Raw genomic sequence first — 144,179 nt, 5'->3', positions numbered from 1 at the left:
GCCAAGTGAGAAGCTGTGTGGCCTAGTGGATAGGGCATGGCTCTAATCCCAGCTCCTCTGCTTGTCTGCTGTGTGATCTTGGGCAAGTCACTTTACTTCTCTGGGTTTCAGTTACTACATCGGTAAAATGGGCCTTAAGATTGTAAGTCCCATGTGGGGTATGATCTGGATCCCGCCTGATTAGCTTGCATCTACACCAGCACATAATACAGTACCTGGCACATAGCAAGATAAAAAAGTGGCGAAGCTGGCACTAGAACCCGCTTCTCCTGACCCCCAGTCGCTTGCTCTTTCCACTAGGCTAAGCCACCTCCCTCAGCTTCAGAATCTTCAAAAAATTCCACCTCCTTTCAAAAATCCTTCCTGGATGAATCCCCCAAGTCACTTCAGTTCATCAGCCTCCTCTGTCACTTACCTAAGTATATATGCCCTCCTTCAATACTTACGCTTAACAGAAAAATTGATTGGCCAGTCAATTCCTTTGTTCTGGTTACCCTATTTATAAGTATCTTTGTCTGTCTCCCCCATTGGAATGTAAGTTCCTTGTAGGCCAGGAACAGATCTCACGCTTCTGTTATACTTTTCCAAACATTTAGTACTGTGCCTGGCTCCCATTAAAGAGAAATACTTTCCCTCTGATGGAAAGCAGAAATCCTCTTTCAGCTTTGGCCAAACCACATTTCAGTTTGGGTCTACAATGAATTCTCTCACCTTTTACACCAGATATGCTGGGCATCCCTACACTTCATTTTGTGCACAGGTGCCCGGGCTTGTCTAAAACAGGCAACTTCAGCATGCTGCTTGTATAAGGGAAAAGGAAAAATGGATCCACTTTGCCTGGGAGGAAAATGTATCCAAACTGGTACAGATCCCAAACAATGCTCTATTTTGAATGGAAAATATGAACTTTAAGCAAAGTTAATGCTTAAAAATGTCTTTTAAAACGGAACACTGGAGGAAGCCACCAACTCCCATCAGCAGAAAAGTGATTTTGCTCGTATCATCTAATGATTCTTTTCTTGTCACCTCAGATTTTGCAGAATGTACTATTTCACCTTTCATGCTTTCAAGCCCACTGCCGTTTCATTAAACTTGTTTCCTGAGATTTCAGGTTCCGAAGCTTCTTTTTAACCACAAGAAAGGGTAAAATGGTTTTACCTCCATTTTTTTTGGGGGGGGGGGGATTTCCTTCCTGCCCTTTAGTCTGTAAAATAGCTATAGAAGTTAAGGAAAGTGCTGATTTTCCCATTTCTGTGAAGTTTCATGTTTTTAAAAAGAGAAGTTTGTGGAAGATCAATATTTTAGGTAGATGTGATTTTTTTTCATAAATTTACCAAAAAGAAATGTCAGTAAAGGGACCGAGCAACCTTTTAAAACAAAATTCTTTATGGGTCCATTTTTAAGCCAAGTTAGTTTTTCTGAATTTTCTTAGTCACACCTATATCGGTATACATCCACACCAACATGTTTATAGACATACATACCCATACGCACAAACACACTCATGCACCATACTTCAACGTGTATATTGGTTAGTTAATTCAGTGGTCTGTAAACTATTTTTGTAACCCAGTAAAGAGAGAACTGGATCTGCTAGAGCTCCCTCCCCTAGATTTTCACATTATAGTCATTTTTTTAAAATGGTACTTCTTAAGCACTTCTAGTGATCTTAACACTGAGGTAGATGCTAGATAATTGGGTTGGACATGGTTCTTGTCTCACACAGGGCTCACAGTCCAAGTCCTTCCTCAAGTCTGGTCTATAATTCACTGTATGATGTCTTCTCTGCTCTCCCTTCACTCGCTAGCTGACTGTACATGAACAAACTGAAGCAAGAATTGAAGCATTTATCCAGCTATTGGTGGCATTGCAATAAAGTCAAGATAAAATTAATATCTTTTCCCATAGTACATTTATTCATGTACCTATATTTAAATTATATGTTACAAATTATTTATATTAATGTCGGTCTCTCCCTCTGGACAAAAAGCTTGTTATGGGTACAGAGTGTCTACCAACTTGACTGTGTTGTGCTCTCCCCAGTGCTCAATACAGTGCTCAGCACATAGCAAGTGCTCAAGAAATACCACTGATGATGATACAGTAGATGGGAGTACTATTGAGCTTATTATCACAGGAAATCACGTCATTTTAAAAGCATCAGTAGGTTAAAGAAACTATAAAGTTTCAAAAACATGATGCTTGAATGGTCCATGATACTTTACTAGAAGGAAAAGTTAAGTATATTAGACAGCACAGCCATAATTAGGAAGTTAACTGTCAAGTAGGGTAGTCAGCCTCCTCAGCCTCCTGTTCTTTCAAGCGTCATTGGTTGCCTCTGTTGGAGAGAGAAAGCTGGGCTGGAAGGGTCATTAATCAGGCCCAGTATGGCATTGCTTGTGTTCCTGGGCTCTTATGAAGGGATTTTATGTCCTGATTGACCAAAATTAGATGATTATTTAGTTTCCAGATCCCTTTGCCAGTGTAGTCATTACTTCCCAACACCAGCAACTATGTAAGAATTCTTTTTTCCATTTATCAGTATTTGAACTATTTTTAAGGGATATTTTGGGATATATGCAGCTGTCTTTCATATTAAAAGATACCACTGATGATAACTCAGTGTGGGCAGGGATTGTCTCTCTTTATTGCTGAATTGTACTTTCCAAGAGCTTAGTAGAGTGCTCTGCACATAGTAAGGGCTCAATAAATACGACTGAATGAATGAAAAGTTCATCTATTACTCTACGGGCGTATGTATTGAAAGGGCAATGCAGAATCCACCGTACTGGCCACTTGTGCACACAAAAAAATTGCCCCTTTTACGATGATGTGGTGTTTAATACTTGCAGGCCCTGGGTGCTGTTTTCTTTTTGTCACCTTGTCTCTCTTTCCACACAGAACTTTTGCTAAAAGACCACTGCTCCCTTCTTAATGGCAGCCGGCCATCTGCAGGTCTGTCCTCGGCAATTGACTCCCAGTTTTCGGCGGGGAGGACGGATTGTCCGAGGCCTTGTTTTACCTTGTCCTTGAAAGACTTCTGTTGGTTTCCTCTAGGTATGTTGTTCTTTAGAGTATCCCACCGCCACCATCAGTGACATAATGTGGAATTGGAAAGACCACTGATTCGACCCACGTTTGATATGTCTTTAGCAACAGGTACGACATTAATGCTTTGGCTTCTTTCTAATTTTCTCTGATAAATATCTGGGAAAATAGTCCAAGTAACTCATCGGGCCTCGAAAACTTTCCGCCTTTTTTAAAGTGAACCAGAGTATGATAATAATAATCGTAATAATAATCTAACTGTGGTATTCTTAAGCAATTACTATGTGTAAAGCGCTGTACTAAGCAGTGCGGAGAAGCAGCGTGGCGCAGTGGAAAGAGCATGGGCTTTGGAGTCAGAGCTCATGAGTTCAAATCCCAGCTCTGCCCCTTGTCGGCTGTGTGACTGTGGGCAAGTCACTTAACTTCTCTGTGCCTCAGTTACCTCATCTGTAAAAAATGGGGATTAAGACTGTGAGCCCCACGTGGGACAACCTGATTCCCCTGTGTCTACCCCAGCGCTTAGAACAGTGCTCTGCACATAGTAAGCGCTTAACAAATACCAGTAGGATAGATAGCAGATAATCAGCGCACATGAGGCTCACTGTCTAAGTAGAAGGAAGAATGGGTATTTAATCCTCATTTTGTAATGGAGGAAACTGAAGCACAGAGAAGTTAAGTGACTTACCAAAGGTCACACAGCAGGCAAGTGGTAGAGCCTGGATTAGAATGAAAGCAGACTTGAGGTTATAAATGATTATGGGGAGGAGTGGACTTTGCACCAAAGTTTAATGTATTTGAAGTCTTGCCGTGCTCCGATAGCTAATTCAGAGAGTGGCTAAGTTTTGTTTTTTTTCCAGCAGTACCTTGCAGTGGAATTTGAAATGCTGACTTGTCACTGAACATTGTTTTTCATTTACTCTTTTCTATGGAGGTTGCAGTAGTCTGAGATGCTTACAGCTCGGAACCACCTTTCTGCTCATCTCCCCTGTAGGGGGATTCACGAGAGGAGCACTTGTCTTAAGGTTTTTCTCACAACACCATCATCCTTCATGGCCTCACGCCATTTGGCATGAAACACAAGGACTAGTGAATGAGCCATTGTTTTAACTGTCAGTTACCATGAACCCCTCCACGAAACAGGCTTACCAGCTCATAAACTGAAAGCAATCCTATTTACTGCCATTGCCAGATTCATAGATTGTTTGCAGCCTGTTACCGTTCTAGTAGCACTTAAGGCCAAACACCCAAGGTGCCTTGTATATTTCTTGATGTTTCTTAGGTAGGGTGGGTCTTGTATGCATCCTTGTATTTTTTCATCCCCTCTAATAGGATTAGACCTCAGGGTGACTATATCAGAGCTACTGACAGGTTTCGACAATATACTGCACATAAATAGAACCAGCACGATCCAGACACTTTTGGAGTAGCAGAGATGTTGCCATAAAGACTGTTATGGAGAATGGAGAAAGTTCTGCTCATTTTTAAGGAATAGTATATCACAACGGCTTAAATGATTTTCATAGCTTTGTATGTGCGTCGGAGGAGTTAATTGGCTATTTTTCCGTCATCGGTTGCTTTTTAAAAAATTCTGCTTTTGCTTTGGTGACTGCCGAAAGTAGATGTATATTCGGAAAGTAAACGTGAATCTATTAAAGTGGCTAACGTACGGTGGTGTCCCTGTTTTGTAAATTGAGTTCAGGCACAGGCTATCTATCTGTTTGGCAGCAACAAAGGTACCTTTTTCTTTGAATTTTACTGTTTAAGATTTTAGAGTTGCTTTCCAAGGTGGAGCGGGGTCAGGGTAGTATCAGATTCACACATTACTGTCTTTACTGAATTTATATGAATGACCTCCTTTGAAGATTGAAAAATCTGACACAACTATGCATAAGGGTCTTTACCTGAGGATACACTTCGTCCAATTTGGTTAGGAGATGCTTTCTGTCCTCTGAAATGTACTTAAAAATAGAAGTAAAGCTACTCAATTAAGTGAGAAGAAAATTAATCAACATTTATGGGATAATAGGTAGTTAAATTTCTTCAACCGGTCTCCTGAAATATCTTCCAAAGAAGAAAGAAATTGAAAATTGATCCTAGGCTTTGACTTGGAACACCACTTTATTTTATTTATATCAATACATAGTACTTTTAAACTTGTCTAATTCGATTAATTCTGAGGAGCAACGTGGCCTAGGGTTAGAGCACGGGCCTGGTAAATAGCAGTTTATTTATATTAATGTCTGTCTCCCCATCTAGACCGTAAGCTCGCTGTGGGCAGGGAATGTGTCTGTTTACTGTTACATTGTACTCCCCCAAGCACTTATTTGGGTGCTCAGCACATAGTAAGCACTCAATAAATATGAATGAATGAATGAAGGGCCAGGGTTCTACTTCCGGCTCTACTATTTGTCTGCTGTGTGACCTTGGGCAAGTCACTTAACTTCTCTGCACCTCAGTTACCACTGATTACCCCAGTGTTTGGCACATAGTAAGCAATTAACAAATACCTTTTTAAAAAAGTGAACATTATTGCCTCTTTCCTTTGAGGGAGGAAACAGAGATGAAATGGGACGCTAAGGGTATGTAACAGATACATTACAGGATTAGAAGAGATGATATCAGAAGAGGAAAATGCTCGATTCTGTGATTCCCTCACTTATTCTTCCTCAGTGGTATTTACTGAGCCCTAACTCTGTGCAGAGCACTGTACTAAGTGTTTGGGGGCGTGCACTAGGACAGAGTTGGTAGACATGTTCCCCCCACCCCCCGACCGCCAACAGGTTTACAGTCTACATAGGAGTACATTAATATAAATAAATAACATATATAATTTATAGATATGTACATAGGTGCTGTCTGGTTGAGGGTGGGATGAATACCGAATGTCCAAAGGTGATAGACCCAAGTATATAGATGACATAGAAGGGAGAGGGAGCCGGGGAAAAGAAGGCTTAACTGGGAAAGGCCATTCACTAAGATCATTGAGCCTCATAATACCTTCCAGAGGTGCAAGAGATTCCCGAAAAAATGGCAAAGGGCACTCAATTAGAAATTTCGTTTTCTCAAAAAGAGTAACCACAGTCTTTACTGGCGAGTTCCAGAGATTAGAATTAGATTGGAGTTGAGGCCACTGCCTAGGGTTAGGGTAAATGGTAAGTTTTTTAATCATTTTATGCCTTTTACAAAAGCCTTTGTTTTTTGATGATATTTTATTCCACCACCCGTCTTTCATCAGGTAAAATAACAGGATCATCAAATGTTCAATTGTAAGGCTGAAGTACTCTAAAGTCGCCTGTTACTTTCTCTTGTAGAGTTAATATGGACCGGTATATCTGTATATTAGGTGGTATAGAAGAAATTGTTAGATTCTGTAGACAATGTAAACTCTGCAGTGATCTTCTTTAAACACTTTGGACAATTAAAGATGAAGCTCTGTGAAGGAGAGAATTTATCAAGCTGTAATTTATCAAGAATAGAGAAGTTGCCAAGTCACCACTACAGTTAGAGCCAAAAGGAGTGGTAAGGCTCCTGGATCTGCCCAAGACCTATCACCACAGTTGTGACATCTGCTTCCTTGTTGGATCAGTTGCATCCCTGTCACCTGGATTGTATATTTAACATCGAATGAAAAGATGAAATTACGAGCAAGGTCCTACAACACACAATCGATCTACCGGCATCAAAACTAGATTTGCGCAGTGAGCTTGGCCCGAGAAGAGGATGAATGTCAGTAGGTGAGCAAGCCTCTGCCGAGCTGATAGAGGAACTTCCGCCAGCCAGGAGCCTGGAGAATTGTCTTAGAGACACAGCGCAGCAACAACTCCAACAAAACAGCAAATACATGGACTGCTGGGAGACCAAGCGATAGACAGACCAGGCTGTTATATAGCAATTAGGACTGGGTGATTCTTTGAATCAGAGGATTTGGGGAAAAGTGATGATACGATGAACAGAAAAAATTGAGATCCTGCATGATTTAAACAATTGCCTAGAAAAGGGAGCTTTTTATGTTTGCAGTCTTGAAGTAAATCTTCATCACTGCTCTCACACTGAGACAAAAATTTACAATCAATAACACTGCACTGTAACTGAGAGGGCAAAGTCCCTTAACAAGAAGAGATAAATACCTCGTATTTGGGGTTGTAATCATATACATTTATCCCAAAGCAGGGGCACAATTTAGGATGATAAGCCAAATGAACACATTCTGTTGACTTTATCACTAATGAATTCCCTGCCCAGGACACTTAAGCGAAGCAGCTAGCATATGGCTCCTTCAGTGGATGGATCAGTAATGGCATATTTCCAGGTCGGGTTGTCTGCTCTCTGGCAAGCATTTTTTGTGGGTTTTTGGTTTTTTTTGGATTTTATTTCTCATGCTACTAGGTTAGACCTGGAGGGAGAATTCCCCTACGTTGTCTCAGCGTACTTCCAAATCGCTAAATGACATATATGATCCCTCTCTCCTCTAGTAAAATTGACAGAACAATCCCTACCTTCTCCGCCTCTCTGTCAGCTTTGCGATATGAGTCATCGCAAATAAAAACTTCACCAAGTAGAATCTGGTAGGCTTTCTGATCATTTTCTTACATCAGGCCAGGGAATACCATCTCTCCTTGAGTTGATCTTCCTAGCGAAAGCATCACACTTCTGGATGCTTGCCGGTTTTTACAGGGCTTCTTTCTGATTTTTCCATCTGGCTGTAGCCTTCTTAAATTGGCTGAGGAAAAACTTACTGTATGCAGAGCACTCAGGAGAGATAGTAAATATAGAAGACAGGATCTCTGCCTTCAAGGAGCTTATAGTCACTGAACCCTCGTCCACTCTTTCCCTCAGGGTCCCCTGCCTGGTCTCGATTGGCATACGTTATTTATTTTCTAAGGCATCAGATCATTAATGGTTCCTTCTAGCAGCGATATTATTATACTTATCATTTATGAGTGCCTAGGAGAGGCCAACCATTTTCAGGGCTTCCCGGAGGGCAGTTTGTGAAACTTGCTTTGTAACTTTGGGCATGTCACTTAACTTCCCTGTGCCTCAGTTTCCTCTTCTTTAAAATGCTAAATTCCTGACCTCTCTACCCTTCAGAGTGTGGGAGCTCCGTGCACACCGGCCGGGGAGAAAAGCCGTGCGCTCGGGGACTCTTCCATCCCCACTGAGTCTTTGAGATTATTTTGTGTATCTGTGTGGTGTTTTATTGTTTCATCTGTCGAGTTGTGTATATTTACAACACCTTCTCTGCAATTAAAGTCTTAGATATGGAGAGAGCCCAAGGGACAGGCACCATGTCTAATTCTCACCTGTGGATTCCTTCTCAGGCTTTGTACAGGCTTCATGCTCTTAGTGCTTAATAAATACTATTAATACTATTTCTTAGACTGTGATCCCGCTGAGGGGAGAGGGACTGTGTCTTATTCGATTGTATTGTATGTGCTTAGCACAGTGCTTGGCATATAGTAATCGCTTAACAAATACCACAGTCATGATTATTGACACTTCAAATCCAAGCGTTAACTCCAGAATTAACCTCAGAGGGATTCAAACTAGATTCTTTATCAGGGTAGATTGGCTGACTAATAAGGTCGACCACTTTGACAAGCCAGCTGAAATACTGGGGGAAAAAGAAAGCCACTAGAATGACTAACAATCTAAATCTAAAAAATTCAGTGGGGCCTCAGCTTAAACCTTGCTTCTTCAGCCAGACAGATGGAAAAGCTACCAAATCAAATGTGCTCCAATAGAGAGACAGCTCAAAATCTCTACAAGATAAAACCATTTTTTTAATAAGGAAATTCTTTGGCATCAATGTTGCAGAATTAAACTAACCTACTTTACACTTCCAAAAAATATGGATTAAGCCAATAGGTCTCCTGTGTCCCCAGAGCCTCCAGTAATTCTGTTCTATCTACAAAGTAACAAGAAAGACAGTTTCTTGACTGAGTGTGCTTGCATGTGAGAGGGGAACATCAAACTATTTGTGGGGCAAAGGAATCAAGGTATCCTATTTAATTGATTTAATGTCATTTTCTTTTTAAGATGAGATCTGCCCCTAAAAGGAAAATTCTTGATGAACTTCTTGATTTCGGTCTCACAGACATGCCTGAGTCGTCACTGTAAAGCAATCAGAAGTCACTCTGCATTGGAAGGAGCATGAACTGGGTCTTTTCAGAGGGAGAAACAACAAAGCAACTGAAATGGTGAGTCACTCACTTGAAAAAGATTGTTTCAAGACTATGCTAAAAATCTAATTGCTTATTTCCAACTTTCCAGTTCAAAATGTGTATTATTCATTCTGGTTCTCAAAGGCATTCTATTACCTTGGATCTTAACTTTGGCATTGAATAGTTTTGGAATCTGCTATAATTTCCTCGACCAAATGTAGACGGTCAGAAATGAACCTCGAAATTTGGATTGGGAGAAAACAATTTACTGAACGGAGAGTTTGTCATGATCCTCTTGCAAAATTTTATGATACACTTACAGTTAGATATGTGGGCAATAAAAATATTTATTTCACTCTATTAGCCGACTATCTCTCCATGATTCCTGTAACATTAAAAGAGCAAATATTGTCGTAATTTTGAAAATGAAAAGGTAATATGGGGTAGATGCTTTTCTGCACAGGAAAATTCTTTGCAGAAAAAGGGAAAGGCAAAATCCAGAGTTATGAATGCTTTTTCCTGATCCAATTTTTCTTCAAACGTTTATTATGGCGTGCTAAATGGACTCATTTACTTATCTAAACTTAAGGAAGCATTCCTGCTGAGGGACTTTTTTGAGTGAAAGCCAGACCAAGAAAGGGTTAAGTTTGCATTTGCAATGTCTTAGCCCATATTTTATTAAGGACAGCCATGTGCAAGGCTGTCTTGACCTTCTCCATGTTCTATAATTTGATTGGGTGTCCACTCTTCTCCTCTTTAGCAGTCTCAGCAACTTGTAGTTCAAAAAGGAGCTGTCGTCACTAGCCCATCAAAATGCAGAATGTAAAGAGGCAGGAGATATCAGTGTCGAAATTCTGACATCAGTTCTGATGGCGAACATTGTAGAAGTAGCCCAGTGGTCAAGTTACGATGTACGATTCGGGCAAGAATTAGGGCTAACTTTAGAGTTTGGGATAAGTGTAGATGTGAGGTTAGGGAAAGAGTTGAATGGTTGTCTTGGTTGATGATTGGATGTGTGGGTACTTAAACCATGACAGAGATTTGTGCTCAGGTCTGCACAAAGAATAAGTGTAAAATGAAGGAGGTCTGTGCAACATGGTTTCTTGTCTTGTGAAGTGCAGAGGAAATATTGGGGAGGAGTTGCTGACCATCAAGGAAATTACCAAGGGGAAAGATCTAGCAATAAAGTTATGGGAATGGTCAAATGCCTGGAATGACTTTTGCCTTTAAAGGAGACATTATGTGTTTGAACAAGCTGGTAGGCTTACCTGAAATGTGATTCAGGAAGAGGAAAACAAAGACTTCCATTTGGATTCTGATAAATTCCCTAAGAATGTTTTTACTCAGAGCTATTCCCAGACCTTAGTGTTCATTCTCTCTCTTTTTTTTAATCTGTGGTGGGAGTTTGGATTGAACTCTTACTGAATTTTTTTTTAGGCCCATTAAAGATTAATTTTAAGGCTGGTCTACCTATAGACTGGTCTACCTTCATTCTATATTATTGGGGAAATTTCTAAAATAAAGGAAATTCTCCCTAGATGATACCTATTACATCGGGAAGTTAGGCAGATTGAAGAATTTACACATGTAATACACCAATCATTCTTTTGAGAGCTTACTATGCGCAGAGCACTGTATTAAGCACATGGGAGAGTACAATACAACAGAGTTAGTAGACACATTCGTTGCCCACAAGGAGCTGCAGTCTGGCGGTAAAACAGACACTAATATAAATAAATAAATTATGGCTATATACGTAAGTGCTTTGGGGTTACATAAGTGCCTTGTGCTTATAGCATTATTAGTTCCTTATTGGGGAAATTTTTCACTGTTGATCAAGGCTAGCTGAAACAGAAATGGACTTTGATAAATGTCACTTAAGTGACAGTTTGGGATTGACGTCCTGTGGTTTTGCATTTTCTGTCCATGAACTTCCTGAATGAAATAGCTGCCAAAATAACAATATATTAAAATTATAATGAAAAATAAGCAACAAGGCAGTGGAGATGCCTCACATAATAACTGGTAATTTGAAATAATGAGTTTTGAGAATCTTTTATGATAAAACAAATGAAACAGTTTAGAGCAAGCATTTTCTTGCCTGTGCAAAAAGAACAAAAGGAAATGTACTAGTAAAATGGAGTTATATATTATAGTTCACATTTAAGAAAACCCTTGATAATAGGACCTTAGAAAGATCTTTTCAATGCTTTGTCAAGAAGATACTTTACTGCTATACTTCATAAATCCAACATTTGTCTCATTTTGCTTATGCTCATCTAGTCTTCCCACTGTTTTCTGGGATTTAACAGTTTCTTAAACGCAAGTTTCTGTACTTCCACCTGAGAGACCTGGCAGAGAAGTTTGAAAAAGGTACCTGGAAATAGAGAAAAGAGCATTGTGGTGTTGCTTCCTATGGGGTTGGTGACTAGTGGCAAAATCAATGATATTCCTCACAAATAAACTCTGGGGAATGCAAGATTGCAGGGACAAATAACTTGTTAGTGTCTATTAATAGAAAACAATCCTACAATAAATAGTGCCCAAAGCAGGCCCAGTGACCCCTTTTCTACCTTGGGACCCCTTGCTGTGTGACTAGTGAAACAGTGGAATCCAGAAATTAAAGATGGAGTCTTTCCTTAACATCCTTTGTGTGAGCGAACACCTCAGCTAATACCAGATGAAGTTGTGTCACCTCCGAGCCCTTCTTGGACACTCTTTGTCTGTCTGTGATGTTCTGTATTAATTTCCCAAAACTCCCACAACAGACACACGCCACAATCCTGAAAACCATTTTTATTTGAGCTTCTGGGATGCTAGGATATGTATTAGGAATTGAGCTTCTGCTGAGGAAAGTTTTCCTGTTTCCTTTTTTACTGAGGAATGGCAATTTGAAATATTTTTCAGAAATCTAACATGTCCCCAAATACAAAGGAAAATAGGGATCCCGAGGTGGCAGAGTGAATGTAGCGACACTACGTGAGCCCCAGCAAACTCTCTGTGGTCTCTCTCATGTGTGCAGATGTCACGTATCATCAGGACCAGTTTGGGAGCAACTTGCACATATATGTTTTTAATCATTAATCCTGCAATTTTGGAACTCGAGGAGTCATGCAGATTCCTCAACCAAGATAATGAACACAAGGCAGGATGAGCAAAGTGATTGGATTTTCTCATATTCCAAGAGGGACAGCAAGTAGCATTTGCAGTGGCTTGAGCATAGGTTGATCGGGGGAGAGCAAGAAGAGGAAAGGGTGAGAAGCAGTACCGTCCATTCGGTAGAGCACGGGCCTGGGAGTCAGAAGGATCTGCGTTCTAGTCCTGGCTCTGCCGTTTGTCTGCTGTGTGACCTTAGGAAAGTCACTTAGCTCCTCGGTGCCTCAGTTGCCTCCTCTATAAAATGGGGATTAACACTGTGAGCCCCATGTGGGACATGGACTGTGTCCAACCTGATTACCCTGTATCTACCCCAGCGCTTAGAACAGCGATCGGCACATAGTAAGTGCTTAACAAATTCCATTGAAAAAAGGGAAGGAAAAGGAAGGAAAATGAGACAGAGACAGAATGGCAGGACCACTACATGTGTTTTGAAATAGTTCCAGAGACAAAGGGACACTGAGCTGGAGAGAGAAAAAGTGAAAAGGCATAATATCCATGCACATGTGCAGGCAGAGAAACAGGCAGGTGAAGCAGAGAGGCACAGTATGATCCCTCCATAATGTCTCCTCCAGGCTCTATATTCCTTTTGTCCCTCACTCCCCTCCAGACTGTTTCTTGCTAATAATAATCATTGCGATATTGGTCAAGCACTTCCTATGTGCCAAAAACTGGAGTAAATAAAAGAGAATCAGATCACTGGCCCACGGGGAGGGAGAACAGGTATTTTATCCCTATTTTACAGATGAAGAAACCGAGGTATAAGTAAGTTAACAGATTTGCTCAAGATCACAAAGCTGGTAAGTGGCATAGCTGGAACCACTAGAAAATTCCTTTCAAAACCTAGGTCTGGCCACACTCAGAGAGGACCACTGTGTAATAACAGTGAAGTGTCGCTATAAATAAGGCCTCTATTAAATGGTCCCCAGTGAGATGTTCAACAATGTCCTTCCAGCTGGTGTTTGCCTAAGACATAGCTACAGTTTAATGTCAGCTGAACCTAGGCTCTGAATGCTGAAACAAACCATTAATTATGCATGCATTTGGGGTGACAGAATTGTTTCAGCTGAAAGAGTGATCATGGAATGGGGGAAATAGATTTGAATTTTAGAACATATTACATTATTGATTCTTGGAATTTTGAACCTTCCTTTTTTAACAAGTGAGTTGCCCCAAGGTGGCCTGCTGTTGTTTCCTTTATTTGGGACTAAGTCTCAGAGACAGTAACAGGGTGTTCCCTTACGTTCACTTCACTGTAGCTCCTACCTATGTGGCCCCGAGTTTCCTGCTCAACACAACTCAGGAGCCCTGTCGTGGATAACGGAAAATGCAGTTGGCATGGGCAGGGGAGTGAGAGGTCACGGTATAGTCCTAACTGATATTTAAAAATCAGGGACGTTGTGCATTCCACCATTCTGTCCGGCATCTTACCTTTCTTTGCCTTCCTCGGTATCCCCAGGCCATCCCTGGCAGCTGAGTTGCAGAATGGGGATTGGCAAAGGGGAAATGGGGGCATTATGGCCATGTCAAAAGTGGACTGGTGAAAGACTTGGGTTATTTCTGTTCCTCATTTCAATTCCTGAAAAAGGCGAGTGCCCAGCACACATCTTTATGCCTATTGCAGTCTATGTCGCAGGACAAGGTAAGAAATAGAAACAGGAAAATGTAGGTAACAAAGAAACATTGGATAAGAGAACTCCTTATTTCTTCCTTCTGATAATAAATATGCTATTTGAATTTTTCACCCCTCTTCTTTATCAGGGGTTATGTGAACAGCATGCAAAGGTCTTATTCACAGATGGACTTCAGTCAGAACTAAATATCTGATTCAACTGGTATAAATCATTACAGCTGCCAACCTTGGATGATTTTTAGTTTTATTCAGTTTGGTCCAGGGCTTGAAAGTGTCTAAATTGCAAAAACTTGTAGTTGATAATTGTCAGAAGTTCAAAATTGCAATATTTTTATTCTTGGTGGGAAGGAGGGGGAAAAAAAAATGAAGGATTTTTCATGTCTCTCAGATATATTGGCCTATTCTCCAAATGACAGGTTCCTGACTGATCAACTATACCACCTGCTACTAAAGCTCGGTAATATTAGTCTGTGGAATGGTTTCATTCTCATCTCACACCTCAGAGATCTTGAGCTCAACCCCAGGCTTCCCTTGTGTGTTTAAATCAGCTTAACGGCTCATACAGTGTGCTGATTTCCTTGTAGGCCCCTGTTTTCTCAAAAAGTGATCACCTTTTGCCAATGCCCTCAGGATTAAACAGGGCAGGCTGGTTTTCCTTTTCTGCATTGGCTATACCTTTGTAGTCAATAAAAGACTAACTAGAAAAGAATCAGCTGATGAGAGAATCAATCTTCTGGAAGCCTCCCCACAGTTTTCTCATCATTTTTGTGCCGTCTGTCATCTCAGATTGTAAAATGGAAACCAAAACTCAGTATGTGGGAAGACTTTTAGTGCTCCTTGTTAACAAAAACAGTAAGACCGGGGGTTTTGATCTTATGAGTGTATAGGTAAACAGTAAGCTGTAAGTGTGCACTCTTGAAGTGGCTTTTCTCTGGTTCTAATGGAGGTTTGCAAAGAATTATCAAAGTAGTATCACAAAGGTCTCATAACATACTGTAGTGTAGATATTCATTCTGAGTAGGTCAGGTTAAATCCGAAGGTCTGAAATATGACAATACTGGAGTATTTTGCAGTTCAGCGCTACCATATACCATTTTATATAGTAGTCTGAAAAACCCGAAAAGGGAAATATATTGGGTGTATATTTTTGAGGTAACAGGTTCAATACAGTCATGGAGTTCTGTGCAAAAATATTATTGCCTGATTCATTTTAAACTTAATACATTTTAGCCATAGATTCTTTTTAATCTTTCAATAGCATCGCATTGGATAATTCTTTACTTTTAGGCAACAATCGCAAAAGTTAAATACAATTCATTTGAATCACTTTGATTTAAATAGGGATGAGATATTCTCCCCAAGACTCTGCTTTTTGATTTTTTTTCACCACTTGATCCTGAAAACTATCTTTCTGCCGCTTTTGATTTCTTTTGTTTTTTGAATATCATGTGAAATCTGAACAAATTGTTTGGGCAAGTTTAAATGGTACAGATGTTATTCAAATGTGAAGTAGATGAATTTGGATTTTTGTGGGGACAGGTTTAGGCAGAAGGCTTAGTCTGTTGTAATTTTTTTTCCTTTTCTCTGATTGTAAGCATAAAATCATTCACCACTCCCTCATTTCTATGTCATTTTTATTTTCCACAACTACTCTTCTCGTTTAACAACAATTTTGGCATTAAGGACTTCTGACGCTAATTAACTCATAGATATTTTAGTCACAAGTCTGAGAAATTAACATGTTGAGATTTGCAAAAGAATTCTTAATTTCCCATAGTGTTTCACTCTTTAGGATAAAAGATCAATAGTACCCAATCACTTTAATGATTTTCTGCATAGGAAAATGAGCATAACAGGATACCTACTATTCAGTGAGAAAAACAGGAACTCCAAATGATGTGCTTATTCTTTGTTCCTGCCAATGATGAAATATGTTGGGGGTAGATGTTATTCCTATAAAATATGAGGAGCTGGAAAAAAATTTTGAAACTGGAGAGCTGTGTTCATGAAATCCCTGAAATTTCCTCCATCTTAGAAATCTTGCTGTTAGGTGGAGAAGAGATGGAGGAGGGCAAATTCTTCAAGTTGTCATTAATCAATATTTATCCACAGAATTCATTGCACTGTACTAAGTGATGAGCAGTGGTAGAGTACTTTTGGAAAATAAGATTCCTAGATTCATAAAATCCCAATTGTTTCTACCTCTTCTTTCCTCTCCATCCATTTACCCAGCCAAACCTGCCCTAAACCACTTACAACAGAACTTGATTATAGCTGTACTCAATGGGCCCTTTCTCTCTCTGAGCTCCTGAAGGTGCTTCAATCACCCTCATGAGTTGCACAGCAAAGAACAACTTCCCTCCATCAGCTCCATTAAACTCCCTGGAAATAGGCTCCAATTGCTTACAGTAGAAAAGCACTCCCGAATCTGTCTGCACCGGAATCCACTCTGTGTCTCCTCATTGGGTCTCCATCTGGCATTTCAGAGAGTTCAAAGGAGGGGGGATGATGCAGAGGCAGCAACACTATTAGCAGAAGTTCCCTTAATATCTTCATGCTCAATGCCTGAAAAAGTGGACTCCGGTTGTGGCATTACTGCAAAGCTGGGGTGCGCAAGCGTGTCTCAGGTTCTGTGCTACTCCTTGAGTAGTGCATAAAATCATCATCAGCCTGCTCCTTCCCTCTGCCTTGGAGAGAACTGGGTTTGCCATCAGACGACAAAGCATGATCAATATTGAGATCCTGGGCGATTTAACTTTGCTCATGTGGTGACGTTGATTTTGTTGGGTAGTACAATGGATGCCGGTGAGATACTCAGGGTAGGTTGTTTTTGGTGAGTTTCACCGGCATACTGAACAGATGGGAAGAAGAAACAATTTAAAGAGAAAATGGAGCCTATCTTAAACAGTATAGCTAGGACGGAGCAGCGGTTAGATAGACTAACTGATTATGTGACAGGAATGAAAGTGTTCTTTTAGAGCAGACTCTGAGGAGGTCAAGTGTTTAAGATACATCATAAACACAAAACAAATCTAAATGGATCAAGTTCCAAAAGAGATCTTTAGCTTGGGAGGAAGCGATTCTGCTGGCCCCATATGAAATAGTCCCTATTTTACTGATTAACGCCTGTTGTGTCCTTGTAGTGTATGATGCAGAAATAAGCACCCTAGAAAAACATAAAAGCCCATAATGAATAAACTACAGAATCCTCTTGAACTTGCCTAAGTGATTGAAAGTAATTCTTTTAGGAGGAGGAGAGAGGAAGAGTATGCATTATTACAGGAAAAGATGAATGACTCTCTCCTGCTGGTTCCAAGTTTATTCTGGTTAAAGTGGGATAATGGAAAGTGGAGAGAGGAAATTTCAAGGAGATCCCTCTTAGGCAATGGTGATTGAGCTCCATGCTTCAGAACATTTTTCCAAAATATTTTTGGTTCTGACAGTTGCCCGAGTCTCTGGCATTTAACGTCCTCTTCCAATAAAAGGAAATTTTCTCTTATACAATTCTCCTGTCCTCAAAGCCTTTTCCCCTGCTCCCTTCTCTGTGTGTGTTCAGTGACCATTTCTTGTATTGAACGCCGGTGTCCATCCGGCAGAGCCAAGCTTTAAAACCTGGGTTGAATCCTTGATTAAAATCTAAATATTTAAAATTCTATTGCTCCTTTTCACTGTTGCCATGGTAAGCTTGTGGTGTAATATTAGCAGTTTATCTGAACCAAGGGCCAAAAGTACAATGTTTTAAAATAATGAAGTAAAAAGGGAGACGATAATGTTTTCTAGTTCTTGTGGAGACCCAAGTATTTGATCACAAACACCTCCCAATTGGTCATTTATGTTTATTATTATTAAATATTTATTCAGTCTCGTTCTCCCCAGAGCCCTAAAGGAATATGGTGGGGAGACAGGGGAAGTGCTGAAAAGGCACGCTAATGCAGATATTTCTGGGTCATTCTCTTTGGTTTTCCTCTCTCAGACAAAACTTTGAAATTGCTAGACTCCAAACATTTTCTGAACAGACCCCAAAATTCAGATAATTTATAGGATTCTTGTTGATTGGGCTCACAAACTAAATCCATTGAACTGGTGAAAAATGAAGATTAGGTATTTAGGAAAAAGGACGTTGACATTTCCAAACTCTACTTATGAGGGGAGCCAGAAATACTTTGGGGCTAAATACCTCCATTTAGGCAGGGCACTTGTTTGGAAGTAATTGCCCATCCGATGCAAGTCAACTCTCACTGGACTGCTACTCTCATTCATTCATTCATTCATTCAGCCATATTTATTGAGCACTTATTGTGTGCAGAGCACTGTACTAAGCGCTTGGAATGTACAATTCGGCAACAGGTCGAGACAGTCCCTACCCAACAACGGCCTCACAGTCTAGAATACTCTCCTTTGGTTCACTGCTCTCCAGAGCCACTCCCATTTGTCTCCCAATAGAGGGCTTGGGTACCATAATCTCCTGCTCCATACAAATGCTGACTCCACCCGAACTGCATCACTTGGGGATTGGTGTGTGGAGGGTAAATCTTCAGATGAGGTTCACAGGTCAATAATGAACTCTTGACCATCTGAGATGAGGGTATGACAGACAAAAACTATCTATATCATGGCTAGAAAACCCATTATTTAGATCAAGGAAAGCTTGAATACACAGAATCCCAATTAATAGTAAATAGCCAGGAATATAGTGTGTGAATGAATCAATTTCATTTGTGTTTCTGAACATGAGTAGTGTCAGGAAAGGATAAGGGCCAAGTGAAAAAATGCACTGGGTGGATGAAGGGACGAAGAGCTTGCAGAAAACCGCCTCCATCCTGGGCTTTAAAGTGGTCCAGCCCTCTCTTTTCTCCCTCTCCCCCACCCCCATCTCACTACCTCCTTATCTGGTGAGAATGATCGGCCTTCACATGCTTGACTGGAGAAAAATCAGAGATTGAGGTGTACATTAGAGAAAGGAAAGGATGGAGGATGGTCTTGAAGACAAAACAACACTTTCAAATTGTATCTGAAAAGCAAAGGAAAGTCAGCAAAGAGATATCTGGAAAAGGGAGTTAGTAATCACCACAGTGGGAGTCCTGGAAGGTTATTCTGACCAGTGGAATTTTGAGCACTAGAAAATTGATCAGTTAGAGAGAGGGTGAAAAGAAGTTTGCAAGGTTCATTTACCAACTTGGAGTGCTGAAAAATAGCCATCTGAACGTATTCAAAGCAAGTAATATGGAAAGATCTTGGAATAATTAACTGAATGACTTTTCAGAAATTTGGAGGAGCTTTCATAGAAAGAGGGAACATAGTTTTGTATATTTTTAAATAGCAATAAGACATCAATATAGTTTCATTGTAGTCAAGTTGAAAATATTTTGCTCAAATCATAGAGCTGGAAAAAAATCTTCATTTTACAATGTTGATGGCTTTTTTTTTGTAAACTAGGCAATGCAGAATTTATAAAACCACAAAAATGACTGATTGATGATTTGAACACTTTACTAATCAGTTTTTGCTGCTCCTGTCACTCTTCCCGCCTTGCTCCATCATTACCCAGCATGCAGCTAGATATTTCCTAATTCTTGAGGAGTATCCCTAGTTATTTTTAGATTTCTGGTCTTTTCGATAAAGAAGTGTGACACAGAAGTACTTCTTTTGCAGTGAAAATAAAGGTGGATATTAAGAAACCACCGAGTGGCTACAGATTAGCATTCATGTGTCATGCTTAGAAACAACTATAGTGATAGTGGTGTATCTGCCAATCACAGACTTAGCTAAATTCTTGCAGGTGCCAATATCTTGTTCTCATTGTCATGTACCTTCAAGCCTTCATGTAAAGAGGAGCCAACTTTGTTTCAAAATGTCTTCATTATTCTTTCTTTAGTTTTTAAAACCATAAGCTAAAAACCAATGACAGAAATGACAGTGAATCAGTCAACAGGGTACATAACTCTTATCCAGCAGCCTGAGATATATGTTTAAGATGCCAGGCCAGAAGAACACTAACCAAGACCTGGCCATCCATTGAGAGCAAGTAAGATGTCATCAAGTCCCTGCAGGCAATTCTTGTCTTCTTAAATAACAGTCATCATATGTTGGTATTCAGAGTGGTATCTATGTAGTGTGTGGAAATTATATTAGTCGTTAAATGGAATGAGAATTAGAAGTCAACATTTTTCCTTTAAGGAGATTGCAATGGAATGGGAGACCCATTTATATTTACAAATAATTATATTGCATATAATTATATAACTAACCCATATATACACATACTTAAAGATGTGCACGCTCAAAGGTGCATTCTAGGGAGACTATGTTGATTGGTGGATGGGGTGGCCAGGTAGCAAATTGCCAAAGATCACCTGTAGAATTCTGAATCATTGTCATTCTGTGACCTTACCTCACCATTTTATATTTTCCTGAAAATCATTGCCAGAGACTTTACTATTCTTCAGGGCTCAGAATACATGGGCAGTTATTTGGAAGGTGTAGATAAGAAGACGTAGAAACATGGGCGATTGCAGGGGTAAACCTCATGCTTGCTTCCTGGTTGTGGTCATGATTTTTTAAAAACCTAGTTGTGTTCAATGCTATATAGCCTGGTGTCAAGAACAGGCTTGAGTTTGTCACTTTCATCTTCTCATACTTCACCAGCTTCTTAATGCTGCCACTATTTTACAGTGTAAAACTAAAGAGGCACACTGGATATTAAAAATCTAAAAATCTACCATACAAGATATCAAGTTATGTTGTTAATACCGTTCACTCCTTTTTTTTAGCTTGTAGAATTCATTAAATGTTTACATATTGAATGGGGTATCAGGTACACAGTATTCTGTTCAGTACAGTATAAATTTCACTTTGAAGGTAATATTTTTCCATATTAATCCTCCCCTTTGCTGCAAATTTGTAGCAGTCCTCTGGTGAATGAAAACTATGTGGCGAAGAGAGGTTCTGATTGACATTCTTTTAGGCAATAGACTTTTTCACTCTGCTCCCTTACATTTCAACTGCATCTGGAGCACAGTATGTTGTTCAGTAGCCTTCAGAAAACAAAAAAATCTAGGCATAAAGTCACTTAACTTGCCCAAGATTACTCAGGAATCTAGGTCGGAATTAGAACCTAAGTCTCTTGACTCTCAGGCCCTGTTCTGTTCACTAGCTTACAGTGCTTCTTCTATACCAGATAATACAGCTTTGTATGTATGGTCTTTATGTTAAAAAAAACAGGGATGGTGAAATCTTATCCTTGTGTATGGGTGTGATTGGAAAGAATGTGGTCCATTTCACTCTGTGCCAATAAAATTGATGTTTTTCATGCTTTTATTTTTGGCAGTAATGGTGACTGTTGTGGTTTTCTTCTGAACCTCTAGGTATTCTAAGTATTCCAATCTTCCCAAAGCCTCTGTCCATGAAGAAATTATCTCTGATTCTGCCACCAACCCACTCTTTATGCATGTGCCTTGCTAGCCTAAATTGGATATGATCACCTGTTAAAGTATTTGTCAACAGCACGTGTTTCACTGTCTAGTCATTGGAGTGGCAAGAAGTAGGCAGAAAATATCCATTAACTTGCGAGTCAGAGAAGTGTGATTTTTTTTTTATTAAGCAGAGATCTATTCATGCATACTGGTCCATCTCCAACTATTGTATCAATCAGTGGTATTTATTGAGCACTTACGGTGTGCAGAGCACTATGTTTGGTCTTTAAGGATTTAGTGTTTGTTTTAATGACACTCTTTACCTAATAATATGCTTTGTTTGGATTGTCCTAATGTTTCTAAATGTTCAAAAGCATAGCTAATTCACTTCCCCATTTTCCAGGAAACTGAGAAGCTTGTTTAAGGGAACATGGTTCTCTTACAGCTTGTCTTTCATCTTGGTAGGCAGTGTGAGCTAGTGAGAAAAGCACAGTTCTGGGAATCAGACTACCTGGATTCTACTCTGAGCTCGGCCACTGGCTTGCTGTGTGACCTTGGGCAACTCACTTAACCTCTCTGGGCCTCTCAATTTTCCTCATCTCAAAAACAGGGATAAGAAAGATTGTGAGCCCCGAGGGACAGTCTGATCTGATAGCCTTGTATCCTCCCCAGAATTTTGCATATAGTACTTAATAAATGCCACAATAATGCTTATAACATCTGAAAGAGTGTCCACTCCTACCCTCTTTACTTATAAGAATTAACTTGGGAATTGTGTGTTTTGCAGCCAAAAAAATGTTGCATTTTTGAACCATGGGTTACTTTTTATAATTCTCTGTGAATAAATTGTATAATATCCCTCCCTTTAAGTTGTTTTCATTACACTCCAGAAGGTCAGTAAATATAAAGGAAAAAGAAAAAAAGGATCTTAAAATTAGGATAGAAAAATAGCAGAGACTTTCTTTGGAAACTAAGATAAATGTCTATTGTGATGAGGTAAGCCAAAGAAACTCCTAGAGCTAGGACATTCAAACATCTGTTTGATTACGGATGGCAGGTAATCATCCTCCTGTTTACTATGGCTAGGCAGAGGTGGAGCGCTAGCAGAAAGAAGACAAGGAAGTGCCTTTTCTTGCTGCTCTTTTATCCTTATGCCTATTTTTCATGACCTGTCTGGCAGTATTACTGAGTGAATCACCAGGCCTGACCTGGAAGCCATGGAAGACCTGGTCGGGAGAGTAGAGAGAATTGCTACCTTCCTTCATTCAATCTGTAACCAAGGCTCAGGTCTTTGGATCTAGCTATGGCCTTCAGAGCAAAACCCTCCCTTCAAACACAGACACCTATAGGAGAGGGCAGTGTACAATCCCCTTGGAAACAGGTATCTGCTTGGGCATAAAGAATTCATCCTCTTCATCCTCTTGTGCTCTCTGCATCCTCCTTCTCATCAGATAATACCTTTCTGGGCTAAACTTCAGAATGAAGATTTATTTAGAAGACCTCACTTTCTTTAGACCTTAAATTTTATACATATGAGTTTTGCTCAAACGGAACTGAGAGAAACAGGCTTGGAAACTCTTGTAATGAACCATGTGGAAGAGTGACTGTCTGCCTCACATGGAGGTCACTAAGAAATAAACTGTTATCCCATGCTAGACTGTGAGCTCATTGTGGGCAGAGATTGTCACTGTTTATTATTGTATTGTTCTTTCCCAAGTGCTTAGTACAGTGTTCTGCATAGGGTATGTGCTTAATAAATGGGAATGAATTAGAGAGAGAGAGCAAGCTGATAAGTATCTAATAATCAATGTTGAGAAATGTATGCTTGGTTTGGATAGGAATACACAGCCATTAGAGGTTTTTGTGGAGTGGACAAATGTATGCAGAATGACATTTTAGAAAGCTGATCTGGGCAGCAGTGTGAAGTATAAACCGGGGAGGGGACAAGTTGGGAGTAACAAGAAGGCTGATGGAGTAGTCACATGGGAAATGCAAGTGTCCCTACCAGCATGGTAGCCATTTGGAAGGAGAGGAAAGGACAGGTAATAAAAATGCTGTGAAAGAGGAACTGACAGGATTTGGTGACAGACTGAATACAAGGGTTTGAAAAAGAGGGAAGAATCTAGGATAATGCCAAGGTTGTGGGCTTGGGGAATTAGAAGGACGGTGGTATTGCCAACTATGATGAATAAATTAGGTGGAGGAGAGGATTTGGGAGGGAAGATGAAGGGTTCAGTTCTGGACATATTAAGCTTATGGTGCCAGTGGGATCCCCATGTTAGAGGTGTCATTTTCACTTCATTTTCGTGGAATGGTACTGACTTTAGAGGATTGTTTTCTAGAACTGGCATTTGATTATCATTAAGCTAAAGAATTCAAATGCAGACTTCAGTAATTCCAACTGAAGGATTGTGAACGCTAGCTGCAGATTCAGACCTTGATCTCAGATTTTATTTTGAAATTAATAATTTTCAGACATTGTAATAGTTAATTGAATGCAGAGGTGGATTCAAACCAATGTTAGAATAAGTTCTCTGGTAAACTAAGCAGATGATTGTTGTAGAAGAGAATTATGCATAAAACCATTGTTTAAAAAGGTCAGGGGAAATTGAAACGTTGTCAGGATGCATGTTAAAAATTCATTAGAATAACGATGACTTCCTTCCTTGCTGATGTTTACATCAAAAGTAACAAAGTATTTGAATTTTTGAAGATTTTACATGGAATAAAATTAGGTTGAATAGAAGAAATTGTCACATCAACATTTACAATCATTTGATTAAATGAATTAGCTTTGTAAAGACAGTTTGCATCTTCTGGGTGCTACAATTTAGTATTGTCAGATTGTTGGTTCTTTTACAGATTTTAAACAAAATTGTACTGCCATTTCAGCAAATTGACCCCATAGTATAATTTTCTATGGTATTTAAAGGCTTTCTTTATGACAGACAACATTAATAAAATAAAAAATCCTCAAGAATTGATCACTACTCTGGAAACATTAGAGTCTTTTTTCTTACACTTTTCAAGATTGAAGGAAAAATGGCTCATCAGTTACAATTTTATGAAGATGTATTTTATTTCTTCAATCTTGTGTAAAGAGCTTGTGGGAAGCCAAGTATTCCGCATTCTGCCTAGTTTCCAGGAGATACTAGTTTATTTTTGCTTGGCACCTGGGTATAGTGGAGCGTCTTATTCAGATATCCAAAGAAGTAAGTCAGATTTAGTAATTTCTTTTTTTAACGCAGTGGAGAAATTGGGAGGGGAAAGGACAGAGAAATAATCCCCTTGGCCTTCCATTTACAGTTTTCATTTCTCTGCCCAAATGGAGAAATCATAAGAATCCCCTCAACACTGAGCCCGTTAAACCATTAACCTAAAATTTGTAACTTGTGGGCAATCACGCTCCTCCATTGTTCATTTGTTTCACAAGCCAGTGAGTCACCTAAACTGTACTTTAAAATTAAATTTTTATTTAGTGCCAATGAAATATTTGTTTATTAAAAATGTAGTCATCTGCAATCAAATTTTTCCTTCAGTCCCTATATTTGGAATCTGCTGATAGTTACTGGAAGCTGTTTGAAGATTGGAACACTCAGCACTATTGTATTGTGATCAATAATTAAATTTAGTGCTGACATGCATCTAGTTTATGCAGCAGTTTCTGACAATCCCATCTTGTGAAATTAATCCTTTCCAATTTATTTAATAGAAGACTTGAACAATAAAATAATTCAGATGAGTACCAATGCAGGATTATTTCTGGTCAATATTACTTTATTATAAATTGGGTCCACACACTCATTAGTAAATTAACTGTCAAGTCTGAAAACAGCTTTTTTTTTTGTTTAAAGGTAATTATTGGTACTGAAGACAAGAAGGCACTTAACCTTGCTGTGCAGTTGTCCTTACCACAGTGTTTTTTATTCCAGGCTATAACTAACCCATCAAAGCTGCAGAGGGAAAATAATTAGTGATATTAAATGGATGGAATATTAACTATTACAAAGCCATGGCCATTCAGGCACAGTGAGGATAACTAGATAATGATAGGGTACTGTAATTATTTAGATTCTTTTACTAAAGGCTTATTCGGGGGATTTTTAATGTTTTTGCCTATTGAAAAATCTAGTGGGAAGGAAAAAAGCATTCTGCTTAAAAAGGAATCATCCATTTTACTTTTTTTTTTGGAAGTGGCTCATTTTTCCTATAAAATCTTGGTAAAATTGACTCTCTGGGTATGAGAAAGCAATTAATAGAGTTGTTTTTTACACTCCCTCATGTTAATTTTTTAAAATAAAATATCTTCTGTACAAATTCGGCAAATGCTTTCATAATACCATCTGCAAACATAATTCAAGTATGATTTTTCACCTTGCTACAGTTTAGTTACTGCTTGCAGGTAATGACATTGTTTTTTGGTTCACTACTGACAAATTCAAGGGAGCGTATTTTTTCAGAAATGCTCTAAAAACCCCAAGACAGTCTCTTGTTTTATATTTTCCACCTGGTCTTTAAAATTCAGCAGAATTCCTGTAATTATATTGATGATCAAGAAGACTGTTGCCTCAATTCCAATTTAAATGCATGTGTTCCACATAAATCTATAGCATAAGCATGTTTCATTCGCCTAATAGTCCTCTTAAAGGGTCCATTCAGGTGTTATAAACTGCTCTGTGGTAGACAACTAATGCTAATGCATATTATTTTTGAATGTTTTGAGTCAAACATGTGAATTTGAGGGGAAACTGCTGAGTCTTGATATATTGATTACTCGTGCACATATCCCAGCATTAAAATGGGGAATAAGGAGAGACACAGCAAATATTCATTTCAGGGCAGCTAAATATCATAATTATTCAGTACCCCAAGAAAGTCTAAATTATCATTTGTTAACTGATTCAAATGTTCTTTTCATTTCTATGAGTTTGCATATAATTCCACTTATTATTAGTATTTAGGAAATAACGACACGCAGATTTTCATCCCTGAATGAATCCAGGCAAGCGAGAACATGAAATAGATGGAAAATAATGGATATTAGTACAATATACTATCGACTGAAAAAAAAATCAGCTACCTCATTCCTTTTCAAAAATAAGATGAACAGTAAACACTCCTGAGTTAAATTTTTTTCCATCTTCAAAATAACTTTCAAAATTAGTTAATTAAAAAAAATTATTTTTAGCAAGCTACTAAAAACAAAAAAAAAGTTAAGAGCTTAAGAAGTAACATTCTCTGATCATTATTGCTTCTGCAGAGCACAATCAAATAGCAATCTGAGAGCAGGCTTACACTAGCAATTTATTCAGATAATTTAGGGTCTGGGAAAACCTCAATTCAGGCTAGGTATTTTTGAGAAATATCTCAATGTCAAAGTGTAATTTTGGGCCTGAATGATTGGGAGAATTTGCTAAAGAAGACCTGACCACAGCATTCTGATGTCTGTCAAAATTTTCAAGAATTAGTTTTGAGTAGTTCAGAATGCTCATACTGTTGCCCTTTAAATTCAAAGATGCCGATGCTAATGGTGTTATTCCTGTACGGCCAGAGCTGAAAAGATCAGTGTGTGACCTATGGGCCTTCCTGTGTGGCCAGTATCTGCATAACCTGTACCGTTTGCCCCTCCAACTCTTCGCTTTGAGGGCTGTCCAACGTCTTCTCAAGGATCGGCTCCTTAACCTTACCCTCTCTTTGGTGTTCCAAGTCAGAAAGTTTTCCCTGTTTCTTTGCCTGTGTTCATATGGAAACATTTAGAGTCTTCTAGCAGGTAGATGCAAGGGAGACAAGCCGTAGAGCCACAGGGAGAAGACAGGATTGGGATGATTGGCTGGATGGAAGGGGTAGAGTGGATGAAGCACTTGGAGCCTAAAGAATGGGCAGGGAGACAAAAGGGTACTTATTGACGAATGAGGCCTACTCTGGTGGTTTGTAGCAGAAGAAATGAAACAGGATCTGGGGAGCTGAGGTGCAAAAGGTGCTCAGGAGCTTTTTGAGATCGAATTGCCAAACAGTGGCTTAATAAATATAGTTTGACAGCTTATAAGCAAAATTCAACCAAAGACCGAATGAAGACTTTCACCTATATAGGGGTGGGTTTTTTTTAATGAAAATCACATTTCCTACTCCAAAACAGTCTTGGGAGATTGTGTGACAAGTTCAGTGACATTTTCAAGGAATTTTTACAAGTGTAGGAAGGGTCTGAAACCTGGTTTAGGAATATAGTTCTGACTCTCTGATAGCTGTTTCAGCTCTCATCCCAAACCTTCTTTAGGCAGATGACTCTAGCTGCTTGCACAAAAGAAGTCTCAAAGACCATAGACCTCTGACAAAATAAGCAAAAGGCTAAGGAGCCATGGTATGTTTAAAAAAAAGACAAAGGCCACCTACCAACTTTGTGGCAGGGAATCTTACCTATAGAAAACTAGTTTTACTAATGACTCACAACTTGCACATTGGGTCACACTACCCAGTAGTTTGCTAGCAAAATGGAAGAGCAAATCAAGTATGGCATTTTGTCTTTCACCAGACCAACAGACTGAGCATGGTGTCAATATGACCTCAAACTCTAGATCACACTGCTGGCCTACAGAGTGGTAATGATAGTCAATTTTCTAAATAACCGACACCTGGACTTTCCACATACACCATTACCTGATTTGAAGTGTTTCCTCAGCACCACTTTAGAGCAACGTTTAATGTCTGATTGGAAGGCAGGATTGTAACGGACCAGAGGACTAGTCCAAAAGTTCAAATTGATTCACTAAACCTCTGCTAAACAAAGCATGGACTGAGGACAGATGAAAGAGTGATGAGGAAGGGGGATCTGAATGGAGAACTGAAAGGGATGGCACAAAGTGAGTAGGTCAAAGGAATGTTGAAAGGATACATTGAAATATTCCTGTGCAGCTATGAATTGGTGGGGAAAAAAACCACAGCAAAAGGCAGGTTGCGACAGAGAAGGGAAAGCTATTGGAGGAAAAATCATTTAATCCTATTTACTGGATGAATAGCTCTGTAATCAACCCTCGGGAGAGTCTTAATAAGTGAGAAAGTGCTTAGGAGTAAAGGATGAAGCCCTGCCTCCAAGATGCTTGCAGGTTAGATGTTAGATAGTCTATCAGGGAAATGTTCTTCCTGTATCCTGGAGGACTACCTTCCCCTCTTGGCTGCTTGGAGTGTCCTGCAAGGTAGGTATCAGGATTTTCAGGTACCCAGAGCTTGGACTGAGCCCAAGCAGTGCCTCCTCCAAATTTAAAATATGACAAGACACATAAGGAGTCTAAATAATGATCCCAGAATCAATTGTTTTTACAAATTTCAATGTTCTTGTTGCTGGGTTGCAGTAACCAGTAATTGATGAACATGACAATAATGATTTTCTGTTAGTCTCTGAAAGATGCCATATCTGGTGATCACAAGTATGGCTTTCCCTTAGTAGATAAATGGAAGAATAGGATATACCCATGTAAATTTCTTATTTTCAGATTGGCCAGATTGCCCTCAGGAAAAAAAATACCCAGGAAGTAATTATAATAATAGTGACGGTATTTGTTAAGCCCTTACTCTATGCTATGTGTCAAGCACTGTTCTAAGCACTGGGATAGATAGACGCTAATCAAGTTGGACACAGTCCCTGTCCCACATGGGGCTCACAGACTTAATGTCCATTGTACAGATGAGGTAACTGAGGCCCAGAGAAGTTAAGTGACTTGCCCAAGGCCACACAGCAGACAGGTGGAGTCAGGATTAGAACCCAGGGCCTTCTGACTCCCAGGTCTGTGCTTTATCTACAAGAGAAGCAGCGTGGCTCAGTGGAAAGAGCACGGGTTTAGGAGTCAGAGACACTTGTCAGCTGTGTGACTTTAGACAAGTCACGTAACTTCTCTGTCCCTCAGTTACCTCATCTGTAAAATGGGGATTAAGACTGTGAGCCCTACGTGGGACAACCTGATTACCTTGAATCTCCCCTAGCACTTGGAACAGTGCTTTGCACATAGTAAGAGCTTAAGAAATACCATAATAATACTAGACCATGCTGCTTTTCATTCCTAGAGAGGCACGTGATATCGCATAGTATGCTAGCATATAGCATGATGATATCATTTGTCCATCATATTGCATAAATCCATTCAATTTGGCCCAATTTGCAGGAACCTAGAGTATTTTCCTGGTGTACCCTGACCCTGCCAATTGTTCTAAAGCCTTTGAATTCTCTTGCCAGCTTTGTATGAAGTCCAGAGCATCACCCACATAGTGGAGCCAGGGAGGAAGGAGGCTTGGAGCTCAAAAAAAACATGGACATAAAATCATCTGATACCATATTGGAACAGGACAGGGGACTAGATTATCCTGAATTATATCAGAGAATTGGCCACCCTACTTATTTTCCATCTCTGTTTACCTATCAGCTAGCAACTACGGGTTCTAGAAAAGCTGACATTCTTTCATTTACTTAGTGGTATTTATTGAGCTCCTACTGTATTTAAAATACTACTTAGAGTTGGAAAAAAAATATGCAGGTGGTGTTAAACCGAGTCTCCGGTCCCCACAGAGCTCACAATCTAAGAATGAAGGGAATTGGCTGATAGGGAGAGGTGAAAAACATTATAAAAAGGGCAATAATGACTATGATAAGAGGTGCTAAGCATTGTGATTAAGGAATAATTTTCATGTTCTCACCCAAATTTCCATTTGTTTCGTTTTTGTGCAACAAAGAGATTGGTCTGGGATTCAACAGTTAGGTACTTATTACGTGCATTTGTTAGACACCTACTATGTGCCCGTCACTGTACTAAGTGCTGGGATAGATACGAGATAATCAGGTTGGACAAGTCCATGTCTCATGTGGAGTTTACAGGGTGTGTTAATCCCTATTTTAGAGATGAGGCAACTGAGGCACAGAGAAGTTAAATGACTTACCCAAGGTCACCCAGCAGTCAGGTGGCAGAGGCAGGATTAGACCCATATCCTCTGACTCCCAGGTCTGTGTTCTTTCCAATAGGCCACTCTGTTAAAATCAGTTCTCATGATGGGAGAGGGAAGAAAAGAGTTTTTAAGGATTGAGGATATTGTTGTTTTTCTTGGAATATTCTTTAAATTTATAGAATTTGGAAAGAAAAAAGATTGTCAATTGTATTTATTGAGTGCTTACTGCGCAGTACACTGTACTAAGCACTTGGAGAGTGCAATATAACAGAGTCGGTTGACCTGTTCCCTGTTCACAGTGTCTGCTGTGTGACCTTGGGCAAGTGACTTAGTTACCTCATCTGTAAAATGGGGATAAAAGTGTGAGCCCCAAGTGGGACAGGGACTGTGGTCTGACAGATTAACTCATATCTTTCCCAGCACTTAGAACAGTGCTTGGCACATAATAAGCACTTAAGAAGTATCGTTATTATTCTTATTAATATCTTATCATTATGATTAGAAGGGGAGACGGTCATCGGTATAAAAGAATTATAGATGTGTACGTAAGCGCTATGGGGCTGAGGAAGGGTGGAAGGGGTATAAATCCAAGTGGAAGGGTGATGCAGAAGGGAGTGAGAGAAGAGGTAAGGAGGCTTTAATCATGGAAGGCCTTTCGGAAGAGATATGCCTCCTATAGGCTTTGAAGGTGGGAAAAGTGATAGTCTGTTGAAAAGCCTCCTATAGCAGGAATGGAATTTCAAATAGCAGGATTATTCACCTTGTTTTATAATCCCAAGGGTCCATGGGCTGGTTCCGTGGCAAAAATATCTTTATTTAACATTGTGTGAGTTTGCTTAAGGCTCGAGCGATTCATGCGATGTCACAAAGACTGATACAAGGCAAAGAAACCCATGAAACAGGAATGAGGTCTCCACTATTGGCAGGAAGAATAGATATCTGTAGGTATGGTAAGCGATTCAATGAGTCTCAAATTCTCGATTCTGTACATTTTTCAATCTTCCAAGAAAGCAAAAATAGAGACTTTTGAGGTCTCTAATTGTGTGGTACTACACAGACCCACATTCAGCTCTTTTGTTGAGTCTGCAGCTAGGAAAAATAAAACAATATCATTAACTAAAGTGTAAAGTTTAAACTTCTCCCATTCATCTTAATGGGAAATTAATTTTAAAGCCTAGTTGTAACCGTTTAGATGTTTGCACTTTTAGGTCAGTTGTCCAATACACCAACATCCAGTTCGAGTAACTGAAAGTTAATTATAAATGTTCTTTGGTGTTAATCTTCATTATAAAACATTAGGCTCACATCATCAAACACAGAGCTTTCTGATTGGCTGGGAGAGCAGTCCCTGCAGAGGTGCTAATAGACAACAGAATGCGGAGAAATAAAGACAATAAGCATTCTTAATTTCTTTGATTCTTATAATTCATTCCCTTCTGGCCATGAGGACACAGGAGGAGGAAGAAAAGGGTCAAAGGAATTTATTAAAACTGTTCATAAACAGGAAGTAGCTAATTTCACCAATATCCTGATAAACTTCGAAAATATCTAAATTTAAAGGAGAAGTCCTTTGCCATCTGGGGCGGAGAAAGGGAAGATTCATTTTATTTTCTTTGGTTCCTAAAATATAGAACTTCCTGGAAGTCTGACTAGAAAAGTAGAATGCAATTTCAGATTCCTTTTATAAAACAATTTTGCAACTTGAAAATTAAATTAAGTCGTTCGTTAGCCATGTGTCATGCAAATAGAAAATTTAGCAACTTAGTTAAGGGGCAAAAAATCCCAAAGAAATGAACTTATTGGTCAGTGACTTTGAAAACTAATTTTAAACTCTTGAAATATATTTTCCCCTTACTCCCGTTGACTCACTTGTTACCATACCTGGGAACTCTAACCTCACCTTCTGCCTTTCTCCCTTTCCCACATTCTTTCTTTGAGGTGGGTTGTGCCTGACTCAGTGAGAAAATTACTTCACACCAGAGCTTTCCTTGGGTACCAGATAGGCAATGTGAAAATGCACTGTGACTTTACTGTTCTGAAATAGTCAGCAAATGAGCACAGATGGGCAGCTGATGGGCTGTAACTTTTATCCAAATCCTTTCCAGGTGTCCTGGGTGGTTTCACATCAGGACTCTCCGTGTGCACAGTGACTTCTGCCCTGGTCTGTGGGGTTCTAGCGTGGACGTGGCAGCGATTCCCCCTCCTCTATAAACGGAACTGATCACATCATTTTGGGCTCTAGCCCAAAAAGAGACTCTAGTCTCTTAAAATCTGGTCTGATGTAACCTGGCAGCAATGAAGTCCTGTCACTTTCCCATTAGCAAAATAATGGGAAAAACTGAAATAGTTATCTGGATAATTCTGGAGTGAAATACCTTAATTACCTGTAACTATCATTAGGATAAAGGGTTTCTTTAAATTTGGGGGTAAGTACCTCACTGTCCCTTTCCCACAATTTTCCTATTTCAGAGGGGCAGAAAATTTCCTATCATCAGCACTTCTCGATTGCAGTGAGCCCTCTGCACTCAAAAACAGACCCCAACTAAGCCCTGTCATTGGTGGTTGAATAAAGAGCTCTCTTTCTGAATAGATTAGTGCATTTGGTAGGGAGCATATTGGAATTGTTCATTTTTAACCACACTATCTTTCTATTTCATGAAGAACGACTCTTTCCATAGCACCCTGTCCCCCACACCATGCCCCAAACCTCTCTGTGGATCCTCAGATTCCTATCTACTGGACGGTTTTAACAGGGCTAATTAAGTTCATACACACACGCTCCTTATTAAAGACTTCTGCATTGAATTATCTCCAAACATGCAATGGGACACTATTTTTGAAAAGTCTTTGTTTCTATTCATAATGTCAGGTTGATAATTAAAGACATTACGAACTACTCTCGTGGGAGTAAGGATTAAGGCCATCCACCCTATCTTCTAAAACACTATCACTTGGCCGACTTTGGGGAAATTCAGCTCTAAATGAATATTCTGCAAATGCATTTTCAGGCATGCTATATTGGGAAAACTAGGAATCAGTATATTTTGCTTTAAACATTGTAAATATCAGATGCTAAAATGAGTTTGGATTTGTTAATGCTACTCAGTGGCTGTTGACATATCAACAGCTTACATTTCAATGGCACAGCCTGTTTCAATCACTCAAATAATTTATGTTAGATGATTGGGTGACTTTCTCTTTTATTTTTAAGAAGATATGGTAGCTGTATTGAAATATATTCCAGAAAGAATGATTATTTACAAATTGGTGTTCTGGAGAGCATGAAAATATTGCACAGACATTTACAAAAAGATTAAGAGTGGGCAAGTGAAATATATCTTAATTGGAATCTGCTTTTGTATTTTGCATGCATATTGTAAAGCTGCTGTTCTTGGTTTTTAAAAGGGGCATTTTGTTTTGAAACCTAGGCATTTTCTCACCTTTGCTGTGAAGCTAATTTAAAAATACATTAGCAAGGCAGGTGTATTTAGTCAGAGAAGGAAGATGTGAAAGTTTGAACATGTTTCTCCAAAGGTGGACTTTTCAAATTATGACTGTGAAAGTAATTTATTCTGGCCAAACACCCTTCCACGTATTATTAACATAGTTTGTGCTTCAACTCATTTAACAGCTTCATAATTCAGTGGTTATTTGGTTTTAATAGAGCCATTTCTTCATCATTCTGCATTTAGTGATAAATGGTGCCAGAACGCATGATAAATTAAACCACAAAGAACCATGTTAACGTTATCTTAAGAGCCTAACATAAAAGACATTGGCACCTGTTTTTGTTCTGCACAGCTACCAGGAAGTTCACATGGTGAGAAGAGCCTCTTACTAAGTATAAACTATGGAATATATTTGAAAGCTAAGTTTTTAATTATAGTTTTCCTTCAGCTCTTACTGCGTTATTGGCAGGTGCCATCCAGCTGTGCAACCAGCAATATGGAGGCTTTAAACTTCGGTCTTCCTCATTTTAATATCGGTTTAACAAGTAGAAGAATATTAATGTTTAAACTTTGATATTAACTCTTTTCCTGATAAACCACAAGGTGATGAATAAAGGGACAACTTGAAAAATAGATGTTAGAGACACAAGGCTTCGAGAGACTAGGGAAAAATGAACTGGGCAGATAGAACTGGTGAGAGAGTATAGGTGGGAATCATGACAACAGGAGGGTGATCCTGGAATTGGACATCTTACAAATTATTTGTCAGTGATCCAACTTCTCAGCTGCCCCTCCCAGTTTTCTGTCTGTCTCCATTTTCAGTTCTCCTTAGGAATGGCAAAAACTCTCCCAAAGAAAGTGGAAAACTATTTCAGTGATGCAGGCACCTAAGGCTTTTGAGAGACTCCCATCTTCCCTCTGCTAAGAAAATTCTTGGGCTGGAAGATATCTGTCTGAGAGGAAAGAGGCGAATGTTAAAAATAATTAGAAGAACTAAAGTTAAGAACTCAAAGAGGAAGATCATATTGAAACAATTGGATTTCAATTTGTATCCCAAAGGCTCTCATGCTTGGAACTCAAAAGACTGGTCCTTTCTTGTATATGCAGTGATGACGTTACCCTTGTGCATATCTATGGCTGAACCTGAGAGAAGAAAGGTTTTTGAGTTTTTATTGTTTGATATTTTTTGTCTTTATGGTGTTTTTTAAATGATATTTGTAAAGTGTTTATTATGTGCCGGGCACTGTACTAGGTACTGGGGTAGATGCAAACTGATCAGGTTGGACACGTCCATGTCCCACTTGGGACTCACAGTCTTAATCTATTTTACAGATGAGGTAACTGAGGCACAGAGAAGTTTGGCGACTTGCCCAGAATTTCCCAGGATGCAGGGGATAGGTAGAGCCAGGATTGGAACCCAGGTCTTCTGACTCCCAGACCCGTGTTCTTTTCACTAGGCCATGCTACTGTGGAGTTTCTGGATGCATCATTTGTGGACCCGAGCCTGTCTTCCTCTAGAATGTGAGTTCACGGGCAGGGAATATATCTATCACCTCTGTTGTACCGTACTCTCCCAAGTGCTTAATCCAGTGCTCTGCACATAGTAACTGCTCAGTAATAATAATGATAATTATGGTATTCGTTAATCACTTACTATGTGCCAAGCACAAACACTGTGCTAAACACCAGGGTAGGCACGAGGTAATCAGGTTGTCCCACGTGGGGCTCACAATCTTAATCCCCATTTTACAGATGAGGTAACTGAGGGACAGAGAAGTGAAGTGACTCACCCAAGGTCACACAGCAGACAATTGGCAGAGTCCGGATTAGAACTCATATCCTCTGACTCCCAAGCCTGTGCTCTTGCTACTAGGCCATGTGGCTGCCCTTAATAAATACCACTGGTAATGATGATGGTCTGCTCCCTTGGGCACCAGACAGGCTTCTCACTGACCTCAGGGTGGGATGCAGGTGGAGGGCTGAATTTCATATCACCGGCTCTTTCCTTTCCTATCAACTCCTCCTCCCCTGCCACGACAACAGTTACTACAGCTGCCATGGGAGCTACATCCTTGATTCAGTTTACTATTTTGCCAGAAGTAATTCCCATTAATCATTTTGGATAATGTAACATTTTATCCCGTTTCATGAGACTCTTTGGGAAAGTGATTTTTTTTTTTTTTACAATATTTTTTGGCCCAACTCTGTCCTGCAAAATACAGTGGTGCAGATGCTAAAGAAAAATGGAGGTACTGTAGATCTCTTTGGCTGAAGAAGTGTACATTTTCCTTTTGAAAACAGCAAAGTTTAGACAAAGTGGAAATAGAAGCTCCCAATTTCTATTTCTGAAATGAGCTATGGCATCCCCCAATGGTTTTTTTGCCTGCTCGCTGTCTTCTCTTTGTGTCTGCTGGTTGCTATATTTTTCTGGGCTGTTTATTCCGCAAAGGGCAGTTGCAAAAGAATTTGAAACTCTTTTAGTGCCAGACTATTCTCTAGCTTAAGTTCATGCCCCTTCGTTCTCGTATTTAACAGAAGCTCAGATAGCCTGCAGCATCTGTCCTTTGGGTTCCCTTCAGGATTGCGAGCATTTCTTTGTCATCTTCTTCCTCCTGAAACCAGAGAATTTCTTTGACTTATGGTTCTGCCCCAATCACACCATGGGAAACTGATACTTCCATTTCTCAAATATTCCCCTTTTAACAATGTGACTAGAATTGGCTTAAACAGTCTAAATTTATTGTTAGTCTCTAAAGATGTACTTAATAATGTAAAGAGACAGTTTAAGGTTCAGCATTTAGAAGAAAAGAGTGGCATTTCAGAACTAGGACTTTTAATATTTCACAGTCTCAACTTCTATTTTTTTTTTGACAGGTCATTTCTAAAATAATTTTCAATCAGAATACAGATTCAGAATACACGGATCACTCCATTTTTAGTCATTTCAGATAAATATATACTTTGGGTCTGAAATCATTGGTTATTTGAGGACAAAGAGTGTATTGTAGCTTTTTTGTCTGGCTACACTTGCAAGCATAGACTTAGCCTAGTAGGATATTGTTGTATTTATTTAGCCCAACTATGCCTACGGTGACAGGGCAGGACAATGTGAGTGTTGGTGAATGAAGAGCAATACTTAATATTTTTTCCAGAACATTTTATGGCTCTTCCTTGGTACTCTTGCGATGGCAATTTGACTTTGGGAAGTTAAAATGAAATCCCTACTTATGATTTGTAAACCTTTCAGCTGTGCTAACAGCTAACGATTGTACCCTATCATTCATTAGTACATGTTCTTCTAAGTACTTGTTCTGGTTGGATATATGGCCACAACGGCACGTTTGGGAAGTAAATATTTAACCATTGGAGCTGTGGCACTTGTTTCACTACAAATTTTAGCCAGTGTGGATTGGTTTTCACCCCGCTTCCTTCCTCGGGGCACATAGCACATGGATGTTGGACCACAGCTATAGTCCTGGACGTAACCTAAGGAAAATAATGTCATTTGGATAACATTTTAAGTGGGCCAGGAATGTGGTAGTGTGGCCACAGATTATGCTATTGGCCAAGCTTGTACTTTCCGGTCAATCGAGAATTGGTATTTATTTCGCACTTCCTGTGTTCAGAGCACTGTACGAACACTTGGAGAAACAGTAGAAATCAAAATAAAAGCACAGTCTCTACCCTATGTAAGATCACTAAAGGTCATGATCGTGTCCCGGATTAAACCCTCATTTCCTCTTCTCACACTCACTCTCTTCTGCATCACCCTTACACTAGGATTTACCCCCTTTATTCATCCCTCCCTCGGCCTCATAGCATTTATGTACGTATCCATTATTTAATCTATTTATATTAATGTCTGCTTCTCCCTCTAGACTCTAAATTTGTTATGGGCAGGGAACGTAACTATCAACTCATATTGTACTCTCTATTTAGAACGGTGATCTGCATACAGTGAGCACTCAATAATTATGACAGGTAGATTAAATACTCTGTTGTACTCTTCCAAGCACCCAGTGAAGGCTCAGTAAATTCCCCTGATTGATTATAATCTATCTAGGGAGAAAGATACAAAATTACCTTCAATTAGGAGGAAAAGGAGAATGAAAGGCTATAGATTGAATGTACTTGAACAGAACAAAATATATAATCTGTAGTCTTTCCACCTTGCAGACATAGGGCATCTATCCTTTGGCCAGTAGCTACTGAAGCTGTTTTCGGAGATTATTGCTTTTTGTGGCTGGGCTTCTTTGCCTCTCGGGGTGCAGAGCACCTTGACTCAAAATAAGTCACCTCGTGTAGGTTATGTCCCAGGGTGGTCGGCCCGCTGCTGCTGCTGCTCCTGAGCAAACGATGGCCTCGCTGCATCGATTCTGCTTGGCCCAGTGCTTTTGTGTGGCAAGAAAGTAATTACTGCCACTTCTAAGTGGGTCAGTGCTGCTTCCTCTTTGGAGCCACCATTAACGTTTTCTTCTACGGGATTTGTTTTGTAACACCACAGTCATGGAATTCACTTCCTCTATTTTAATATGAGCTCCTCATGTGGGTCAAATCATCAAGGAGTGACTTATGGCCAGATAATATAACACACACACTAATAATAATAATAATTGCATTTAAGTGTTTACTATTGCCTGGCACTGTAATAAGCACTGGGGTGGATACAGGCAAATTGGGTTGGACACAGTCCCTGTCCCACATGGGGCTCACCGTCTTGATCCACATTTTACAGATGAGGTAAATGAGGCAGACAGAAGTAGTGACTTACCCAAGGTCACACATCAGACAAGTGGCAGAACAGAAATTAGAACCCTTATTTAGTGATCAAACATATTTGTAGCAGACATCATATTTGCATTTTAGGATGCAATTAACTTGCTGGGATTTTTAAAAATGTATGAAAGTGGAATACAAGCATTATTTCCATGATACCCACCCTCAAAAAAGGAGCCACTTTGCTGCAAACTGCCATATCAAAGCTTTACCTCACCTTTCTGAGTTTTAGAGGAGAGTCTGCCCCACTAGGCAATGATAGCTGTCAAGTCAGTCAATCAATCATATTTGTTGAGCTCTTCCTGTATTCCCGAGCACTGTACTAAGAGCTTGGGGGAGTACAATACAACAGAGCTGATTGATATGTTTCCTACCCACAGAGAACTTACAGTGTAAGGGGGAGACAGTCATTAAAATTAATTACGGATATGTATAGAAGTGCTACTGGGATGAGGATGGAGTGACTATTAGACTATAAGCCCGTCAAAGGGCAGGGACTGTCTCTATCTGTTGCCGACTTGTACATTCCAAGCACTTAGTACAGTGCTCTGCACATAGTAAGCACTCAATAAATACTATTGAATGAATCAAGTGCTTAAAAGGTACAAATCCAGGTTCAAAGGTGGTGCAGCAGGGAGAGGGGGTAAAGGAAGCAAGGGCTTAGTTGGGGAAGAGATGTGACTTTAATTAGACTTTGAGGGTGGGAGAGTGGTGGTCTGTCATATATAAAGGGACTTCCTTGGCCAGGGGGCAGGATATGAACAAGGGGTCAGTGGTGAGGTAGATTAGATCGAGGTACAGTGAGTAGGTTGGGGTTGGAGGAAAAAAGTGTAGTGGGAAATCAGCAAGGTAAGGTAGGAAGGGGCAAGGTGATTGAATGCTTTAAAGCCGTTGGTAAGGAGCACTGAGATGGCAGCTGGGCAAGAAGGTGAATTTCATGTCCCATGAAGTGAGGCCAGACATGCAGCGTTTCCAGAAATATGGGGATTTTGTGTAATCCTGAAGGGTTTTTCCGGGGGGAATCATAAATACTCCACTTTCCTTCCATTCCACTCCTAAGCCAGCAGGAAGTCTGGCACAATGTTAGAACCCCAGAATTCAGCAGCAGCAGCTTTTGGGGAGGAAGGCTCAGAGGCAAAAATAAAACACTGGACAAAATAGTTGACACTGAAGCAGAAATGGACAAGTGTCGGGCCAGTTAAAAAATGCTCCTGGGAAGTCACTCTGAGATGTCCATATGAGGCTCAAGGCTCAGATTGGGCCTAGGGGTTTGAAGAGCCCATGAGCTGGTGGGTCAACTCCAGAGGAATTTTATGTGCTTAGCAAGGAGGTCAGGGGGCTAGGAATTAATTGAGGCAGGATTTCCCATATGATAGACATAACCGGTGGAAGGAAAAGGAGCCCTGACCTCAACCTGCAGGCTTGCTACAGAGGAGCATCAATTCTAAATCCTGGGAAGCAGTGAGGAAAGGGAGACTTGGAGGCTGCTAGGTTTCCTCTGGCCTAGATGTGTATCTAAAGGAATGGTGGAGTCCCCCAAGCTGTGGGTTGAGTGAGCCCTGGAGGAGGTCAGGAATACCAGGTGGGTTTGAACCAGGCCAAGAGTTCCCAAGGCACCTGGCTATAGCGCACCTGAGAAAAATGCAAGCGGACATCACTACCCATTTTGACTTCTCAGTGCAGCTGAGGGAAGATGGAAAGGCAGGTCTGAGAAGCTGAGAAACAGAGGGGGAAAATGAGACTAAAACAGAGGGAGTACAAATAGAGTGAAGGAGAAAAAGAGCTCAGGTTCACGGCACACTTTTAATAGGTTTCAGCCTTGTAGGTTTTACCCCAATTTATGAGATTCCTCAGGACTGAAGATGCTGGAAGAGATGTTTCCTGAAAGCTTTCATTGGAAGGCATTTTCAACTCAGATTTTTGATCCCAGGCAAGAAGCAATGAGATGTTCTGTGCCCTAGCGGTTTCTGAAAAAAATATGAAAAACATGAATTAAAAACATTTTTTGCCTTCTTTCACTCCAGCTTCAACCTACCCCTTCTCAACGCTAAAGGACATGACTAAGGCCCTGCTCATTCATTCTGCTCATTCGCTCAGTATCTATATACCCATCAAACTGAAGCTCTCAAACCACCACATTGCATTTTTTTCCCTCCAGATTGGGCTTCATCTTCGAGAGGATCATTAAACTAACTTTCTAGGCTGAGAAAATGCATCCAGCCTCTGACCCAAGGAAAAGCCGATCTGGTAGGCACGTTTGCTTACTGGAAAACAAACAAACAAACAAAAAAATTGGTGTGCTTCTTTTGGAAATACTGTTGACTGTAAAGGCCCGTCTCTAAAAATGACGTGCTGTGAATACATTCTTTTAACAGCTTTCTTTCCACATCAATTTTTCATAAGTAGGGTCCAGAGTATTAAAACTGAAAACAGAAACCCCACTAAAAATGACTGCATTGAGATTCTCTTGGAGGCTGCCTTCCTGTAAAATAAGACATTGATATTCAAAGTATCCTTTATTCATTTGACTAATGAGCCTTTTGTTAGTTTCATGTGCTAAAGACAGTGGCTCTTCAACTGCTTATTAAAAAAGCTCTGCCCGATAGACCGACTTACACATTAAAGATAGCAAAAGATAAGAAATTAAGCACCAGATCCTTTTAATTGTGTTAAAAAACCTTCTGGAAAATATACTATGTGTCTGCAGAGTGGAAATGGCTGCAGATCTTGGGGAGGTAGCCCTCAGAGATGGGTGAGATTGTTTCCTTTTGAACAAACCCAGTGTTTCCTCAGGATTCTTCAATGGCCCCAGAACAGGGTAAGCTCAGGAATGTATCCTAAATTTTAGGTGGGCAATGCAATTTATCTCTTTAAAAGACAGAGAAGAACGCACTGAGAAGAATCGTAGAGATAATGCTAATTTGAGAAAAATGTTTCCTTTTTAGTCCCATTCAACCACATTCAGAAGGAATATGTTCTTTCCCCCTTTTTTCTTGTGGTATTTGTTAAGTACTTATTATGTCCTGTGCACTGTTCATAGAGGTGGGGTAGACACAAGTTAATAAGTTTGGATATGGTCCATGTCTCACATGGGGCTCACAGTCTTAATTCCTATTTTACAGATGAGCTAACTGAGGCACAGAGAAGTTAAGCAACTTGCCTCAAGGTCACACAGCAGACAAGTGGCAGACTTGGGATCAGACCTCAGGACCTCTGACTCCCAGCCTGTGCTCTATCCACCAGACCATGTTGCTTCCCAAAGGCTACTGAGATTCTGAATTTTTTTATGTGATTTCAATTGGAACTGTTTCACGGACAGTGAACATCACGTTTACATAAATGGGGAAAAAATGTTGCATCACAAAACTACCTGGTGTCAAAGGTAGTGGACAGCAATGTTTCTAAATCCACTCTGTTTTCCCCAAGATTAAACGTTTCAAGAATACAGTTCATTAATACTGGTGTATTCTGCTGAACGACTGAAGGAATGATTTCTTCCCAAATACGTCTTTCCTTTTAAATAGGTAAATTCTCCAGGGCCAAATCATCTGGAAAAAGGAGGCCAACATATTGGCCAAGACTGCATATGTCTGAAAGGAACTCTAGGATTGAGAATTTTTTTTTTGACCAGAATATGCACTGAGGAAACTCTAGCTTGTACTGAGTCTGCCTGGGACACAACGAGCATGGTTTGAAAATAACGGGAGCTCCACATTTGAGAGAACGTTAGTGCCTCTAATTAAGCAGCCTAGTTTCACTGACTGAATGGGGGTTGCATTTTTTTTTTTTGTTCGAAGTTGGCAAGGAATAGCCAAAATCTGCTGCGATGAAGTGTTGTGCAGAGGTTTGTTTCTGGGAAACTGCATCCCAATTCAGTGACTGTAGGTCCTGTTGGAACTGGTTGGTTAGTTAACGGATGAACTCCCCTTTCTCCTCCAAACTCTGAACATTCACCCTCCGAGGACATAATCACGCTGAGATAATTGCCACTAAACTTTTGAGAGTGTGTTTGCTAGACTTTCAAGTTTCATTGAAGTTACAGGAGGCAACGAATGGCCTGGAATGAGTAAGACCTGTGACCACAGAGAAGAGAGGAAACTGTGGGCAAGAAATATGTCTACCAATTCTCTGGTATTGTTTTCTCCCAAGCGCTTAATACAGTGTTCTGAACAGAGTAAGCATTCAATAAATACTATTGCTTGATTGATTGACTGGTTTTGGGAAAGAGCTATTCTTTTTTCAGTCTTTGTGGAAGAAAGTGTCCTCCCCCGCCCCCCCCACCCCGATTCTTTTCTCCCATTCCTTCAAACCGCAAAGCCGAGTTCTGGTTTACACAACTTTTTAAAAAGTTTGAACCCTTCAAACTGTCATTTTGAAAACTCTGAGCACAACCTATCAGAGGAACACTGAAACTGAGCTCCTTGCCTCTGTGCATATGTGGTGGCGTTCTGATCGGGGTGGGGAAGAAGATGGGGTAATTGTGTGTGGAAGTCAGTGTCTGGGAGAAACACAGGAGAAAGGGAAGCTTCAGAGAACGTTTTTTTCAAGTGTCGTTTGGTCTTTGGGCATCGGGGAAGCTTTAATTAAGCTGGAGCTAAGCTTGCTCGATGTTGGGAGAGCTTCCGCACCGGGTGGGGGAAGAGGGGGTGTTCCCCAGGCTTTCACAGCTCATTTTAATGATTTGGCTTCCCGATAGACTCCTGAGGGGAGGCATTGGAAATTAACATATTGCATTATCGTGTCAAAATGCAAGGTTGTAAATTGTGGCTTATAGAGAGATATCTATAAATAAATACCCCCATACCCACTAAGTACCATTTTTGAATAATGAATCCAACTTGAGAAAATGGATGCTGGAAATGGAAATATCTTTTTCAGGGGAGAAAATGACTCCGAATTAGCCACCTTCATTGAAATTGGATGATGCAGAACAAAGCGTACAGTAGCCGAAAAGACAAATACTTTCAATATGTATTTTACTAGTAAAAAGCACATATAATTGTTTTAATTAGGTTCTTACCAAGCCATTTGCCTTGATACATTCTAAGAAGAGATGAGATGATTTAGATCAAAATACTCTGGACACTTTGAAGAAGCCATCTGACTTGTGCAATTATATTTAAATCAGGTTCTTTGAAATGACACTTACACATATAAGTAAAAAGATAGGTTTATCTGTTTTAATAAACCCCTGTTAAGGTTTCTTGAAATGCTGGATTAGGGTGTCAATGATTTTCTTACATGGATATTGTTACTGTTTTCTTCTTAACACAATTATATTAAATTTTAATGACATGGATTGTAATATCTAACTGGTATCTCGAAGCTTGTGGAGAGCCCAAAGGTTTTATACAAATTTATATGTATAAAGCTCTCACTGATATATTTTGCCAGTAGATATTTTACCTTGAGTAGTCAGCTCTGCAAATCCCTTCTCACAAAAGATTAAAAACATCCTCCTATTACATCTAGAGATTTCTTTTTGTTATTCAAAGCCATGAATAAATTTAGAAAAATGTATATGGTTTTTAATGCCTTAAACCAGAAAGCTACCTTGATTCCTATTAAAAAATGGAATATTTAATGTTTTGCTTCTTCTATGGCACTTTTTTTTTTTTTTGATATCGGAGCGAAGAACAAAAAAGATTTCTGGGAACATATAAAACAAAAAAACTCTGTTTGAAGTATTGTAATAAAACAACCTTCTTTTAATGCTAAGTCCCTTTTTAATGAAGTTCCTCTGGCAGCTCTTGAATGTATAACTAGTTTATATCATGGGATGAAGCTGTCTGTTCTGATGATTGACATGAGCCCACATTACAATGTGATTCTGGAAATTAGTCCATAGAGGTCCTTTTCAGGTACTTCTCAGACTGAGAGCTGCCCTCCAACTACAGTAGAGCCTTTTTAACCCCACTCATTGGTATTCTAATCTGGAAGTGCTGTCCTGCTTTTTAAATAACTCAGGCATTGAGGCTAGTACCCCCCTTGACACATTACTTAGCCAAAGGATTCAAATGAGATTCAAGAAACATGCAGGACAGCACAAAGGGATCGGAATATGCACAATTAATAATCGCACAGTTAATTCATTTTTAATGCAAGGAGGTTTTCTGAAATTTCCCATTCAAATAGGTAACCCGAAGTATTTGCTGTCTGTCTCTATTTCACTCCCCAAATACCCAAATAGGAGACGTTTCCCGGGCATTGTTCTCATTAAACATTTTCTCTCTGAACCACATATTTAAATAACCGTAAGGTGCTGACACAAATGGATATAATTTGAAGGTAAGGTGGTTTTGAGTCGATCCATTGTGCCAAAGATAAAAAGGACACAACTGGAATTGTGTAGGGAGACAGTGATTTGGAGGGACTGGCTGGAGTCGTGGTAAGGCAGGATCAAACCCATTATGCTCTTGGACCTACAGTTTAATTGTTTCGATCTCTGATCATTTTCCCTGGAAGATAATGCCAACCCTGTCAGTTCATTAGTCCAGCATTATGGAATGGCTTTCGGTAGGTGAAAAATAGGTCCGAAAATGCATCCGTAAGATTGGCTAAGTGATGGTGATCGTATGAGCCGTTCAAGCTTTTGAATCTTGCAGTCAAGCCCGCAGTTGTCAATAGGAAATAAACCAAAAGAAAGATGTAATTATCATTACAAAACAAGAAGTGGAAACGTCTGTTTGTGTTGATCCCTACCTAGTCACCCCAATCTACAAATGGCCAAGCCCATTCATACCGTGGTGGTTACAGCTGATCTGGTCTTCAAAATATTCACAACTTTGCTCTGCCCTGCCATGCCTTGTGTTCCCACACCCACGAGGCTGGGTTTAGAATGGGCTGGATCTTAGATTGGGTCCCAGTTTCATAAATCAAACAGTACAGTGCTCTGCACACAGCAAGTGCTCAATAAATACGACTGAATGAAGAAATCCAGTCGCATCTTACCACACTATAGAAATATGGGTCTTGGGTCCTATTTTCCCTTTACAGTACTTTACAGATATGTCCTTTCCATGCCATTCAAACAGCCACTAGGCTCTCGTTACCAGGTTTCAATAAATACCATTGATTCATTGATTATTCATGCAATCAATCATATTTATTGAGCACTTACTGTATGCAGAGCACTGTACCAAGCGTTTGGAAAAGTACAACACAACAATAAACAGCGACATTCCCTGCCCGCAACGAGCTTACAGTCAAGAGGAAGTTTCACCTCTCACTGTCTTTTGACTACACTACTCATAACAGCCCCATTCACTGATTTATTGAACACTCCAATCAATCATACCGATCTTTCCTATATTCTGGCTATTCTCAATCAATCTATTGAGTGCTTACTATGCGCAGAGTGCTGTTTCAAGTGCTCGGAAGAGTATAAACAATAGAGTTAGAAGGCATGTTCCCTACCCTTAACAGTCGAGAGAGGGAGACAGATATTAATACAAATTAATAAGCAATTTAAAATACCTAACTTAGATAAGTAACAAGTGTTGTGGGGTTGAGGATGGGGCGAATATCAAATGCCCAAAGGTCACAGATCCAAGTGCACAGATGACAGAAAGGACAGTGAACCAGAGAAAGGAAGGCATAGGCGGGAAAGACTTCTTGGAGAAAATGGGACCTTAATAATGCTTTGAAGGTGGGGAGAGTGGTAGTTCATTATATGTGGAGGAAAAGGGAGTTCCAAGCTAGCGGGAGGATTGGGAAAGGGGTTGATGGCAAGGTAGGTGAGAGTTAGTAAGGTGCCGCTTAAAGGAGCGGAGTGAGCGGGTTGGGCTGTAATAGGAGATCAGTGAGGGGAGGTAGGTTGGGGTGAGCTGATTGAGTGCTCCAAAGCTGATGGTAGAGTTTCTCTTCTATGCAGAGGTGGATGGGCAACCACTGGAGGCTCTTGAGGAGGGGGAAGATTACAAATGGTATCTCTGTTTCTTCCACCTGCTCCCATTATTTAAAAAAATGAATAAATCGAGTCCACTTGCCCCCTTCATTCAATTCTAAGCTCCTTGAGAGCCAGGTCCAGTGCTTTTTCTCCTATAATACTCTTATAAGGGCTTAGTGTAGCATTCTGCACAGTATGCACTCACCACATACTATTAATGATGATAAATTAGCTGATGACAGCATTAGAGTACCCCTTCTAAGGAGCCTCAGTAAATTCCTATTATTTTAGTCAATTAGACAGTGTGATGATTCTCTTACTCTGAGATCGGATGCTCGGTTTTTGCTATCAAGATATTGTACCCCAGGCTATCTACAGCTAGATTAGGCACTCTTCGGAGGCTCTTCATTAATGACTTCCCCAGACTGCCCCAGTAATTTGATGTCACCATCACACTATAATGCTTAGATTTGGGGCATTCCCCTCAGCACCCAAAAAAAGGCATAACATGGATGGAGGTTCCATTGCTGTACCCCAAAGGAGGAGGGTCAAATACCCCACTCCTCGATGTTCAGGCAAGTCTCCCCAGATGCGTAGATTTCACACAAAGATCGTTCGGGCATGCCCTTTATATACTATATACATTGCCAAAGGTTTCGAGAACATCAGTAGTTGTACGGCAGAACTTTTTCTCTGCTCTAGAAACTTCTGGGTCTCCATTCCTAGCTTTGATGGGAGTTGAGATAGCCTACTGGAATCACAAGGGGGAGTAGTTGCCAGCGACAGGGGATTTCACTTACTATCCTAGAGCTCCCGTTAAGAGGGATTAGGTGGCTAAAACTGTCTCTGAAAAAGGGCAGGCTAGCCCAAGCTCTACTCCATGCTGCAAAGACTATAGTTTATCTTGATTTATTATTTCCATCTGTGTCCTTAAGATTCGTTTGAACATTGCACCTTGATGTGTGCGAGTGCCCGATTCAAAAACGCTAAATTGCTCTGAGATTTTTGTAAATAAATCAGTGGTATTTATTGAGAGCTTACTGTGGGCAAAGCATCGTACTAAGTCCTTGGGAGAATATTCTACAATAGAGTTGGAAACGTTCCCTACCCACACAGGAGCTCAAAGGCTGAGTTTGATTAATGATTTACTTGACAATATTTCACTTTGTTTCTCCTGTCAGAGGGGGAGATTCACCTGTCACATGCTTAGAGTGACACCTCCAAGTATATGAAGAGGAGAGAAATGCATGTACCACTGTGACCAGTACAAAGGATGCCAGGCACATCGTTGCCCTGGGCAGGCCGTTATCTACAATGCTGTTGGTTTGGGGGGCGTGCTGAGGGTGATCGATCGGTGGTGTTTATTAAGCGTTATACTGTGTGCCGAACACTGTCCTAAGCACTTGGAAGAGTACAATACGAGAGAATTAGCGGGCAAGTTCCCTGCCCGTAATGACCTTCCGTATGCACTGGAGTTAACTGTGATGTCAAACAGGGCAGCCACGGCTCCATTCTCCTCTACCTCCTTTAACGACACGGTAAGATTGTTGTATTGTCAGGGAGCTGAGATGGTCACAGAACTGCCTCTCATATCAGCCATTCATTTACTGATGATGTAGAACTATTCCTGACTCAAATCCGTGGCTAAGAAAAGGGTAGAGGGAGGTAGCACATCCCTCCCTTAGCCCCACAGCACTTCTCTATCTGCAACTTATATAATGTCTGCCTCTCCTTCTATACTGAAAGCTCACTGGGGGCAGGGAATGTCTCTGTTCTATTATTGTGCTCTCCCAAGCTTTTAGTACAGTGCTCTGCCCACAGTAAGTGTTGAATAGATATGATTATGTTTTTCATCATCCCCCCAGCACAGTCCCTCACCAGACTTTGTGGGTGTGTGAGTTGTATGGGAGCGTTGATTGACAAGTGTCTGCTTCTCATGATTGTGCCATCAACCAGTCTGCCTCTGATATCAAGGGTGATCTGTCGTTTTAATTGGCCATTGGTTCTCCATGTGAATCATCAATCACTGGTGTCCATTGGATAGTCCACATTACATAGGTTGAGGAAATATACCCAGGTATACATGCTGAATCTCGGAAGCTAAACGTAAAAGGGTCTTTTTTTTTCCAGAAAGGAAGTGCAAAAATGATCCAAGTTGGATCATTTCAAGGAACTGGGAGAAGCAGATCTCTTATTCTCCCGGCGTGAAACAGAAATGAGTGGGAGGAAAATGTATTAAATTTGCCAAGGCTAATTACACCCTTCAAAACACCATTGCCCAAATCCCAGGAACGTGGGGCTCTGAGCAATTCACCTTACAAGGGACTATTGACCGGAGAAACAAGCCCCAGTTCTGTGAGCCGAGCCAGGTTGTTTGTTTATATTTAGGTCTGATAAGAATCTTTTATAAGCTGCAGCCTTCTTAATTACCACAAGCACATTTAATAATGTGAAACTGACAAAGGATACAGCCAAGAAATAGAGTTTGGACAGAACAAAGATGATAATTAAATCCATTCACAGATTTCTATCTGGACACTATCTGGGAAGAAAATTAGAGAATGCTGTCCTAAGGATCATTATTGCTGCCCATATTGAATTCTGGCATTGGATTCAGTGTTGTTCAGGGAATGGGAAGGTTTGATTGTCTACCTAGGCAAATTTTAATTTCTTAATTAGGAGGTACTATTTCCAATTCCCCTCTCCTGTCCCTCTTTGACATCCCCTCTACGTCTAGCCCCCGGGTCTGTCCACCTGTTAAACTGAAGTGGTCTTCAGGAGGTTGCATAGATGTTTATTTTTTATTCATATTTAGATTTCTCTAGTACCTCTCCTACAAAGAGCTCAAGGTGCTTTATGGAAACTTATGAAAAAATAATGAGCATTTCAAGCAGGGTTTGGTGGGAAAGAGAAAGAGGCTGGGGGACAGGAACAACAAACCAATTACTGTGTTGTCTGACTGAGAGAATGAACTTTTCTCTGGAATATCCCGATTAACTTGGTTCTATTCTCTGCCTTTTAAATATTAGACTTCAAAGCAATCATGAGTACTGAAATACTGAATATTGAAAAACACGTTCTGTATTCCATAAGCCAAGGAACTCAGACAATCTACTATGAAGCAAATTGAATTTCAAAGTTTTCAACAGAATTAACAAGTTTTTGAACGTGGCATCTTTATGAAGGGACACTGTGACCTTTCCCCTCTCACAGCCCAAATTTCCTGCACCCCCTATCAGCGGGCCTCCACCTGTCCCTAAACCGAAACTTGCACATCTTTATGAATCCAGGAATGGGAGGAGGCCAGAACGCTGAGTTCATAAAACCCAGAGTTTGCCGCTGTCATCACTGAGATACTGTTCGAAACTCTGCAGCTCTCATTTCTGTATCTTTGAAAAATCCCTCCCTCCCTGGGGGAGTCCAACCCATAGTTTGAGAGGACTGCCCAGAGGCGGGAGAGGCTGTGATCTCCTGGACCTACCGCAATCAGTGTTCCAAACCCACTGCCTGCACTTGAGATTGCATCAGACACCCTTCAGCCTACCCAAACAATCCCAGGCCATTTGAATCTTTATCATTAATATGTCAGTAGAGGAAAAGATGCAAAACTCATCAGGCATTAGTTCTAAGCCTTTTATGACTTAATTTTGCCACAGCTGTTGAACTACACATCAGCAGAAATGTATATGAAATGACCAAAAATAACATATTTGGGCAAAATACTAATAATATTTTTCCTAGCAAGTACTGTAGTTTGTGTGGTGCTGAATACATTAAGTGCCATCTAGATTTTGTTGCCTAAATGATGTCTGTCGCTTTGTATTATTTCATCATCTCTTAGAGCAAAAGGGATTCACACTACAGCAGAGAGCCTTTGTTAGGTCTATATTTTGCTAGATCGATGGAGGAAGTAAGTTTTATCTAGGGCTTGTCAGAACTTTTTCTCCCTTCAGAAATCAGATGCATTGCTTGTTACATTAAAGATCCACCTTGATTTGATAGGACACAAGGGTGCAATTTTCTCTTCCCCATTTTGGAGAGCATTTCGCCATAAATACACTTTAACACAAAATGGGATGATTTGGCCCATTTTGCCATGTATATAATTTAACCTTCAAAGTAATATGGTCTATGGAGCCAACAGGTTAATAGCAAGGTTTCAAAAAGACATTTTTTCATCTGATGGGACATAATTGTTCCTAAGGAATTGTTATGGTCTCTTGTATAAATCCTTCAAATTCATGGGCTATTGGACCAACCCGCTGTAATGGATCCTGTTGAGCATTGAAAATCTATCATGCTCATATGGCTGCTGGCTTATGCAGAGTGTGACGTTTATTCTCTTACCCATGCCTGGGATGGCTTATGTCTAACCCTCGAGCGAAGGGCCATAACTTCCCTTCCTCCATCAAACATGGATTCTAATCCCTTTTCTTCCTCCCCCAATTTGCTCAGGAATAAAAAAGGTAGCGCAAGTCATCCATGCACTACAAACTGCTGAAACTCAACTATTTGCTCACTCGGAATTCCCAGAGGGAGCCACATGGTTTCACTTTTAAAAAGCAACAAAAGGAAATCTTTTTTGCGATATTAACATACAATGCATAACGTGAAACAGCACCCAGATAAATGCTAAGCTCTAAACCTCTGAAAGTTGTTGTATTTGTTGTTGGAAGGAAATCTCTAAGCATCTCATGCATAAAATTTTACTTTGGAAACCTAAGGAGCAACTGAGGTCAAAGGCTTCTTTTTTTTTCCCCAGTGGTTTTTAGATGAGACTGTTGTTTTAAAACTGCCAAGGAGCAGACATTTGGGAGATTTCTAAATCTAATCATTTGCAGTGCACGTTTGCTGTAGGCAGGGAATGCGTATGCAAACTCTGTTGTGATGTTAATTGTACTCTCTCAAGCAATTAGTACAGTGCTTGGCCCACAAGAGCTCAGTAAATACAACTGATTGATTGCCTTAGTACCTACTCACTTGTGTTTTGGTCTTGTCTGTTCGGTCTCTGTCTTCTTGCTCACACCCTCCCTTCCACTTCACATCTGGAAGACCACTGCTCTTCCCAGCTTCAAAGCCCTTCTGAAATCACATCTTCTCCAGGAGGCCTTCCCTGATTAATCTCTCATCTCCCCAGTCCGCATCCTCCCCAGTTCCCACATTAACACTTCTGAGCCGCATAAGCACTTGGATATCACACCCTCCATAGTGTTTATTTTCAAAACTTTATCTTCAATTTCTCCTTCCTTTCCGTAGTTAATTTTAGTGCCTCCCCTACTTGAGTGTAAAAACTCCTGGAGGGCAGGGATCATATCTAATAGTTCTATTGCAATTTCCTAAATGCTTAGTATATTGCCATTTTAAAAGTAAGCACTCAGTAAATTCTATGCTTTGGGGATCCCCTTGCTTAGAATGGTGCTTGACTGACGCATATACCACAGTTATCATTATTACTAAACTACTGGTTATGTCCTAGATATTACCCAGGTTTGGATAATAGTGCAAAGAGAGTGCAAAACTAGTGCAAACACTAAGAGAGTGCAAAATTGATTCTCAGTTGGCATCTGCTTTCCAGGAGATTGGGGAAGAAATGTAGATCAGTAGTGGAGGACATTAAAGGCTGGAGCTTTTCAGGACAAAAACACATTTTCTGCTAATTACCAGAATCTACTTTGTGCAAATCTAAATCCTGGCCACAACCAAAGATTCGATATTTGAATGCCTCATTAGTTATGCCTGGTAGCTGACATCACCATGTCTGCCTGATTGACGGATAGTATTTCAAGCTTTTCCAATCCCAGACTTTATCCCCGGCAGTGCAGACACCCGGGGAAGTTCCTGACAGGTAGTCACGAAGCTCATGACTGTGTCAGAGAGCAAGGAGTCAGACAGTGACTTCAGTTTCCTCGGCAGAAGTGGTTAGTTGGGTCAGATCCTAGACCAATCTGTAGTTTTACACAGACTCTTAATCTCATGGTCGGAAATCCAAACTTGCTCAGACCCAGAGAAGTGGTTTAAAACTGCTGCTGAAATTCAGTATTATAACCAAATACTGTTTCCCCATTCCCTGTTGTTTCGAATGACCTGGAAAATCTTGTGCTAAAGAGGTTCAAGGGATTAGGGGGGAAATGAGTGGAGATTTTGCCCCAAACAGATTTGGTTAGGGAGCCAGTGGATTAGGCCAGTGTGATAGGTTCTCTGCTTATACTCTAATGAAGAACATCAAGCCAGAGAAAATCTCTCTGGAACCAGGACTTTGAACTTCAAAAAACTTTATCTGCATTAACTCGTTTCTATCTGCATTAACTCTAACTGATTTGAGGCCTTATTTTTCTTTTATAAACTGTGGCTGAAGACTACCTCACATTTTTCTTAGAAACAAGTCAATTTTATAGAGTACTTAGTCCTTGGTGAATGTTTTAGCTCTTGATATTATTCCCCCAAACCCAGACTAGTGATGGCAAAATTTCGTTTATCTACAACACATGCAACAATCATATTTAGAATGTGAATTATTCTCTGAATTGTTGAAAAAGAGGGCAAAAACTGTCTCTTTAGGTAAAAGGAAGACACCAAATATCATTATGCCAGTAAACACACCTTGTGCTGTTATTTAAAGGTTGAAATGCATAATGAGAGCAATTTGCAGAAAAGTATCAATAGTGTTTCCAATTGCCAGATGTATCTTAGTGGGTGGTGATAACCCAGCTTCTTTCTAATTAAGCTGCTGCTCTACATGAAGTTGGCATAAATATTTTTACACAGAGTATTGTTTAGTTCACTTGTTCCATTGTTGAAGTTAATAGTAGGCCTTATGACTAAATCAGAGTACAACCTACTGAATGATGTGGTGGTTGTAAAGTTGCGTGAAGCTTGAAGGTGGAAGCAGCCTGGCACAGTGGATAGAGCCCAGGTGGGAGACTCAGAAAGTCATGGGTTCTAATACTGGCTCTGCCGCTTGTCTGCTGTGTGACCTTAGGCTAGTCACTTCACTTCTCTGGGCTTCAGTGATCTCATCTGTAAAATGGGATTGAGACTATGAACCCTAGGTGGGATAGGGACAGTCCCTGTCAACCCCATTTACCCCACTGCTTAGTACAGTGCCTGACACACAGTAAACACTTAAATACCACAAGTATTAGTATTATCATCATTATTAGTATTATTATCGACACCTACTGTGTTAGGGAATCGAGATCCCAAATCAATAGATCAGTGGTATTTATTAAACACCTAGGTTGGACAGAGCACTGTACTAAGATCTGTATTGAAAGGAAGGGGTTGAATTCTTTGAATTATCCGGATTATCTTTCTTCATTGATATAACTATCTGGATTATTTTTCAACTCTCCACTTCATTTTGTTTGTGAAAACTCCGGTTGATAACACATTTTCCTAAATACTATGCCTTAAAGAGGGGAGTTTCACACAGTTTGAAAAAGTTTTTACTTTTTAGAGTGTGAATGAATCTCTTTTCAGAATTGGAACAGACCAAACGTGATAAAAATGGAACCGCTTCCTGAAAAATTTAGTTGGGAACATACCCTCAAGTGGCATTTGTTATAAGTTCTTACTATGGGCCAAGCACTGTATTGGGACCTGTGGTAGATCTAAGATAGGTTGGACACAGTCCATGTCCCACATGGGGCTCACAGTCTGAGTAGGAGGGAGAAGAGGTATCGAGTCTCCATTTTACAGATGAGAAAAGTAAGGCACAGAGAAGGCACGGTCATACAGCAGGAAAGTGGCAGAGCCAGAATTTTAACCTAGGTCTCCTGACTCCCTGGCTTGTACAGAGAAGCAGCGTGGCTCAGTGGAAAGAGCCTGGGCTTGGGAGTCAGAGGTCATGGGTTCGAATTCTGGCTCTGCCACTTGTCAGCTGTGTGACTGTGGGCAAGTCACTTAACTTCTCTGTGCCTCAGTTACCTCATCTGTAAAATGGGGATTAAGACTGTGAGCCTCATGTAGGACAACCTGTATCCACCCCAGCGCTTAGAACAGTGCTCTGCACATAGTAAGCGCTTAACAAATACCAACATTATTATTATTACTTCCTCCACTAAGCCTCACTGATTAAAGACCAGTAAAGAGGGATCACTTCTAAATGTTACCATTTACAAATGCACTAGGGATAGATGACTGGATGAAGTGCCAGTCACCAAACTGCTCATTCTGGTAGCTTTTCCAATGTGGGATCTGAGCCCTTCATGCAGTTCTTAAATTGGGGCCTTTGGCAAATCATTTAGTTCATGGTGTCTTCGTCTTGCCTGCACTACAGGAAAAATAGTAACCGTAGAATCTAGTGCCCTCCAACCAAGTGGATTGGCGATTGGGGTTTTGGCTACAGGGTCTTGTCTTTTTGAGGGCTTGGCTGTAAAGGAAAGAGCTCTTTGAAGCAGCTGGAAGGGTGTGGTCACATAATGTCAATTTCAATTCCATTTAATGATATCGATCAGGATTACCCAGATGCCAGGCTCTGCCACTTGTCAGCTTTGTGACCGTGGGCAAGTCACTTAACTTCTCTGTGCCTCAGTTACCTCATCTGTAAAATGGGGATTAAGACTGTGAGCCCCACGTGGGACATCCTGATTCCCGTGTCTACCCCAGCGCTTAGAACAGTGCTCGGCACATAGTAAGCGCTTAACAAATACCAACATCATTATTATTATTATCCCTTGCCCCTCCTTTTCTGGAAGATGGGTTGCTGCTTGTTCTTAGTCCTCCTCCCTGACACCTGATCTGTTCCGGTTCCTACCCACTTGCCCTGCCAGACTCCTGGTCAAGCTATAACTTCATTTCCCAGTAATTCACTCACAGTAGGGGTCAAGTGGTATTCAGGGACAAGTATACCCTTTCTGGCTAATGGCAACTCCACCCGACTGCAATATCTTCCAAAAAATTGAAAACCCTTTCTCCCTCTTTACGTTTACTTGAAGAGGCTTATTACATTCTTTGCAAGGCTTACAGGCATTAATCCAAAAATGTTAACTGGACATCTGTTATAAATAAAAGCATTTTACATCAGCTTAATTAATGTACCATATTAACACAGCAAGGATGTTGATTGGCAATCAGAGGCTCCATTCATGAATCTGGAGATTCTGACCAGTCAAATTCTGCCCTTCTTCTCCCAAACTGTTTTGATATCATAAGCGAGAACTTTGCTCTCTCCCTTCTAAATTTATTTCCTTACTTGGGTTTAATCTTGGACTTCCTCAGTAGTGCTAATATGATTCTTTGGTTTGTGAGCAAGAATGTTGTTTTTGCCATTGTATGGGATCAATCTAAGAATTTGCAATTTACCATATCATTCTAAGCTTAGTTTTGCACACCACATCACTATAAATTAGAAAAGATGACACTTCACTACCGTAAGGTAAATATGAAGTGGTCACTTCATGAACACACTCTTTTAAAATTCTCCCTATACAAGAGAGAAGAGGGCTGGACAGAGGAAAGGCCATGACAGCGGATACCTCTTCTGTCTTCCTTTCCTCCCTAGGCAAAGAGACATTTTCAGCCTTCTGTTCAGCCTTTCTATCTGTGGAGCATTCTCTTGTTTCATAAGTGTTGCGCTGTATGACAGTGACCCACAGCAGAGTTATTTCTTCCCTACTCAGAGGCAGAAGCAGGCAAGGTATTTTATAGCTGGGCATAATGCCAGTTCCTCTTTCTCTTTTAAATTGCCTTGGAATAAGCTAGCTATTTCTAAAACATTGCCCCTCTGCAGGACCCTAGCAGCTTAGCCTCTTGGAGATTCTGTCCTGCAGTGTCTTCTGTGCCGCAGCTCTTCCTTTTCGGCCCTTCTCTGGCTCGGCCGTCTATCTCGTCGGCCTAATGCTTCGATTCGGAACTGTCTCGTGGATGTCGTTTTCCCCTGACCGTGAGAAACGTACTGGCTGTTACTTATTTGGCAATAAGGTCTTAAGCACATTTTGCCTGACAAGCGTATGTATGATCAAAAAGGTGTCTCTCTCCCCCGCCCTGCCTGCCCCACAGCTCATTTATGTTCAGGCTATAAATCTGCTTTCTGGCCTTAGAGCTGATCTCATCAGGAGTAAATCCAGAGGAGCACTTTCAGACAGTTATATTGAGAGTATAACCCTGTGAGGTGCATTGGCCTTTTCTTTGGGAGAATCAAGGCATAAGCTCTGCATCAGCAGATTTAAATAGACAGTTATTGAGATCAACAAGATCTTCTTTTGCAAGGTATCCAAAAACTGCCCAGTTGAAATACTTCAGATGGAAGATTTCCTTTTGACTGGCACGTAGCACTCTTGTTATTCCTTCTCCTCAGGGTCTTAGAGTAGGCTGGGCTTGACACTGACCTGAGGAACTGTCCTGGGACTTCAACCAGGTACGAGAGGGTGGGCCAGCTACTTCGGAAGATGAGTCCAAGCTGCAGCTGTTCTTCGGCTGCACCTCGGTACCATAACAACTTGGTGTCTGTTTAGTGCTCACTGCGCCCCGATTAGACTGTAAGCCCGTCAAAGGGCAGGGACTGTCTCTGTTACCCATTTGTACATTTCAAGCGCTTAGTACAGTGCTCTGCACATAGTAAGTGGTTAATAAATACTATTGAATGGATGGATGGATGGATGGATGGATGGATGGATGGATGGATGGATGGATGAATGAATAAGCACTAGGGTAGATAGAATACAATCAGATCAGACACAGTCCTGCTTCACATGAGACTCAAAGTCCAAAGAAAAAGGAGGATGGTCATTTCAACCCCATTTTACAGAAGACAAAACTGACACCTAGAGAAGTTAAGTGATTTGCCCATGGACATATGGCAGGACCCTGGATTAGCAGCGTGGCTTAGTGGAAAGAGCCCGGGTTTGGGAGTTAGAGGTCATGGGTTCTAATCCTGTCTCTGCCTCTTATCTGCTATGTGACCTTGGGCAAGTCACTTAACTTCTCTGTGCCTCAGTTCCCTCATCTGTAAAATGGGGATTAAGACTGGGAGCCCCATGTGGGACAACCTGATTACCTTGTATCTACCCTGGCGCTTAGAACAGTGCAAGCGCTTAACAAATATCATTACTATTATTATCATTATTAGTAATAATAATAATAATGTTGGTATTTGTTAAGCGCTTACTATGTGCCGAGCACTGTTCTAAGCGCTGGGGTAGACATAGGGGAATCAGGTTGTCCCACGTGGGGCTCACAGTCTTAATCCCCATTTTACAGATGAGGGAACTGAGGCACGGAGAAGTTAAGTGACTTGCCCACAGTCACACAGCCGACAAGTGGCAGAGCTGGGATTCGAACTCATGAGCCCTGACTCCAAAGCCCGTGCTCTTTCCACTGAGCCACGCTGCTTCTCCATTAGATCTATTAGTATGTAGATCTAGGTCTGTTCTGACAACATTGTATTTGTTCTACCACTTAGCCTGGCACGTAGTAAACATTTAATATCAGTAGTAAGTATTATTAAGTCTCCTGACTCCCATTCTTGTGCCCCTGCCATTTGGCCACACTGCTTCCCAGTATTATTCCTCCCTATTAAACTGTTATGTGCACTGTTTGGCTGTGATGTGTGGAATCTTATTGCTAGAGCTGCATAAAACACCCTGATAAAAGAGGATTGTTTTTTGTTTTGTTTTGTTGTCTTCGTTGTGTGTGTTAGTGGGTGAAAATGTGGTATATCATTTTTTCCTCCTGATTTTGAAGTCGTTAAGGTTGGAATCCCTCCGGGTGTACATCCCTATCGCACTCTTTGGGCTTTCGGTTAAATAGAGACAGTAACTATCAGTCCCTTAGTGACTAAAATGCCAAACCACATACGACACCCTCTGTGTATACTCCCTATTAAAATTTTACAGGTCAAAAATCCAAAACCCACTTAATAAAAATTGTTCTTCATTGTAAGTGACAAGAGAGAACAGGTCAATCTATGGAATAATGGCACAGTAATTAGAAACTTTGTAGTTGATAAAGTGTGACTGTTAATCAATGTTTGGCTAATTAATCAATATTTTAATCATTAGACCTTTTAAATTTGTTTTAATGAGCATTTCCTCTAATTCCCCTGATCCTGTTGCTTCCAAAGCTTCTATGATCACAATTAATGAACAAAGCAAGTGTTCATACATTTGGAATACTCAGTAGCTCTAAAGACTTTATTACATAGTTTATCTAAAATGGTTAAGAATGTCTGAGATTCAATTCACTGATGCAGAAAGGCATAAATCTACCAAATAGCATTTCAACATTTACCTAACTTCACGACGGGGATGATTTGAAAGCCGTGTTTCTCAAAGTTGAAGTTCCAGGGTTGTCATGGAGACCACTGCAGTAAGAGCTCTTCCACCTGTTTGGTGTTGCGGTGATTGAGGGCGGAGTCAATTGAACAGGTGTTCTAGCTTTCTTCTACTCCTGGACTCTCTCATTTCACCTCCTCTCTCTCATCTTGTCTGATCTGTAGTGGTGAGAAGAAGATGAGGGGTAATAGAAGTCCAAATACCTATCTGAATGGCAGAGGTGAGTACTGTACTTTTAAAAGTTTGAGGCGGAGCGTGCATGATATAGCCAAGGAACTCAGCAGAGAGATTTAAAAGTTAGAGAATTTCTCCCAGGACTTCTGTAGTACATGCTTTCAATATACATTTTCAGGAGAATGCTGATGGAAAATGTTCTCCCACCAATGTGGTGCATCTGGTTGGCGCAGTGGAAAGAGCACGGGCTTTGGAGTCAGGGCTCATGAGTTCGAATCCCAGCTCTGCCACTTGTCAGCTGTATGACTGTGGGCAAGTCACTTAACTTCTCTGTGCCTCAGTTCCCTCATCTGTAAAATGGGGATTAAGACTGTGAGCCCTACGTGGGACAACCTGATTCCCCTGTGTCTACCCCAGCGCTTAGAACAGTGCTCTGCACATAGTAAGCGCTTAACAAATACCAACATTATTATTATTATCTGGTTAGAACACAGAGAAATATTCAAAGAAACTTTTGTGTCTGGCATTGGTCACAACAGGTGGGCTGTAATGGAGTCTTTTCTCAGGGAGGGGTTTGTTAGGAACATTGTCTCCATGTTAGAGAGGGGATGAATATTCTGATTTTCTAAGCCAGGCCTAGGTCTCTACCTTCGGCTACAAAACAAGAATCGAGCTACTCTCCCACAGAGAAACAGTGTGGCTCAGTGGAAAGACCATGCGCTTGGGAGTCAGAGGTCATGGGTTCTAATCCTGGCCCTGCCACTTGTCAGCTATGTGATTTTGGGCAAGTCACGTCATGTGGGACAACCTGATTACCTTGCATCCCCCCAGTGCTTAGAAGAGTGCTTGGCACATAGTAAGCGCTTCACAAATACCATCATTATTATTTGCCAGGGTCTCTGTATTAGAACCTTTCAAAATCATTACTAATGTAACTGATTGCATTGAAATTGCCTCTTTTTCCTGGTAACCTCTGATAGGAGGGAAACATTTAAAGAACTACAGGAACTAGTGTAGCAGGATTTCAGTTTCTACTTAGTTGAGTGAGTGGAGTGTATTTGACTTTGCTTAATAAAGTGGGGCTTTTTTCGTACCTCAGAAACAATTAATAGTTGAACACAGAGCAGAAGAAATCCATGAAGCATTTTGCATGACCATTTACTGCCTTTTGACTGGATGACTGACGAGATTAAAATGAGACTGTACTGGTGATTTAAGTTCAGGCTTAAATGTTGACATATTTTCTGGGCTTCCTCATTAGACCTGAAAATTCACCCTTTAGTGTGTTTTATTATCCTACATAAGTATTTCTTTTTACAGACAAGAAATAGCCATTTTTTTAGCAGAACCTAGACAGTGTTTAGTACTTAATATCAGGCACAGATGTGTGGCTTAGTGGATAGAGCATGGGCCTGGGAGTCAGGGGGATCTGGGTTCTAATCCTGACTCTACCACTTCCCTGCTGTGTGACCTTGGGCAAAACTCTTAATTTATCTGTGCCTCAGTTACCTCATCTGTAAAATGGGGATTAAGAGTGTGAGCCCCATGTGGGACAGGACCTGTGTCCAAAATGATAAACTGCTACCTGTCCCAGTGCTTAGAACAGTGGTTGGCACATAGCATTTAACAAGTATCATAACTATTAGTAGGTGTTTCATGTCAAAGTGCTCAATAGAGACTGTTGGTGAGTTTATAAAAGGTAATGTGAATAAGAGGGGGATTGACTAGGTAATTCAGAAATGGTGCAAAATGGCCTATGCCTGAAGTCCTTTCTAGAGAAGAAAGTTGGATCTCTTTGGAATTTTTTTTCTTTTCCAGGTGTATGGCTGTTTAACTTTTAATGAATGCTAGAATGTAAGCAGGACAAAAAGCCTAGCTCATGTAGACCCAGAGTTTGAGTAATTTTGCCCTAATTTAGTGGTTCCTAAATAAAAACAAAGTTGAAGGGAGTAAAAGCACTAAAGATCAGTAAGTCGAAACAGTGACAGGGTCTATTTTCTCACTCTGTTTCCCACGTTTCCATTGAGAAATGGTTCATATTCTAATTGTTTTGTCTTTAAAACTTTTTGCCATATTTTTCATTTCATTTTGATTTTGTTGTCCCTGAAAATTGTCTAACAAGTGGTTTGCCCTTATTCTTCTTGTTTTTTGTTCAAATATTTGAAGAGTGGTGCAAAATGGGTGCGCGCACACACACATACACACGAGCACACACATGCTGCTTAAACAATTCTTCCCAGCTTTCCTCATAAGTCTCTATCCCATACTTCTTGTTGCTTTTCTCTTCAATTTGTCTCTTTCCCATACTCAAGTTCTGTAAATTGAATACTGTTCTAGTCTGATCACTACAGAACCTTTCAGATAGAGGCTTACTTCTCTATTCTGTGACATCATGCTTTTTATGTTCGGTCCTGAAACAGAATTGGCCTTTTGCCGCCTCATGTAAAATGTGTTCATTTGAAGCACTCTTTCAATTAAAGTCTCTTTCAATTAAAACATATTCGAGATTGCTTCCTCCCACTGAATGTCAGCCTATTTCTCCCTCAAATATAGTAATTAGAACTCTTCCAATTTGAATCATTTCTTTACTTTTCTACTCTTTTTTTCTCATGAGAAGTTTGGCCCAGTAACTAGAGTACTAAAATGGGGTTGAAAAAACCCAAATTCTTCTTTCTGTTTGCCCCAACCTGTTACGTTGATCTTGGATTTAACCTTTCTGCCCTGCTGTTTGACTTCAAGGTGTTTTCAGCAACTCAACTAACAGACACACACTTTACTCGAATCCTCAAATGAAACTGCTGCTCCCTGGGATTAAGGTGGTTAGAAGCCGTGGAGTTAGCTAGGGTGGCCTTTTAATGTGCTGGTAGAGTAACTTAAAATGGCTTCCTGAAAGAGTCTATGGTTCCCCAAATGGCTGAATTGAAACTGCAAGAGATGCTGGCAGTTGTAATTAGTGTAAAACAAGGTGCAGATGTGGAGAAATCCCAATGATTTAAAAAAATGACTGGTACGAAAATGAAGCAACCTCTACTGAACAGGCTAACCCAAAGCAGTGAGCAGTGACGATCAATAAGGGAGAATTGTTTTCCTCATTGATCTTGGTTGCTCAATGTCTCCATTAGAGTGGGATTGTTTTCTTTAATGTTCCTTAGCTCAGCAGTAGGGCAGCGTTGAAAGAACCGTGGGCTTGTGAGTCACCGAGTGGCCCCATAGGGTCCTCTAAAGGGGAATCTTAGAGGTATGGAGGTTGTCAACCAGTGTAGACTAAATCATTTTCCCTCAAATATAGTAAATAGGACTTTTCCAATTTGAATATTTTGTTTTCTTGTCTCCTCCTTTCTACTCCATATGCCAAGCACTGTACTAAGTGCTGGGGTAGATATAAGATGGTCAAGTTCCACATGGAGCTCCCAATCTAAGTAGGAAGGAGAAAAGGTATTCCCATTTTGCAGATGAGAGAATTGAGGCCCGGCTAAGTGACTTGCCCAAAGTCACACGGCAGATAAGTGGTAGAGCCAGGATTAGAACCTAGGCCCATGCTCCTTCCACTAGGCCTATGGTCTTTCCTCTAGGCCCTGCTACTTCACTGGCCTGAGTTGAAAGGGAGGGGCATGTTGAATGGCATATAAATGTCAACTCTACACCCCCCCTGCATTAGTGGTACTTGGCCAAACATGGAAGCTGTGGTCTGTAATGACTGAATGCAAGCGTTGGAAGTTCACTGTTCTTAGCCCTGGGGTCTGCCAGTTTTGGTTTAGGAGATCCTTTTTCAACTAGTGGCAGGCGTCACACCATAATAGAAGGCTGTTTACGGCAACTTCTGTGGACAAGAGTTTCTATTTTGTATACTGATAATGAAGGAAGAACCTGGTCTAGGAAAGCTGATGTACCTTTCCACCCAACCATATATTAAGCTCTGTTGTGAAAATATGAATCAATCAGTGATGTGTATAAATGTGTGCTCTTTATTTTTGTGCTCCATAAATTGTGTAGATCGGAAATTCAATTAAGCATAATATGTAGACATGAGGATATGATAGTCTTGTAAACTAGAGTCTTTTCTCCAGGCACCCAGATGTTCATAGTCAAACACCCTAAAATGCTTCTGACTACTTGGTTTCCATTAGCCCATTTCCAGCCATCTCATGGAGTCCAGACACAAGTGGAAAAATGATTTCACCCTTTGTCTTGGTGCTCCAAGTGAATTTGGAGTTATGAATTAAAATCAGAGGTTCCACTCCCTTCCCAAGATGGGCAGCCAACTTTCAAATTAGAACAAAATGCTTATTTCTATAATTATTAAAATGGTTATTTTCTTCTCTTCTTTCACATTCAGTATTAAGATTCCATTAGTGAATTGTTATTTTTTATGAGACTGTTTCACTCAGGAAATTTCTTAATTCATTACATTTTATTAGATCAGCAGTAATGAACCAAAAACAATATCATTTATTTTTATTACTACTGTAGGTTAAATCACAATGATTTATACTGCCAGATTGAAGCAATGACTGTGTAATTACTCTGTTATTGTCAACGATATATTTTTCTCAAATAAGACATTTTAACCACATGTAAAGTCCATAAATATAGAAACTTGTAAGTGAAAATAGTAAAAGAGCTGCTTAACAGATTTCATTCTGAAGGGGTCATTCAGATACATTATGAATTTTGGATCAGGACAGATATAGTTCATCACATCTACTACGAGATCTAGAGAAGTGCAATTCTGGTGAATTCAATGGATCGCAGTTAGGAGGCAGAGATTTGTACTGCTGGATTTTAGTGTTAATCAATTAATGTTATTTATTGAGTGCTTCCTAAGCATTTGGGAGAGTACAATACAAAAGAATTAGCAGATATGATCCCTGCCCATAATGAGCTTACTGTCTAGAGGAGTATCTGTGGTTTGTGGATGTTAGCTTTGGAACTAAAATAGTAATTTCTTCACTGGCCAGGCTTTCAAGTGTGAAGACGCTGGAGGACACTATCAGTACCTTGGAAGGCTTACTAAGACTATTTAGAAAGCTTGAAAACTCTGGGGTGAAAATGAATAAAGGGGTAAAAGTCAAGCAAATTTCCCTGCAAAGCTTTGTTTTCTAATGGAGCTTGATTATCTATGCCTGATTCACCTTTGATGTGTCCCCCCCCCCCCAAATCAATTCATTCAATAGTATTGAGTGCTTACTATGTGCTGAGCACTGTACTAAGCGCTTGGAATGTACAAATCTGTAACAGAATACAGTCCCTGCCCTTTGACGGGCTTACAGTCTAATCAATCATATTTGCTTTCTATGTGCAGAGCAATGTACTAGGCGCTTGGGAGAGTACGATATAAAAGCGTTGGTAGACATGTTCCCTGCCCACAATGAGCTTAAGGCCTAGAGAGGGGGACAGATATTAACCTAAATTAAGGATACACTTATAAGTGCTGTGGAGCTGAGGAAGTGGTGAATCAGGGCGACACAGAAAGGAGTGGGAGAAGAGTAAATGAGAGCTTTAGGGAAGGCCTCTTGAAAACAATGTGCCTTCATTGAACCTTGAAGGTTGTGAGAGTAATTGTCTGTCAGTTATGAAGAGGGAGGGCATCCCAGGCCAGAGGCGGAACATGGGCGAGAGAGCAGCAAGATGGTTGAGCTCAAGGTACAGTAAGTAGGTTGGTAACCAAAGTGTACGGGCTGGGTTGTAGTAGGAGAGCAGCTAGGGGAGGCCCGTAGAGAGTAGACTGTAATACAGTTATTTACAGTGAGACTTCTGTAATTTATCAATCAATGGTATGTGTGCAGAGCACACTAAGTGCTTGGAAAGTAAAATTCAGCAATAGAGACAATCCCTGCCCACAGTGGGCTTACATTCAAGAAGGACTGTGCTAAGTGCTTGGGAGCACACAATACCACAGAATTAGCGGGTCTGTTTCCTGTCCATAACATACTTAGTCTAGAGGGAGACAGTATAATGTCTATATAATGTACAGTTCAAAGATAGATACGTAAGGGCTGTGTGGTTTAGAGTGGGGTGAATATGAAATATTCAAAGGTCACAGATTCAAGTTCATAGAAGATGAAGAAAGGAAGAGCGTGCTGGATAAAGCGGGCTTAATCAGGGAAGGCCTCCTGGAGGAGATGTGACCTTGAATAATACTTTGAAGGCGGGGAGAGTGATCTGGTCTGTATGGAGGGTAAAGGAGCAGGAGAAGACAAAGTGAGGGCTTAGTTGAGGAAGCCCTCTTGGAGGTGAAATGCCTTCAGTAAGGCTTTGAAAGTGGATAGAATAGTTGTCATATGTGGAGAGGGAGAAGTTCCAAGCCAGAGGTTGAATAACTCAGTAACTTAGCAAGGGGAAAACCTGTGTATATAGTAAAATCCACATCTGGTCTGCAAACCAGAAGCAGCATAGACTAGTGGATAGAGCATGGGCCAGGGAGTCAGAAGGACCTGGGTTCCACCATTGGCCTGCTCTGTGATCTTGGGTAAGTCACTTCACTGTGCCTCAGTTGTCTCACTTGTCAAATGGGACTTAAGGCTGTGAGCCCCATTTGGGACACAGACTGTGTCCGATTTTATTGGTACTTACCCCAGCACTTAATAAAGTGCCTGGCACGTAGTAACAAATTCCATTAAAAAAAACAAAACAAAGGTAAGAAGTGTAAGTGCGCTCTGACCAAACTCAACACCTCTGATGCTTCCTTCAACTGGAGATTTTTAGAAGGGACCGAAGTCAGGAAATTCCAATTCTTGTTCCAAATTTTCCATCTAATAGAGTTACTGTGTGTCTGTCTCTAGTATCCTCCTCTGTTCAATCTGTAGCTGTGAAGACTTAAAGGTGTTGATTAATGTAATCAAATTACTCAGTTTGAGTGCTCCATTTTGATCGCACTGGCTAATAAAGTTACGGTTAACATTAATCAAAAATCAAAATATTTTGGTCAAACTATCAGCACTATGTTTGAGGTGTTTTAAAATGAAGATCTGTAGCGTTTGGTTATTTTTCTGTATTTTTTTTTCCTCTAGCCAACAGTGTTCTCTTTATTCTGAGTTTAAAATGAACTAACAGACAGGACCTCCCATTTTCTTCAATTCCTTGCCAGGAGAATTTGCCACGGGATTGCTTTTGCACTCTGAAATCCATCATGGGTTACTGAAGGAAATAAAAATATTGGCCTGCCGGCTATCGAGACAGGAAAGCAGCCTTTTAAAACCAAGGCAGAGGTCAGTGTTCGTTTGTGCTGGTGTTTGATGTCATCATTAAGAGTGGCTTCCAATTGAACAGTGCTGTGGCTATTCAGACATGGGGCCCGGCACACAAAAGAAAGTCCCGCTGTCCTGGAGTGGACCAGCTAAGCGAAGAGAGAGGGTACTATTAACCCATTAGGAAAAAAAAAGTGATGGGCACATCCCTCTGAGAGAGAGCAAAAATTCCAGGAAAATACTGTTAGTTTGTATTGTGCTCAGCTAAAAGGCTGAAGGTATAAAGTACTGGTTACATTCATGCTATTTTAACTGCTCTTTCACATCAAAGCAAATAGCTTTTTTTTTTTTTGGAATAAAAAGGGGCCCTGTAAATTCCTTTTCACCTAAAATGAGGCAGACAGTGGTGAAAATGAGACCTATTTTAGTGGCCCACATCTGTATATTACAGAAAACTATATAGGAGGTGATCGTGTGGTTAGAACTCTCCATTCTGATCATGTATGGTTTGGGACTTCTGCAAAAGAGCACAGGAATCATAAAACCAACTTGGAGGATGGCCTTGAGTACAGAGATGTAATGGGCAGGTGATGTTGATAGAGAAGCATCATGGGGTAGTGGATAGAACATGGGCCTGGGAATCAATGTCATGGGTTCTAATCCTGACTCGGACACTTGTCAACTGTGTAACCAGGGGCAAATCACTTCACTTCCACTGTGCTTCGGTTCCCTCATCTATAAAATGGGGATTGTGACTGTGAGCCCCACATGAGACAGGGACTGTGTCCAACTTACTTTGCTTATATCCACCCCAGTGCTTAGAATAGTGCCTGGCACATGGTAAGCGCTTAACAAATACCGTCATTATTATTATCAATGGGAACTGCTCTCCCAGTGTCTGAAAGGCGGCACTTTGACAAAACCTTGCTGCTTCAGGGCTTCAACTGCCTGGACTCAGCACCACTTTGTAAGTTAAAGCATTTTTATGCAACCTCCTGATATTTTTCAGTGGTATTGAAGCACTTACTATGTGTCAGTCACCGTATTGATTGTTGGGGTCGATACAATATAAGGTTAGACACTGTCCACGTCCTATGTGGGGCTCAGTTTTAATCCCCATTTTACAGATGATGTAACTGATGCATAGAGAAGCTAAGTGACTTCTCCAAAGTCACACAGCAGGCAAGTAGTGGATCTGGGATTAGAACTCAGATCCTCTGAATCCCAGGCCCTTTCCCTTTATACCAGACCATGCTGCATTGTAGTGAAAAAGTGAAGTGGTCACATAATAATGATGGCATTTGTTAAGCACTTACTATGTGCAAAGCACTGTTCTAAGCACTGGGGGGATGCAAGGTGATCAGGTTGTCCCACGTGGGGCTCACAGACTTTATCCCCATTTTACAGTTGAGGTAACTGAGTCACAGAGAAGTCAAGTGACTTGCCCAAAGGCACACAGCTGACAAGTGGCGGAACTGGGATTAGAACCCATGACCTCTGACTCCCAAGCCCGGACTCTTTCCACTGAGCCACGCTGCTTCTCTGACATGACGTGGAGGAATCGTCTGAGGGAAAAGACCCCTACACATTTTCCTGGGTTGGGTCCATTTAGACATTTTAGTCGCCGATGATGGAGATTCCCATTTAAAACAGATGAGACTTCAGGAAAGAGAGACTGTATATGCAGAAAAATGGATTATGGTGACACTGGTTTGTACAGCTATGCTCATTCTTGCTTCGGCTGGGGCATAGAGTGTGGTGCCCCAGGCTTTTGATAGGTTGGTGGTTACTGATACTGTGCCACCCTTGAGCATGTTTTAAATAATGTTGGTATTTGTTAAGCGCTTACTAGGTGCAGAACACTGTTCTAAGAACTGGGGTAGACACAGGGGAATCAGGTTGTCCCACGTGGGGCTCACAGTCTTAATCCCCATTTTACAGATGAGGTCACTGAGGCACAGAGAAGTGAAGTGACTTGCCCACAGTCACACAGCTGACAAGTGGCGGAGCTGGGATTCGAACCCATGACCTCGGACTCTAAAGCCCGTGCTCGTTCCACTGAGCCACACTGCTTCTCGCTGCCACCGCATGACTTATCTGTTACAATCAATTGGAATATTTGGGGAACAAAGAAGGCTGCAGTTAAGATTTCTTTAAAATAACGGCATTATTCTTCCCCTGAGCAAACCAGGGAGTAGATAAGACAGGATGTACGATGCCATCCTAACCAAAAGCAACTGCTAATTTTAGCCCGTCTTCCTTAAGGTGGGCAAGGTGCCACAGCTCTTCCCTAGTGTGCTATGATCCAACCATCCCCAGTTGTTCCCAGAAGCCTGATTGACAAGGGCTTCTTGGAAGGGTAGAGGAAGCGGGAAAAGGGACTCGGTCAGTGGTTTCTGTGGTTGCGAAGCTGTGATAATCAACAAAGGAGTGGGCATGAAGAGTGGTTGAGGTAGCGCCAAGTTTTCTGAGATCCTGAAATTGAATTCTGCCAACCTCCCTCCCTGCCACTCTGACATCTGGTTAATTCACTTGCTGCTTTGGCAGGGGAGTAGGGAAGATGTTAGATTTTTGGCTTTCAGCTGGCCTTACAAGGGGCCATTTGTAGTGCATGACTACTAAACCTTATTTCATACATTTGGGGCCTTTTTAGAACTTCTTATCCTCATTCAGAATGGCATTTTTGGGGTCAACCACGTGCAGCAATAATATTATTCATTAAGAATAAATTACCAAATAACTGGCCACAGTTAAATCCCTTGTTCCAGGCAAGTAGTTTATTGAAATATTTTTCTAATGTGAGATACCCAGAAGAGAAACTATATGCTTTCATTCACTTTTGAAAAATTGTAATCCATGTCTCCCACCAATTCCACTCTTCGGTTAGTCTACTCAGTCATGAGGGATTTATTTCCCAAAATACATAAAACACTCAGTAGAAACCTAACCTTCAAAGCACAATGCCTATATCCCTATGCTGTGAGTTTTACCAAAGACTCCTACTAAAGAGTTTATTTGTTAGGTGTATCTCTCATAGACCACACAGAAAATCAGGGGCATGTGTCTTCTCTAATCTCATACTTGCCACCACCTCTCTAGACTGTGAACTTGCTATGGGCAGGGAACGTTTCCACTAATTCTGTTGTACTCTCCCAAGTGTCTAGTACAGTGCTCTGCACATAGCAAGCCCTTAAATCTCACTCATCATTGAAATCTTGTTGCTTAGGGAGTGGAGAACAAATTTTAATCATCCACTTAATTTTCAGATGGAAAGTAACTATGCTCCCCAGAGCCACCTTAAAAGCAGTTTGTATTCTCTCTGGTTGGGGCAATATGGCCTTCTCATCTCTAATTTTTAAGTCTGGCAAGAGGCATCAGTAAAACACTTCTAGTTTTTTTTTTTTTTTAATGGTATTTAAATGCTTACTATGTGCCAGGCACTGTACTGGGCCCTGGGATGGAAACAAACTAATCAGGTTGGACACGGTCCCTGCTCCCATGGAACTCACAGTTTTAATTCCTATTTCACAGATGAGGTAACTGAGGCACAGAGAAGTTGTGACTTGCCCCCATAGCAGACAAGTGGTGGAGCTGAGATTAGAACCCAGGTCCTTCTGATTCCCAGGGTCGTACTCTATCCACCAGGCCATGCTGCTTCTCCGTTTACTCAAAGATCTGTTAATCTAAGAGAGCTAGAAATCCAAATGAACTGGAACATATTCACTTTACAGCAGACGTGTAGGCACACACTTCAAGATAAGTGTCAAGGCTTGTTGGGTGTTTTTCTATGAAAATCGTGTCTCACTTGCCTAGAGTGACACTTGAAAGCCAGCTATACTTAGCATCTTTGAATTTCTTTGATGATCACACAGCAGCCAAATGCTATCAAAGTTTCAAGAATGAATAAGTAGTTCATCTTCCAAGGTTTTGTCCCTTGATTTCTGTTGGAGTTGGTGAGAAACAGTGATAAATTTGGGAGCAATAGCCCTTTTTATGCACCCCTGAGTGCAGAGAACTCTACTAAGAGCTTGATTAGAGCAGCATTATGTGCATTTTTATCTGAACTATTGGGCCATAATTTTTGATGGGTTCTAGACTTATGGAAGATACCTCTCCGGATAAAGGAAAGCCCTGTACCTATACACTGTGCTTCTGGTCCTTGTATCCGAACACAGTGTACCCCTTAGAAAATATTTTCTTTACTCATGTCACATCTAAGACAATGGTTTCATTTCCCAAAGAAGAAAGGACACGAGGATTTTTCAAGTCTGGCAACTGGATAGATTGTGTTCTTGAAAACAAAATTTTTGTTCTTGTGTCCAATTCTTCTGCTACAGAACAGTTCCAATTCCCTGCTCAACATGATGATTTATACTTGAGTATAAATAACCTCCAGTTTAGTCAAACTCAGTCTTCACCAGTAGGTTAAGAAATTGAGAGACTGTTTTCATTTTAGGGTGTTTGACCTCACCTCAGATAGTCCCAGAGGAATCAGGAAGGCTGTTTCCAGTTTGAGCTTGGTTAGAGTCTGGATCGAGTCCCACTGGATAGAGAAGCTGGGATCTGATGCCACAGGTAGCCCAGACAAAGATATTGGTGGAGTCTGGGGTTGCTCCTGATAGAGCTCATCTACCTTGGATTTGGGCTCCTTTAGTGCTTAGAACAGTGCTTGGCACATAGCAAGCTCTTAACAAATACCACAGTTATTATTATTTAGTGACACCTGCCGGGAAGAAAAGATGTCTAACTGCAGTGCGTGACTTTGCTTGAACATGCTCAGAGCAGCCAACTCGGTTGTTGCCTTTTGGTCCCAGTTAAGATCAAGCTTGCTATAAATGTAAGTCAGTGTTTTGGGGTAAAAATGTTGACTAGAAATCCTTAGGGGTTTTAAAGGTAAGAGCGAGGCTACTTAAATTCCCATCCTTCATGTCAATTCTGTTCTCATATCTTTCCCCCCAAAATGATAGTGATTAATGTTCAAGAAATGTTTGTTTTGTTTTTCTCATGTGCTATTTTTAAAGTGAAGAGTGCTGGTGTACAGGGACTACACCCATTTAGTAAAATTTTGTGTAGCACCTTACAGGAATTCAAGAAATATTTGTTGATGACCTCTTCCCCTTCCACCCCAATTCCAACCTTGAACTTCTCCACTACATAGATGGCCTCTAAAGCTTAAAGACTGTGAAATTCTGGAGGACAGGGATCTTATCTCCTGCATAATAATAATAATAAAGGCATTTGTTAAGCACTTACTATGTGCAGAACACTGTTCTAAATGCTGGGGTAGATACAGGGTAATCAGATTGTCCCACGTGGGGCTCACCTTTTTTTCATACCCATTTTTACAGATGAGGTAACTGAGGCCCAGAGAATTTAAGTGTCTTGCCCAAGGTCACACAGCAGACAAGTGGCGGAGTCAGGATTAGAACACATGACCTCTGACTCCCAAGCCCATGTTCTTTCCAGTGTGCCACACTGCTTCTCTGCATCCACTGTAGGGGTTCAACAGATACAGTTGATTTACTTAATTGTCATGACAAACTAGGGAGAGGAACTGAAATGAGATGGGGAAAGATGTTTTCTACCTTTATTAGGGCAAGGGCAAACTGCTTTTGATACGCTATTGCTCAGAAACTAGGTCAATTCAAAAAAACTTAATGGTAGAAACCAGATAGTCTTGGGATCAAACTGGAAACTTTATAACTAAAGTGTTTTTTTCTCAACATACTTATTCAACTTCTGGGCCCCCTGATCAGCAAAACAAGAGTAATTGCCCAATCAGACAAGAAACATTAATGCCAGTATAGTTAATCCAGCCTTGAAATAAGAATACAGGCATTTGCACTGACTTCATGGCCTGCACTAGCGCATTGTGGGCAGGGAATGTGTCTACCGACTCTTTTATATTGCACTCTCCCAAGCATTTAGTACAGTGGTTTGCACTCAGTAAGCGCTCAATAAATAGGATTGATTATATATACCCATTTATGATAATGATTGTTGCCCCCCCCCACCCCCCCACCTCCCCAATTTGAAACCTTCTAGCTTTGTCTGAATTATAGTGTTACCAGGCAGGAAGACACCGAATCTAGTCCATGTTTCCTGACAGTAGTCTAGAGAGGTTTGACTATAGTTCTATCATCTTAAACCTCTTTTTCCTCAGGGAAGGCACTCTCACCCTCTATGGTGCATTGCTTTAAACAGCTGACAACAGAAATTGTCAGGGGGCTTATCTAATATCCTCTGAACTATAACCTCACTGTGGTCAGGGAATGGGTCTGCCAACTCTTATATCGTATTCTCCCAAGCACTTTTAGTACAACGCCCTGCAAATAGTAAGCACTCAATAAATAAAGTTGATGAGGATGACTGACAAATATGGGGGTTCTGGTTCTAATGATACTTTGTTTTCTGATTTCCCTGAGTAAATGTCAATCTTCCTCTCCTCTTCTTGACAGACCTGACATCAGAGCAATTAATACAGTGCTCTGTACACAGCAAACCCTTGAGTAATATACTACTGACTATTGGAACAGAATAAAATACTCTGGAGGGTCATGTTAAACTCTGGACTCAGTCACTAAGCTAAAATCAAATCAGTTACGTGATCCCAAACATGTCTGTCTAAAAATGCCTCCTCCCCTCATTCTGCCTTGCTGTCATACCCACGAGGGACAGGGACCGTGTTCAGTTCCCACCTGTGTATTCTCTCCCAGTGCTTAGTACAGTGCTCTGCACATAGTAATCAATTAACAAATACTATCACTACTACAACTACCCTGCTTGATTTTAAACACTTGCCATATTCCGCTTACCTTCTGGTTAGTGAGACTCAAGCTTCAGTGAATTGAGATGCTAAACTGTACTTCACCAATTAGCACCCTTCGGGCTCAAGCTGCTTTTAGGCATGATTCAAAAAAGATGATTCTGGCACCTTTCATCATTGACTTGTTTGATCGTTTACATTCCTGTGTCCTTGGATTTGGCAGCCATTCAGTACTTGAGACTCCTTTTTTAGACTGTGATGAAAGTGTAAGCAAACTTGAAGATGCTAAATAGAGACATTAGCTACATCTTAACTAGACTGACTGCTTCAGTAGGTTTCGTCTCTGGCCTATTTTTTTTTTCTGGGAAGTTGATCACAATTGGAGTTTTTCTGTGAATTTTAGATAACAGCTACACCTGTTGGGGTTGGCAGGAAGTTAATTGTCATGACAAACTAGGGAGAGGGACTGAAATGAGATGAGGAAAGATGTTTTCTATCCTTATTAGGGCAAGGGCAAAGTGCTTTTGCTACCCTGTTGCTCAGAAACTAGGTCAATTCAAAAAACCTTAATGGTAGAAACCAGATAGAGGTCTTGGGATCAAACTGGAAACTTTATAAGAGCAACCGATGACCAGATGTAGCCGGCAGACCGTCGGCCTTGACTGAATGAGAGCAAGATTCATACTCAGCCAAGAAGGGCTTTAGCTTAAATCTGTCAACAAAAAGAGGCTTTTATGGTGAGCAGAATCCAAACAAACAATTTTGAATGCGTAGTATGTATAGAGCACAGAAGTAAGCACTTGGAGTACAATAAAGGAGTTGGCAGACACTTTATGGTATTTAAGCACTTACTATGTACCAGCAATTGGGGTGGATACAAGGAAATCAGGTTGGACACATCCATGTCCCACATGGGCTTCCAGTCACGATCCTCATTTTATAGGTGATTTAACTTGGGCCCAGAGAAGTTGCCCAAGGTCACACAGACATGTGGTGAAGATGGGACTAAAACTCAGGTCCTTCTGACTCCTAGACCCGTGCCCTATTCACTGTTCCATGCTGCTACCCCAGTTCCCCGCACATAATGAGCCTACAGTCTAGAAGAGGAGACAGACAATAATATAAATTATGGATTTGTATGTTAGTGTTGTAGGGGCAAAGGGATGAAGAAAGGGTGCACATTCAAGAACAAGGTCAATGAAGAAGGGATTGGGAGAAGAGTGAATGAAGCCTTAGTTGAGGAAAGCCTCTTGGAGGAAATGTGCTTTCAGTAAAATTTTGAAGGTGATGAGTATGATCGTCTGGTAAAAAGAACGAAGGCATTAAAGGCCAGAGGCAGGATGGGGATGAGAGGCTGGCAGTGAGATTGAGATTGAGGTATAGTTTGGCATTAAAGGAGCAAAGTGTGCAAGGCTGGGTTGCAGTAAGATATCAGGGAGTTAAGGTGGATGGGGGCAAGGTGAGTTAGTACTTTAAAGTCGATGGTAAGGAATTTTTGTTTGATACAGAGGACAATGAGCAACCCCTGGAGGTTCTTGAAGAGTGGAGAAAAATGGACTGAACAGGGAGCAGTGTGAAATATGGGCTGGAGTGGGGAGAGACAGGAGACAGCGAGGAGGAGGATGGAGTTATCAAGACAGGATGGGATAAGTACTTAGATTTAATGTGGTAGTAAACATGGAGAAGAAATGATGGATTTTTAGTGAAGTGAAAATTTAACAGGATTTGGTGACAGGTTGAATATACGGGTTGAATGAGAGAGATGAGTCAAGGAGAGTGACAAGTTTAGGGGCTTGTGAGATAGAGGATGATGGTGTTACCTGTAGAAATGGGGAAGTCAGGGGGAGGACAAGGTTTGGGAGGGAAGATGAGGAGTTATGTTTTAGACATGTTAAGTTTGAGGTGTAGGCAGAACATCCAAGTAGAATTGTCCTGAAGGCAGAAGGAAGTGCAAGACTGCAGAGAGGACATCATTGCTGGAAATGTAGATTTGAGAATCATCCACATAGTGATGGTAGTTGAAGCCAGGGAAGCAAATATTGATGCCTGTCTACTTGTTTTGTTGTCTTCCTCCCCACTTCTAGACTGAGAGCCAGTTGGGTAGGGATTGTCTCTGTTGCCAAATTCCACGAGCTTAGTACAGCGCTCTGAACACAGTAAGCGCTCAATAAATATTATTGAATGAACGAAAATAGGTTCTTCAGTGGAGTCTGTATAGATGAAGAATAGGAGGAGACCCAGAAGTGAGACCTGAGAGATCCTCTCTGTCCGAGGGTGTGAGGCAGAGAAGGAGCCCACAAAAGAGACTGAGAAAGAGTGACCAGAGAGATAGGAGGAGAACCAGGAGAGGACAGTGTCAGTGAAGCCAAGGAAGTATAATATTTTCAGAAGAAGGGAGTGATCAACAGTGTAAAAGGCAGCTGAGAGAATTAGGATGAAGTATAGGCTGTTGAATTTGGCAAGAAGGAGATGACTGGTAACCTTTGATAGGGCAGGTTCTGCTGAGAGAAGGGGACAGTTGGGAGAGGGTCAAGAGACAGTGTTGATTACTCAAGAGTTGGGAGAGCAATGCTATGAGGGAGATAGGGAGCTGTGGGGGTCAAGGGAGGATTTTTATTTATTTTTTTTTTTAGAATAGGGACATACGAGAATGTTCGAAAACGGGGGAAGAAGTCATTGGAGAGTGAACAGTTGCAAATGGCGGTTGCAGGGGAAGAAGGGAAAGAGCAAGCACTTTAATGACATGCAAAGAGCTGGGGTCGAATGCGCAGGTTGAGGGGGTGGATTTTGAGAGGAGGCAGGAGATCTCGAGGTACTCATGGAAAAGATGGCATAGTTAAAGAAGGAGCAGGAGGAGGGAAGAGCAGGAGAGATTTCAGGGAGATCATGCCTGATGGTTTCAATGTTCTCAATAAAGGTTGTGGCCATGTCATTAGGGACAAGAGATGGGGAGTGTTGGGGGATGGGAGGTTTGAGGAAGGAGTTAAACTTCTGCAACAACTGGTGAAGGCAGTGGGCATGGGAGTTGATAAGTTTGGAGAAATAATGTTGCCAGACAGAGGAGAGAGTAGAGTTAAAGCAGAAAGGATGAACGAAGTGGACGAGGTCCACTTCAATGAAACGGATGATGTAGATTCAACTGTAAGAATTGTATTCCAAAAATACTAAGTGATAAAGTGATAATAATTACCAATGTATGTGGTCAACTATCCAGAAGAATTAAAACAATTCTTTCAGAGTGTTTTTCAGTCAATTAAACCTCAGACCCATAGAGCTTTTGGCCTGGGCTGTGGGCTGGTGAGTCAAAATCTAATTCAACATTGATTCAAATTGGAAATCTGCCCACCTTCTTCCTCAACTAAATATGAATTAATACACTGTTTTCATGTATGCCAAGAGTCCATATCCTGACTGAAAGGATTTGCTCCCAGAAAGGGAGAAAGGGTCCAACAGAAATCAAATGTTCTGCTCGATAGAATCTCCTGTAAATAAAACAGTAAGACAAAGAGAGAAAATTCTTTCTCTTTCTGTTGCCAGGGTTGTAAATGTACGAAATGGTAAAAATCTAACACTGTAGATGAAATTTAGTTGTCATTCATTTATTCAATCGTATTTTTCGAGCACTTACTAACGGCTTGGAAGAGTATAAAACAGCAATATATAGTCACGTTCCCTGTAGGACATTCCTCCCTCCATTGAAGGAAGTATTCAAGCAAGACTGCTTTGAGCCATTCTGCTGTTTGTATACATAATTTTTTTTAAAAAAAAAATTGGGGGAAACCTTTAGTTGACGTTGAAATGGAAATTAGAGATTAGCGGAAGATAATGGAAGTATTTTTTCTGAGAAGGGCCTCTTAGCTGGCAGCTGGTGATAATTTTTAAACAGATATCTGGCAGCTCTTTTTTTTTGCTGCTCCTAGGTACAAGAGTTCCTGCTGTGGGCTACTTTATATGTGCATATGCCATGAGCATATTATGGTTGATTTTGATATCTATTGGCATTCCTTGGGGTACAGCTGCTTAAGAGCTCTCCCACAATCCTGGACTGCACTGGGGTTGTGGGAGAAGTGGTGCCTTTAGGTATTTCCATCAGGAGCCAACCTTGTCTTTGAAAGAAACAAAATCTGGGAGTGGATAAAATGAAGGCAGGAGTGGAGACCACCCATTTCTGAGCAAAAAGCTCCTACCTGCAAAGTGCAGTATATTAAACTCCAACACTAAGAACAGTACTATTTTATAAATGCTGTTGTTAACATAATCGATATTATTGTTGTTATGCCAGCTGGGAGCTTACCTGTTTATACAGACAATATTGTATACATACAAACTGAAACAGTAAGTAATAGGTGAGGGGGCTGTATACAGCTAATAGTACAGAAATAGCTAACTGTTCCCAATATATCTGGTTTCTGCAAGTCTTTCCTAGTCAAATTACATACAGAGTACCCTTGATACACTCAACTAGAGACAAGAAAAAAATTTAAGGGGGTTTTTTTGGTTCTCCAACTCACTAGCACAGGAAATTCTCTGAAACTCCCTAAATATGGAGCATAGAGGCTTAGGAAACTTTTGATCATGGATATTTCAACATTTTGCTCAGCTCCATTCGTAGGGATAGAAGGGAAGGCATCACATTTCATTCTTATAAGCCCAAAGCTATCTCAAGGCCTCTTATCCACTGAGTTCTGAGCTAGAACTCAGAGAAACAGGATTCTTGCAATATAGGTTTATCACATGAGTCCCACCAGTGCTCAAGATGGTTTGGAATTAAACTTCCATTGATTGCACTGCAGGGCAACACTTCTTTGCAGTAGTCCATCTCCAATGTATTTTCTGCTTTCTAAAAAACAAAAAAAACAAAACTCTACAGCTTTTTTTTTTTTCATTTTATCATCCTAATTTCTTGAAATAATTCCTGATACTTTTTTCTTTCAACTACACCAATGTACTGAATAGTGAAGACAGTTCATTGGTATTTATTACACATTGTGAGACACACTGACATGTCTTGTCTAATATGTAATAAATATCCTTTTTAAACAGTGGTCATTTTTTTATGATACAGCATGGCTACACTAATGGCAAATTGCCTTAATCAAGTTCAACCTGCTAACTATTAAAAAGGTTACATTGTTCTTCAATTATCCTTTTAATCAATCTCTCAGAATAATCATCTGCCTAAAAATATGTTTCTCAATACCAATTTCATTATCTAGGTGATTCTCATCAGTAATCATTAGTGTGATTCACCATATTAACAACTCTTACTTTAACTTTAAATGGGTGATTAGACTCAATATACAGGATATTACTTGAGGAGTAGTCTTGATAATACATTCTCCTTCTTAACTGTCTGCCTTTCTCTTACTAATAGATGTAGAGAGCATTCTTATTAAACCTCTCTACATTAAATCATATATTCAAGCAGACAGTACTTTTTAAAGACAGAACAATGAAGCAGGACTCTTCATCTTCCAGGCTATCCTTCACCTACTGCCAAAGCTATAATAGGATTTGACTTATTTGGACTGAACATCTACATATTTATATATTATATTATTGATGTTAATGTCTGTCTCCGCTCTAGACTGTAAGCTCACTGTGGGCTGAGAAGGTTTCAAGGCTTCTGTTGTATTGTGCTCTCCTAAGTGTTTATTTAGTACAGTGCTCGAGACAGTAAGGAATGGGCCCCACTGCTTAAAAACATCACTTTGCAAGATGCAGAAATCACTAGTTTTACTTCCATCCATATCACAGATACTAAATCCCTGCAGAACAAGTTGTAGAACATTCATTTGGAATGTGGGACTCTGAAACTGATCAGGGTGTCATACCTCAGGATTTTTTACCCCTTTACTGGATTGTAATTACAGTATCCGGATCAATTCTCTTTAGTCACATCACACACCCCCTAGTGGGGACTGTTTTTGCGATCCCCGTTAAAAATTTAGTGAAGAACAACTACTCTTTAGATATAACTGTGCGGGCAACCTTTTAAAAAATCTTCAGCTCTATGCAGGTATCCCATATTATATGAATAGTTTGTCGTCGTTACCAAAAACTTTTGTCTTAAGAAAGACCTAAAGGCATAAACTTCTTTTGTGGATGAGTGAGACCATTACAACTTAATTCATTGCTCTCTGATGTGAAACTCATATAATTCCGGACTTGTCGAAATTCCTCCGTGAAAGCAAATGGTGAATGCATCCTGCAATGTGTAGATTTATGCAATCTGTACTTTGGTAGGTCACTTATACCTAAATCTTTGCATGTCGAGTACAAAGTGTATTCCTTTCATGGAGAATGATTGAGGAGATGGATAGAAAACTTGAAAACTGAAATTCAATCTGGTCTAAATTCTGGAAACTGAAGTAGTAAATAGTGAGAGAACAAGAGCACTCCAAGATCTGATGAATTTTCTCATAGCAGTATTATTTTCTCATAGCAGTATTATTTTCTCAAAGCCAAGGTACTCTGGAAGATTCATGAAGCCAAAAAGATGCATGATGATGTTCAGTTGGCTTTACAGTAATAATTTTGAAAAAAAACAGCAAATACTAGCTACGCTTCTCAAGCTTATTCCATACCTTCACTAGGCTGTGCATGTCAATATATGTTCCTTTTAAAATAAGATTTGTGCGCCTTGCCTGCCAAAAATGATGGTTTGCAAGAGGATAAAAAAAAAGAAAAAAGCCTCTCTCTCACAATGCCTTATTCCAGCTTAAGCAGCAGACTTCCTAAACCAAGACTTATCACTTCAGGGTTATTTCCATGTGACCTGTGTAGGATACCCATGAATAGTAGGAGAAAGCATGTGGTTTTCTCTGCTGTAGGCTGAACTGCTCAGTGCAAGACTAGAAGGCAGTCCAGAGCGGTTGTGAAGTAATCATTAAGTTACACGCTTGTCATTTCTTGTACATTCACTCAGAACTAATGCACATCACTTTTTCCAATTATAATCATTCCACCATTTAACAAGCACAAAGGGCCTTAGCTTCCAATTTGCCACTGATGCTTCACTCTCCCTTGCTTATTTCTTGGCATTTCAGTTTAGCTAGGTTGTGCTCAGCTCCGGTAATGGGGAACATTCACCCTTCCGAAAACAAACTTACAAATGAGGGAGGAGAACAGCTGATCTTACATTGAAGGGCAGTCCTCTCTCATGCAATATTTCAGTTGTTGCAGATACATTTTATTCTTCTGTTTCCTTACTGACAAAGCTAAATCACCAGTAATATAGAGTATACCATTCCATGTAGGCCTTTCTGTTGCCTTAAATCAAAATTTCTTTAATGTATGTTTCATGTCACCGAATTTGTTAAATCTGGGTTTTACACAAACTGTTTTGAGATCTGGCTGGCTTCTATCTCTGAACGAGCATAGTTTAACAAGAAAATTCTGAAGCATGTTAACAAATAGACCAACTTTAGTTCCACGGTCCTTAACACGAAATTCTCAATTTCCATTACTCTCACGCTTTAATGACATTAAGCAATATAATATGGTACGTATGCTAGATTCCAATAATGTTTCTCTTGAGAATTCCAGGTATTAATAGCAATTTAAAATGACAGTCTTATATTAGTATGGCTCTGTTCATCCCAGAAGTCTGAACACTTGCAAACTTAGCATGAAATGCTTTTTTCATCTTCCACCTCTGAAGTAATCACATCATTTTCAAATGCAGCCTAACACTTGATTTTTTTTTTTCAAATTTTAACGTGGAAGAAAGAGCAACAAAGAAGATACAAAAAAAAAATAGCAAGATCTTTCTCTTCTCCTTCCTGCCACCATTATCCACACTGGCTGGGAGTTTTGGATTAGGTGCCTAGACAAGTAATAAAGGGCAGAGAGTGTTCTAGAAGATGTTTTTAAATTTTCTGGAGGAAAAGAATTCAGTGCATCTAGGATTGACCTTTAAGGACACTTGGCAAAAGGTTACTCTTTTGTTTACCAAATCTCTGGGGTCAATGTTAGGCACCAGCCTAGAATGGAGGTAAAAATTACCTCTAACTTTTCTAAGTGTCCACGTAGGTCCTCTTCATTTTTCAAGATGTCTCCATTGCCTGTGAGACCCTTTCTATGTTTGAATACTCCAGGTGAAAATAATCAATTACTGAGTGCTTACTGTTTGTGCAGAGCACTATGTTCAATACAATATTTAGCCCTTCCCTTCCCAGCATTCAGCCTGTGTCTCTTGTTACAGCCAACTAACCCTATGCACAGCCCTGTTAAGTTGCTCTACAGTGTTTCCTTAAAGAGCACTTCCTTCTGGAAGTTATTTCTCCACAACTATTCTCTAATAAATGCAACTGACCCACGAAGGGTACTGCTGAGTGGATGAAATGAAATGTCCACTGGGTGAAAAAAAAAGGAAAGAGAAAATGCATTTTCAGAAGGACTTTTACTACCTGAGCAGGTACAGTTCCTGAAAAGGCAGGTTTCAAGATGCACCTTTTTCAGGTTACCCAGGAATACTGTTCCTCAAAGCATTTTGTGACCATTCTAGCAATGGTGACATTATGCCAAGTTGTCTGGAATTTATAGTTTTTTTCCTTTCCATTACATTGATTTACACTCCATTTTTGAGTTGATAGCTTAGCTTCAGCATCATCACCAGCTACCTCTGTAGAATGGGATTCAATACATGGATTTTTGTCTTAGAACTTGGCTGCTGCACATCATTAGGTTGTTAAATAGGCAATGCTCTACTGTAGCAGTTTGCAGAGTTGCCAATCTGTCTAGTTGGAATAAAGGATGCAGATATGCAGCCTGTAGTGGAATTTCATACCCACCCCCCCCACTTCCCCAGGTGGAAAGAGTTCTGAAAATAAGTGATTGCTACCCACCCAGGCTGCCTGCTCACCTAAGCTCCACCACCTCCCCAAAAGCAGCTACTTGGGAATGAAAACCCAAGTGACCAAGTGTTTTGAATTCAAACTATGATTATAGTCAGGCACTTTGGAGACATGGTGCAGGAAGTTCCAGCTGCAAGGGTGCTTCTTTTTCTTCCTTTTGTGAATAGAATACGGGATAATATAAGAACCAAGATCTTTCCATCCTTTTACGTAGTCCATGGACTAGTGCTAGGAAATTTTAAGTACTTTTGCCTGAGGAATAATACTGTCTGCTGAGACTTCTTTTATCAAATAGCATTTATGATAGGCAAACCTTAGCATGGTATCTTTTTTTCTTGGTGCACCCTTTTGATTTTTCTCCCTTCCCCCCACCCCCCAAAAACCCCTCTTAATATGATTTACTTTTTATTACTGATGTATTGTTTTCCATCAATTTCATCTGATCCAAAGTTAATTGGAATAGGTCACCTTTTACCAGAATAATAACTTAAAAAAAAACCCAAATCATGTTTTGTTATGTATTCAATTCCTCCAGGTTTGATTACCTCATCCAAACCCCAATTATTCAAGATCTTTAACTATCTCACCAATTAATTTATAGGTAGAAGAGAAACCATTTGAAAAGAACTTCACCAAATCCCTCCATCACCTTCTAAGTGCTCTGTCACCTGTCTCCCAAGAGGAGATCTATCAACCACTGTCAAAATTTACCTCATCTGTGTGTCTGATGGTCTCATTTCTTGAAGTATTTGCCCTTCTTTTTTTCTGTTAGGTCTCCCCTTTTAGGTTACAAGCTTCTTGAGGGCAGGGAATGTGTACTGCTTTTTTTTGTGGTATTAAGTACTTACCCTGTGCCAAAAACTAGTCTAAGGACAGGAGTAGATACAAGGTATTCAAGTTGGAAAAAGTCCATGTCCCATTACTGACCATTCCATAGGTTAGAAGACAAATACCATTGTTCTATTCTGCTATGCATTTCCTGGTAGAGTGCCGCGCACTCAGTAAGTTGCTTAATTAAGGCTCTTTTTTGCCATGTCTCTCCCTTTAGCTAAGCCCACTTGCTCATATTCATGTTTGTTGATGGAAGAGTGGGGAAGGCAGTAAATGAGCTTGCCCCAGATCTTGCATGGCTAGATCTGAGACCTTGGAGCTTGGCTCATGCTAGATGGCAGTCAGAGAATTGGCAAGCAAATGTTTGAACCTGCAATTTTCTCTCTGGGTGTCGAAGCAGCATCTGGCAGTCATGTCCCCAGTGAGGGTGTAGGAAAAGCCCTGGTGGGAAAAAATCCTGAGCAGAAAGCCCTCCAGGTGGGCTGTTTGTCCTCAGAATTGATGCAGGCGGAATTGGTGTCCAAGTGCAACTGCAGGATGAATAGATCAGTTCTCCACCACCCTTAGCCTTTTCTTACGTCGTGCTGCCCTTAGACGTCCCACTGTGGCTAGCTGGTCTTTCCATCTTATCAGTGGAGATTAAAGCCCACTGGGCTTGATTAGCAGTTATTAGAAGAGAAGTATGAATCATAGTGGAGTGCTCATACATACTGGGCATGTAGCTGGTGTGAATCAGGAAAAATAAGATCGTAACCTATTTCAGGGCGGGGATTGGGCCTACCAACTCTATTGCACTCCCCCAAGCACATAGCACAGTGTGCTGCACATAGTAAGCATTCAATAATTGCCCTCTAGACTGTACACTCATTGTGGGCAGGGATTCTGTCTACCATCCTGTTGTATTCTCCCAGTTGCTTAGAGTGTTGTGCACACTGTTGGCACTCAGTAAATGTGATCTTGCTTCTCAAAGCTTAGGAGTGGTGCCAAAATTGGGTGGGAACGCTCAGGAACGAGTTTTTTGTAACTCTCTAACTGGGGTAGAGTAAGTGATTCACAAATGTCAGCAGTCAATGGCGCATAATCCTCTATGCTGGGAAAAGATGAATGAGGAAGGAGGTTCTTAAGGAGTCACCATGCCACAAGTATCTCATTACCAACAGCTATTCAGATTATTCCACCCTTGGTCTCCAGATTGGTGTTACTGAAGAGAATCCTGGCCCCCGAACCAATTCCCCAGCTAACCCTAAGTCTCTCAGACAGACTACCGCTAAGATGTTATACTGTAGGATATCTGGGATAGAAAGAGCTCTGCTCCTCTCCAAATCCAGTGACACCTGCCAAGTCTGTTCTGTACCACATGTCTGCAGTGGCTCAGGGAAAAAAAAGTTCTCAAGCTTGATAACGGATCACCCACTGGGCTAGAAAAACAAATAGGTACAGCAATTACAACAATCAAAGGGTAACAGAAATTGCTCGTCTTTTCTGAGCAATCTATTCCTTATGACAGTATTTCCAATAAGGGTGTATTTGCTCCTTCAGAAATCAAGTCCAATAAGTATTATGAGATGGTTCTCAAGAGTTGCCTGGCCTTTTGCCTAAAGCAAATACGTTTAGACAACCGAGGCAAATGTGGAAGTTGCAACTAACTGGAACTTATTTTCTTCAGCAATTGATGTCTGGGCCTTCTAGAATCACTGTAACAGAATATTTTCCCAAGAAGACACTATCCAGAAAGTTTTATTCCTGAGAGACTTAAAGATGACTGCCTAAGAAGGTTGATGTGATTCCAAGTCCCAACATGTAGGCCATTGTGACTTGTGGACACCTGTGCAGCATAATCTGTTTGTTCTGCATTGAAATATCAATTTAGATCTGCCACTTTCCTTGAAGAGGAAGTAATTATCTGGAGGAAACATATTTTATCGCTACCTATGACTGGTATCAGGGCAGCAAATCTTCAGCCACTGGACACCTGATCTTGTGTTTCCTAACAAATTGTGTGGCTGTACAGTCCTGTACTTTAACACTTTTAAATAAGATCTTGACACCCATGTCATTGTGCAGCTTCGCATCTAGACTGCAAGATTTTTTTTTCTTAATTTAAGCCTACTATTTTTCATCAGATGACAGGCATACATTATGGCGTTCCATTTTAACCAAGGCATAAAGGCTATTTCAATTTGACTACAGCAGTTTTCTGCCAAATGGCTACTCTAAGTTATATTGTGCACATTACCCACCAGAAAGCACAGAGTTGATGAGAGTGCACTGTCAACTGCACTGCACATCGATATGGAGGTTATTTGATTTGAAATTGGATTCCAGCCTTCCTTGATCTGTTGTATAAATGGAGAAGCATGTGTTGAAGGAATTCTCTCAAAGTTTATGAAGAACGTGATATCCCTTTTTTCCCCATAGACTTTGTCCCCTGATTTTTCTGGGCTCCAGCAGCAGGTCTAATCTGTGATAAATATTCACAAGTAAAATGTGGGATTTAAAAATGGGCAGGAACTTCCTAAAAATTATTCTCTGCATGCATTTCTTCTCTGATATTAGTTGGGTGCGGGCTGCACACTTCTGTAGCCAGGTGCCTTTTTGACCCTTCTTTAAACATTTAAGACTTAGTTCAGAAGTTCACCGAATGCGATGAGACATGTTTCTTAAGTACAGAGCCTTCAAAAAAAATCTTCTAAATATATAATATTCTCCAAGAGACATGTCAGTCATTGTCAAGATGAAAGTAGTTTAAATGCTAAGTTCCTAGTAAACTGTGTCCATATCTTAGGGCCCTACAGTGTTCTCAAAGCAATAGTTTACGGCATGTGTGGAGCATACTAAAAGTCACAGTTTCATTATGGGGCAGATTGGAGATTGGGATTCACAAAAAGGACACATGCTATGCGAGTTACTCACACAGCACCGGCGTGTGTGTGGCCCTAAGGGAAGCATACAGAACTTCACAGAAAACATATTATATGGGCATGGGGGAAGCATCCTTTTGACCCACATAAAAGAGGCCTTTGTGAAGATCTCATGAGCACAAGATCTTATTTTCAAATGGATAAAGATGTGTGGTTCCTTTATAATCAAAGGTAGGTGGGCAACTCTTTTCAGCAAATGGCCAAATCGGTGTGTGTGTTGAGTGTTCATTGTAAAACATTCATCACGATGAACGGTTTTGACAGCGAGGAGGATGTGATAGACAATCCCAGAAGGATCTTCTGGTAATTTATCATTAATTGTTGTTCTCCTTTTGTAATAGCTGCTGATGAGTCTAAAGATACTGAATTGAAGAGCAGTTCTAAACAGCCCCACTGATTCAAAGGTTAATGCAAAGTGATCAGTAAAAGAGACTGTCAATTTTTCTAAGGAATGTGTGTGTGTGTGTGTGTGTGTGTGTGTCAGGCTGGCAGAAGGGATATGGGCATGTGTGACAAATGCATAAATTACTTGACACCTGGGTCACGGTACCATTCATAGAATAGATTAAGTGATTTCTATTTCTTCAGAGCATGGTTTAGTATGTAAAATACTGAACTGGTGTTGGAAGATATGGATCCAGTTCTGGATTCCATTGCTCTGCTAGTTTTTGCTACTTAATAACTAGAGGACTTAGAACACATCTCTTTGCTTCTAAGAATGTTTCACTTTATCTCACAGGGTTTTGATGAGCCCTAATAAGAATGTCTATATCTTTTCCAAGGATCCTACCTAAAACAAGAGCTGGTAACTATTTTTTAATTTCTGCATACTGCATCTCTTGTTGCTGTTGGAATGCACAACAAACATTTGGCTTGGACAATTTCCTGGGGTCCAGTAATGAGTAATATTAATGAGAAATTATAGAGAGTTTCATTTTTGTTTAAAAGGTTCTCAAAGACAAGAAATTCCTATTGGAATATCAGTCTAGAAAAATTGACTCACGAATGAATAAGAATAGAGTTAAGGCATGAGTAAAAATTACAGAAACCATGTCCTCCATGGCCCTTAAATGTATATGAACCCATTAAATCCCCACTTTAGTTAATTACAGATGAAAATAGCATAGATTAGTTTATTGGATTTTTAAAAATTTAAGATGCAACAGCCTTTAACCAGATCAGTATCCATTTTGCTGTTAAAATGTTTTCATTAGTTGAGGAAAATAACTGGAATTATATTTCTATCTCACCTAATACATGCCCCTGCTGGTACTGCTTTGCTGTGCTGGTGGATTTTTTTTTAAATGCTATATAAAGGAGCAAATTAATTGTGATATTTTTGAAGCAATTACTTTGTGAGAAGCGCTGTGCTAAGCAGTGAGGTAGATATGAGGTAATTGGGTGGGACAGGGACTAAGAGAAGAAGATCAAATATTTAAATCCCCATTTTCTGGATATGGAAACTGAAACACAGAGAAGTTCTGACTTGCCCAAGATGACACAGCAGGCAAGTGGCAGGGCTTAGAACTCTTAGTGAAGCGACGTGGCTCAGTGGAAAGAGCACGGGCTTTGAAGTCAGAGGTCATGGGTTCAAATCCCGGCTCGGCCACTTGTCAGCTGTGTGACTTTGGGCAAGCCACTTAACTTCAGTGACCTCATCTGTAAAATGGGGATTAAGACTGTGAGCCCCACGTGGGACAACCTGATTCCCCTGTGTTTACCCCAGCGCTTAGAACTAGGTGCTCGGCACATAGTAGGCGCTTAACAAATACCAACATTATTATTATTATTAACTTAGGTCTTCTCACTCTCAGCTCTTCTGACTCCTAGGTCTGTGTTCTTTCCACTAGACCATGCAACTTTCAGGTTAACTTTGATATTGAATTGAATACTACTGTTTTTAAAAAAGCAGCAAGCTTGTTGAATGTTCTTATTCTGATGACAGAGTAATAGTAACTAGGTAGCTGTACACCTAGATATTTTGAACATTTATTGTAAATGTTAACAGAATCAACTACAATTTTCTCAACTCCTATATCCATTCTCTGCCATCAGTTTGAAAGCATCAAAAGCAGGCTAGTATAGCCTGCCTCACCAGAGATAGTTTCTTGGAGATGAGGTGCAATTCTAGTGCCCCTGAGACTGATGCTTCAGATTGGCCATCTCCTTTATAAAGACACAATGTTCTTCCTCCACTTTAGATATATCATTTTGGTAAAACTGCATGAGATTTCATAACCCAAGTGGGATAGTCTGAGCTGCCAGGATCATCATTAAGAAAGGTTAACCCAGAGCTGCATTAACATGGTATGGTATTTATTGAGTGCTTATACTATTTGTAGAGCACAGTACTAAGCATTTGGTATAATACAGTGGAAAAGAGTTGGTAGACAAGTACCCTGCCCACAACGAGTTCACAGTTTAGGGATGAGCCCAAGTTTAGCCTATCAGGCACTCAGTTGAATTTGAGTGCTTACTGTGTGCAGAACACTGTACTAAACACTTGGGAGAATGCAGTATAAGAGTTGGTGGACACCTTCCCTGCCCACAATGTGCTTAAAGTCTAGATCCACCCCACATGAGCTTCCAACCATTACCCAGTAGACTCTCTTCTAATCACAGGACATGTGGACTACTGCTTATTGTCTTTACTTTGTCTTGGTATTTTTAAGGTTAGCAGTCGCATAGTCTTTCTGTTTATATTCCCCAAACACCAGTGGTGTAGCCTGTTAGCAAAAACACTGCTCTCGAGTATTAAAAAAAGTTGACTATAAGGTCATTAAAATTTGCACATGCTCTGTTGCATTGAAATAATATCAAATTGGAGGTTACAAATAATTTTAAGAACTAAACTGAAAAAAAAATATTGGAATTGTACCTTAACTGAAAATGTTGATGGTCATCCAAGAAGAAATTCAGTTTCTGCCAATGCAAAACATTTAGCTGCTGCTCAGAGTCTGCAAATGTTATGAGTCTTCTAGATTTGCCTTAAGTTAAGGGGGCTGCGAATTACTATTTATTTTTCAAGACATAACTAGAAAGATCGAAGCTAGGCAGAAAAGGGGCAAGGGCTTCTCAATTTCAGTGTAGCCTTGCTGAGGTTAGATTACAAATGAATCGATTACCTTTGTAGTAACTTTTTCATTCTGGTAACTTCTTATTCACAGAAAAATTTTTGGACAAAATTTATATAGTCTGGGAATCCATTCATGTTGTATCACAGCTATGGAACTTCTGAAGAATGTGTTTTTAACCCTTGGCATTGTGAATCCTGAAGTGAAGCAGAGGAATGAAACGATTGCGTTTCCTCATTCTCTCCTCTGATACCAAGGCTGATTGATTGTTTTCATTTATTTCAGTTGTTGAATCCTTTACTGACTTGCTTATGGGGAAAGTAGTTGGATGCAAGAAGATTAAATGTTTCATGGTATGGGATTTACTCTTCTAAATAGGATAAGAATTTACATTTAATTATCCAATTTGCAATCTGCATCTTTGAATATTTTTTTAATTTTCTAATTGGGAGGTCAGAATGAAGAGCAGAGTATTAGATTTGGGATCATTAAATCAGGAAACCCAAATGTGGCCCTTTCTCGCTTACCTTCTTGTTGGCTTAAAAATAAAAAATTGGAGGAGAAAACTGTAGTGAGTTTTCTACCCCCTTCCATTCCCCTTTCTGTCTGAGGTGACTAATATGCTCTCTGCTTCTCAGCTGGCCAGTCATTATCCTAGATGTATGTCAGAGGCCCAGCTGGAACTCACGCAGTACACTTTGGCCTGGTAAGGTACCTGGATCCTGTTTCCCAGTGATATGTGCGCTTTGGTGGAATGGGTCTTTGGATCTCTTGTACATCGTCACTGTTAGCAATTAAAGCTGTTTCTGGACATGAGTCTTATAGCAGGAATTGGGGGGCCAGTTGCTTGCTCTTGCTCTTCTTTGTGCTTGTACTGTTATCATCACCCTTGTCTGGATCAAGACAAAAAGGCTGAAGAGAGATTTTCAGTCAGCTATAAAAAAAACCAAGTGTGATTAATTGCAACGATGAGGCTGTTCTCGTACCAGTAGCCTGTGATATGATTCAGTGCAATGAAATCCTTTCCCAGATGATACAGCTGTAGATGGTTGACATCCCTTGCTAGGGCCTGGAAACGGGTCCGGCTGGCCTACTAGTTGCCGGCAATGGCTAGAAAGCAAGTTATTTGAGTGAAATGGAAGGTCTTCAGAAAATCGATACTGGGAAGAGGAAAAAAGACTTAAAAACATTATTTGTTCCCAGAGTGTAATTCCAGTGTATTTAACTGGGCTGGATGGAACCTAGTCAAATATTCATTTACGATAGAATAGCAGCGATAGGTGTATTTATTGAGGGCCTTCATTGCAATGCTTTGTACTAGTTGCTTGGGATGTACACGATCAAGTTTCACAATTCCTACTCAAAAGGAGCTTGCACTTTAACTGGTTAGGTGGAAGAACATGTATCCTATTTTCCACACTGTGGAGGATTTTTAAATTTTAAATTTGGCAATGCGACTTAAAAAAAAAAAAAGCCCAAGTACTCTTTTTAAAAAGGACTTGCCCATTACTTTTTAAGGCTATTTTGGCACTACCTGCACGTTCACATTTTTAGACAAAATTAGGTACTATGAAAAAGTTATTAAATAGGCTCCTTCAAATTGTCTATAGGTTTGCTGTTTTGAAACAACAAAAAAAATTGGGGGAAAAATATATAAATAGCTTAACTGGTAAATGCATGCTTTTTATATTTTTGTAGATCACTGAAGTCTGCTTTGTTTAGAAAGAATCTGCTCTCTACAGTATCTGAATTAAAATGTCATTCTTTTCTGTAAATTTTGACATATATGGATTGGCTAAATGTTCAGGTTAAATATATGTACACTAGAGGGAAGAAGTAGTAACTACTCAATTGCATCACAATGTAAGCTCCTCAAGAATGAAGTTGTGCCTTTTCCAGTTCTGTTTTCGGTTCCCAGGCATTTTGATTGCCCACAGTGGGCTCAAACAATGTTGGTGATAAAGCCTACCATGAAGGGTAGAGCAAATATGTTGCCATCAAACATTTAAGTCCCCAGGAGTATCAGAACCCTCTGCCTATCCTGTTAGGGTGAGGCAGATTCCCCCCCCCCCCCCCATGTTTTCAAAACTGGTTTAAAAGGCATTTCTGTGATGCAATTGCAGATTTTTAACAACTACTAAACTCCTTTGTAGTGGATCTTCATTGGGGTAGAACTAAAATCTGGAAGTAATCAACAACCAGTGAACATCAGAAATTCTTCAAGAAAACATTTAAACCCAGCTGGAGTCTGCTAGTAGTTGGGAATAGGATTCAGCTATCTAATCCCTCCGAGTTGGTTTCTGTCCCCCATCTTCCTTGCCTTGAATGTGGAACTAAAAAGCCCCAGGGTGTTGATGGTTGCAAAGAAACTGTGGCATCTGACACCTGCTGGGAGCAATAAATAAGGAATTGTCTGCCATTGTCAGCTTCTTCTCTCTTAGTTTACCACCGAAGCTGAATTCTCTCTCTCAGGGCTGGGCATCGGGAGGAGAGAAGAGCTGGATCTGTTTAGTCACGTAAACAAACCTGAGTAAGCCCAGAAATCACTGCCGAACAGGCGGTAGTTTTGGAAACCCAAGGCTTGACATACACTAAATGGAAAGTGTAAACATAAACACATCCTGCACTTCAGAGAATTAATGCCACAATTACTCTAAGCCACACTGTCACTGGGGAAAGCCCTGTGAAATGAATATGGTTCAGGTTTTTAATATTTGAGAGTTTCCGTTCTTTTCAAAGGTACGGTTAGGCTGGCTTGCTTAGCTCACCTGCATTTGAAAATTTGTTTTTCGATGGGTGAAATTTGTCTTTTTCAAAGAAAGGTGGGATCCATGTTACGTTGACATCACTCACACAGAAGGTTAGGGTGCAATGAATGGAAGAAGCTGGTAGTCCCACGGGTATCCCCGACATAAGTTTTCAGATGAGTAAGAAAACTTTTCTGACTCACTCCAAAGCTACTAATTCTGGTTTCCGTGCTGACATTCACACTTCTCTCCATTTGACAAATAAACCATAGCAAAATATTTAACATGCTGCTCAAATGTATTTTTCATTGGCGTGCAAATGCAAATATGTCTGATACCATATGCTCAAGTTTTTTCAGCTGTTTTTGGGCCCATATTTGTGAATCCACAGTGTCTGGCAATTCCTAGTATTGGTGAGAGCTGGTACAGTCCTTCTGTCAGTAGAAATAAGGCAAATCATGTAAATGTGTTTCAGAATTATAAAAGCGAGAGGTTTGTAATTTGTCAGTTTGATTTAACTGTGGTTCGTATCCCCCATAGTTGTATCTTAAGGACACAACAGAGTCCTTTTGGGTTTCAAGATGCTATCGACAGATTTTTATTTAAGTACGCAAGTATGGTTGGATCAAAAAGAAAATCCTTCTCACATATTATGTGTGTGAAGAGTTTCCCTTAGTGCTGGGTCACATTTGCCAACAGTAGTGACTGGTGCTGTTTTTGATTCTGCCTCTTGATATCATGATTCTCCTTAAGCCTGTGCTTTAAGGGCCAGGCCCCTTCTAAACTATAACTGCTCCATGTCTCCTTTGTCAAAGGAGCCAATCTCCTCCCAGCAGCTTCTGGGAAGGGAAGGTGAAATGAGTCTTCAGTCTTGTGAGGTTTGTGGACCACTGTCCCTTCTGTATAATCGACCTGACAGCCATGATTTGCAAGGAACCAGCGTCATTACTAGTCTCTTCCTCTCCAATCACTCCCTTCCTACACTTAGGTGGCTTATCAATGGTTACCCACTTCTCTCCTCATCAGACAAGGCACTGGCCTTTGAATTTGAGGTTCTCCACCACTCTCCTCCTTACCTACTGCCTTGTCCCAGGACACTTGGGCTCACGCTCTTTACTCCTCCCCGCCTTGCCATCCAGCTGTCTCTTGGGTATGATTCTCCCATCTCTGAAGTGAGGAAGGTGTGGGCAACTGGTCAGCAAACACCTGTCTCAATCATATGCGCTGAGTGCTTACTGTGCGGAGAGCCCTGTACTAAGCCATTGGGAGAGTACAATATAACAGAGATGGTAGATATACTCCCTGCTTTCAGCAAGCCTACAGTCTAGAGGGGAAGCTCCCTCCCTCAAAAATGCCATGTGAAATCCCTCCCTACTTTCAAAGTCCTCCTAAAAATCTCCCTCATTTCAAGGAACTCTGTGATTATCTCCGCCTCTCTAGACATGTCATCTTGTCAGCCACTCTAAGCATTATTAAATAGATACAAGTGCGGATAATTTTAAGTGCTTACTATGTGCCAAACACACTACAGAGTCCTGAAGTAGAGAACCACCAGGTCTGGTCCCACATGGCACTCACAGTCTAAGCAGGAGTGAGAACAGCAGTTTAATCCCCATTTTTCAGATGGGGAAACTGAGGTGCAGAGAAAGTAATTGACATGTCCAGAGGTCACAAAATAGGCCAGTGGTGGTGTAAACCCATCCCCAACTCCCAGGCCCTTTGTATCTGGATTCTGACTCTTTTCTTTGCATGTCTCCAAATTGTCTGTTTCAGTTAAGCTGTAAGCTCCTCAAGGGTTGGGATCATGTCTCTCGTATCGTATTTCCCAAATGTCTAGCCCAGTATTCCATATGCCGGTGTTTGGAAAATACTGATAATGATTTGGTGGCCAAAGGATCTCGGTGTCGGCAATCTCGTTTTCAAATTTTGCAATTGAATTTGGCATGTAGGTGATGCTAATGGAACTTTTCTTTTTATAAATCGTTTGGTGTCTAAGATAAATCTAGGACGTTAGTTATCACGTTGACTAAATATCTGCTGGATATGCAATACCAGATTGCCGTGATTATGCCAATTGTTAATCCTCCCCAGGAACTTGCTAGTATTTTAATAGTATCCTACTTAAATCCTGTTACTGGACAGAGTTCAGTGACAGCATTCAATGCTGCATCACAGATGGTAATTGCTAGCTTTGCATAAGGCTAGACAATTGTATAAGAATAAGTTTGACCACATCCATGAACCTAGAAGCAGCATGGCCTAATGGAATGAGCACAGACCTGGGAGTCAGAGACCTCGTTTCGAATCCCAGTCCTGCTACTGTCTGCAAGTGACCTTAGGCAAGATACTTAACTTCTCTGTGCTTCTGTTATCTCCTCTGTAAAATGGAGATTGACTATGAGCCCCTTATGGAACATGGACTGTGTCTTGCCTGACCTTGTATCTAGCCCAGTGCTTAATATAGTGCCTGATACATAATATAACTACCAAGTGTGTCAAAAAGAAAAATAAATAAAACAGCCTGGGTAGAGGGGGAGAGGGAGAAACCTCTTCTCCCCACCAGAGATCTCTTCTGAACCCCAAGGACTCAATAACCTCCAAGAATTGTAGTATTGCCCAAGGCTTGTTTTTAGCTCTGCTAGCCTCAGGGACTGAGTGGGTGGAGTTATCTCTCCCTTACCAAGTTTCAGGACCAGACAGAGGATGTGGAATCTGGAGGAATGATTTTATAGGTTTTCAGCACTTTTCCTCATAACTTTCATCTTCATGGACAGAGCACATAAGTATACCACTTTATGGAGACTTCTTTAATGCAATGCTTATCCTTGTTGTCAAGGCTCTAAACTTTTTTCAGTCTCTTAGGATTTCACTAAAATGGGGCAACTAGATGATTACAGAGTATTCCAGATGTGGATGGCTTTTAAAGGAAAAAAATTATGATCTGTTTGAATGGCCTTCATCATTCAGTTGGTGCAGGGTGGCACAATCTCAGACTAGTCGTGAATACATAGTCCCTTGCTGAGTAGGAAATGTGGTTCTAAATCAAGTGTGCCTTCTGAATGTGCTTTTAGCACACATTCAACAGTGTGTGGGAGTTTCTGCAGGACTGATTCGAGGACTTTTGATGATGCTCATAGCCTGTTGAGTTGGAAGAGTTTCACAGAGGACTGGAATTGTATGCTAACATCAACTTCTGAGTCCTTTATTATGTCCTCAAGCAAGGCTGCTTGACCTAGAGAGGATGATTTTTGGTGGCAATAATCAGACAGGGCCTCTTCAGCCTGAGTAGCAGCCATCTTATCTGAAGCTATCTCAGGATCTTGAGGAGTGCTTGCGTCACCCAAACATGTTTAGTTTTTGCCAGAGTTTTGCTGCCGTGGTCAACCGTGCAGTAAAGCCTGAGGATGTCGCTCTGAAAAGGGCCGTTGATGCCGAACAATAGGATGTCCTGGATGAGCATGACCTTCAAGGTGCACTTGTGGTTGTAAATTTAAGCTACTGTTAGCACTTCATGCAATTTAATCTAATTCTCTGCATTTTGAAGTTGATAGACAACTGCGGCAGAAACTCTAGCTGAGCTCTTAGAACTTTGCCAAATGAGTACATGACTGAAACAGAAACATGACTGAAACACGAGCTTTTTGAGATTGAAGTACCAATTCCATTGGACTGTCACTGTGGCCTTACTGTGTGGATTGCTATGGCCCTGTTGCTGAAGCCTTGGTATCTTTTCTTTCATTTAATCAATCAATCATATTTGAGTGCTTACTGTGTTGCAGTATACTGTACTGAACATTTGGGAGAATACAGTATACCAGAATAGGTAGACCTCAGCACGACCTAGAACGGAAGCTGCATGGCCTCCTGGATAGAGCATGGGCCTGGGTATCAGAAGGACCTGGATTCTAATCCTGACTCTGCCACTTCTCTGCTGCATTACCCTGAGCAGGTCACTTCACTTCTCTATGCCCCAGTTACCTCACCAGTAAAATAGGGATTAAGACTGATCCCCACATGGGATAGAGACGGTGTCCAACCCAATTTGCTCGTATCCACTCCAGCGCTTAGTAGAGTGCCTGGCACATGATAAGCACTTAACAAATACCACAATCGTCAGCATCATCAGTTTCCTGTCCACAATGAGCTTGAGGTCCAGAGGGGAAGACAGCTATTAATATAAATATGATTGTGATTTGCCATGGTCTAAAGCTGGCCTCTACTCCCGTGAGCCCTTGGTCAACAGAACTGTAGCCAGCCTAGGGGATTAGGCTCCTTGACTAGTAGAGAGCAAGGCAATTTCACACTTCTGGTTTTTGGGGTTTTTTTTGTTTTTAATTTGAGATGATGCTGAGGGTTTATCCAGATACTTGCTTGAGTATAATCTGATTCTGATTGAATTTTGGTGTTTTGATCAATTTGTGGTGATGGGAGCCATTCACCCAGATCCCCAACTCACCTTTCTGGATTCATCTGTGGTGACACCGGGGCACAGGTTCAAAATTTACTTACAAACAGATAAACCTCTGCTATAGGTCTGGCTCCTTTACCCATCAAAAAGATAGGGAAGGATCTCCCTTGCACAATATTAACTTGGCGAAAGCAGCGACCAGTGGCCATGTGTTTGTCTTTGGATAGTCTAAACCACAGGAGGGAACCTCAAAAGGCAGTGAGCTTGATTTGGTAATCACTCAAATGTGATGTGGAAAGAATTCTATCTCTGCACATAATAATGATGGTATTTGTTAAGCACTTCCTAATGTGTCAAGCACTGTTCTAAGCATTGGGGTAGATGCAAGGTAATTAGGTTGTCCCACATGGGGCTCACAGTCTCATTTTACAGATGAGTTTACTGAGGCCCGGAGAAGTGAAATGACTTGTCCAAGGTCACACATCAGACAAGTGGCGGAGGCGGGATTAGAACCCTTGACCTCTGACTCCCAAGCCCAAGCTCTTGCCACTAAGCCACGCTGCTTCCCCTTAGCACATCTTAGCATTATTCGCCTACAAAGGAAATTAGAGAGAGGCCCAATTCTGAAGGAGGAGGTTTCTAACATTCTGGGCTAGTTGAACTAGAATTACCAAATGTCATGATAAGTGGCCCTACCATGGGATGCTTAGAACCTGACTTTTTTTTGGATGAGGATGCTGCCTCCTAGTTATTACCATAAATAAACCTTGTTGCCTTACCCTGATGCAATGACACTAAAGCTACAAAACCAATTATTTTCATCCTCATTGATTTTTCTCAGTCTCATGTAAATTATCTTGCTCAGCCAGCCTTTGTTTGGGATAGTTATCATCAACCGTAAGGATTAACTCCACTTCAGTAGGATGACTTGAGATCCTTGTGTTTACAGTAATTTAAACATTTATAGTACTCTTGTTTAGGCAATAGGTTCGGATAAATTACCCTACTGTATATGGTTTAAGGGTGTGGTAATGGTTAGATTGTATTATTTAGTTTTCAGAGGCTGGGACCACTTTTTTCCAACCTGGTATTTGCTGAAAGTAATTAACTGACTGAGAACAGTGGCAGATTGAAATTAAATGTTTGGATTAAATATTTTGTCAGCAAACATGCAGCAACTGCTTTACTGCTGGTGCTGCCCCTCCTCTATGCATACTGATTACAAAATGATTAGCTCTCATTTTGGTGTGCTTTAAAAATACTTAGACAAATGCCGTTTGATAAGCAATTTTTTTTTTTGATGTACAAATAGTTAAGAGGATCCAGAAGGAAAGTGGCCTGGAGAAATGGAAAAAATAGTAAAATGTGCTGGGAAGACTCTAAGAAATGAAAGTGGGCCCAAGAAATAATTCTAGCTTCATAGGCACCTGGTATATGACCAATCCTATGTAAAACCATTTCCTTTTGCTCTGTGCTAGCAGGGGGACAAGAAGCATCACTTGTGGACAAAGAAGAACCATGGAAAGATGTCCTTAAACAGGAGCCTTTGGATTGGGGTTGAGCCCGGTTTATCCTTGGTAAATGTGTTCCCATGTGACGCATTAAATGATCAGAACACACAAGGCCTAGTGAAAAGAGCTAGGACCTGGGTTCTAATCCCAGCTCTGCCAATTGAGCAAGGCACATGACTTATCTGTGCCTCAGTTTCCTCAACTCTACAGTGGAGTTTAAATACCTGTTTCCCCACTTACTTACAATGGGGGTCCCATACGGGCCAGGCCCTCCGTTTCTCATGATTAACTTGTATCTACCCCAGTGTTTATAACAGTGCTCGACCCTTAGTAAGTGCTTAAATAAATGCCATAATAATAATTTTCCTTACCATAACAATGGTTTAAAATGGTCAGACGTCCTTTCTAGAGGTGCTTACTTTACTGAATTCAAATCCTGACTAATTCTCTTTTAAGACATCTACAATGAATTATAGATCTCTATTACACCTTAATTCGTGTTTTGGGTCACTGAATGAAGGCTGCAAAACTAAGTTGTGTTGTTTTTTTAATCTACGTTTCCTGATCTAGAATTAGCAATTTTGATTGCTAATGGATCAGAGAGGGAGCATGCTATCAAGCCTGCCATCAGGGTAAGGTCAAATCTAATTGACCAGGTTCTAATCCGGAATCTGCTGTCTGCTTTCTGTGTGACCTTGGTTGAATCATGTAACTTCTCTGTGCCTCAATTGCCTCATCCCTAAAATGGAATGCAATACCATTTTTTTCCTTCTAGTTGAACTGTGAGGCCCACGTGGGGCAGGAGCTGTGCCCAACCTGATTCTTGTATCTACCCCAGCACATAGTATAGCAGGGTGGCCTAGTGAACAGGCTTGGGAGTCAGAAGGAGCTGGGTTCTAATTCCTGTTCCACCACTTGCCATCTTTCACTTCATCTTCCCTTTATGTGAGGCAGGAAATGAATACAATGGCAGGTCACTTCACTGCCTCTGGGCCTCAGTTACCTTATCTATAAAGTGGGGATTAAGACCTTTATCTGAATGTGGGACAAGGACTGTGCCCAACCCAATTTAATTATATCCACCCCCAGCACTTTGTATAGTGCCTGGTACATAGTAAATGCTTAAAAATACTGATTTTTCTATTATTAATACTTTTTAACAAATACCACAATTATCATTCTCTTTTTATCACTCCAGTCCTATTTAAGTTTGCTGCCATAAAATCATCTTTGGTTACATTGCTTCACTGTTACAGTATTGACCAGATGTAGAAATGGGCACATGTGGCAATGAAAAGGAGTTTCCCAAGGTTTCTTCTTGCCCCCGTTTCTGGTGGAGGGCTGGGAAGTCATAAACAGTTGTAATTGCATTCCAAATTCTAAATACATTACTCACTGCTAACCAAACAGACCTTCCACTTTATTCCTCTCATCTAGGAAATGTCTGAGCATTAGGGGATTAAGCTAAAGAGAGATGAGAAACCAGAAGCCAGACCTCACCTTGAGAGTGTGGCCACTTTGACCCTCTTGGGTTGGTTTCAACTACCTGTTGGAGTAATAATAATTGTGGTGTTTGTTTAGTGCTTACTATATGCCAGGCACTGTACTAAGCATAGGGAGGGATACAAGTTAATCAGGTTGGACACAGTCCCTGTCCCATGGTGGGGTCTCACAGTCTCAATCCCCATTTTACAGATGGGGAAACTGAAGCCCAGAGAAGTTCAAGTGACTTGTCCAAGGTCACGCATCAGACAAGTGGCGGAGCCGAGATTAGAAATCATGACGTTCTGACTCCGTTATTCCATGCTGCTTCTCACTGGGACAACGGAGCCTGACAAAAGGCTGGCTGAATAATCCAGATAAGATTAGTCACAGGCCCAAAGCATGAGATGGGTTGCTTACCCTTTCAGCCACCTTTCCCAATTACTTGGCAGAAGCAGTATGGTGCAGTGGCAAGAGCACAGACCTGGCAGTCAGAGGATCGGGGTTCTGATCCTGGCTCTGCCATTAATTAACCTGCTGTGTGCCAGTCACCTAACTTTTCTGTGCCTCAGTTCCCTCATCTGCAAAATGGGAAGTCAAATGAGGTTTCTCCCTTAGACCGTGAGTACAGTGTAGGACCTGATTATCTTGTATCTACCCCAGCACTTAAATGCCATTATTAGTCTTATTATTTGCATTAGCTGGCTGCAGGGTGGGGTAAAGTCCTACAAGACTGGATAATTGAGAGCTTTTCTGGGACTGCCATGCATCTGCAGGAGGAAAGGTTTCCTATAAATCAGAGGAAGCTGCCCGGAAGGCCATCCGGATCCTAGACATTTGAGTCCAGAGAAACATGGAGTCGAGGAGCCCCCTAGGTGGCTGATTATGAAACTGTTCGGCCGTCTGCTGTGCACAATTGAACCACGGATATTTAGCTTTCCAAATCCATGTTTTAATTTTTTTTTCCATCTATCCATTCGTGCACTGAAAGCTCCCACAGTGATCATCTTGTCGTATTTTGGCTCTCCTTTAATGATTCTATCCAGATAGTGGTTTTACTGGGGATGAAAAAGAGATGGTGAGATGGCTCGATCCCCTTTTCTGATTGAAGATTTTCAACCATTTCCTTTTGTATGTCTTTCCTAATGGTCCTCCCAGGCACTTCTCAAAATGGCTCCTTTTGTAACTTCTAAAGAAATGGTGATGGTAAAAATAGACATTATAGCCCAAATTCAAACCTTCCCGGGGTCTATTTGTAGCTAGTTTACTGAACACATTCTTCCATCTTTTATCTGCACGATCTCCTTGTGAAGATTTCCAAATGCATTTATCCCTTTTCTTCACAAATCATCTTTCCCGTCCCCTTCCCTTTATGTGAGGTAGGAAATAGCATGGTTGCACAGAGGACAAGTTGATGCGGCCTGAGAAGCAGATGGAGATTTAAGTTTTCTCTTGAGCTGCTTTGCGTGGTGTAGTTTGGGAAACCGTCCCCATCCTGTCGTAACACAGAGCGACTTAAAGTGTCCACTCCTTTACACTCTTGAGGATGTGAGCTATAGTGCTGCAACTCTCTAAGTCAGCCGTGCACCTGACCACATCCAGTCATTCCATTTTCATGTTAATTGCCTGTTAAGGAACACCAAAGAGCTCCAAATAATTCTAATGAGCTTCATCAACCACCTGTGAAATACCCCACTGCAGCCCCATAAAAATAAAGATGTAAAAATAATAAGTCTGCAAGCAGACCATTTTCCCACCTGTGGAAGTCAAAGGCTTTTATGTGATTTGGCTCTATTGGGTTACCCTGAGAATCAAAGCCCTTTAAATCTGTGCATTAAGAGAAACCTTCTATTAGAATATAATCAAGGATGCCAGCAAATAGAGACTAAAGGAATTACCTCGGCTAAAGGGAATTCTGCCGGTGGAAAAAACAAACCTGCTCTCTGTGGGCAGAAGTAGAACCGAGAGGGCCAGAGAAGATCACTTAGGTCAGCCAGCCTAATCCTCCCGAAGTACAATTGAGGATAAAGCATACTTTTTTAATATGAAATCTCACACTTAAAGTCCTTATGGCTGCCAGGTTACTATTTGAAACAAGCTTTGCAATGGCCAGCCAAATTAAGCGAGGAGTTTTAAAGTAATTAAAGACTTTTGACATATATTTTCCTCAAGGAATCCTCCTGAATTTGATGAAACGAGTGTTTTTTTATATTTTTTTTGGCATCAATAACATCCACCAAAGAACAAACATAATTTGTATTTTGCTCACAATTTTAGGGCAGGGCAAGCCTGAGATGTCTGAGAAAATATTACCTAATCATAATAATAGAATTAAATGCTTACTATGTGATGAACATTGTACTAAGAGCAGCATGGCTTAGTGGATAGGGCAGGGGCTTGGAAGTCAAGAGGACCTGGGTTCTAATCCTGCCTCTGTCACATGTCTGCTGTGTGACCTTGGTCAAGTCATTTTACTTCATTTTATTTGTCATCTCCTTTGTAAAATGGGAATTAAGAGCGAGTCCCATGTGGGACAGGGAGTGTCTCCAAACTGATTAACTTGTATCTACCCCAGTGCTTAGAACAGTGCCTGGCACTTAGTAAGTGTTTAACAAGTACCTAACAGTAATAATAATTAAGGGTTGGGTTAGATACACCTTAATTGGGTCAGGTGCACCTGCTATCCCAGTGGGGCTCAAAGTCTAAGTAGTAGGGAGCACAACTAGTGAATCCCCATTTTGCACATGAGAAAAGGCATAGAGAAACTGTGACATAATGGCATGTAGTAAGTGCTTACTTTGTGCCAATCACTGTACTAAGTGCAGGGATGGATACAAGCAAATCGGGTTGGACAATGTCCCTGTCCCATGTAGGGCTCACAGTCTCGATCCCCATTTTACAGATAACGGAGGCACAGAGAAGTAAAGTGACTTGCCCAAGCTCACACAGCAGGCAAGTGACCAGAGCCAGATTCTTTAAAACTCCAGAGTCGGGCTAGGGCCCAAATTTCTCCTCCCTTTCTTGTCTAAACCCGCTGCATTCACTTTCTCTCCAACTGTCATCTTGTTGCATTAGAGTCAAGCTCTTGGTCCCCCTTTTACCAAAATGGCACTCTTCAAAGTTGCCAATGACCTCCCCACAGGCAGGTCCAAAAGGTTTGTGTCTATTCCAATACTCCTTGACTACAGAAACAACTTCAACCCTGTAGGACATGCTCTGCTTCTTAGAAAACCATCAAATCTTGGTCCTCCTCCTTCATCCCTGACCATTCCTTCTCCCTCTGGGAGGAGGGATAAAATGGGAAAAATTAGAGAAGCAGAACACATGCTCAGAGTTAGGGGGTGAGGGGAAGAGGATGAACCTGTGAAAGAGGGTGAGAAGAAACAGCTGGAGGGGCAAGAGGAGAACTAGCAGAGAACTGTGAGGAGAGCCGTGGTTGGCTAGTGTCTCACAGGAAGAGAGTGGTCCCTGGTGTTGAAGGCAGCCCAGTGGTCAAGGATTGGAAGTGGTCTGGTGAGAGAATGAGAGTGACCCTGGCTGAGGCTTTCTGCCATATTAAGGTGATATCTCTTTCTGAAACAGCTGGAAACTGGTGAAAAAATGCTTCCTTGTGCATTTCTTCTAACCCCGGATGAACTGTTTCCCATCTTAGAATTCCTTCCCTTTCCAAATCCAACAGACTACGAACTTTCCTCATTCAAAACCCTCCTTAAGTCTCACCTGCTGCAACAAGCCTTCCCCAGTTAGTTCACAATTCCCAAGCCACACAACCACTACCCGCCATCTCCAGCACATGTACTCTTCCTGCTCACTTTTGGATCAGTCGATGGTAATTATTGAGCACTTACTATGTGCAGAGCACTATACTAAGCGCTTGGGAGAGTACAGTACAACAGGATTAGCAGGCATGTTCCCTGTCCTTAACCATCTTAGAGATGCTATTCAATTGTACATTCAACTACTTTTTGATTACGTTATTGGGAATTCTTTCATGTCTGCCTCCACGAGGAACATATCAAAGCATTGCGGTCAGGGAGCGCCATTTGCTTGTTTCAAAATTCACAAGTGATTAGTACAGAGCATTGCCCCTAATGAGCACTCAAATGCAATTACTAGTACTATTTGACAGTTACAAGCTACTGGCCTGGGTTCAGGAGGCCAGGCTTCCCTCTAAGCCCAGCCAATCTGCTGTGGCCACCGAATGATGGTCTCACGCTTACCCCAGCCCTGAATAATGAAGGCCAGCCAGTGGACACATCATGGGGAGAACTTAGTGTCTAAACTCACAGTTACCTGATAATAGAACTAAAGATGACTTTCTTCTCATTCTTAATTTTTTAATCTTTCTCTGTGCTGTGGAAACCCCTGTTTCTTTTCAGATATTGGCTTTCATTCCAGGGATTTTTTTTTTTTCAGTAGCTCTATGAAGAGCCAGAAAAGGAACAATGCTTTGAGAGAGATTATGAATAACTATCCTACTTTAGTGGACTAAAGTATGGTCTAAAGTGGACTAAGAAGAGAAGAAAGCTTTCTCACATTGGCTCTTTGGTCCCCTGGGCATAGGTATACAGTAGTGTGTGCCTCTGAAGTTTTTTTTAGTCCAACCTTGCGGGCCTAACTCCTGAAACCAGTCACTGGAAAATAGTCATCGATAGTTTCACAACCTTGGCCACGCATTAGGTGGTGGAAATGGTGATGGAATTCCTTCTCTGTGAACTAGTAATGGCTATAGTCGGACCATTGAGGGCTATGATCACATGCCTCATTCTGACCTTCCATTGACATTCCTTTCTGAGCTGACAGTTGCCTTTATCTCCCTGTGCCAAAATTCCCTGCCCTGGTGTAAATGGAAATTCTTCCTTTTGGTCACGTTTATCTTCTTTAGGTCAACGTTGGGAAATCCTAATGTCCCTGAAAGATTAATAAGCATCTTGGATTGCCTGAAACAAATATAATAATGCTACTCACCTTAATGAGGTTCCTTGAGTAGTTTAAAAAGCAGAAACCCACAAAAGATGCACACTAAGTCTATATTCAAGATCCAGAAAAAGTTTGAGATAATTCATCATCGTGCCAAGTTCTTACATGATCCAGTGTGCAAGCTACTTAAACTGCAGGAAGGAAAAAATGAGTAAGGGGATGATTTCTTTTGGTTCCCGGTTTCTAAGGAAACACATGGTTCTGGTTGCTAAGGAAACAGTCATCATTTGTTCATGTTCTCCATTCCAACTTTGGGCTTCAACAGTGCCAATCATGTCAGGGCTTCAAGAAGAAAGTATTAAAAAAAATCCTTAATAACAGAGTCTTACTGGCTCAGGGAAGTGCAATACCCAGGTGGAGAGGGAATCTGGGGTCAAAATTGTCTTCCTGACCACCGCTGCTCACTCTGACATGGACAGGGAACATTTTCAAGGTGACTTTGTAGAATCCTGAGATGTTCAGACAGGTGACACTGAATAGTCACCTATGCCGAGCTCAGGTATTGGAATGATACTTCAGGCTCCTAAGCGACACAGTCATCGTAATTGTCTGTTGACATTTCCCAGGAATTTAAGAACTGCACCTGCAACGTGTATATAAAGGCACATATCACCCACTATGGCAGGGTTGCTGTTTTGTAGCCTGGAATTTTAGTCATTCCATCCCAGTAGTTTGGGAAACGGAATAACTCCTCTAGTTAAAACTGCAGGGGGATTTGGAGTGAAAGAGAATGCAATTACCCAAGTTGGAAGTGGGCCAAGACGCCAGGGTTAATATCTTTGCTCTTGTGAAAAGTGCAATGGGATCCTTAACAGCTACGAGTGGTCAGGGCCTCAGCTTTACATCTCATCAGAAAGATGTATGCCCGTCTCTCTTCCTACTAGGTGAATGCTAAGTTGATCGTTGCAAGGGCTGAGGAGGCAAAGAGGCCAAAGGAGAGACATTAAATGGAGAAATATCCCATAATGGATGTTGAAAATTAGGACCCCCCTCATTGCTTTAACAAATGTTTTACTGCTTCCTGGAGGAACAAGAACCCAAATGAACTCCTTGCTGAGGGTTTGAGTGCCCATATATATATTTGAAAATAGGAAGGAAAAGGAATTGGGTTACGCATGAGAAAATGAAACCCCTGCACTGAATAGAACATAAATGGACTATTGCATAGTGGTTTTTTTCAGAGTTTGGGGGTCAAAGATCTGACACTTTCAATTTAGGTCCTACTGTAGGTTTCCCTTTTGACCACAGGACAATTTCATACCCTCGTAGCTCCTCTCCTGGAAAGAAAATGATGAGGAAATACTGACATGGCTAACAGTCTGGTAAATAATCAGTAGTATTAATTGAGCACTTACTCCTGTGTCAAACATAGTCCTAATCTCTTGGGCGAATACACTCGAGATAGTATACGAGATCTGTACCCTTAAGGCACATATAAATGAAAGGGCAGCGCATACAGTAAAACTTATTTTTGAAAAGAATGTTCCTGTTAGGACTAAAAGATCTGACAGTGGTACTGTACTTGAGAAAGCCTGGATCACATCTTGGCACCCTGAGCGATGTCTTGGTTTTTAACAGGTTGCTTTGTAAGATTCCTTTGCAAGTTCTAGGTGGTTCTACATGAATTTCTTTGAAAGCTGAATCTGGGGACCAGGTCAAGAAAACTCTAATCAATTATGAAATTCCAAGTAGTCTGAGAGGGGTGCAGCTTGGGATATTGGATTATGGGTAATACCAAAAGTCATCCGAGAAGATTACGAACCTGAAATCAAAGGGCATGAGGCTGAGGGAGAGCACTTTGAGTCAGTTTGTCAGCAGGAGCCTCAGCGAGCCAAACTGTGGAAAGGAAAGGAATACTGTTGGGAGCGTAGAGCAGTCAATGTCCCCACAGCACTGAATGTCTTTGGAACAGCCTGTTGCAAAACATCTACGATTTGCTATTCAAAGCCTCCCTCTTCCTCCCATTAATTGATTTCTTTCAACTTAAGTAAGAACTGGCTTTATAGAAATGTAATAGGGACCATTTTTTCCCCATCCATTTCATACTTTGCATCTGACTGATTTGTAAACAATTACATACCACAGTCAGAATGCTTGCTCCCTCACTTAACAACTCAGGCTTAAAGGCCTTTCACGTACATAAATGGAAAGAGAGTGGTGGGAAAATGACATCTTTTCCCCATTTGTACATTAACAAGAAAATCAGATATAGCTACAATTTAGCCATAATAAATCTCAACTCTTTGGAAAAAGATCGGATGGTCTAAGTCAGTCTTCAAATCCAGCACCATCAAGTCTACAGCTGGTTTCGGGTTTTGCAAATCTGAGGGAAAGAAAGCATCCAGAGGCTGTGTCTATGGTACAAGAGCATAACTCCTTTTGTGACAGTTGGCTTAAGTTGTAGTTTATTTTAGTCTGCCCGAGGAATTCACTTTTGGCTGACAAGTCTACACCAATGCCAAGTTTAGTTCACAGTAATTATTTGTTCTTGCATTAAAAACAGTGTATTGATCTTATTCAAATACATATCCTCTGCTTTGTAGGTCTGATACCCTAAGCAGATGTTGATCACCCACTTGCTATATATGGGAAGGGAAATAGGCTTTAGGGTCATAATAAAACACTTAAGGGCAGGTTTGGAAATCTGGGAGGCTAGCTTGGTGTTCCGGAGATCTAGCGTCAAGATACGCTGCCACTCCAGGATTATAGAAAATGGAGCCACCAGGCTCCCATTTTGAAACTCTCCCTCCTGTTACCCTTTGCTTTTCTTCATTGGAGATGCAGGTATTTCATCCATCTGCACAGAGGCAATGAACCTGTGACTCTCTTTAGCGTCACTGCCTTCCCGCTTCCCATTTCAACCTTCCCAAGACAATGGGAATGTTTACGTTCACAGCAATAGCCTGGTGACTGTAGGGCTGTCGTATGCCAAGTCCCTACACCCGTAGGAATTATACGTGCTGGCAGCCTATGGGGACAATCACAGATGTGCACCCCGTCGAATATGACAGGTGTGACCCTTATTTGTAAGCATACAGAAGGCTGGCTAAGCTCCAGGCTGGCTAGGAGCCCAAGTTCCCTGACCAGGGATAGGGGAAGGCCCCAGACTTTAACTCACGCAAAGCTATCATTTGGGCCGTCTCAAATCTCATCCTTTAACTTTTTTTTTGTATGAATAGTGTTTTACAGTCTAGCCCAGGGGACAAAGAAGATTAGTGTTCATTGAAGACAGGTCCAGCCATTCCCCAACCTCCTTCCAGAATGTCTTGGAGGGAAACGGTACTGCTATTTGTTCTAATCCTTGAGACTTATGGGCTTGCAGGCCTTTGGTTGGGCACTTTCCCAACCCTGTGTTGACTATTTACAGACATCCAGAGGAACAAAATTGTTTCTTTAATTAAAAGGGGAAAAACAATTTTTAAAGCTTATCATTGTGGGAAAAATGCTTTCACAAATGAAGTATCAGGGGCTTTTGCCTCAGTCTCTGTGCTGCTTTTCTTCTTGTTTTGGTATTTTAGTGACTGGAGAGAAATGACCCTTAAAGTGCAGTGTCAGACGGTAATAAACTGATGTCTAGGGGAAACCAAGGCTCTTTCTTTCTTTGTACTCTTTTTTTTTTTCCTACTGTAATTAGACTTGCCATCATCAGGGACTGTCTTTGTTATTAACAGCATCTCCTCTCACCTCTGCACAGGGACAGCAGTAGCTAAGTGAAGCCATCCCCTTATGTACTAACTGAAGATTTGGACACCAAACTGGCATTCCCACAGGCTGAATTATTATTTTTTCTTTTTTCCTTTTCCTTTTAACCTTGCTATCGTCAGGGATTATCAGTTTTATTTGCGGGGACCCTGCTCGGTGTCTTTCTCCCTTGGGTTTCATCATAATCTATTATTTATTATGACAAACCTAGAAAAAATAGCTGGCCACTCTGGTCTTTCAAGTTCTGAGATAGCGTAACACTTTCCAGGAATTGGTCACCATCCAGAACCATCACTAAGAAGAAACATGCGGTTCCACTCAATGCCTTAGTGCCGCTCCCACAGAAGCTTGTAGTTTCAGTTGGAATGCACTGATGCTGCTCTTCCCAGTGAATGCACCCCCTAAGGACCGTAGAAAATTACTAGAATTGTTCTATCTAACAAAAGACCCAATGTTTTCTCCGCATACAGTTAGCGGACTCACCTTCTGCTCTGCCTGCCAACACCAGACACCAGGGCCAGACTTAAACTAATTAGCACAATCTTCTGCTTGTGCCTTTTGAACCTAGTCTAACCTTCTTGTAAAACCTCCAGTCAGTCAATCAGTCCATCAGTATTAGAGCTCACAGGGCGCACATGCCCTTGACTAGGCTCAGATCTCATCAAGAAGGCCAGAGTTTGGAAAGATTGATTCAGGAAGGTAGGAAGCCCTTAACAAAAGCTCAGTACCCTGGAAGGTGGGGAATCAGTCCCCGACACTCACTTTCTCCACTGGTCCGAAAATCTCCTGTAAATTACAACCGCGGTGTGCTGTCACGAGTCGGCCTGCTGGTCGGGAGAGCTTTTCCAAGAAGGTGTGGCATCAAATGCTGTTGGCTCAGAGGTGTATTTATTATTAGTACTGCTAATAATAATGTGTGGTATCTAATATTTAAGGGCTTACTCTGTGCCCAGCGCTCGTTAACGTATTTAAGTATTAAGGTAATCGGGTTGGACACATCCCTGTCCCACATGGGGCTCACGGGTCTAAGTAGAAAATTTTACATAGGAAGAAATTGAGGCACCAAAAAGTTGAATGACTGCCCAAAGTCACCGGACAGGCACTATGAGTGGGTTTCGGCTAGAGTAATTATCCATCTTCACTAAAATTCTCGCTTCAATTTCAAACTAAGATAGCCGCCTTGGCTTATTTTTAGTTGCTTATTGCCCATCCACCTCATCAAACAGAAATTTTTTACCATTCCCTTTAAAGCACTCAGTCATTTGGCCCCCTCCTGTCTCAGTGATCTCTTATTACAGCCCAGCCCTCACACTTCACTTCTGTAGTTGCAGTTTACTCACCGTGTCCCCATCTCATCAATCTAGCCACAGATCCCTTTCCCACATCCTCCCTCTGGCCCGAAAGTCCTTTCCACTCCATATAAGCTAGACCATCACTCTCCCCACTTTCAGAGACTTATTAAGGACGTATCTCCTCCAGGACGCCTTTCCCATTTACGCTATCTTTTCCCCGGCTCCCTCTGCCTTCCATGTCATCGATGAGATTTGATTTATGACTTGAACTTTTGCTATTTGCTCCGCCTTCAACTCACAGCGTTATGTACGTAGTCTATAAATTATATGTTATACATTATTGAGCTCATCTTTAGACTGTGAGCTCATTGTGGGCAGGAATGTGTCTGTTTTATTGTATTCTCCTAAGCGCTTAGTACAGTGTTTTGCACAAAGTAAACACTCAAGAAATATGATTGAATTATTATTTATATTCATGTCTGGCTCCCCCGATAGACTGTAAGCCTGTTGGGGGCAGGGAATGTGTCTACCAACTCCCAAACACCTAGTACAGTGCTCTGCACACAGAAAGCGCTCAATAAATACCACTGGTGATAACGTTACCACCTTACCTCACTAATTTCTTATTACAATCCAATCCACACACTTCACTCCTCTAATGCGAACTTGCTCACCGTGCCTTGATCTTGTCTGTCTCGCTACCACCCCCATGCCCACGTCCTCCCTCTGGCCTGGAACTTCCTCTCCCCTTCATATACGACCACCTTCCCTGCCTTCAAAGCCTTATTAAAAGCATATTTCTTCCAAGATGCCTTCCTCGATTAAGTCTCCTTTTTTCCTACTCCCTCTTCCTACAGTGTTTCGTATATATTTGGCTCTATATCCTGGAAGCACTTGATGCTCAACCTCCCCTCAGCCCCACAGCACTTATATACATATCCGTAATGTCTGTCAATCCCTCTAAACTGTCAGCTGCTTGCAGGCAGGGAACGTGTCTGTGGTACTCTTCCAAGTGCTTAGTACAGGGTGCTGCACACAGCGAGCATTCAATACCGTCGATGGATGTGTTGCAAAGCATGCCCCTCAGTCATTCCATTCTCAAGGCCACAGGTCAAGGATTTACATTAACTTGTAAAGGGGCTGGTTAAGATGGAGCTCTTTTTGGGTCACTCTTTCTGGCGATCTTTATTGAGCACCTAAACAGTGTGCAGAGCACTGTGCTAGGCTCTTGGGAGAGTGCGATGTAACAGAATTGGTGGACATGTTCCCTGCCCGCCAACAAGGAGTTTTCAGTCTAGAGATGAATGCCACCAAGTATTTAATCACCTTTTCTCAGTGGAGACCACTGCGTTAAAGTTGATTCTGCAACTTCCATTAGTTAACTTGAGTTTGTGTAGGTGAGGAGGCCCTTACAAGACCTGAATCCATTTCTTTAGCTTCGATATTTGATGTGGGAATCAACCCCACAATCAAAAAGGAATAGGAGCATGAAGTTAGGGCAGAGGCATAGACAATGAACTCCCCGAAGGGAGAAAAAGCAGGAAATAATAATAATGATTGTGGTATTTAATGCTTACCATAGCCAGGCACTAAATTAAGCACTGGGGTTGATGCCAGTTAATCAGGTTGCATACTGTCCCTGTCCCACGAGGGGCACACAGTCTTAATCCCCATTTTACAGATGAGGAAACTGAGGCATAGAGAAGTTGTTATCCAAGGTTAAACAGCCAACAAGTAGTGGGGCCAGGACTAGGACCCAGGTCATTTTAACTCCCAGGCCCGTGCTCTATCCACTAGACCACGCTGCATCAGACTCACTTCGATAACAAAGCATATTACTGCTTTCAGAAATGTCCATTAACAGTGGGGAAATGGTTTCTTTAAATGTCAGATTAGGGCTTGGGTTACCCATGTTTCAGACTGTTTTGCATATATACGCTCTCAAGAACAAACACGCCCACATACATATGTTGAGAGCAAATACCCATTGCAGTAGTTAATGGAGTGAAATACAACTGAAGTGGGACCAGAACAGCAGTAGGGAAGAACTTGCTGCAGCCAAGTTAACTGGTCTGATACAAATTGTCTTGTTGTGTCTTGCCGCAAAGCGCATGTTTTTGCCCACAATACAGTAATTTTCAAGGCTTTAAAGGACTACACAATGTGCTGTTTCAGGTCATGGGCAAATGAAATAACCAGGGATTTTCTTTGCCGTTTGTTTCTTGGAAGCTAATGCCTTTCTTGACCGCAGGTTTGGCTTGGTGGCACCAGCCTGGAATGGTTAGTTTCTTCCTGTAGAGAAGACTGAGACCTTACCTAAAACACAGTTTGGGGAAGTAGAAGTTAAAGTAATTAGTAAGCTCTTACTGTGTTCTGAGCACTCTGCAAAGTGCCGGGAAAGAGTACACAGGGGGAATTAGACACAGTCTCTGTCCCTCTGGCAGCTCATAATGAATTAAGAAAGTAGCACTGAAATTAGGACAAAGTAATAATAATGACATGTGTTAAGCACTTACTATGTATCAAGCACTGTTTTAAGTGCTGCGGTAGAGACAAGATCATCAGGTTGGACACAGTCCCTGTCCCATATAGGGCTCACGCTCTTAATCCCTATTTTACAGATGAGGTAACTGAGGCATCGAGAAGTTAAGTGACCTGCTCAAGGTCAAACAGCAGGTGAGTGCCAGAGCCGGGATTAAAACCCACGTCATCCTGTGCTGTCCTGTGCTGCTCAGGCCTGTGCTCTTAGCCACTGGGACATGTCAGCGGGTGAGGCAAATTTATGGAAAAGCAACCTACGTGATTAAGGAATTTGGTTCATTTGGGATTTTTACAAAACCTTAAATTCTATAGGTTAGCCAAATCTTGAACTGATACTATATCACTTACAGGCATGATCAGGTTAAAAGGGAATTTTTAGGAGTCAAAAGACTTGGTGCACATGCTAAGACCGGTGGAAAGTATAAATGCCAAGATGAGGTATTGTGTGCAAAATATGGCGATTAAAGAATATCTTCTCAAGTGTGAGACTGTACAGTAATCTCCAAGAAGAAGAAGCGCTGTACAACTCTTGAATGATCTTAAACTTCAGGAGACAAATACAATCTTGAGAACAAGCCTGCAGATGTAGGAGGTAAATTAAATGCCCTGTTAGGTCTCCTCCAACAGTATTGGGCCTGATTCTCTTGAAAACTGAGTCATTATTTGGGGGATTTCAAATTCATTAGGAAGACATAAGGTCTCTAGTTTTTTGTGCCAAAATGTGTCTTCAAAATCCAAAGCACATCTTTCCAACAGTCTGTTTACCCAGACTCATCAAAATGATTACTTCAGCCACTTAAGAAGTGATATAATTTTTGCATCTTAATAAAGCTGTTCAGTTCCTAAAAATGCAATCTTATAAATGCAGATTACTTTCAGGTTTGAATCCGTGACCTGTTGGGGATTTTATTTATTTACTTTTGGGACAAAACAGGTGATTTCCTCAGTGAGCAGAGATTCTCTGGCTTTCTCAGACCTGGCTCATTGCCCAATTTTTCTCACCCCTTCTTCGTGACTCCTATTACCCTTAGGAATGAATACTGAGTGGATATTTATCAATACTGAATTGAACATTCTCAAGAAAGAAAGCACACCTCAGCAAAACTCCAACAGCAGCGGAGCAGCTGGATAGGGAACTATTTGCGTATGCCGATGTTCGAACCGAACTTAGTCCACACAGCTGGACTTGCTGTGAGACCTTAGGCAAAACCCCTCACCCTTCTCTTCACTTGAGTTTCTCTGTCGCGCATACTCTCCGTTCCTTTCCTACCACCCACAGAGGTTTTGAGGATAAATGATATTCTTTGAGCTACTTGGGCTTTGATTTCCTTGAAAGAAAGGCTAGTGACTCAAGTCATTATTTTTAGTGCAAGGCAAATTTATATGAAGAATCCCACTTGCCCCAGTAAAATAACTTGGCAACTTCTATGCCATCGTTAAAGCATTAATAAGTATGCATTTTCTGCTATGTTTTATCCTAGACAAACTTTAGTCATGGTTTGATTTTTTTTTTCCCCCTCACTTTTATACATGACATCCACTAATTTTTTTTTTTAAATTGCTTATTTGGAGAATTGTAAATTTTATTTTTTTATTTCAATTTTATTTAACCATAGGTATGTACACATCTAGCTTGGGAAAAGGCATAGATAATTTTGATTTATATGTAAGTTCATTATGGGTAGGAGATGTATATACCAATTCTGTTGTACTCTCTCAAGTACTTAGTACAGTGCTCTGCACACGGTGTGCATTCAGTAAATACCCATGATAATATGATATTTCTATATATAGATATTTGTATATGTCATAGAGTGAGATGAAAGACGCAGTGTGAACAGTCTTTCTGATCACTCCGCAATTTAATAGAAGGAAATGTTTCCAGAACTCTTCTTATTCCCTACCAACAGTTCTCCCTCTCCCCCACCCTTCCCAACACACTTCACTGAGACTGCCTCTCCAGAGGTCACTGATGACCTTTCCATCATCAAGACCAAGCGACTCTACTGTGTTCTAATCTTTCTTGACCTCCCAGCCACCTTCCACACTGTGGCTTGCTCTGTCTTCCTTAAAATTCTATCAGCTCCTGGATTTGTTAGCACAGGACTCCTCTGGTTCAATCCTTACCTTCCTAACTTGTCCTTCTGAGACTCATACACCAGCTCTTCTTCCATCTCTCAAAGCTTCACTGTGGATGTCCCACACGGCTCCGCTGAGGGATACCTATACTCTTGCTTTTCACTTTTCCACCAAGCTCACTGCTCAGATCTGTACACATCTCCTTCAGCTACCAACTGTATGTGGGGGATTCCCAAATATACACCACCACCATCCTCCCCATCCCATCATTCAATTCTTATATCCGGCTTGGACAGGCTGAAACTGATGACTCAGGAAATCCTGAAATATTTCAAGATGAACTAATTGCAAGCCCCCCTCTCCCCCCACCATTTTAATGGATTGAAAACGAGGCAACTTCCATCTGCACTTTGAATAAACCTATGAATTGAGGACTTTTCGTTTTCCAAATTAATGTTGGTTTCTCCTTATGCAGGCTTGACGAATGACTGGGTCTGCTCAGCCCATATGAAGTAATTGCATAATTGAGGATTGAGTAATTATTGGGCTGCTGATGGGGAAACATAGAAGTAGAAATCACCCTCTGGATCAGTACTGAGTGCTCTCCTTGGCTTGATATCGACTCCCAGTTAGATGATTTACTTAGAGGGCTGGGCCAGGGGAAGGGCAGGAGCAGAGGCAGGGGACTCTGCAGAGTGGGAGAAGAAGAACAGGTGTGGGGCAAAGGGGGGAGCCAAACTGTTTAAAGGACAACTTCAGGACAACCTGGGGAGGAGAGAGAAGCAGAATTGAACCCCAGGAAGGGAGTACAACTGCAGGGGGAATGGGACAGTGCTTGAAACGGTGCTTTGCGTATAGTAAGCGCTTAACAATTACTATCATTATTATTATTTTAAGTCCTCAAAGGGACCACTGAGAGAGTGCGAGTACTGTCACGACCATGATAGGGAGAGGGTCTGGAGCAAGGAGCTACAGGCCAGGTAATTGCTGCTCATATTAATATTTGAGTATAACTGGAAAGAATTCCAACTGTGTGTTATCCAGAGCATTATGCATCCAGATGATAATGATGGCAGTGATGATATTTGTTGTGTGCTTACTGTGTGTCAAGCACTGTTCTGAGGCACGGGGGTAGATGCAAGTAACTCACACTAGGATACAAGATAGAAAAGAAAAACACCACAATTCCAGAAGTATCGATGTGAAAAACAAAGTGGGCCTTTATAGTTCAACTAAAACAAAAAATCGTTTACGCTTACTCCAGTCCCCCACTCTTCTGCCTCCCAACTATTCAAAGGAACTGTGAATTGGGAAGGTGAGAACATATTTGCTCATAAAAACTAATCCTGGTCTCTCTGTAGACATTTGTCATAATGTTGGACAATGTAAGCAAAAAGAATTATAATTTACATTATGAAAATCCCACAATAAATCCTGTAAATAATATATCTGAAAGCCGTGTCCTGCTCCAGCAGGATATTGCTTAGAGAGATTTTGTTTAAAACATTTATGTGGAGGCATATATTACAGTATATCATTTACTGGCTGGGAGCCATGCAATATGTGTCTTTAACAAAAACAATTACCTTGTAATATGAGCCCCTCTAGCATAATTATATAATAAATTCTTATTGGGAAAACTGGAAGTAGGCCAAGGCTTGTCCAAATATAGTGAATGTCAGAGCCAAATTTATTATCCTTAGCTATTAACAGGAGAAGGCAGGTTTTGTTTACCAAGCCTAATTCTCTCCTAATTACAGCCACTATAAAATAATTACTATCCATGGGATAACAACACAAGACAGAGTGACTAACAGAAGAAACTGCAGGGGGTTAGAAAAACAGAGTGCAATTCTGTGTCATTTTGAACAGCTTGTGTACTGCCATGAACAAATTAACGGACTTCATTAAGGAATTATGTTTAAGAGTGGCTTTGCAGTGAAGCAGCAAAGCAATTAATGCATCTTATTTGTCCTAGACTGAGAAGTGGTTCAGTTTGAGACAGCAACTTAATTTTTTTTTTTGATGTATCAGGTTCAATAGGATGCAGCCACATTACTGGGCGAGATGGTTAATGAGTAGCGGAAAAAGACTCTATTTTGGACAAATGATATCCAGCCCCTTGTTAACTTGCTTTGCCTTTATGAGCAGATTTCTTACCTCGCCGATTTTAATAATCTACTAAAGACTAATACCAAACTTTTATCTTCTTTCTTTTGCACAGCCCAACATATGTTCTTAGTGCTCTCCAATTAAACTTTTTGATGAAAGGTAGAGGTATTCAGGGAAGAAAAGGACTATTTTTAAAATCTATTTGAGCCACACAACCAGGAGCTTGCTATATTATTTCAATATTTCATATTTGCTTTCCCCACAAATCAAAGAGGAATATTATCTAGTTGAAGCATGATACTTCATTAAATCCACAATGTTTCCCATTCCCAGATTCCCTAACCTCTTCCATCTCATCACACAACCCCAGAGGTGCAAAAGAGACCTAGCTCTAGGTATCGGCACAATTACAGCACTATATATGCATTCAGAATTCCACCAGTACACAACATGTTCTCAGATAGAATAGGTGAGAGGTCACGTTTTTTTTCCTCTGTGGAGGGCCACTTCATCCTGAAGCAGGGCAAACTCTCCTATTTTGGTGACTTAGTAGAAACTGGCAAACTCAGCACACTTGGGGAGTCTGTTTTAGATACTCATTTTAATGGGCCTCCAGATGGTCACATAAAAGCAAAAGGATTATTATAGCTACCCCCGGCCGTGCCATTATAGATAAAGGTATATCAGACTTTCCTTTGCAAACCCTTTTTTGGAGGGATTTATAACTTGATCATGAAAACCCTTTTCATACCAAAAGTGAGTAAAGACCTTCTAAATCCAGAGACCATCTTTTAATTTTATTTATTTTATCCGTAAATCTGGGCCTCTTCAAATCAATTTAGTCCCTCTTTTTTTTTCTTTCTACGAGTTGATTGAAATGGAGCACAAAGCAGCGTTCTGCCCAATACTTCGTTTATGTGCCTTATTCAAAAAATAATTCTTTTTATTCCTCCAGACACTGACCGTGATTGTCCCTGTGACTTTGTGTTGAATGAAAATTCAAGGGGCAGGAACTGAAGTGAAGACTTGAGCAAATGGTAAAGGAATATAGACAGCAGCTTTTACATAGAAATAATGATTTACATTTACATGATTCTCTTCTTTGCATCTGGAATGCCATCACTTTTGGGATAGAAGGGTGTGGCTAGTTAGCATAAAGAATTATCATACAAAATTAAATTGGGAGGAGAGACTTGGACCATGGATTTTTAAGGACATGGACCCAAACCCTAAATCATACTCAAATGTGTTTATCTCCTAAGAAGGAAGCTGAGTTATCTCATATTGTGAGTGTTGAAATTCAGTAGTGTGCTCACTGGGAGAGGTGGCGGCATGCCTACGGTTGGCTTTAAGGCTTTTGGGAGAAGCAGATGGTGCTGGATTCCAGTCTGCGGTACAAACAAATGTAACTTGCCTCTTTTCATTCATTTTTGAAATGTCGGTTGAATTGGGGCCACTTGTAATTATGATCTATTCATGCTGGGTACCTAGTTTTTGCCTCCTTGCAGATTCTCCTCCACCTCTGGGTTGGAAGTTGTCACCTCACACGGGCATGAAGGGGAGCACTGAAACTTTCAAGTACACATTCCCAATGAGCTTAACTTTGAAAGAACAATAGATTGGCGTGGGATATCATAAAGGAACCTGGCACCGTATTGTCAATGACTCAGATACTTAAAGATCCAGTTTCTGCGCTAATATGTCTTGCGCCGGCTTCTCCAGCTCAGTACATTCCTGCCTTGTATCAGAAACTGGCAAAATGCATCATGTCAATCTAAACCCCTTACCTATCTTTTAGAGCCTTGGCTTTGTTTTCCAATGCAGGGCCCCTTCCGCGTATCAGAAAATAAACTCTTCATTTCTCAATGTTTCAAGAGCCCCAAACCTCAAACTTAGGCTGGAAGTGTTGAGTCATGGTCATTAAAATCCTTTTGCTGGAAGTTCATATGTGGCATGTTGGGTATTGAAAATTTTTTTCCTGTAATAGACAACAATAGGGTAAATTAAATAGAGCTTGGCAGCAGTCTCCCCTGGCAACATTTACACTGACTTCTTCTCAGAATGTACCCCCTTTCAGGGTAACTATTCATCTTACTGCACTATTCTCCTTTCTCTCCTGGAGTGTCTATAATTTTTTTGGCCTCCCTGTGAATACTTTCTTCTTTGAAAGCTATCAGACCTACCTCACAACACTAAATCCCACCTTATCAACTCATCCTCTTTGCTGTGGCTTTTTTTTTTTTCTTCTATGTTTTTTCTTTTTTTACCTATTTTTGTGATGGGAGACACGTGACACAGGAAACACTGGCACAGCTTAAAGCTACTGACACCACAGTTTCCAGTAATTTAGTAAGATTTTTTTTATGCACCTCTTTTACTTCAGTGAAGAGTAAAAAACCTTATAGTCAAATGTGGGTGCCTACCGGCCACTTCATTTTTAACAAGAAGTAAAGGTATTTATTGCATGTTTGCTCGAGAAAGTCCATCAGAAGCACAAAACCTAATCTTTGGCCATGAGGAGATTTCAGTGTAATAGGATTGTATGCAGCCTTCAAAGCAACCGTCTTTACCATTGTGTGCATTAAAAGGAGGAAAAGTTGAAGGAATGTCCACACTGACTGGAAATCTCAGAATATTTCCCTCTGAGAGGTGTCAGATGTATCACCCAAATTTTAAACTAGCTCTGAAGTCACCCTTGCACGTAAGATATTTAAAAAGTGGTTTCAGGCTGCTGCAAATTAACCTTGGAACCAAGAGATCTCAGACAGGCAATTGTACTTATTGAGCATTTACTGTGTGCAGAACACTGTATTTGAGCACTTGAAAGAGTACAATATAACAATCCCATTCCCTTCCCATAAGAAGCTTAATTTAGCGATCTCTATTTGGAATCAAAGGGAAGTGTGTTTTGAATGTAAATAAGTGACTTTTTGGCATCTTTAGTATATGAATCTCTAGTAATCTCTAGGATTTGAACTATTCTCACCATCCGAATTTTATTATTGGAATGTGTATGCTGCTGTATGTATTTGAGAGGCGTGTATTCCATATACTCTCCAAATGGATAAGTGCTGCATGGTTAGTGGATAGAGCACTCACCTGGGAGTCAGAAGTCATAAGTTCTAATCCCGGCTCCCCCAGTTGTCTGTTGTGTGACCTTGCACAAGTCACTTCACTTCTCTGGGCCTCAGTTCCCTCACCTATAAAATGGGGATTGAGACTGTGAGCCCCATGGGATGGAGATTGTGTCCAACACAATTTGCTCCTGTCCACCCCAGACCTTAGTACACTGCCTGGCATATAATAAGTGCCTAACAAATGCCATAATTATGGAGAAGCAGAGTGGTTTAGCAGCAAGAGCTTGGGCTTGGGAGTCAGAGGACGTGGGTTCCAATCCAATTCCAATCCAATCCAATCCAAGTGATTCTGCCACTTGTCTGCTCTGTGACCTTGGGCAAGTCATTTAACTTCTCTGTGCATCAGTTCTCTCATCGGTAAATGGAGATTAAGACTGTGAGTCCCACGTAGGACAATCTGATGACCTTGTATTCTACCCCAGTGCTTGCCACATAGTAAGCGCTTAGCCAACACCATCATTGTTATCCCTGTACCAGATAGGGTGGCTTGGGCCTTCTGTATCCTCTATGGCAACCTTTACATATTCTTCTGAGTATACTGTTGCAGCTGAGAAGACAAATCAGTTGTGAGGCCCTGGCCTCCTGCTACCAGAGAAGGAGAAAGAAAAATCGATATTCAAGGGCATTGGATTTGGGTATCCACTTTCTCTTTTGGGTAGAAAGCAGGATACCACCATATCTGCCCACCAAAGCAAATTGAATCACTTATTGCATTTGGTTCTCTTTTGCAACAGATGAAACAAGCAAAGCTCTGATAGCACACGGGCGATAGCCTTACGATTATGAGTGGGAGCCTAGCACCGGTTCTTTTGGGAAGTATTACCTGGGCAGGGTGACTGGCACGGACAAGTGCTGTTACCTACCACCTTCCAAGGCTCAAGACTCCCCTAATTGGTTGACTGGTAGTAGCTGTCACGAATAAGGGATAGTAAGATTTTTTTTTTTAATGGGAAAAAAACTAATTCAGTTTGATGCTTCATGGGGACAAGTTTATCCCCATGCCAACCAAATAACATTAGATGTAATTGAGTTGAGTAGGGTCATGGACCACTAATGCTGGATATGAACCTGCTCCAGAAATCCTGATGAAATGATTTCCACCCCACTTAGAGAGGATTTCAGGCTCTGAGGTCACAGAGCAGGCTGGGGTCCATACAGACTGGTGTTAGGTTACGGCACTACTAGCAGTAGCTTAGTGGCTAGACCATGGGCCTGGGAGTTAGAAGGACCTGGGTTCTAATTCCAGCTATGCCATACGTCTGCTGCGTGACCCTTGGGTAAATCACTTGACTTCTCTGTGCCTCAGTTCTCATCTGTAAAATGGGCATCAACTGTGAGCCCCCTGTGGGACAGGTTAATACAACCTGATTAACTTGCAAATACGAGTTAATCAGCGCTTAGAACAGTATTGGGCACGTAGTAAGTGCTTAATAAGTACCATTATTATTAAATTGTGGTTTCTTGGCCCAGATAGAAGGCACCATACCATGATGAAAAGCCAGCCAAGAAAGCCCTGCTTTGCATAATTTTCCCCCAAATGTTTCTCTCATTTGGTGCTGAATTGGAACAATGCTCAGTTTAATGATGAACCATCCCACAATCACACAACATAAGAGTGTAAAAGCAAGAAAAAGGCAAATTCCATGAAATCCTTTTTTAATGAGTCACTTGGTTGTCACTAGACTAGATCTGGCCATACTACTTTTCCTATGGCAGTTTCATGAAATGCTCCATCCAATCAGTCTTCTCGCCCCTCAGAGTAGACAGAAGCAAGGTGGGTCAAAGAACAAACAATCATTCTCCATCATTTCACTCCCAGAAATCAGAGTGGTCTAGAAAAGCAGCATTGTCTAGAGGGTAGAGCATGGGCCCAGAAGTCAGAATGCCCTGGGTTCGAGTTCTGACTTCACTACTTGTCTGTTGAGACCTCGGGCCAGTCACTTAAGTTCTGTTTGCCTCAGTTACCTCGTCTGTAAAATGGGGATTAAGACTGTGAACCCCATGAGGGATATGCACTGTGTCCAACCTTATTAGCTTTAATCTACCCCAGCACTTAATGCAGTGCCTGGTACATAATAAGCCCTCAACAAATACCATAAAAATCAGGGTACTTATGGGTTCAAACAAAACAGTGAAGTAGTTATCCTTATTCATACAATATGTAAGTGCCTCTCTGATGTTCTAGCCTCAATCTGTGTGCTTAATCAAAGTATGCGTAGGTAGCAAAAGAATATTTATCTCAGTATATGTATGTGTATTGATGCTGCTCATTATGTGAGATTGAAGAGCATGAGCCTTTCCAAAACTGTTTTGCCACTGTTAGAAGGAACGCCCAAGTAACACTAATGTGGCAGATGCTAGTTATATCTAGAGCTATTCATTTCATAAAAGACCACTGAGCTTAGGGCTGGGCTCTGAAGGAGATTGAATACTGTCCTCACAGCAAAATTGATCGTGGTGTAATCTTTAGTTAGTAACTTTGAAGAATGTAGTCACTAATTACTCAATAATTATCATAAATCACTGACTATCAGTTATGAAGCTGCTATAGGATTGGTAATGGTTCAGTACTATTATGTGGGTTTAGATAAGCTTCTAGATCAATGTAATCATTGAAGAAAAGGACGAGCTGAGCACAGATTTGGAAAGACAAAGATATCCCATCTATGGTGATATTCTTGACATCGCTTATTTAAAATGCGCCAAGCCTTTAGTTCTGTACATATGGCTAATCGTTTCATCCTCGCATAGAACAATGCATGCTTATTGCTCTTAGCTCTGCTCTACAGAAATGCAGAAGTGGAGTTTGGCAGTGTAAGGACACAGCTGTACCCTGCAGGTACAATAAAAGAGTCCTTAAGAAGGTCTTGAATCTGGGTCCTGACACGTTTCAAAATGAAAGTCAATACACAACCGCAAACCACCCCTCCAAGGATAACAAATGAGAAATTCTGAAGACCGTTAAGTGCTCGGCAAATTTTCACTGTGGATCAGCACAAAGGTAGTCAGCACAGGTGTTCCAGTAATTGTGATTCATTGGGAAAATCCCCAGTGTTCAATGGTCCTACGCTCACTTTCTTCAAAGCGGTGGTCTAGAGTGAGTGCACTAAACAGGATGATATTAGGCTTTGCTGATGCTCAGGTGAAGGGTCTGTCAAAAGGAATTGCCAATCTTTAAAAAAAAAAATCTTTAAGCAATTTACAGTTTTAAGGTGAGAATGAATAGTCATTAGATTCAGTGAATGAAGACAATGCAGGTTGAATGTTACAGGCATTGAATAGTCTGGAAATGGCTGATGTTTTTTATTAGGATAGAAGAGTCCAAAGCAGGGAAGGAAATACCTTCTTCTCTTTTTCCCTACCTGATCTTCGATCCATATAACTTACTATCATTGCTTTGTAAAATGGGGCATGTCACTTGTCAGCTTGACATCAGGATACTAAAGAGTATCTCTTTATGTAGATCTTAGCAATGTTAGGACCAATAGTAGGCTGCCAATCTACATAAGATTTTAATTTGAATTCGATGGGGAAGAAGGGGGGAAAAGCACATCCTGTCATCAGCAGGGCATATCTTTGATTTGTTTTTACAGTCTTGGTTGACAGGAACTGTTTGGAGGTATCAATTTTATTAACATCTACTAAGTCCTGGATGCAAGTACTGTATGACATCCCAAATGTACAGAAAATAGAGCTCCAAAATGAATTAGGAACAGCAAAATTTTTATTGGCCAATAATATTTTCACCCACACTTCCATTAACAGTAGCTGAGTCTGCCCAGAATAAGCCTAATGTCAATTTGAAAAAGAAAATTACAGCTTTTTAGCAGTCCTAATGAAAACTGCCTCATTAGCTGGCTAAAGATAAGGGATTTACAACCACTACTTTTGGCCACAATTCATTCCAGAAGGAATGAAAAGCATTAGCATGGGACTTTACAAACAGGGATTTCTTCCTGTAAACTTGAATTTCCATGTATGTAACCTGATATTACAGATTATGTGGGCAGTTCTGTGCTACATTTCCTCACCTCACTGCCATCCTTTCTGATGGCTGGAATTTGGGTGTTATTCTGTGCAGAGCACTGTACTGAGTGTTTAGGAGAGTACAGTGGATTCATAGATATGATTCCTCCCCGCCGCAAAGCTTTATAATCTAGTAGGAAGCAAGCACTGAAATGATAGGGGGGAGCAGTCAACTATAAAAATATGCCCACAAGTGATAGGGTAAATTGGGAGGTGTCTACCCAAGTCCCTGTGTGACATGGGAGTGCTAAAGTGGCAATAGAGGAGAGTAGTTTGAGATGAGAGTTTATCAGGTAAAGCCTCCTGGAGGCAGTGTGATTTCTAGAAGCAGCATAGCACAGGTGATAGAACATGGGCCTAGGAGTCAGAAGATGATGGGTTCTAATCCCAGCTCTTCCATTTATCTGCTGTGTGGCCTTGGGCAAGTCACTTCACTTCCCTGTGCCTCACTTACCTCATCTGTAAAATGGGGAGTGAGACTGTGAGCCCCACGTGGGACAGGGACTATGTCCAACCTGATTTGCTTGTAATGATGATAATGATGGTATTTGTTAAGTGCTTACTATGTGCCAAGCACTTCTGTAAGTACTGGAGTAGATACAAGGTAATCAGGTTGTCCCATGTGGGGCTCACAGTCTTAATCCCCATTTTACAAATGAGGTACTTGAGGCACAGAGAAGCAAAATGACTCTCCCAAAGTCACACAGCTCACAAGTGGCTGAGCCGGGATTAGAACCCATGATCTCTGACTCCAAAGCATGTGCTCTTTCCACTAAGCCATGCTACTTAGCATACTCACCCCAGCGATCAGTACAGTGCCTGGCATATAGTAAGCATTTAAAAAATACCACAGTTATGATTATTAGAAGTTCTTTGAAGATGGGGAGACCAGTGTTTTGCCAGATGTGATACAGGAGGGAGTCCCAGGCAGAAGAAAGGGTGTAAGCAAGAGGTTAGCAACCAAAAAGTGGAGAATGAGGTACATTTGAGTAGATTGATTTAAGAGGAGCAGAAGGTGGGAACAAGAGTGTAGTAGGAAAAAAATGAGATTAAGTAGGGGAGGGAGAGAACTGATGGAGAACCTTAAAGCAATAGTCAGGAGTTTGTTTGATGCAAAGAGGAATGGGCACCCGCTAGAGGTGTTTGAGGAGTGAGGAGATGTGTGCAAAACAATTTTTGAGAAAAATGTCAAGGTCTTCTCCCAGGCTCACAGACTGATGGGGAGATTGGGACTGTTATCTGTCTAGTTGTGGTAACTGGAACAAATTCAATATTAACTGGCTCTACCATTAAGTGGCATGACCAGTACTAAAGAATGGTGGGTACCCCATTTTACGATGCCAGTCCCTAGCTTAACACACCCAAAAAGGATCTCTACCAAAGCTTGCATATACCCTTACTGAACATATTGCTAGGTTTACATTTGACCCTCTCCATAGCCATTGCGTTCCTCTCCACAGTCCTTTGATTGATGGGCGTTGCTTCCAGGCCATGGGATTTGGCAGCAGTATTTGAGAGGTAAAGGTGGTTGGCTGCTTATAAAATAAAATTCCAAGACAAGAAGACATCCACTGCTATATCTGTTTTCCCCAGAAAAGGCAGCATGGACTAGAGCATGAGCCAGGGAGTCGGAATGATTGGTTTCTAATCCCACCTCCACCACTTATCCGCTGTGTGACCTCAGCCAAGTCACTTAACTTCTTGGGGTCTCAGTCACCTCATCTGTGAAGTGGGGATTCTATGAGCCCCATGTGGGACATGGACTGTGTTCAACCTGATTTAGCTTAGTAGAGTGCCTGGTGCATAGTAAGTGCTTAGCAAATATCATTAAAAAGAAGGGCAGACCAGCCTAGTGACAATCTACTTTAGTATAATCAGGTTGTGCCTAAACCAGACAATCCCTCCCAGCATTGAGTTAACGCCGAAGATCAGTTTGGCCCTATGCAGGCAGATTGGGATGAAATGTAAATTTTCTTAGTGGAAAATGCAGTTCAAATAACACACCTCCTCCTTTGGGCAGATTTGGACCAGTGTGGAGGACGTAAACCATCTAATGCCAAAAAGTTATACAGTACTGATACTTAGAAAATGCTACTCTTGATTTTAATCAAACCTTTATTGATCATTGAGGGTCATCATTTTAGTTTCAACTTCTTTTCTGTTTACACTGCTGAATTGTGCTAATGCTCTGTGGTTCCAAATAATGGGGATTTGGAAGCTCAACTCGTTTGAAATTTATCACAGATGCGGTAGGTCAACTTTCTTTAACTCTCAAGTGCATTGTTCGTTTATAATTTGTCGAAGTGCTCTTTGCACCCAGTGCTAAAATCCTGCCACATAAGGAACGAAACGGAAAAGCTGAGGATATTTTTCTGATGTTTTTGTGATCCTTCCCTAAAATGCTCCCGGAATGGAGGAATCGAGAAATGCAGTGGAGGTAGAAATGCAGTGCTTGGTTCAGTCTGTGAGAAGCTGCATACAGGATGTGATCATTGGGTTTTTGCAACCCCTTTATCTGATGGTTCTTAAAAACAGAATGGGCTGGCTGAAGGGAAGACTTGCTTAAAGGACCTCTTGCTATCTCTTCCAGGTCTGTGATTAATTCTATGATTCATCATATGGAGAGGCAGTGGGAAACAAAATTCATCCAATTCTAGGAACAGATTGTGTCCTCAGGTGGACTTCCGTCTTAGAGTGATACTGCATTCTTTCCTCAGACCAACCCCGTATTAATGTGAAGTGGGCCCTATTTATGCTAAAGTGGGATGAGTTTCTGTATCGGGTGGAGGGGGAGAAGTGTTTTTCCTTCTGACTCGAAATGTTTACCCAGTCGGCTGGCCACAATTGTCATAATTCATTTTTCTGAGTAGACTGAAGAGCTTTCAGAGAAAATGTGCGCAGCTGCAATATATAAATTCCTTCACTTTTAGGACCCTCTCAGTCTCAAGTTGTCTTGGATTCTGTAAACTGATAAACAAAAATGATTTATTGTAAAATACATATAAGTAAAGAAATGTCCTCTGAGAATTCAGTAATTGTTTTCATTTTCTTTCCCAGTGCCAGTGATATAATAAAATGCTAATAGATGCAAATTATGCACGATCCTTAATGCATACTAAAGAGAGACCATTTAAAAACCAGGTAGCTTTGCTAATAGGAGTTTTTTTTTCTTTTCTTTCTAAATCTTGGACTAAACCGGCAGATGTAGTGTATCTCTTTGGTGGAGGGGGTTTTTCTATTCCGTGACCCAACCCCAAACTGCAGTAGCTCTCCGTTCCTGCAGGAGAAAGAGAAAACAGAACTATCTCTGACTCCAAAGTGAATCCACAAGGAAATCTCAGAAAGAAAAACAAACATCAGCCCAATAGGATAGCCACTGTGACTTGAAGAACAGAAAATTGAAATACATGAAAAATCAATGAGGTAATAATTAAATTGTGAGGCCCACCATACTGCAGCCAAAGCACTTCATGCATTCGTTAATGGAGACGGGCAACAGGGGTAATCGGCAGTTAAAAGCGAGCCGAGAACTGCTGTCATCTTGAAGCTAATTTCACGATCAGACTCTTTAAAAACACATACCTGCTACGGTATATAGAGATATTTATAGGAGGTTAAAGATACAAATTAAAGTCCAGGAGACTATACATTCCTGATTACCCAGCATTCTTAAATCAGTCCTCTTCTCAGTCTCGCACCTGGGGCCTCAGCTGCAGCGTAGCTGTCATTTACGCTATCCATAGCACAGGATTGATGACAGTCATTCGCTGATGAAGCTGTATACATCATTTCTGTCCGGGCTGCACTGGCCAGATGGACCCTGACCATCCATCGCCTGTCAGGGACGCATCTGTTCACACTGCTGCTAGGGGTACTAACAAGTCATTGGCTTTCCAAAAGGACAGTGTCAGCTGGATAGGGCGCAACATAAAAACTGTTGTTATTGTTGGAGTTTGTGGGTCGTTTTTTTTGTGTTTGTGGGGTTTTTTTCCAATAGAGGTAGCTGCTCCCCCCCCGCCCCCCCAAAAAGAGGACAATGCCTACAAACGTTTCAAAAGTGAAGTCAAGCGTTTCCAGAAACACTCTTTTGTTGAGAAATCAAGTTTTTGATGTTTATGAACTTAGGCCATAGGGGAAAATGGTCCGAGTGATCAAATGATTACAGGCGGATATCAGGTGTTTTGGCGTGCCCCTATGAACCTGGTCGTTTTTAAGTACTTTCGAAATGTTTAAAATTTTATCTTGAGCTTGAGCCAAAATGAAAGTTCAGTCAAAGACCATTTTGTTGTTCAACTTGGGTAGGAGGATGCATTCTTTAGTTTATTAGGAAGTGAGAGTGAGCTAGGGGTAGTTTCCAAGAGTTCTCGAGTTTGTTACTGCATCCCCCAGACCCTTTCTCCCCGAACCTTCTCAGCCCTCCCTCACGCGCCACCCGGGACTACCTGAAGTGAAGAAGGCCCCGTTGTGGCTATCGTAACACCTGTTGTTGGCAGTGTAGGCTCCTTCTTAGTCCCACCACAAGGAGCAGGATAATGTTTGAATATGTGGAAAGAGCTTGGAATTCGAGTCAGGAGACCTGGGTTCTAATCCTGATCTGCCATTTGCCTGCTGGGTGACCTGGAACAAGTTGCTTAGTTTATTCGCACCTCAGTTCTCTCATCTTAAAATGGAGTTTAGATATGTGTTTTCCCTTACTCTTGTGTTTATGTTTGCTATCTTTCTGTGATTATTTCCCACATCAGTGAAAACTCCCCAAAGGTAGGGATCACGTTTCCAACTTGGAAGTTTGCTTCCAATCATCCAGTGTAGTGCTCTGCATACAGCCTAACTTAAGGAGGAAATGGTGGATGGGAAGTGAAGATGTCCTGGTTTTAGTCCTGGCTCTGTACTTGCATGCTGTGTGACTTTGGGTAATTCACTTAACTTCTCTGTACATTGATTTCCTCCTCTGTAAAGTAGGTATTAAATCCCTGGTCTCTCTCTTAGGCTGTGATCCCCAGGCACTCTAATAAATATCATTATTGCTATGAGAGACTCAAAAATTCCTGATAGTGGGGTTTATAGCCAGATTACTAGCTTTTTCTACACTGCCAATCTCTGGTTTATTAACTATTGCTGATCAAGATGTGAGATGAAACGGAAAGTTTGCCTAAGTGTGCGGTGGCAGCATGGAAGTGATTTGTGATTGGCGATCCCTTTTTCAAGTTCATTGATAGTGGGCCAAGGACCCTGTCTCCTGCCATGTATAGCACCAGGAGATGATTGTTAGGAGGAGACCCCCAAGATCTGGGATTCAGGTCCCAAGGTTGAAGCCTTTTCCAGGCCCGCTTAACTCCTCTTTCTTAATAGTCAAGTCATTGTGGGCCGAGGTTTGATTCTGCAGGACCAAACTAGAATTGAGCAGAGCTGTGGTGACAAGAAAAATGAGACTATACCGGAGTCCATTCACCTGAAATTCTCAGCCACTCAGTGTTCCCGAGACTGGCAGGCCATTCTAGCTGAATTTGGCTGAATGAAACTTAAGGGTTCATTGTTTGGGTTAAAGGTGCCAGAATGAAGGGGAAGCTGAGAGAGGGCCCAGTGAGTTTGAGGTAGTGGATTCAGCCAATGCAAATCATCCAGGGGCTGAACTGACCTGGATTTTCCTCACCTGGATGGTCTGCATTGTAAACCCGCCTGACCTGCCAAAACCTCTGTTCCATCTCAACTTTAATCACAGTTTTGCAACCAAAGATAAATAGGGTTGGGGCAGTGGGAGGGGGAAGAAAGTGGGGATAGAAACAGTCAGACAGACATACACACACAAGGTTAGGGCTTCCCTATCAGCTATATATGAATAAATACACTTTGCTGATAAATGCTGCAATTTTGCTTCCTTAGCCACTCTCTTGTGGATGTCTTTAATGATGACATTTAAGTGTGTACTATGTACCAAGCACTGTACTAAAAGCTGGGTTGAGAGTTAATCAGTTGGACACAGTCCCTGACCCACATGGGGCTCACTGTCTGAGTGGGAGGGAGAACAGACATTGAATCCCCATTTTACATGAGGAAACCAAAGTCCAGAGAAGTTAAGGGATTTGCCCAAGACCACACAGGGGGTGAGTGACAGAGTAAGGAGTAGAACCTAGGTCCTGAGTCCTAGGTCTTTGTCCTTTCTGCTGGGCCACACTGTTTCCTTACCACACTAAATGAATCTCTGAGCTTTCATTGACTTGTGCTGTATGTGTTGTGTGTTTTCTCATATTTCCCAGAATTGGACTGATATTTGTTAGCATTTCATCATGTAGGATCCAATGCCTAGGTCTAATTGCCTGCTCTTCACTTCTACTGAAATCTCCACTGTCGGGTAGGGATTGTCTCTATCTGTTGCCGAATGGTACTTTCCAAGCGCTTAGTACAGTGCTCTGCACACAGTAAGCGCTCAATAAATTCGATTGAATGAATGAATGAAGGCCAGTGTGACCCATCCCCTGAGTGCAATCTGGAGGTCAATTACAAAATTTGCATTCTGGAGATCAGCTTTCATCCCCAAAGGTAGTAATAATAATAATAATGTTGGTTTTTGTTAAGCGCTTACTATGTGCAGAGCACTGTTCTAAGCGCTGGGGTAGACACAGGGGAATCAGGTTGTCCCACGTGGGGCTCACAGTCTTAATCCCCATTTTACAGATGAGGTAACTGAGGCACAGAGAAGTAAAGTGACTTGCCCACAGTCACACAGCTGACAAGTGGCAGAGCTGGGATTTGAACTCATGACCCCTGACTCCAAAGCCCGTGCTCTTTCCACTGAGCCACGCTGAGCTCCAGGACAATCAATCAATGGCATTCATTGAGTACTTACCATCTGCAGAACACTGTACCTGGGAGAATACAACGCGGTAGAGTCGATAGACACGATCCCTACTTTCAAGGAGCTTACGGTCTCAGTGTGGTGTGCTTTGCTATGGTAGAACAGAGGTAGGTGAACTGCAGTATAACCATTTGACAGAAGTTAAATTTAAGACTGTCAAATGCACCTCTTTACCTTGGAAATAGAAATTTTCCGCCTTCTCTAGTTAGCAGTGGCCTAGCGGGGGCATCACGTTGGCACCAAGCTTGGGGAGTAGTTTCACCCCCAGGGTCTGCCCACAGCTTGGCAATTTCCATATGCCTGACACCCGGAGGACCCAGGTATCAGACCCACCTTAGGTTGCCGGTCCTTGGACCCCTCTGATATAAATGCTGCATGTGGACCAGCTACTTATTTATCCACACCGACCCGCCCAATTTACCTACCCTTTCTTCCTCATCTTTATAGCTGTTTTTCCTGTGTCTTCTATCTGTAAATTACTCGGTATTTGTCTCCCTGCTGGACTCTAAACGAGGCTCATATCTTCTGACTCAGTCGTAGTCACTTTAAGGACTCAGTACAGTGCCCTGCACAAAGTAGGCATTCAGTAAATGCTGTTAATGGTTTGGGAGTGGCCAGTGCCTAATATGGCCCAGAGGATGTTGGGGAAAATGTTCAGTTGCTCAGCTGGTTTGTCGCCTGTCTGGTATTGATCTGGTACTGCGACTTTATGCCAGATAGTTGCATTTTTAGCCCCTAAAGTCTTCCTCTGCCTTGTTTCCTGCCACCAGGTTCTGTAGCTCAGAAACGAGAGCTCTATAAATGGGGAAGACATGACTCTGGGGCAAAAACCCACTCAGTGACATGCTCAGTTTGGATCTGGTTTGGGTCCGGTTCTGGCCGATAAAGTGTTGGTTTGTTGTGATCCTTTGTGTAAGGTAATGTCAAATGACATTGTGCCTTCTGCTTGTGCAGTGATGAACCAGAGAATCGTTATCGTATCACATTATTACAATTTTTTTTATAAAATTGAAACTGGTATATAAATGTGCCAAGCACTGTATTAGCACTGGGTTAGATACAAATATTTATGGATCTTTTCAGGGACAGGCACAGTATGAACTCTTGTCATTCCCACAAGGTGAACACGTACTTGTTTTTTTTGATGCTTCAAAATGATTGTCTTTTTAAAATAAAAATTGGCTATTGGCAAAACATGTCCAGAATGCTTTGCTGCTGTTGCTGACTTGGCCTTGTACTCTGAACGTGTCACGTGTTTTTGTCCTCAGAGCTCGGGTCAAAGGTTCTGGACATCCAGCACAGCCTAGAAAAGCAGCGGGCTATTGGAGATGCGAGCCACTCAAACACAGCAGAGCTCAGTGTAGGCTGCAGATGGAAAGATAATCATCTGTCTGCTTTGCCCTTAGGCAAGTCACTTAACTCTGTGCCTCAGTTACTTCATCTGTAAAATAGGGATTAAGGCCATGAGCCCCAAGTGGGAAATGTCCAACCTATTTTGCACTTAGAACAGTGCCTGGCAAGTTCTTAACTCAACACTTAACAACTACATATTTAACAAACACCTTAAAAAAGAAGGGTATTCCAGAGGCTGCAGGATCTGGAACAGCCTGGCTCCGATTGGCTCCTTGGTTTCTGAGTTTGACAAGCAAGTAGCCATTCAGCAGACCCTCAGATGGAAGCCCAGGGTCTTCTGCTCTTCCAACATCCACTTCCCCACCCTTCCCTCTTCTGGGAAGTTCCCTCTAAAAATTGGAGGTCATTTTGCCGAAGTGGAGAAAAAGCTTTACAAGTTTCATATTTGTGAAAGGGTCATGTTTTTTTCCTATTTAAACAGTAGTATTCAGATTTGGGTCTGAAATTTTACCAATGCCTCTTACGACCATAAATATCTTTCCCTTACTTTTGGTTCTTCACTCTGCTTTGACAGTAACAGGGACATTATCGATAGAATAAGATCAGTGGAAATTAATCTTTCAGCCAGCTGTATTGCTTTGTATGCTGATTGTAATCTTCTTGAGGGCAAGAAAGGTGTGTGACTAATTTGCCAAGGATTTAGTACAGTGTTCTGTACAAGTAGATACTTAAAAGCTGCTGCTGGTAGAAAAGGAGAAAATAAGCTTCAGGTTCATAAGTATTTCTGGCAGAAGTTTAACAAACTACATCCTTGACTATGTAGTTTTTTGTTTATTTTTCTCTAATTGTACTTAAGTGTTTACTGTGTTCCAGCTACTGTACAGTACAGTCTGCTGGGGTAGATCAGTCAGTCATATTTGTTGAACACTTAGTTATAGAAATTCCTTGTTCCTCTTGGAGTTCATAGTCTAGGTAGGATGGAGAAGGATTTAATCCCCTTTTCACAGAAGAGTTCACTGAAGCACAGATAAGTGACTCATCCAAGGTCATACAACAGTAAAAGTGGCAGAGCTGGGGGTAGAACTCAGGTCCCCTGACTCCCGGGCCTGAGTTTTTTTCCCTTAGGCCATGCTGCTTTCCTATAGTTCCCACCTATGAGCCTTTCAGAGACAGTGACTTGTGGAGGAGTGTTTCTGACTTTACATCGACAGGGAGATTTTATATTCAAGGAGGGGTGGAGACATAAGTTGACCATTCAGTGAGCTGCCCTTGTCTTCCTTCCTCAACCATCAGTACAATAGAAGATAGTTCTGGATGAGAGAGAGGACACTTTGAAGGGTCTCTGGGATGCCCAAAGTTACGGTGGTTATAGTGAGTAGGGGGAGACTACCATGTTCTGAGCTCTATCTCTATTCTGATACCCTTTGCTATACCAGCTCCACTCTTTCATCCTCCAGGGATCTCAATTATCCCGTTCTCAAAATGGACTTGTGGGGCAAGATGCTATGGTCAACTTTCTTCATGATGAACTGTGGTCCACCTCATTGAATATCTTCAGTCTAGCAACATAGTCTTTGATATCATTGAATCAGGAGGGGTTGGCCTAGCCATGGCTTATGACTAAAGTGGAAAGAGTCACCACCTGCTTATGGAAACATTAACCGAGGTGTTTGCCCACTCTTTTTAATGGATTTCTTCGTTAGGTTTGGGATCTATCGATCGCTTTCTGAAGCTGTCCAGAAAATAGTTTGTTTTTAGGATTAGAGCTTTCCAATACCATAAAGAGATGGGGTAGACTTTCCTCTCTCCAACAATGATTGATATAGAAGCTCTGTAACATGGGACAGCAAAAAGGAACTGTTGTGGATCTTAATGACCGGAATACTTTTTTTTAAAGACTATGCAGTAAAAATCTCTGTGATTTCTAATTGACCTATAGAATTTTGTCATGGCTCACTGAGTATTATTTAATCTCCCCAGATTCCAGCGTGAACCACCATTGGACTACCCAAACAATGTCCTGTGTGTGCAACGACAGCAAAGGTTCCCAGATGACGGCCAAGAAAGAATGAAGGTAGGAAAGTGTAAATAGGGTTACTGTATGAATCGAGGGGAACGAAGGCGGGTGCATTCTGGAATCTCTTTCTTCCATCTCAGGTCCACTGGAGCAGTCTGGAAAGCTTTAGAAAACAGCTCAGGCATGGTCAGACTCTTGTGAAGAGTGGCTAGGGTGTCACCCACTGCTGTGAACTGTCAGGACACTGGGACCAATCTGTTAGATTCAAGTCGGCCTGTCTGCTGGGGGATGTCCAGCTGCCATTGGAAGCATAAAGATAGTACCTGGAAATGGTCTGGCAGCCAGTTTGGAACAATTCATTGGGTCAAGTTGAACAGTCGTTAGGGGAATGGCCACAGAGAGTGCTCTGCTGGAAGTGACCCAAAGGCTGGTGGGACCGATCTGCTGGGGAAGGTCCGGCAATCCACTGGGAGAAATCCATTGGAAGCTGTCCGGCAGTCCATTAAGAGCTGAGCATTGGATGCAGGCCAGAATCCTATTAGAATCATTCCATTAGGAGTGTTCCATCAGTCCATAAGGAGCATTTTTGTCAGCCTACTGGGAATAGTAAAGCAAACACGTTGGCATTTTGATGCAGGAGAGCACATCTTTAAGAAATTATAGGAATACTAAACCAATCAAAGGACCTGATGCTTTGTAAAATAAGTGGGTGTTACATCTAAAAAAAATCTAGATGTCTTAACATTACAACTTATTCTCTGCATCTAAATGGGTATTGTAAAATGAGTCTTCCGAAGATCATAGTGGTTCCTGATATTTGATACCTCCCAAGCAGTTTAATAGTAATTCTAAAAGGTATACAGAGAGCTGATAAATGTAATGGTAAAAATGATAATTTATAGATAAAGATTAAATTGAGTTGGCAAAAATATTTAGTATTGAAACAAAAAAATCCATGTATCGGTGGATTTCTTTTTAGCTTGATAGGCCTAGAGTGAACTGTTGTTTAGTCATGAATTAGACCTGATTTTTAAAAATTTTTTATGAAAACAAAAATGCTATTGATTTTAAATTTAGTTTATCAACAATAAGGAAAATTCATCTTCAGCACTTTCTGTTTGCCCTGGTTAGATTAATTTGTATTTATAAAACAACCAAGTTTGGATGAAAGTTCATCGTTTATGCTACTAATAAATATTCATACATCAGTTACTTGGGTAGCCAAATGAATGTCAAAGAAGCATTTTAAAAAACTAACAGTTCAGTTCCATCACATAACATTATTTTGTAATTTATATTTTGAGAGAGTTGAGATAATTACTATTCAATTCTAATTTGTCTTGGAAATTTATCAAACACGGATGTTTTCTATTTGAATTTGAAGTTAATTTTTTTTGAAAGAGCTATCTTATTCAGATGATATCTTGAACTAAAAAGAGAATCATGATTAGTGGTGTGCAGGAAGACAGTGGTATTTTCTTTCATCATTTGAGAAAGCAAAATGTGTAGACAAACTATGGAAAGATTGCTAAGATTTTCTTCTTTGCATTTTCAAATTACAGTTCCAAAATATGAGTTTTTCACTAATAATATTTGGACGACTAAAGTTTATGGGAAGGACAGAAGTAAGGCAAATGAGAAGAGTGAAACAAAGCAAGAAAACCAAGAGATTTTCTTGCGCAAGTAGAAAAAAGCCAACAGAACAGATACAGACAACTTTCATGCCCTTTGGTTAAAAAATAGAAATAGGATAAGGTCTGCTGGCAAGGGACTGTCTCTTCTGGCTGGATTCCCCAGCACTTTAAGGCTTTAACATAGCATATAGGTTATTTTATGTAAAAGCTGTTTACCCTTGGAAAATTGTGTTATGGAGATAATAATAGGGAAAAATTCACAATGCTTGCAAAACATGTATTGATATTTAATCATGCTGTTGTTTAAAAAGCTGATTCTATGGAATTTTACACAAATATTGGATTTTTCAGGTCCGATTCTAGACGTTTTCAAGGAATTTTTCATATTACTTTTTAAGTAACAGAATCAGAATAGCGTACGGTTCAATAGTCACTCGCAGTCTGTTTAAAACCTCAGGAGCTGAGTTCAGCTTTGTTTCTCTTTGAAGCTCTGGGCTTTTCCCCTCTTCCAGACCCCATCCATTGAAATGCTCTTAACTCTGTCGTCATGCTGGAGAATGATCACTTATAATTCCCAAAGGAAACTTCATTCTTTCCAGGAAAAAATGTTCTTTAATCAATGAATATCCCTTTTTAAAACCTAGAAAATTCTCGTGTCTTCCATTCAGTCTTACCAAATATTGCACTCCTGCTTTCACTTTACCAGTCTCAACTTCTCAAATCCAGAAAATGGGAACCTAATCAGAACGACAGACACCCCCCCCCCCCGACCACCGCCCCCCACCCTTTTAAACAAAGCTCAGAAGAAAGGATCCATTCCAAGAAAAATAATTTTAAGGTACACATGGAGCCTACTTTTAACATTTTCATATTTCAAGTATTTTTCCAGGAAGAAAACTGAAATATTTAGAATTACAGAAGACCAAGAATCCTCTCATTCATATCAAATATCTATGCTAGGATAGATACAACTGAAACTTGAATTTCAATAGTCACAAATTAGTGAAAAGAAGGAATAATTCCCTTGAGTCAATTCAAATCCATTTATTTTGGAATAAAGAATATCTTTGAATAATCTGCTTCCACATATTTAAAGACTTTGAGGACTCTTCCTTACTAGGATTTCGACAACTAGAGAGTGTGGATCAAATCCTGAGACGGAATTGAGGCAGAACACAGCCTTAATTGTTCCAACTCTCAACCCCAAGGTTTCCTCCATTTCCCTTTACAGTTTAAAGAATTTCCATTCCTAACAAGATTCCTTCTTCAGGCTCCTGCCACTTTGGAATGCAAACGGAACAGGCTCAGGAGCAAATTGTGTTTGGCTTCAGAATATTGTTTCCTTAAGGTTGCTGGTTTCTCTTAACAATTTGGAGTTTTTTGCCTTCGAGTTGAACTTAAAAAAAAGATCCTTTCAGTTAACATAATCACATTAAGATATTCTATCACCCGTATAATAATCTTAAACTATTATCAAAGGTTCCATGTTCAGCAAATCATATCAGCTACTCCACAACACTATCTGCAAAGCAATCTATCAGCATGCTGAGAAGGAAATTCCCTCTTTAGCGATTGTTACTCTACCCTTTCAGGATATCCTGGCACAGAGCTATTTTTTTTTTCTTTTTCTTGTAACAACATGTGTTCTAGTACCTTTTTCATTACCTTAAAATGCTTTGTCATTTATGGGTGATGATAAACTTCTCCAAGAAAACTCTGCCCTCAGCAGTAGTGACAACACTGAATGCTCATTCCTCTTAACCCCTTCTTCTTTCTCGTCTCCTTTCCACTTACCTTCCCTTTGCTCTTCTTCCTAGAATCAAGTCTTAATGATAATGGATTTGACTAAGCACTTCTCCCAAGACAAACGCTGTACCCTGTGCTGCAGTCAATTCAAGAGAATCAGATTGGGCAAGGTCCTTGTCTTCCATGGGGCTCACCCTCTAGAAGGCAGGTGAATGGGTATTTTATCTCCATTTTTCAGATGAGGAAACAGAGGCACAGAGAAGTTGTGATTTGCTCAAGGTTATACAGCAAGCAAGTGATAGAGCTGGGACTGTATCCCAGGTCTCCTGGCTCCCAGGCCCATGCTCTTTCCACTAGACCATACTGCCTCTTTTTTCACTCTGAGGGAAGTGTGAGGCCAGAGGCCAGGATCTGAAGCCACCCCAGCAATGAATTTGCCAAGTGCTGGAGGGCTTGTTCGTTTGGTTCTCCTTTTGTGTGCGGCTGTATGTTTGTGAAAAATTGTCATGCTGATGCTCCTGATCCAGGATTCTCAGTCTAAAGGATGGCTCCAAAGGATGCTTAGAGGAGCAGTATGAGTGTTACCCTCTGTCACATCCAATCACATAAGGTACAGGAGAGCATCCAACATCCCTAAATTTCCCTCTCACAACCCCAGCATATGTGGTTCAAGGAAAATCAGTGTACTGATATCAGTACCAATTCCCATCCCCACTCCATTTCCAAGCTCCTTGCATTTGGAAAAAGATTTCTTCCTTCCATCCTCCTATTGTTCCCTCCTTTTCCCCCTCAACCCTAGTTAGTCCCCATCCTCCATAGGTAGCCTGCCTCCCCCCTACCCTTTCCTTCCTCCTTTGACCCATTTTTCATCCGCTATTATTGGAGGAAATGTTTCAGGGGAAACCGTCAACTTCAGATCACTCCAAGGTTTTCAAATCTTCACTTGCCATCCTCCATTCTCCTTCTTGGAGGCCAACTGTGGAGTTTATTTTTCCTAATTTTCTCCCATGTGCATGTGCACGTTTGGATGATGAATTCAACTACTCAGTGATAGTTGGAAGTGTTAAAATGAGGACTGTTATAGCACAATATAGTTTTATTTGAAATCATTTCTTGTTTTGCATTCCAAAATGAAATTCACAATTATAGAACTATCATATAAATCTCTAGATTTTGGGGAACTAGTGACTGTTGAAGTCTCTCACTTTTTAAGTTAAAAAAAAAATTGACTTCTGCCTTAACTTCATTCATCAGCCAAATTTAAAATGGATAATATAATGTGAATCTGTGTGTTTCAAGGCCCCTAGACTTGTCTGTCTTGTCGGATTTTTCTCTTCTGACTGATACTCATTTATACACAGATATGTGCTTCCTGCCTAAATGACTTTATTACAGGGCTGGTCGCCTCTATGAGTCTGTGTGTCTCTGAAGATACCCTTCCTGGTCTCTGTGCTTCTCCGTCTCTTTCTCTGACTGCCTCTTTAATTCTCATCGCATGGTAAAGGAAAGCCTTTTTCTCCAACCCTCACAATTGTTTCCTGCTGCTCTGTGCAAACAGCACAAATTGAAGAACCATACATGCTTTTCCAAAGACTTACTGGCAACTGGTATCTACTTGTGCTAAAAGAACTGCTCATGTTGCTCAAGAGGTTGCAGATGCCGGTGGCTGAAATTGATATCTTACCTGGTTTTTCAACCAACAGGACATCTGCTATCAGAAGTTCACTCAAAGACATCACTTGATGTCATATCATTAGTGCAAAAGCCCTAGAGGTCGGGATGGTAATTCTCTCCTTTGTTGAGCTACCCAAATCATAATAAAAATCCAATGAGATGGCATGGGTGCTCCCTCTCAGCTGTAGGTTCGTCATCTATGAGAAACTCTTAAAAGCCCCTCAGGAAGAGAGCTTGTTGCCTCTTCCGGTTCAATCAGTCAATCAGATACCCTCGCAATGGCATTTCAGTACCTCCTGTATTCAGAGCACCTTTGGGAGGGTTTAGTAGAGCCAAGTTGGTAGATACACTCCCTTCCCACAAGGAGCTAGAGTTCAATCAGTCGTATTCATTGGTGCTTACTCTGGGCAGAACACTATACTAAGGTCTAGGGAAGTAGAGTTAGTAGACATAATCTCTGTGGCCCCAAGGAGTTGACAATCTAGTAGGGGAGATGGGCACTACAATAAATTACAAGTAGCAAGAAGCAATAAACTTGTGATTCATTACTCCCACCACACTGGTCCTAGGCCAGGTTAGACTGACCTGGAATGTCTGGCCAAGAACTGTGTTAGACCTGGACATGGGTAGGAACTGGAATGTATAAACAAGCCAGGTTACAGATTCCAAGCCCATCCACTCTTTGCAGACCAGAATAGAAATTTATACGGAAAGAACAAGACCTGCTGCTCCCTGCCCTCAGAATAAATACACCAGCATGAAGGTGTAAGAGACTAAAATTATTCATGAAAATAACTAAATTATTAGTACAATCTTTTAAACATGTGAATTAAGAGATTACAGATCATTAGCTCTTGGGGAAGACTTGGGATCTATTATATATATATATATATATATATATATATATATATATATATATATAGCATTGCACCAAGCAGACCACAAGGGGTCTGAATGCCTTAGTACTCCTCCTAAAGTACATAACCCCCCCACCAAAGAGTAATGTTTAGAGAATTGGGCTCAATTCATATTGTTATTACTACTCATTTTACAGACACTTAATGCTGAACATTTCTTGAGGAAAAAAAACCTTTCAAATCCACTCAAATATGTCATTTTTCCTCCCAACATCCCCTGGCAGATATTGTTAAGCTCAATTTACAGGGAAGGAAACTGAAACCTAGACATAAAATGTAAGAATGAGCTAATCCCATTTCTCTTCAGTGCTCAGGCAATAATAGGACAATAACAATTAGCGCCCACACTGGGATGGTGCGGTATTTACCCATCACTCCTCTACAGAAATGATCAGCTTGACACCCTGGGAACTTTCCCAAATTGCCCTGCAACCCTAGCTCAGTGCTGGCCAAATTCACCCTCACACGCAGTGAAGCAGAGCTCAGTTCAGCAGTGACAGATTCCTTCTGCTACTGCTGTTGGAGGTCACTTTACCAACAGACTACCACAGAGGTCCAGAAGCAGCTTGCCAGCAATCGGCCAGCAGAACTACTGCGGCAACAGGGGAGGCCGGAAGAACCCAATTAAGAACAATTTTAAGATGACCAAAATAAGCAACCTCAAATGCAAAGGACCCCACCGAACAAACCTAGAGAGAGAAAAAACCATCATCACACACAAGTTTAGACCTGGGACAGCTTCAGTTGACTGAATGAAAAGGAGGGGAAATGAACTCCAATCAAAAATGAAAAGTGTTGTGAAAGTCCCCTTGAAAGTCATTCTGTTTACAGGAATACATGAGATCATCATTACAGACACTTCAGTATGTACTGAATAATGATGATTGTGGAATTTAAGCACCTAGCACGTCCCAATATATTAAGTGCTGGGGTACGTACAGGTTAATCAAGTTGGACAAAGTCCCTGTTCCACATGGGGCTCCAGTCTTAGTAGAAAGGAGAAAAGTTATTGAATTTCCATTTCACAGATTAATAAACTGAGAAGTTAAGTGACTTGCCCAAGATTACACAGCTGACAAGAAACAGAACTGAGATTTGCACCTAGGTCCTCTGGCTTCCCAGGCCTGTGCTCTTGCCGCTAGGCCAGGTCACTTGTGAGGGGTGGTAAGGTAGCTCCTGGTAAGGTAGCTCCTGTATGAAGTGAGTTAGAGTTGATTTTACCATCATGGACAGATCTGAAATGGTCAAAACCTGAAGCAGTGTGGCTGAGTGACGAGAGCATAGGTCTGGGAGTCAGAGGACCTGGATTCTAATCCGAATCTGCCACTTGCCTGCTGTATGACCTTGGTCAAGTAATTTTGACTGAAGCCCCATGTGGGACAGCAACTGTGTCCAACCTGATTAACTTGTACCTACTCCAGTGCTTTGTACAATGCTTGTCACATAGTGAGTGATTTAAAAGTACCACAGTTATTATTAATAATTTTTATTATTGTCAGGTGGATAAAGGGAACAGGATATTGGATGAAAATTGAGCAAGTTTATTGAAATATTTTCTATGCAGAAAAGAGTTAAGTGCATTTGGCCTGGAGGTGAATGAATAGAGGAAATCTTGGGTAGCTGCATGTTAAGATAGGACTGGCAGAGGGGGAAAAAAGCTCTTTCTCTTTCAGTTATACAGGGGACCCTGCATGGAGGAAGTTGGGTTTTAGGTACAGTACGATTGAAATAAGGGAGAGTGAGCTTGGCCATCTGGGCAAAGAGGAAGGGGGACTAAAAAATACCCACTTCATTGCCAGCTTCAACTAATAACTTTAGTGCCTTCCTTGTTTTCACAAGACAAAGTTGTCTCCACAAGGGCGAAGCAGAATGCCTTAGCCATGTTCATTGATCTGTCCATTGAAGATTTCCTGTTCCAGAATCTGTCCACGTACTTCCCAAATCAGGGACTTACAAACACAGAAATAGATGGGTTAGAATGTCTAAAACTATCTACCCACTGAGAAAGTTAAGGAAGAAGAGTAAGAGATGCAGTATGGCCTAGTGGAAAGAGCATAGGTCTTAGAATCAGAGGATCTGAGATGTAAGCCCAGCTCCTCCACTTACCTGCTGTTTGAACTTGGGCAAGTCACTCAGCTGTTCTGTGCCTTTTACCTCATCTGTAAAATGGGGATCGAGACTGTGAGCCCCATGTGGAGCAGGAACTGTGCCCAACCTGATTATTTTGTGTCTACTTCACTGCTTAGTGCAGTGCCTGGGACCTAGGAAGCATTAAACAAATACCTTGAAAGTGCATAGACAATGCAGAAGGGAGAGGAAGTTGGGGAAAAAAGGGCTTAGGGAAAACCTCTTGGAGGAGATGTACCTTTAATAAGGCTCTGAAGGTGGAGAGAGTGGTCGTCTGATGTATACGGAGTGGGATGGAGCGTCAAGCCAGAAGGAGGATGTGAGAAAGGGTTCGCGAAATAGATGATATTGGGGCCCATCACTGGGTATTAGAGAAACAACGTGGCCAAGGGGAGAGAGCACAGGTCTGGAAGTCAGAGGAACCCGAGTTCTAATCTCAGCTCCACCACTTGTCGGTTGTGTGACCTTGAGCAAGCCACTTAACTCTTCTGGGTCTTAATTCCCTCATCTGCAAGATGGGGATTCAATACTCTCTCCTACTTAGACTGTGAGCCCCATGTGTGACGTGATTATCTTGTATCTACCCCAGTGCTTAGTATAGTGCTTGGCACATTCTAAGGCTTAACGTATACCACAATTATTATTATTGTTATTATTATTGTATTCATTAAGTACTTGCTATGTGCCAAGCATTGCTCTAAGCCCTGGGATGATGATAATGATAATGATGGTGTTTGTTAAACACTTACTATATAACAAAGCATTGTTCCAAGCGCTGGGAGGATACAAGGTGATCAGGTTGTCCCACATGGGGCTTACAGTCTTCATTCCCATTTTACAGATGAGGTAAGTGAGGCACAGAGAAGTTAAGTCACACAGCTGACAAGCGGTGGAGGCGGGATTGATCAGGCTGGACATAGGTCCTGTCGCCTATGGATCTTATGGTCTAAATAGGAGGAAGAACACGTTCTTCCTACCCAATCCCTTGGATTGACCTTGTGATTTCCATAGCTCGGAGGGATAACTGTAAGCATGCATGGCAATCTCCCCCCATCCCAGGAAATCCTGGGGCCTCTGGCACCAACCCAGTATCCCGACCCCCTGTGAAGTTCAGAGCTCAGGAAATATTCCCAGTTCCACACCGGGTGGTGGTGTCCTATATCACCCTTGCATTTGGATTTGTACCTCCAGCCCCACGGCACTTACATACATATCTGTACACATCTGTTTCCCCATCTAAACTGTTCACTTCTTATAGTGTACAGTGCTCCACACACAGTAAGCACTCAATAAATATGATCAATTGACCGTATATGGAAAATATAACTATATAAATTGCATGCTTTACTTGAATAGTTGGTTTTTTTTGGTTTGGAAGGCTATCTTGTTAGATTAAAAACATTGTTTTAAAATCGAGATATGGTTTTATGCAAATAACTAGAACTTGAGTTCTTGGAAAATCCTGGAACCATTAATAAAAGTATTTTATACCATATTGAAAAAACAAACAAAAATTCACTAAGCACTTTAGCAGCCTATTTCTGTTTGGGGGCTCATCAAATCTCATTATCTCCCTGAATGATCCCAGTATAATGAATTAAATTGTCTGTAGAATGATGATCTTAATAATACTTGCCCTTTTTATATAACAAATTTAAAAAAAAAAAACTAAAATGATTTTCAAATATTAATTTGAAATAAGAATGTTAGGCACAATGGGCAACAAGCCGAATGGGCACGAGAGCCACTAAAGTACCATTTAGTATAGTCATAATTTACTGACAGCCACCCTACCGGGACGAAAGTGTTTGTACATGTCTCAAAGTGCCTCATGGACTATTCAGGGCTTAATTTATTCTTGGGCAGTATCCAGCCAAGTACTTGGTAGTCACAAGGTATCTTCAATCCCAGGGGCTCAAACGTACCATTCGAATGTTGTCAAAACTTACCACCTCAATGAGCCAGCTGGCAAATGGTTGAAGGAAAAAGTGGTAAAAACCACTGGGAACAAAGGCAAGAAATATGAAAGTGACACTGAAGACATGGTCCGACTTGGAGAATTGAAGATATTGTGAGCTGGGGAGGAAGGAATTGGTAAACTATCATAGCGATCACCTGGCAATGATACTGTGAATTGATTGAAAGGGAGAGAAGCACGTTGACCTTTTCTTCCCTTTCAAATATCACCAAATCTCATCAGTCCCATTCATGTTTGAACTCATGGAATGTGTGGTGTACACTCACTATCTCCATTTCTGCCCCACTGTCCTTTTAGAATTTGCCCTTTTCCATGTGGTAAAAGCAGCTCTTGCTCAAATCCACACTGACGACCTCCTGGCTCTAACCAGTGATATTTTGTCTCCTGATATAATCCTTTACACCCTCCCCATTCTCTGACATGATCAACCATCTCCCCACATTGAGCGCTACAAAACCTACCAACTCTGTACCTATTTCCCAAATATCATCTTCCACTGCACCTCAGTTCTTGCTCCTCAGTCCAAAGCAGACCTGCTCGCTGCATTCGGTTCTCCAACCTCAGAATCACCGGGCTCACAGTTTACAAACCCCATTCTGTCCCTCTCTCCTGCCCCAGGCCAAACCACATCCCTTCTTCATGAAGCTGCGGAATAAAGACCATTCCTGGTTTACATATGAAGCGCAACAGTTCAAAATAGGGTTACATTATAATAAAATCAAAATGACTCCTCTTTGTCACTAGGCTATTGATGGAGGCACTCCTGATTTCTCACAAGAAAATCCCCTGAACCTTATTAAGCCACTCTGCTTACTCAGTGACGACTTGGCTTGGTGTCTTTTGTCAGATTTCGACTGTCTTACGGTCTGTAACCCCAGACTTAATTCCTTCTTGTTATGAGTAAATCAGTGGGACTTATTGAGTGCTTACCATTTACAGAGCACTGTATTAAGCACTTGAGAATGTACAGTGGAGTTGGGAGGTGCATTCCTGCCCATAAGGGCTTTCAAGGTAGTTAATAATGTTGGTAGTTGTTAAGCGCTTACTATGTGCCAAGCACTGTTCTAAGCGCTGTGGTAGAATACTAGCTAATCAGATTGTCCCACGTGGGGCCCACAGACTTCACCCCCATTTTACAGATGAGGGAACTGAGGCATAGAGAAGTTAAGTGACTTGCCCAAAGTCACACAGCTGACAGGGGAGGAAGCCAGGATTAGAACCCATGACCTCTGACTCCTAATCCCGGGCTCTTCTTACCACTAAGGCATGCTGTAGTAGGGATATTAACATAAATTAGACTTAGGAGAAGCAACAGAGTATAAGGCAGTG

At 41.1% G+C, this 144,179-nt stretch overlaps 2 long non-coding RNA genes across 3 annotated transcripts; one reads left to right on the top strand and one right to left on the bottom strand.

The window, feature by feature from the left end:
* Positions 1-40,347: 40,347 nt before the first annotated feature.
* LOC103171018 lies at positions 40,348-58,793 on the bottom strand. The gene is made up of 2 exons (XR_486543.3): positions 58,680-58,793; positions 40,348-40,530 (listed from the first exon to the last, which is right to left on the bottom strand). It is a non-coding gene; the product is annotated as an uncharacterized LOC103171018 (long non-coding RNA).
* A 7-nt stretch (positions 58,794-58,800) lies between these two features.
* Positions 58,801-134,641, top strand: LOC120638615. Of its 2 annotated transcripts, XR_005660366.1 has the most exons (4): positions 58,869-58,943; positions 116,344-116,425; positions 132,738-132,831; positions 132,915-134,641. It is a non-coding gene; the product is annotated as an uncharacterized LOC120638615 (long non-coding RNA). The 2 variants fall into 2 exon arrangements; XR_005660365.1 differs by lacking the exon at positions 116,344-116,425 and having other exon boundaries at positions 58,801-58,943.
* Positions 134,642-144,179: the final 9,538 nt, after the last annotated feature.

The sequence above is a fragment of the Ornithorhynchus anatinus genome, chromosome 9 (assembly GCF_004115215.2).
Source record: "Ornithorhynchus anatinus isolate Pmale09 chromosome 9, mOrnAna1.pri.v4, whole genome shotgun sequence".
Taxonomy (NCBI): domain Eukaryota; kingdom Metazoa; phylum Chordata; class Mammalia; order Monotremata; family Ornithorhynchidae; genus Ornithorhynchus; species Ornithorhynchus anatinus.
Note: the sequence above shows the minus strand (reverse complement) of the source record. Positions and strands in the feature narration are given on the sequence as shown.